The sequence below is a fragment of the Homarus americanus genome, unplaced genomic scaffold, assembly GCF_018991925.1.
Source record: "Homarus americanus isolate GMGI-L3 unplaced genomic scaffold, GMGI_Hamer_2.0 scaffold48354, whole genome shotgun sequence".
In the NCBI taxonomy this organism is placed as follows: domain Eukaryota; kingdom Metazoa; phylum Arthropoda; class Malacostraca; order Decapoda; family Nephropidae; genus Homarus; species Homarus americanus.
In genome coordinates this window covers 7,045,954-7,148,453 of record NW_024723833.1, presented here as the reverse complement: position 1 = coordinate 7,148,453, position 102,500 = coordinate 7,045,954, and the positions used below count along the sequence as shown (strand labels likewise).

The following is a 102,500-nucleotide window of genomic DNA, read 5'->3' as shown; positions in this document are numbered from 1 at the left end:
ACCCCCTGTTATTCCTAGTGCTATGACCACGTCCTAAATCACACCTCCATTCATCATGTTATTCAAGCTGTAATTGTATTTTGGTGTCATTAATTAACCCCCTCCCCCCCTCTCCCACCACCACGCTATAGAAAGCCTGTGTGATCTCTTCCCCTTGTTTGTATGTCTGTCACTGCTGTAATTCAATAAAGGATAATTAGCTTTGATCTTTGTTTGAAGGATGAGCTCTGTGTGTGTGTGTGTGTGTGTGTGTGTGTGTGTTTTTAAGGTCAGAGGGACGTGAAGGTAGGTGGTGGGTGGAAAGGTCATGCAGTCAGTCAGGTATTAATGACATGCAGTAGGTAGAATCGTCACCTGAGTCCTGTTTGATTCACGTTGTACAGACACTGGCAAAAGTTTCTTAACATTCGTACCTGCGCGAGACTTACCTGACCTTAATTGGATACTAGTCAGGTTCCAGGAGTTTAGAGTCTCGTTCCAGCAGTTCAGAGTCTCGTTCCAGCAGTTCAGAGACTAGTTCCAGCAATTCAGAGACTCGTTCCAGCAGTGTGTATAATTATCTTTGTATTTACTGTAATGTGCTGAATGTTTCTACAATTAACTATACTGAGAACAGAGGGTATACGAGTATTAATCCCATCTCCACCTGTCCCATACCTGGCTCCTGTCTTGGGTTGACTGGTGAGTATTTCATGGTACAGTGTGGGTGTGGGCTGCTGTGGGTGGACTGGTGAATGTTTCATGATGCAGTGTGGGTGTGGGCTGCTGTAGGTGGACTGGTGAATGTTTCATGATGCAGTGTGGGTGTGGGCTGCTGTGGGTGGACTGGTGAATGTTTCATGATGCATTGTGGGTGTGGGCTGCTGTGGGTTAAATGGAATATGATTCGTAGTGTAGTGTGGGTTGTCGTGGGTTGATTGGTATATGTTTCATGGTGCAGCGTGGGTGTGGGTCGCCGTGGGTTAATTGGGTTGTGCTGGCCGCTGTATTTAGCTGACGTTCGTTCATGTAAAACTAATGTAATCGCTGTGACTGTAATCCTCCTTTCGCTGTGACTGTAATCCTCCTTTTTGTCAATTAATCCTTCACCTGTTTGTGTTCATTACGGTACTAAGTGTTAATTGTTTTTGTTTTTTCCTCTCTTTACAGGTAAGGCCGCGTCCAGGGCATAAACCGTGTGATGGTGTGGATGTGTAGGGGAAGCTATGTCGTGTATAGATCTACACGAGGCAAGTGGAACCCCGGAACGGATGCCAGGTAAACGCCAGGTATAGACGCCAGGTGCCATTGAAGGTACTGACAGATGCCATAATCAATTTTTAGATCATTCCAAAGTGTGCATGACTAACCCCCACTTTGTATACTTGCTTAATGTTTGCACTGATATATATGTGTGTGTGTGTGTGTGTGTGTGTGTGTGTGTGTGTGTGTGTGTGTGTGTTGGGACAAGTGTAACTGTGTGTGTGTGGAACTCCCTGTGTTAGTGGCTCCGGAAAGGCTGACCAAATCCTAAATTAGACCTCCCGCCTTTACTGACCCGATTGATGGATGTTTCTCATACTAGTGGGAAGTTTTCTCAGGTGTTGGTTAACGTAGTAGTGTTCAGTGGGACGTTAGACGATGTTATTCAGCAGAAAGTGACCGGACTGTCTCCCTTACTGATGTTTGTCGTCACATCACAAAAGCTGCCTTCAACAGTTCATGATAATTGGGGCGAAAGATTAAAAAAAAATGCTTGAGTAATAATGGCGAATACTAACAATAATTAAACTTATCAATAACTCTATTGTTCCATTTATATGTAACTATCTGTGTATATACTGGTATTTATATATCTCTACAGTTTATATTATATAAATTCAAGTACATACGTTATAGCATCCTCCGTTCATGATTATACTACGACCATATCCACATGTATACATATAAACATACGAACTTTCACATATACATCATGAATTGGGGATTTTTTTTTTTACACACGAATTAAATTTCAGCAAAAACTCGTTAACGAATCTTCCTGACCAAACAGATTTATTCACCCAAAACTATTTTTAGCCGAATAAGCGTATGAATAACACGGACTCTTACACAGTTATTCACCAAAACCTATTTATAGCGGAAGTGGTGAAGCGGACTGTTCCCAGGACGAACAAGAGGAGGAGAGGTGTTGATTGTAGCATAAATAAACTGGGCGCCAAGTTTCCTCAGGCAGCGAAATGAAGAGCATTGTGGGTGATGTGGGAGTGGCAGTTGTAATTTGTGTGTGTCGCACCGCCGCCCGTGGGAGGGGTGTGAGTGTGGGAGAGGGAGTGCTGTGTGGGAGAGGTGAGAGGGATGGGGTAAGTGGGGGAGGAGAGGGGGCGAGGAGGAGCACCATCCCAAAACACACACACACACCATCTCGTCGCCTTTTATACTGTACATACTTTTAATGGACTGACAGGTGTTATATCTGGAGAAGGTAGAGTGTAGACGTGTGTGTGTGTGTGTGTGTGTGTGTGATGATGAGGGAGGGAGGGTGATGAGGCGAGGCAGGTAACTTGATCACCACGACGCCGCCGCCACCACCAGGTAGCGAGTGGGCTTAGTCCTCTGACACCAACACCCCACTGACATCATCACCACCCCATTGACCCATTTACGCTCTGACTCCACTGACACCATGACCCTAACCTAGTTGTAGTAACATTGACCTAGTAATAATGACCCTGACCTAGTAATGACCCTGACCTAGTAATGACCTGACCTAGTAATGACCTGACCTAGTAATGACCTGACCTAGTAATAATGACCCTGACCTAGTAATAATGACCCTGACCTAGTAATAATGACCCTGACCTAGTAATAATGACCCTGACCTAGTAATAATGACCCTGACCTAGTAATAATGACCCTGACCTAGTAATAATGACCCTGACCTAGTAATAATGACCCTGTAATAATGACCCTGACCTCGTAATAATGACCCTGACCTCGTAATAATGACCCTGACCTCGTAATAAGGTGAAGGTCGACCTACGTGTGGTTATGCATGCCGTGGGAACCTTCCTGCTCCTCCCCACAGGTGTCAGGGCAGCGTCAGCGTCGCCTGTGTGAGGTATTGACGGGCGAGGTGGCGGGATAGCATCGACTGGTGGCGGTGGTGGTGGCAGGGGGGGGGGTGGTGAGGTGAGGCTGTGGTTGGTGGGGTGACTGGCAGGTGTGATAGTGTATGTGTGTGTGTGTGTGTTCAAAAGTGCTGCAGTGAAATATATTGATATACGAGTATTTGTTAACGTGATGTATAATGTAGTGTTGGTTAGGGAAGTCAGTGACCCTCGACACACACACACACACACACACATACACACTCTCTCTCTCTCTCTCTCTCTCTCGTGATCACCTTAATAGACTGTGACGATGACGGTGTTTGGTGACGCAATATAACGGTCCTAGGTTGTGGGCGTTATTCAGTGGGTGGGCGGGGGGTGTGGGCGTCCACTTGGTAGGTGGGCGGTTGTAGGCGACACTGTGGGTGCGGGCAGGGGATGTTTAGAGGGCGAAGGAGGAGTTTGAGTTGTCATGTATCCATGTATGTATATGGGCGTCAATTGGTGGTGGGTATAGGAGAGGGATGAGTGGTGGTGGTGAGTGGGCATTAGGTGAGAGGGGTGGTGGTAGGGGAGGCGTCTGGGTGGAGATTGGTGTGGTGGGAGGCGTGGAGTGGGAGAATTGGTGGTGGGGCGTGGGTAAGGAGGGAGATTGGTGGTGCCAGGGCGTGGGTGGGAGGGTGGTGGTAGGGGCGTGGAGTAGGAGGAATTGGTGGTAGGGGCGTGGAGTAAGGAGGGTGGTGAGTAGGGGCGTGGAGTGGGAGGGGTGGTGGTAGGGGCGTGTTGGGTGGGGAGGGTGGTGGTAGGGTGTGGGTGGGAGAGAGTTGGTGGTAGGGGCGTGGGTGGGGAGGGGGTGGTGGTGGGGCGTGGGTGGGAGGGGGTGGTGGTGGGGGCGTGGAGTGGGAGGGAGATTGGTGGTGAGGGACGTGGGTAGGAGGGGTGGTGGTAGGGGCGTGGGTAAGGAGGAGGGTGGTGGTGGGGCATGGGTAAGGAGGGTGGTGAGTGGGGCGTGGGTAGGAGAGGGTGGTGGGCCAGGGGCGTGGGTAAGGAGGGGGGGCTGGTGGGTAGCGTGGGTAGGAGGGGTGGTGGTAGGGGCGTGGGATAAACAGGGGTGGGTGTGGGGGGGGGAATGTGGGCGTCACCTCATTGTTCTTGTCGCGCTGGAAATTAGGCCGGATATACTGAATGCAGAGGTGCGTCGGTGTCTTTAATAGGTCAGTGGTTGGTGTGTGTTCCAGCGTGGGTTCTCTGGTGTGTCAGCGTGGGTCCTCAAATGCGTCAGCGTGGGTCCGCAAATGCGTCAGCGTGGGTCTTCGGGTGCGTCAGCGTGTGTTCTCGGGTGCGTCAGCGTGGGTCCTCGGGTGCATTAGCGTGTGTCCTCGAGTGCGTTGTGACGTAGATGAGGAACTGTTATACCGTGACTTTCAAGTGTGTTTTCAGTGAGTAATGTTTTGCAAGTGCGTAGTATAGAATGGGGCCCCCCACCTGGAAACGAGGTCAGGTGTACGCCATTTAAGAATATGACGCGCATCGGGGCCTGGTTATCACCTTCAAATTTCGGTAATTAAGTGATCGGTGTGCCAGGGGAAGATACCGAGCCATCGACATGTTAAGAGACACGTTGAGGGGAATGTAAACAGTGAGGGGGGAGGGGGATGTGGGGGAGGGGGTGTGGGGGGAGGGGGGTGTGGGGAGGGTGTGGGGGAGTGGGGTGTGCAAGTTGTATATCAGTGTGCTAATTAAATTACTCTCCTCTCTCTCTCTCTCTCTCTCTCTCCTCTCTCTCTCTCTCTCTCTCTCTCTCTCTCTCTCTCTCTCACACGGGAATACCTGGAAACACCCACAGGTAAACTCCAGCTCGAGGTAACTTTTAACACACCTGTCACCGTAAAGAAATATATAGATGGAAAGGTGAGTAAAATATATAGATAAATGTATATAGAGAGAAATGGATATAAAGACAGATAAATAAATATAAATGTATATATGAAGGGAGGATCGGTGGATATAGATGTGTGGTAAAAGAGAGGAGGAGAAAGCGTCGTACCCCGTGGAGACTGAGTGTATTATTTTGACCGTATATGAAGGTTAAACAGTGGGTAGGGCGAGCATCTTGGTACACACTTACACTCACAACAAACACCTACACACTCACACACTCACACCTACTCACTTACACCTACACACTCACACCTACACACTCACACACTCATATACTCTAGGTTGTAGTGTCTTGGTTATAATGTGTGATTTGATAAAGGTTGAAACAAAACAGTAATATTAGCAAAGTTGTTATTATTGTTGTTATTATTATTATTATTATTGTTTTTGTTATTTTTTGTAGTTATTGTTATTTGTGTTTTTATTTATTTATTTGTTTGTTTGTTTGGTTGCCATATTTTGAGTCCCATTCACAACTGGGTCTAGGGAGTGAACTCGTAGATAAAAAAAATTGACAGCCTCACTACGTCACAACACCTTGTCTCTATACCTACTGGGAGTGTTACCAAGACTACATCCATGAAAAAAGCACGTGACAAAGTGGAAAAGGCTAGCGAAGTGCTGCGTCTGACGAAGAACGCTTCTTGACCTGCTGGGATGTATTGTTCTTAGAGAATAAAGTCAAGGGCTAATCATCTCCCCGACCACTTAGACTTGGGACGTTTTAACATAGTATTTTCTTTACTCAGAGTCGTGAGGAAGTGGATCATTATCAACGTTCATACGACATAAAGTGCTCTTGATGTTACGTGTAGTGTTCCTGGTGTTACGTAATGTTCCGTCAATTGTAAAACACGACCTAGAAATGCCTCTATAAGGAGTCCCAATTGTAAATGAGTCCCTTTAAGTGGTGTAAATGTGGTGTGTTGCCCTGTTGACCCCCTCCCTGTGTGTGTGTGTGTGTGTGTGTGTGTGTGTGTGTGTGTAATAGTTAGTTCAAGTCTCTCTCCTCTCTCTCTCTCTCTCTCTCTCTCTCTCTCTCTCTCTCTCTCTCTCTCTCTCTCTCTCTCTCTCTCTCTCTCTCTCTCTCTCTCTTATTATCCAAACAGTAATACAGTCTACACCTCGTAAGTACTGTTATTCACTCACAGTCACCCACCAGTCAACCCCCCAGAACAGTCACTCCTTTTTGCCCAATATTCCTACCAGTCACCGTTCCACACCAGTTAACACCCAGTCAATGTTCCACCTCAGTCAACGTTCCACCCCAGTTCCTTACCCAGTCACCCCCCAGTCAACGTTCCACGCCAGTAACCTCCCAGGCTCCCGGTCACAGTTTCACCCCAGTTCCCCATTCAGTCACCTCCAGTCACCCCCAGTCGCCGTTCCACCCCAGTTCTGCTGAGTATCTAGAAGTAATGACACACCTCTCAGTACACAGCATTCAAGCTTTTCACCGAGTTGTGGGTAGTGGGGTGGGTGGGGTGTGTGGGTGGGGTGGGGTGGGTGGTGTGGGGTGTTTGGGGTGGTAGGGTGGTGGGTGTGGACGTATGAATGGGCAAGAGGTGGTGTGGTGGGCAGCAGCAGGTAGAGTTGTTGTGGTGGGCGGCAGCAGGTAGAGTTGTTGTGGTGGGCGGCAGCAGGTAGAGTTGTTGTGGTGGGCGGCAGCAGGTAGAGTTAGTGCTGTGGGCGGCAGGACCTGGGTGGCGTCTTTAAGGTTGACCCACAGTTCGTCGTGTACACCGTCAGGCACAGCGGCGCTCACCCAACACACACCACCTGTTACTGATAAACGAATTGATATGATGATGATGATGATGATACCAGTAATGATAATAATAATGATAATACATGTAATAATAATAATAATAATAATAATAATAATAATAATAATAATAATAATAATAATAATAATAATAAGAGTAGTATTAATTATTCTGTACATTACATTTCGTTGGGGTTTTGAATAAATAAAAAGAATATTTCGACTATTATTTTATTTTTTAAAGACTCAATTTAGGTATAAACTTGTGATTGAAATGGAATATATGTGACTGACACCTGATCATCGCTTTAGCTGTTTAGTAGATTCAGATAGATACCTAGAACACCTGTAAGAGGGTCGTGATGCCATACAGTACAGGTGAGAAACAACTTCATTGATCGTATTGTCATCCGGGGAGGAACTTGACTGAATTGTGGTGGAGGGATGATGGGTGGGGGTGGTAGGAGGAGCTGCTCACCGGAATCGAAGAGAGGTAGATGCCAGGTAGAGCATGAGAGAGGCGGTGTTGTATGTAACAGGTTCCACTTTAAGTGTGTTGAGCCGAGGTGATGCAAGCTGGTGGCGGGGAACACACACACACACACACACACACACACACACACATACATACATACATACATATCAACTGCCGTCCATTTAGGAGCCTTGGGTATAAATCTGTCAGCTATAAGTTAAGTCACCAGTACAGTATTATAATGATGTTACCACGAGAAGCTGTACTTAGTCGTCTGAGGGCCTATAATTCTGATGTACAATATGACAAAGATTATAGGTACAGATACAAGTACTTATGGAGACATTTTAAAGTGATTATAGTACACAGGCGGTCTCATTCACTTGTACATATACTTATGAGTGAGAAGTGTGGTGCAGTGGTCAGTAGGGAGCTTCTTGGTGACATCCACATCGATCTATAAAAACTTGACCCCATAACTCCTGGTATTAAAAGTGGTCAAGCCCGGCTGGTCTATACCCCAGGGGCTGTCACCATCACGCCATCCTTCGTGGGCACAAGACACAACTGCCTCTTCCTGGAGTCTTTTGTCTCACCACCTGTAACTGTTTCGTGACCTTTGATCCAGGTGACCTTATACATTTTTTGAGAGTGACGCTTTTACCATAGTTACCCCTGGCGTCCTCCTCCTCCACACCACAATGGACGCTACAACTGACGAAGGTTCGCCCGTCTCCTGCCTGCAGTGGCGCACTTTAATGGCACGAAAGGAAGACCAAATATCCGAGAACCTTCCCCCAGGAGATGTCACTTCCTGTTAGAGACTCCGAGAACTGGAACATATTCAGAGATTTTCTCTAAATGGAAAACGGACTTAGATGTCATGACAAAGAATTGGAAGATTTTTAAAGATTTATTCCCGAGCGAAGACAACAGTTAACCGATGGAGAACACGAAAACAATTTTAACCTAGTAACAAGTAACAACAAAATTAGTTGTCACAAGAGAAAAACATTATAAGTTTCCACAAGATCCGAGAGTCGTCTTGGCCAACAAGTGTTAAAAACATTCCTCAGAGTGGAGTAGAATCCACGAGGAATGTGTAAACTACTGCCCGGGAAGAAGCTACTTGCCGGAGTAAACAAGTGTTAATATCCCCCGTGTGTGAGTGTCCAGCTTATTACCAGCATTGTTACACACACGACTTGGTTAACGTCCCTCTGTCTGTTATTCTACACTCACGTAAGTATTTAAGGGAGACTATGTTATAATCCAAGTGACTATTATTCTACATTAGTTTAAGTACACGAGATTACTTTGATAAATTTCCAACGATTATATTACTCCCATTATTCTTGGCCAAAATATTGTACAGATTTTAATGCGTGTTATTTACCCTTAATCTAGTATCTTAGAGAGGTGTTATAGTTCCCTGGCCGTAAATTCAACAACACAATAGTCACTCATTTGGAAATTCTGTGGCCACAATAAAAGTGTTGACAGTGTTGTGGGTCATTGAGGGAGACGCTTAACTCGGCGCTTTTTTTTTCTCTCTCCCAGAAACACAGACGCAGCAAAGGTCCTCCAGCGTCTGTAGTTGTTTGCTACTGGCTGGCAAGTTATCACGAGCCAGGAAGGAATGTTGTTGAGTCTATATTGTTGTTTAATTTCGAAGTAGAAGAGATGTTATAGCTTTGTGAATTGATTAGAAAAAAAAACGAATCTTGCTGGTCTGACGTCCCCCTTGAGGTTGTTTTTTGTGGTGAACAGAGATGAAATGTTGTAAGTTCCGTTGCCTGTATAGGTAATCTGTTAAGCCTAGATGGCATAATTAGATTGAGTGAGTTAGTACGTGGTAATCTTTCTTCAATTGAGGGAAAATATTTACTCCATACGAACTTGTGAGACTCCTTGATCAGAACAGTAGGATCCCTTGTATAACAGCCAACCTGGAAATAAGAACCTCCTTTACAACCCAACCCTGTACGTCTCCGTGGTAGTATCATATTTCTTTCCTTCCTTCATTCATTCGCTCAGTAATTCATTCATTTAGTTCTGTTGCTGCCACTAATAATGTATTACGGGTACCTCACAGTGACCACGGCTATGAGTTAAAATACCATGTGATTGTTGCTGCTGCTGCGTACAAGACAACAGCTACAAGGGCGCTGTGGTGTGTAGGAGATTTTAAGCAGATGGGACTGATGTAACTGTCTGTCATTGGGTGGTGACCGTGAGGCTCCTAGGCTGTGACCCTTTCCATACTTCCTCTCCTCCCTTCCCTTCTCCACCTTTCCTTCTCTCCCATAGTAAAGTAACATGACGTTGATAAAGGAATAAAGATTAAAAAGAGTAAAAATAAATGTGATAAATGAAAAAATAACCAGTTAACAGAAATTGAAATAAATAACTTAATTTATGTGATTTTTAAAGTTCACGTCACAACCATACAACATATTATTTGGGTGCAGGATCTGATACAGGAGAGTGCAAGTGAAATATTATCCCAGTCCAACTAATTTGATAACCACACACTCCTCTCATATTATCTGGCGTGCTTCAAGGTGTGTTGTTGTCTCCTATAGCCTTTACCCCCTCCCTCCCCCACCCCACCCCACCCCACCCCACCCCCACACCCCACCCCACCCACCCCACCCCACCCCCACCCCCCCCCCCCACCCCACCCCACCTATACTTCCTTACCTCTTCAGCTCTCTCAGTGGAAGTATTGTTATTGGTATCCACCTTTGAATACCATGCGTATTTTCTTATGTATGCTGGGAGCGTTTGTGTGTTGGGTGATGGTGGAGAAGGTAGTAGTGGTGGTGGTGGGTCGGGATAGTGATGGAGATTTAATGATGGTGTTATCTTGTGTGGGAGGGATGGAGGGAGGGAGGGAGGTTGAAGGTTATGGGAGATAGTGGTTGAGGGTATGGTGGAGTCATCAGATTTAATGATGGTATTGGTGGGAGGTTGATGGTTGTGGTTGATTGTGGTGGAGGTAATGGTGGAGATTTGATGGTGTTGATGGTGGTTGGTGAGTCGTGATGTTCTTGTTGTTGTTTATCGATGTTGGAGGTGGTGTTGATGATAGTAAGGGTCTTGTAGGATAGGTAGTGGTGGACGGGGAGGGTCTTGTAGGATTGGTAGTGGTGGACGGGGAGGGTCTTATGGGATGGAGTAGTGGTGGACGGGAGGGTCTTATGGGATGGAGTAGTGGTGGACAGGGGAGGGTCTTGTAGGATGGGTAGTGGTGAACAGGGAGGGTCTTATGGGACCAGGTGGTGGTGGACAGGAGGTCTTATGGGGATTAGTGAAGTGGTGGACAGGGGAGGTCTTGTAGGACAGAGTAGTGGTGGACAGGGGAGGTCTTGTGGGACAGGTGGTGGTGGACAGGGGGTCTTATGGGACAGATAGTGGTGGACAGGGGAGGGTCTTATGGGATTAGTAGTGGTGGACGGGGAGGGTCTTGTGGGACAGGTGGGTGGTGGACGGGGAGGGTCTTGTAGGACAGGTAGTGGTGGACGGGGAGGGTCTTGCAGGACAGGTATTGGGAGGTCTTAGCCATATTAGCCGTAGCCTTGTGTCGAGGAACCAACGCAGGCCGGTGGAGAGGGGACGGCAGGTGAATGGATAACGTACCTGTGTCGTAACTCCCCCCGTCGAGTTATATTTACGACTTGACTTTTTTTTCTTCTACTAATTCCAGGTTCCATTTTGGAGAGGTTTATAGTTCTTTGTTGTCGTGAAATCAGCGCCGCTTCATGTTACTGTGTTGACTAAAAATATATAATATACCAGTTGCTGGGTTTGAGGAATTTAAAAATGGCCGGCTAATAGAAATTTACTTAAAAAAAATATATATATATACCAGTGATGTTTTACTAGTATTTCACGGTTATAGATATATTTCATCTTAAGGATATGGTTATTAATAGCAAAATAACCAGCTTCCCAATCGTTGACATATTTAATGACAAAGACCAAAAAAAAAAATCAAAATGGCCGTCATGTACCGCAGTCTTAACCAGAGAGAGAGAGAGAGAGAGAGAGAGAGAGAGAGAGAGAGAGAGAGAGAGAGAGACCCACCACGTACAATACAATCTTGACAACAATCTGAGGGGGGAGGGGAGGCAGATCATAAGAGTGAAACAATCGAGTGTCTAGCTAAGGGAATTTAGCCGCTCCTAGCATAATAAAGCCTTGTGTGGTAGGTGACAGCCTGGGCCGGGAAGAGGAATATTCGATCTGCTATTGGGGACTTAAAGGGTTGGAGAGGGGGTAGGTGGGTGGGGGGAGTATTTAGTTAATGGGTGGTGATATGTGGGTGGGTGAGGAGGGAGGGGAGTGAGTATTTAGTTAATGGGTGGTGATATATGGGTGGGTGGAGGAAGGAGGAGGAGGGGGGGTGTATATTTAGTTAATGGGTGGTGATATGTGGGTGGGTGAGGGAGGGAGGGGAGTGTATTTAGTTGATGGGTGGTGATATATGGGTGGGTGGAGGAAGGAAGAAGGAGGGAGGGGGGGTGTATATTTAGTTAATGGTGGTGATATGTGGGGAGGAGAGAGAGAGAGGGGTGGGGGTAGGTGATAAATTTAGATGAGGGGTAAAAAAACGTAAAATTGGGGGTTATTTATTGTTGTTGGGAGAGGGGGGGAGGGGGTCGTTGTTGTCGTGAGTGGTCAGTTTAGTTGCCATACACGCCCCCTCCCACCTCCTCCCTCCCACCTCCCCCCCCCACCTCCTCCCCCCCTCCTCCCCCGTGTTGCATTGCACTTACGTAACCAACAGTAGTGGTTTGTATAGTGCAGGTGTGTGGGTGTGGTGGTCAGGTGTGTGTGCAAACAGGTGTGGATGTTTGGATAGGTGTGTGTGTGTGTAATTATACTTATACAATATACTTTAGTGTTTTAATTATACTCGTCATCATCCTTCGTTGTCTCCCTAGTCAAGTATTATGATCCCAAGGTTGTATAATGAGACTTAATACCACACACACACACACACACACACACACACACACACACACACACACTACCAAGTCTTCCGCATAATGACCTCGTCACTCGCGGCAGTATATAGGGAGTAAAAACAGACTGTCGGGTGGTGGGGCCAGGCGAAGCGGGAGACACTCGGACGTGTTTACGACGGAGGGGCTCATATACTACCTCTCCCTCTCTCCCTCCTCCTCTCCCTCTCTCCCTCACTCCCTCCTCTCCCTCACTCCCTCCTCTCCCTCACTCCCTCCTCTCCCTCACTCCCTCCCCCTCTCACTCCCTACAACTGCCCCCTGGTGCTTGTTGCAATGACTTAACATATTAGTTACGTGTCGGAAAAAAAAACTGAGCTTCATTCTTCATTCATCGTAGTGATTATAATACTTGGGTGTGTCATGAAGTCTTATTACACAGCCTCAGGATCATAATAAAAATAATTGACAAGGGGATAACTATAGTATAATACATAAGTTTAATTACCACACATTATACTGCCCCCAAAAAACATTATTCACACGCACACACACTTCCCCACCTGTACTCCTCTCTAGCTCTCATTAGCAGGGAGTAGGTAGAGGTGTTGCCAAGGTGGTGGTGTAAACGGAAGTGAGTCCCTCTGACCTACAAGACCTTGGTGGCACCCCTTTGTGACGTCACCACCACCACATTGTTGGCACCCCTGACCCAAGTCCACCACAGGTACAGTCTCTTCCTTGTCACACACACACACACTCTCTCTCTCCATATTATTTACTCAAGTCATTATTACAGGTGTGGGTACAGGTATAGAGAGACACAATCTTGTACACAAATAACAACAACACGACAAGTTAAGACAGGTACAGAAACATCACATCACATCACACCACACCACACCACACCATACCACACCACATCACACCACACCACACCAAAGAACTAAGGTCGTATGTATAATTTCACTCACACGGAAATATCACCTTTGGTTTAGATGACAATTAGTATGCAGGTCGTCTCCGGGGCGTTGTTGACATGTGCTATTGAATCTCTGTTATAAGTATTCCCATCGTGTCCTATAGTGAATAAGACTCAGTACAGGTGTTTCAGGAGTTAAGTACAGGTATGATTTCGGTATTTAGTTTATCAATGTCAATATAGGTTCGATTTCGGTATTAAGCATTAAGTACAGGTAATATTTCGGTATTAAGCATTAAGTACAGGTTATGGTCAGTCCCAAGCTGTGACTATCGTAAAAGTGATGATTTCTTGACATTGTATATTCATTTAGACTAATTTATATAATGGAGGTTTAAATACGAATATATACATTATAGGTAGAGTTAGTTCATTATAGTTATAGAAGGAATCATTATATACGTGGTCGTTAGGGGTATATATAATGCTAACGTGATGTGTGTCTGTCTGTCTGTCTGTAGTAACAAATGACTGTTATGGACTATATTAAAGCCTCATTGAATGTATTGGAAGCAAATCTCACACATTATTTTTGCTTATATACATAGTTAATTAACCTTACCTGTTGTTGTATTCACCTGTAGCGTGTTACCTTCATCCGCCTAATTTCATCCACTCTATCGACCACTTCATCCACTCCACCACCCTCCTCTACTTCACCGCCCTTCTCTACTCACTCTACCGCCCATAAACTACGCCCATTCGCCCGCCCATTCATGTTAACACAGGGGTTTTTGGTTACATGTTATAGTATGTTTGTTTTTGTGGTGATGGTGATAAGGGCGGCTGGGGTTGATAGTGGTTGGTAATGGTGGTTGGTAGTAGTGGTAGTGGTGATGGTCGTAGTAGTAGTAGTAGTAGTGGTGGTGATGATGGCTAGTAGTAGTAATAAGTAGCGAAGGTAATGAAGGAGATGGTGGTTGTTGATAGTTAATGAGTTGCTAGTAGTTGTAATGGTGGTGGTAATGGTGGTAGTGATGGTGGTAGTAGTGGTGATAAAGAGTTGGGGGTGTCTGCTGTTGCCAACTCCTCACACAATATGTTGATAGTGGTTTTAAATATATCACCTCCTCCTCTTCCTCTTCCCCTTTCCTCCCCTATCCCTCCTCCTACCTCCCTCCAGCCTTCCTCTTCCCTTCCTATTTTCCTCTCCACCCTTCCTCTTCCTCCCCTCCACTCTCTCCGTCTTCTCCTTCCCCTCCCCCTTCTACTCCCTCCTACCCTCCTCTCCTACCTACCTCCCTACTCACCCAGTTTTTGCTTCTCAATTCTGCCGTGTTGTTGAGCTCTCTGGCCCTCTGAGTCATTTCCATTATTTTTGTTGGTGATGTCAGAAGGTGTCATCATTCACCTGTTTGTCTTCAGTTTATTTTACGGGTTTTTTTTAATTATGTTTTTATTTTTATTTTGTATTTATTTTTTTTGTCTGTGTTTGTTTGTTGTGTTTTTTTATTTCTCTCGTGTGGGCTTTGAATTTTTAACGTGTTTGTATGTATGTATGTATGTATGTATGTATGTATGTATGTATGTATGTATGTATGTATGTATGCATTTTCGTCTTTCATTACCTGAAATATGAACCGTAAACAAGATACATAATGTCTACGTTTTGTTTGTGTCTGTTTTTACAAGTTATTTATTGTTACACGGGCCTCTGTTTACCTACTATGTGTGTGTGTGTGTGTGTGTGTGTGTGTGTCACTGTCGTCGTCTGAGTCTCCCACTGTGTTCTTCGTTCGCTCTGCCTCTTGTTTTCCCCTTCAAACGAAATAAAGCGTCTGATTGGTTCTCTCAGCGTGACGTCATTGGACAAAGTGCGACTGATTGGTTCTCTAAGCGTGACGTCATTGGACAAAGTGCGACTGATTGGTTCTCTAAGCGTGACGTCATTGGACAAAGTGCGACTGATTGGTTCTCTAAGCGTGACGTCATTGGACAAAGTGCGACTGATTGGTTCTTACGACGTGACGAAACACAATAAAGCATGGCTGATTGGTACTCAAAAGGGTGAAGTCATTTGATAAGAGTGCGCCTGATTGGGTCACACGTTTTGACTTCATTTGAGAAAGCTCTTTTGATTGGTGAAATTAAGTGAGGTTTGGGTTAGGTTAATTCAGTTTTTAGTTGTATAGTGAAGACGTCGTGTGTGTTGTCTGACTGACGGCGTCGGTGTTTTTAACTATCGTCTCGCATTGAAAACCAATTAAGTGTCTTGTATCAAGTTACCTGTACTGTCACCACCAATCAGACGCACTCTGTCAAGTGACGTAACCATTTGGGAACCAATCAGATACTTTGTATTAAGTGACATGGCGTGACACTATGGGAACCAATCGAATGTGGTTTCGCAGTTGACGTAAAACTGTGTGGACCAATCAGATGTGTTATATTAAGTGACGTCACACAATGAAAAGTAATCAGGCGCGCTAAAATCATATGGAAAATAAAGAAAACAAAAATGGCGCCCCACCCCGCCACCAGAGGCTGATATGGAGGCGGTCGACTCACTCCTGACAGTCGGGCCTTAACCTCATGACGTGCCGTAAACAGCTGGTGACAGGTGGTGTGTGTGTGTGTGTGTGTGTGTGTGTGTGTGTGTGTGTGTGTGTGAGATGAGAAGCGAGGGAAAGGTGGAGAGAAAGAGAGATTTTTTTTGTATATTAACCTGAAGTCGAATTTAATAGGGTGAAATTGTTAAGTCGTATCTATATAATTTTATTTAGCTTATAAACTGATACCGAAATATACCCACATTCCCGAGGTATCGAACCCGGGGTCAAAGGTGGTGCCAAAACGTACCCCAAGTGCCTTCCCTCCCTCCATGGGTTGGGGGGGAGGGGGTCAGGTTCAAAACAAGATCGGGTTCATTCATTTCAACTGTTCTACCCTCACACTATCACCCCCCCCACCAAGTAGAGGGATTGCTGAGGGGAGGGGGGAGTTATGACTTTATTAACCTTGAGGATAAAAATGAGAATGAAGGAGAGGAGGGAGGGAGGAGGATGGAGGGAGAGGGAGGGAAGGATGCAGGGGAGGGAAGGAAGGATAGAGGAGAGGGAGAGACGGAGGGAGGGAAGCTGGGGTCAAGTTACTTCTCTTTTAGATGAATGGATGAAGTTTTTTGTTGACTAGGTGATGTACTTTTACTGTTAACAGGTGTGTGTGTGCCTCTTCTGTTTGTATCTTACCGTTAACAGATTCTTAGTATTAACAGATGAACAGATGCGTGGTGAGACAGACAGACAGAATAGAGAGGAGATAGAGAGTAAGAAAAAGACAGACAGACAGACAGAAAGGCAGAGAATAAAAGAGAGAGAGAGAGAGAGAGAGGGAGAGAGAGAGAGAGAGAGAGAGAGAGAGAGAGAGAGAGGAACTAGGGGCCGGATAACACGTATATTTACACTTGATCTAGGATAAATTTCAGTGGTATCAGGTGACGGACAAGGAGACGACTTGTCCACTTCACCCGGATCCTGTCTCATATGTTGGCTTCCTCGACCTTAAAACATTACCCAGTATCTTTCTTTGGGTTTGGTTAGGTTAGGTTACGGTAATTAGGTTAGATTTGGTTAGGTTACGTTAGGTTTACGTTACGTTACGGTAGTTTGGGTTAGGTTAGGTGAAATTGTTGCCATACATTCCCAAAAGGCTTCCCAGACAGTGTTGCAGCTAGATGTATGTTGCAGAGGGGCGAGTGTTGCTGAGACGAGTATTGCAGAAAGACGATGTTGCAGGCATAATGCAGAGAGATGAATGTTACTACGCTGTCCTTAGCAACACTGTCAGAACACATATCAACATATATTTAGTCTCGCCTTTGTTTACATAAATCAGCTGATACTCTCCGTTAATCTACTGGTTTATTTACACGTACCAGCTGAGTATTCCAAACTGGGGGGGGGGGGAGGGGGTATTTTTTGCGCGTTGACTCTGGTAAACCAGTGAATAAGATGAAAATAAACATAAGCTTCAGGGGTGTGTGTGTGTGTGTGTGGGTGTGGATGTGTGTGTGGGATGTGTGTGGTGGTGGTGGTGTGGCAGGGGGTGTGTGTGTGTGGTGGTGGTGGTGGCAGGGGTGTGTGTGTGTGTGGTGGTGAAAGGGTGGTGGCAGGGTGTGTGGTGTGTGGTGGTGGCAGGAGATTGTGTGTGTGTGGTGGTGTGAGGTGGGTGGTGGTGGCAGGGGTGTGTGTGTGTGGTGGTGGCAGGGGTGTGTGTGGTGGGCTGGTGGTGTGGGGTGTGTGTGTGTGTGTGGTGGTGGTGGTGGCAGGGGTGTGTGTGTGTGTGGTGGTGGTGGTGGGGTGTGTGTGTGGTGGTGTGAACACTTTTACTAAAACAGCAACACGATACCCCGCTCGCCATGTGTTGAGAGAGAGAGAGAGAGAGAGAGAGGTTGGTTTTGGTGAAGGGAAGGGTGGAAGGTGGAAGGTGGATTTGGAAGTGATATGTAGTGATGGGTAACAATGGGAGATGGGAGAGTGAATTTGTGGGTGGGGAAGGAAGGAAGGAAGGGAAGAAGAAGGAAGGGGAGGAAGTAGAAGAGAGGAGGAGGAAGATGATTCAGGGGGAGGAAAAGGGAGAGAGAGAGAGAGAGAGAGAGGGAAGTGGCCACTCAAATTACACCAGTAGACCACGAGAGGTGAGTGGTGGTGGTTGTGGTAGTTGTGGTTGTAATGATGGTTGGGATGGGTGAGGTTAAAGCTGTGAAAACCTAGAATCAATCTCTCTCTCTCTCTCTCTCTCTCTCTCTCTCTCTCTCTCTCTCTCTCTCTCTCTCTCTCTCTCTCTACAGGGGTCACTACGACACTCTTAAGGACTACACCTACCACCCCTACACACACTGCCTTCCTTCACTCCATAGTAGGAAGTTTAGTTTACTAGACTGTCTGTGTGTGACGCCTCAGAGTGCATTGATGATCTTGAGTTTGGCCGCCACTCTGCCTGTATGGGATATAATGATCGTGTCAGCCGCCGTAACATCCCACGCTAATCATCCGTGAATGGTGTTCTATGGCCTCCTCTTATAGATCCCCAGCTGCCACGTCATTTCAGAGTCCAGATATGATTTGTCTTACTGACAGCTGTGGGTGTTGGTATTATTAAGGCCTGCCAAATTTTGTCTTAAACGGGTAAAGGTATAGAGACGTGAGTGGATTAGGGAGGTTGTGGGGTCGTGGTCAGCCCATCAGGGAGGCGTGAGGCGTCGAGGAACACCCCCTTGATCTACTAACTCTTTATCGTGTACTGTAATCAATGGCCTCTTGTAGCCTCGTCTTAATAGCAACAGTGTCTTAAGGCAGATATGAATTTGTGGATCATTTTGGCGACTAAACCGAAAAATGAACTCACCTAACCTAACCTAACTTAACCTGGTATTTACTTGGCATCGATTACTAGGGCTCATTTTCTTCCTCCTCCTCTTTCTTCATTTCCTGCTCTTCCTTCTCTTCCTCCTCCTCCTTTTCCTCCTTCAAGTTCCCCGAGTGACAACCTCAAACACTAAACTGTTATTCCTCATCACTAGAAGACTTCAATTGTGACCTCCCAGCGATGGTTAATATTGTATCTGATGGTAAATCGAGTGTTGTTAGACGTAATGAGTGTTTGGGGGGGAGGGACAGTGTCAAGCAAGGACGCCAGGGAGGTGACAGTCACTCAACCACACTTCCCCACCACCACCACCACAAAGTGTTACTCAAGCAGAAAGTTATCACGAGGATCATATAATGAGTGAACCATCTTGACCCTGATGCTTCCCCCATGTGTGTACCACCACCACCACCACCACACCCTCCTACGCATCGCCCTTATAGTCTTGACCTCCAGGGGGGGTGGGCGGGTAGGTTGGGTCGTGGGGGTGGAAAGAGAGATATTTTGGCCTTTTACTATTGCTCCTGGGGTCTCGTTTACCCCCCGCGTCCTCGTCTTCAGTGTGACCTTGTGTGACGTAACTTATGACTCAACACGAGGCCATAGGGTAGATGGTGAACCCTGGCTCGTTGGGTGTAAGTGTAAACCTGTCATGAACGTGTATGTAGGGTCATGTGGGGGTATGGGGGGAGGGTACAGGGGACGTCTTACTGTCATGAGAGTAAAAATAAAACAAACATTTAAATTATTGGTTTGTTTACGTTTTATACTTCATGCTAAAATAGACCTAAACTTGAAGTAAAAACCATTGAAAGAATACGTAATAAACCCGGAAAAAATGAACCAATCACTGGAGAGAGAGAATGATGTTTCCTCAAATTTATGTAATCAACTTGGATAATATACCGAGCTCAGGTGATGAAACAGCGTACAGGTTAATTGATGACGTGATAACAAGACAGCCAGCAGGTGTGACGGAAGAGATAGGAGACTTAACTCGTGAAACATAACCACCACTAAGGGGGCTGTTGACTGCAGGTAACAGCTTAATTGGTCAGGTAGTTAAGGAGACTATACTGTGAAACATTAACTTGGGGGAGGGAGAGAGCTTGATTAATATAGTGTATAGGTGTATAGATGTATCTGTATAGCCCAGGTGTGGTGTACTGTGGGGGTATAACTCTCTCTCTCTCTCTTTCTCTCATCAGTAAATAATTATATATCATATTTGTTTATAGTTTAATTTTGTTAATAAGATTTGCAGCGTTTTATTGTGTTTACCGAGAACAGCTGTGAGTTATATAGGCCCCCACACACACACACAGTTATGGTCCAGCCTCTGTGTAACCTTGACGCCATTAATGTAACAATCTCTTGTGTGGCGTCAGTTAATTTGTTACGTTACATCATTTGTTACGAGGACTGTTACAGGTATCGGAGGTCAAACTTAAGGTCAATTTTAACATGTTACAATTTTATTATTATTATTATTTAGCATGTTAAGATTTATTAGTTAATTATTATTTAAGTCAGGAGGTTATTACTGTTAACGTGTTAGGAGTCATCTCTAAGGAGGCAAATTTTCGCCCCTTCCCCCTCATTCCGTCCTCTCATCCCCCTTCCCTCTCACCCTCCCCCATTCCCTTCCTCACCTCTCCCATCCCCCTTCCCCCTCCCTCTCCCATCCCCTTCCCCCTCACCATCCCCTTCCCTCACCCTCAATCACCCATCCCCTTCCCCACCCATCCCTTCCCCCTCACCCTCTCCCATCCCCTTCCCCTCACCCATCCCCCTTCCCCTCACCCTCTCCAATCACCCATCCCCCTTCCCCCCTCTCCCATCCCCCTTCCCCTCACCCTCTCCCTCTCCCCATCCCCTTCCCTCCCACCACCTCTCCAATCACCCCCTCCCCTCACCTCTCCCATCCCCTTCCACCCTCACCCTCCCATCCCCCTCTCCCCTTCCCTTCCTGACTTGACGGATGAATGTTTCTCACGTGAATCATCAGTCGAGAGAAATTTACAAATGAAAAGAAAATTAGAAAAAAGAAAAATACATTACCATTTATCAGTACAGGATCGAGGTTTAAAATCCCATTGGCTGCCATCATGGTGCTGCCGTTAACGTCACCACAAGTATATCTGTTAACGGGAAATAAACGGTAACAGGGTGATTATCCGTTGATGTAAAGGGGATAAAGACATTCTCTCAGTAATAACAGTGGTGGTGGATGTGTGTGTGTGTGTGTGTGTGTGTGTGTGTGTGTGTGTGTGTGTGTGTGTGTGTGTGTGTGTGTGTGTGTGTGTGTGTGTGTGTGTGTGTGTGTGTGTGTGTGTGTGTGTGTGTGTGTGTGTGTGTGTGTGTGTGTGTGTGTTAGACCCGTTAGCGTGTGGCTGTGACTCCATAGCCTGTACAATATCACAAGGTAATTCAAGACGCAGTGTTCACCCTGCACCACCAGCGTCCTCACCACCAGCGTCCACTAGCACCAGCGTCCTACCACCACCAGCGTCCACCACCACCAGTGTCCACCACCACCAGTGTCCACTAGCACCAGCGTCCTACACCACCACGATGTCACCACCACCAGCGTCCACCACCACCAATCACTACGCACCAGCGTCACCACCACCACCAGCGTCCACCACCACCAGCGTCCACCACCACCACCAACGTCCACCACCACCACCAGCGTCCACTAGCACCAGAGAGAGAGAGAGATAGAGAAAGTATGGATCTATTTGACATAACTATATAGAATTGGATATTCCAATCGATTTTATGCGATTTTATACCGTTTTAAATGTCAAACCTGAAAATTGTCCTCATGGGAGGAAGACGAGGAGGAGGAGAGAGGCAGTGTGGGGAGGAGGGTGACAGGTGACTGTATTATTTGGGAGGTGAAGAGGTAACTGGAGGAAGGAGGTAGCTTGGAGGAGGAGGAAGGAGATATGAGAGGAGGAGGAGGAGAGGAGGGTAACTTGGAAGAGGAGGGTGAAGCTTGGAGGAAGATGAGGAAGAAGAGGTGGCTTGGAGGAGAGGAGGGTGGCTTGGAGGAAGAGGAGGGTAAGCAGAGGAAGAAGGAGGAGAGGTAGCTTGGAGGAGGAGGAGGGAGGGAAGGAGGTAGCTTGGAGGAAGAGGGAGGAGGGAGGTGGCTTGGAGGAAGAGGGAGGTGGCTTGGAGGAGGAGGAAGAGGAGATAGCTTGGAGGAGGAGGAAGAGGAGGAAGAGGAGGTAGCTTGGAGGAAGAGGAGGTAGCTTGGAGGAGGAGGAAGAGATAGCTTGGAGGAGGAGGAAGAGGCTCAATAATTCGAGGTCTGGACGCCATGTATCGTTCCGGTTCATGTTGTGTTGCAAACTGTATGTCATATACTTGTATCTTCCCCCTCCTCCTCTTCTTCCCCCTCCTCCTCTTCTTCCCCCTCCTCCTCCTCCTCTTTCTTCTCTCCTCCTCCTCCTCCTCCTCGTCCACTCTCCCTACCGTGGCCTTCTTAATCTTTTATTGTCAGAGAGAGAGAGAGAGAGAGAGAGCGCCTCATGTAAATCAACCACTATTGTTATCATCATCGTCATAATTTTGTAATATAATTCTTTTCTCTCTCTCTCTCTCTCTCTGCGTCACATGACAGGTATAGAAAGTGTACTGTAGGTGTAGGCTTCAGGCTAGACCACACACCTACACACACACCTGTAATATTACACCATTATAACCTTACCACACCTTTACTTGGCACGGCTTCCCCCACTCCTCTCCCCACTCCCTCTGACCTCACACACACACACACACACACACGCGCACTTCGAAACTGAACTGTGAAACTAAACACGAATGTAAAACTTTTAACGAAATTAGAAAAAAAAAATCATACTCACTCACTCACTCACTCACTAACTCACCGAGAAAGCCTTGATCTAATCGCACTCCTGACCCAGTTTCATAGGAATATATAAATACTTAACTTCATTCTCAAATACTTTAAAGAAATACACAAAAATTAAACTAAACTTTGTAAAGAAACTAGACTAAATTTAACACTTAAGTTAAGACACCATCATAACTGTCTATATTATTAAGTTAAATAATAAATAACTCACTCCAAATAAATATCTTTACGATTATGCATTAAACAATATGACACAATGGACGAATGATTTTGACAGCCCTCCCGAGATAACAGGAGTTGAGTGTTCATTTGGAAATTCATCGATCACCTTTCGTATAGATACTTTTTTTTGCAGTGTGTGTGTGTGTGTGTGTGTGTGTGTGTGTGTGTGTGTGTGTGTGTGTGTGTGTGTGTGTGTGTGTGTGTGTGTGTGTGTGTGTGTGTGTGTGTGTGTGTGTGTGTGTGTGTGTGTGTGTGTGTGTGTGTGTGTGTGTGTGTGTGTGTGTGTGTGTGTGTGTGTGTGTGTGTGTGTGTGTGTGTGTGTGTGTGTGTGTGTGTGTGTGTGTGTGTGTGACATTATATCTAGGTTATGACTGAAGGTAGAGTTATGTTTACGTGTGTATTGTATCTAGGCTGTGTCACTTATGGGTACTATTTATACTTGGGAATTATTACACCTGGTTTTTTTACACCTGTCTCTCTCTCACATTCTCAAGAGTAATCATTCAGCTGACAGAACTCGACTCTATGACAGTACTGTGGTCTTGACCCAGAATCGTGCTTTAATAATTCCCCCCAGCCAGTTATCAGACAGACGGAGCACCGATGAAGGAGGTCTCGACCATCCCCCCCGGCAGTAGTAGTAGTAGTCCAAGGTAATGGTTGGTCTAATGTGAGTTGCCACCTAACCACTTTGCCAGGGCGAGTATCCACTACCGGGGTCCTTAAAATCTGGGTCCTTTAATCGGGATCCTAAAATCGGAGTCCTTTAATCGAGGTCCTGAAATCGGGGTCTTTAATCGGGATCTTTAAAATTGGGATCCTTTAATCGAGGTCCTGAAATCGGGGTCTTTTAATCGAGGTGCTTAATCGGGGTCCTGAAATCGGGAGCCTTTAATTTTACTGTATTGGCTAATTTTTTTGGGTGGGTTCAGTTTTTGTACATAATTACACGTTATATACTTTGACCCAAATCTGTACCTATACTTTATACCTAAATTTGTACTGCATCTGTTTACTCATATTTGTGCTTGAATGTCCACTGTGTGTGTGTGTGTGTGTGTGTGTGTATAGACAGGCAGACATTCATTCTAGCAGTGTCTTAGAGAATCTGGGGTGTAGGTAGAGAGAGAAGACCGCATAGCAGGTGAGCTTTAACGTAGACAGAGAGAGAAAAAGAGAAAGAGAGTAAGTAGAGAGATGGAGGAAAGGTTGAGAGAGAGAGAGAGAGAGAGAGAGAGAGAGAGGGGTAATTTTTGCCAGTCATCAATTAAGCCTTTAGATTTAGAAGCAAAATTATACATTATTATTATTTCTTCTTTAAAGACTCATTATAATTCGTGTATTTTGGTCGTAAAGGTTAATAATGAACTGTCACGAACACACACACACACACACGAACACACACACACACACACACACGAACACACACACACACACACACACACACACACACACACACACGATTAAAAAACTGTGTGAGTGTGTGTCTGGGAGAAAGTGGAGATGAAGGGAAGATGAAGAAGAAAACGGAGGTAGAAAACGTCGGATAATAGACCCGCCATTCTATAGTAATTTCACCCTGGATGATAACGTGCGCATTGTAAGTCGCATTATGTTAAAAAAAATGGGTGGGGGGCACTTAACTGTTCTTTTATTATACCATTCATTTTGTAGATAAGGAGAGATGTATTGATTTGCACATGTTCGTCTGTCTGTCTGTCTGTATATTCTGTTGTATTTCCGCACCTCGCAAAAGCTGTCCAGTGTCGAGTATTGAAATGTTGTTAAGTAAATTTTTAAGTTTGTAAATTTGTGGATTTTTATGTCCCCGCCAAAAACTCAACAGGCAGAGAACTTGTCGCGTCCGTTGGGTGTAAACAGAAGCTGCCCCTCCTCGCCTTGCCTCACCTGCCCCGCCTCGCCTCACCTGCCTCGCCTCGCCACACCTGCCCCGCCTCGCCTCACCTGCCTAACCTCGCCTCGCCTGGGTCAATAAGATTACAATAGTGCCATAACTCCCTAACTAAGTCCCTATATTCACGAAATCACCTTCTTTTTTACAGTTTTCACCATAAAATATTCCGTGACGTGACCCAAACACTATATATGGAATGTGTCCGCTAAAACAGTTGAAGTTTTCGTTGTGGTAAAATTTGTATTCCCCGCCTCTGAGTCTCCGAATGTTTCTGTTGACATGTTGCCCGTGTGTCCTGCTGGTCACCATGACGTATACATCTTCCCCAAATATGTAAGTTATTTTTAAAAATCTCGTCGAATTTTTTTTTTCCGGGGGGGATTTGAACCTTTTGTGGTCATTCGAGTCGGATGTATTTTACAGACATGACCTTTTTTACATTTTTAGACGACATGGCCCAACCAAACCTTAACCTACCTGAACGATTTTTTCTGATATTTTTTTTATACAAGATCGTTTGTTTGTGTGTCTTTCTTTAGAACAAAAAGTATGGATAAATAAACGTCTTGGCGGGTGTGTGCGTGGTACTTTTTTTAACATTGACTATATAACCTCCCCCCCCCCCCGTCTCCTTCGTCAATGTTGGACAGACACACGAGGAGCACCACCACCCTAGCGAGGTGTAGGTTAGGGTGTTAGGTGTAGGTTAGGGTGTTAGGTGTAGGTTAGGGTGTTAGGTGTAGGTTAGGGTGTTTAGTCATTAGATGAAATAAACTGGGGTGCCTAATCTTCAGGTGACCGGGAAAAACGACAGAAATTTGGCATTATATTAAGAATCGTTACAGGAAAAAATTATGTTGATATCCAATACACAATAAAAATAAATGACCTGTTTTGTTTTTTTTGTTTTTAAGTGAAAATAGACTTGACATGACCTGGTGATGATTGAACCTCCCTCCCACCTGGCTAGCTGGCTGACTGGCTCGTCCTCTCAATTATACACACCTGGCCTACACCTCTCCCCTCACCTCACCTTTGACCTCTCACCTTGACCTTGTTCAGTCACTCACCTTTCATCTTGACCTCTCATTCAATAGATGTGTTACCTAATGTTAATAATAATTATGACGATAAATAATAAAATAATAATAATAATAATAATAATAATAAGATGAAAGAGCGATAAATAATAATAATAATAATAATAATAATAATAATAATAATAAAATTTGTTCTTTGCAGGTAGCGAGGGAGGACAGTGGTGGTGGTGAGGGGTGAGTGACGGTCACCTTTTGTCCTCGTGTCAGGTGTTGACTCTGGCCTCCCCTGGCGGCGTAACCCATGTCGACCTGCTAACTGGCGCCGGCGGCCACAGGTGCTGGGGCAGGTGGGTCAATTTATACGTACACGTCAGTCAGTAAGTCTGTGTGTGTGTTCGTGTTTCTTGTATCACCTGAAGATTAACCACCCTATCGCAAAGCTAACCTAACCTAACCTACCCTTATACCCTACCCTATCCTACCGTAAACCTAACCTAACCCCTAGGAAACGTTAGAATGGTTAAATCTGTAGAAGAAATAACCTAGAAGTCGGGATGGGGCTAATCTTCGTGTGACCTTTATTAGAATATGATTTTTTTCAACACTACACCATTTGACCTGTAGCTTATAACCGATGATTCTTATAAGTAAACAACGATCATTAATAAGAACATGCTTGAACGCCTTTGATCTTAACTGGGTGTTGAAGTGTGTGTGCTTAACCCTCGCCTCACGCAACTGATAGCACAGGCACACATACATTCAAGGCTCAGGATAAACTCACAGGATATTATTACGTTTGATTATTTCCTATACTCACGGCGTAGCTTATTTTCGAGTGCTTGAAATTTTGGGGTAAAAAGGAAATTTGATTTATTATTATTACAAGTTTATTTAAGGAACTTGACCAAATATAACGAAATTTTTATATTCAAGTGTTGGTGTGGGACTGATTGAACTCCTGGCTGTGAATGTTACTGAATTTCCTCTTAATTTAACACGACGAGACGTGTTTAAAATCAGTCAGCTGGCCTCGCTCTTGACGTCACGGATGTTTGTAAACAGTGGGTGAGATTTGAGGAGGTAGGAGGTTGTGTTGTGACGGTGGTGGTGATTGTGGTAGTGGTGGTGAACTTGTGTTGTGACGGTGGTGGTGATTGTGGTAGTAGTGGTTGTTTGTGGTAAAATTGACAGTGATAGTGGTATGGTGAGTTATATAATGATGGTGATTATGATACTGTATAGTGATATTCTAATAGTTGCTCAGATAGTTACGGTCACGGGTGGTATAGTAGTTGTAATTGTGGTTGATGGTGATTGTGGTTACAGCGGCAGTGATAATGATTGCAACAGTGGTGATGCTTCTGTTCTTGCTTATCATCATCATCATCATCATCATTGTATTTTTGCATCATCATTTACTAAGAGAGAGAGAGAGAGAGAGAGAGAGAGAGAGAGAGAGAGAGAGAGAGAGCTATGTCAGGCACGGGACACCTCTTTGATGGGACTAACAGGAGGAGGAGAGGAAAAGAAGGAGGAACATAAAAGGGGGAAGAAGGAAGAAGAGGAGAGGGAAGAGAATAAGAGTAAGGGAAGGGGAGAGTGAGAAGAAGGGAGGAAGAGAACGAAGATGAGGAGGAGAGAGGATGAGGATAATGGGGAGAAGGGAGGAAGAAGGAGATGAAAGAGAAAGAGAAGGATGAGGAGAAAAGAGGAAAATAAAGGAGGAAGACAGATAACAACTAAAAACATGTAATTATTATTTTTTGCGTCACTAAAATGATAAAATAATTTACTTACATTCATCACTAACTTGTTTATTGTTTGATAAGTTGATTAGTTAATATATACATAAATTTATAACTTTTATTTATATATGATATCCCTGATGTATCTTTTTTAATTTTTTTATGCCTGTCGACTGAATTATTTTTGTTTATTAATTTATTTTCCTTTTTATGTATTTCCTTTACTTATTAATTAATTAATTTATACATCTACTCATGCATTTAGTTGTCTGTGCATATGACGTCAATTGAGTCCATTTACTACATAATTTAACTCTAACGAACTTTATAAAGTTATTATAAGTTTAATGTGTGTGTGTGTGTGTGTGTGTGGATAGGAAGACTGGTCGTTGCGGGTGTCAGACGTTCGCTGCGGGTGTCAAATATTTGCTGCGGGTGTCAAACATTTCCTGCGGTTGTCAAACATTTACTGTGGATGTCAGACATTTACTGTGGATGTCAAACTCTTATTCTGAGTGTCAAACGTTCCTTGTGGGTGTTTTTTTTGACACGATAATAAAATTCTAAGTAAGCTTTCACATAGTCCCAACACCTTCAACACAAGACACGAAACATTACAAATTCTGTGTTTCGTGTTTTGCATCTTGAAAAGTATTACAGAAATTTCATAATTCTGGCAATACTTAGCTTAGACTTCCAATACAAACTACAGTGGATATAAATTTTGTATATTTTCGGTAATTGCATAATTTGGATTATGTAAGAGAATTTATTTTTTATTGATTTATATATTGATTAATATTATGTAGTTGTTTATTTTGTATTTATATATTGCTTGTGTTTGTTACACAACCTGATTCATGCAAGCAGGTGCGGTGAAAAAACATCACGGATATTTTTAACTCCCAATTGAACCTCCTGTCGTTTATGTGTTGATATTGATAATATTTATCTTTTACTGTGCTAGCCTTCTTGCCTTCATAACTCTCACCTCTGAAGACTCTATTTAATATTGCCTGCATGGGTTGGTCATCCTCAAAAGGTTTTCAAAGGCTCTCAGTCGTATGTGGTGTCGTCACTCTCACTGCTTGAACTAAACCTCTGTAAGGAGATTAAACACTCAATAGTGGTGTCGTAGCCCTTCTTTTTTTTACCTCTTGAGTCATGATAGTTTAGTACCTTGTATGACGAAATTTGTGGTTTTTATTTTTTGGCTGCGTTTAGTCAGAGAGGTAATTATATGGCTAGGCTGAAAGTCATCAGTAATGTTTGGTTTTGATTAGCGTAAGGAAGAAGTTATTAGACTTACTATTACTCTTAGCTGTAAGGGGTGTCGCTAGATTTGTGATCTGAGTGTTGGAATTAGAGTTTGTCTTTTTATATAGTTAATACTCCGCCATAAAACATTTAAATGGCTGAATTCTAGCAATAACAAAGACTTTAATGCTGGACGCTGATGGAGACATATTCGTCAACCAGTCTGCTGTTTCTTAATAGATCGTAAACCGTGAAAATAATAGTTTAAAGTTCAGTGAAATGAAATACACGACTTATGAGTACGCGTTTGATCTCTTGTCTTCAAATTGGTAAGCGGCAAATATAATCAATATTGGGCCGACTACCCAGTAAGGGAGGAGAGTTGGCGGCCCTTATCAGGGACCAGTTCTTGACGTGCTTTCCTTGCCCGGGAGAATAATAGTTACAGATAAAACTAGAGCGCTTCCAGGTCTTTGTTCATAGGCTAATAAATTATTCCACATAAACCATTTTTAACAATAAAAAAATAACGATAACGAAATATTAAAAAATAATAGCATCACTAATTCAACTGCAAGCTCATCATGAACGCACAGAAAAAAATATTAATCATCTCGTACTTTAACAATACATATTATAGGTGTGTTTAGTTGCCACCCCCGTCCTGACAAATTTCTGGGAACGCCATTAGTCTTGTTGGCCTGTAATATAGGCGGCTGTCGATTAATTCAGTACCGAGATGGAATTAGCGTATTATGGCTGCGAAATTTCCTTTGACTGCGGATGGAGGTGGGGGGGGGGGAATAGGAAGGAGCTGACTGGGTCATGCATGCTAAATTGCCGCCGCCGCTATCTGAAGTCTTCCAGCGAGGAGTCTCACGTATTAAACCATTATAGATCACCAGTTTACTCTTATTTATAATGTTGGTTTCCTTGGTCTATATTTTGTTAAGAGTTTTATGTTTATAAATTATGCCTGCATATTTATAATGTCTGAATATGATTGAAGGTCCTCCAGAGTCCAACCATTGCTGTTTCAGATTATTTCGGCAGTGTTATGACTTGACTAAGCCTTATAAAGTTCACGTGCGTTGAGATTATATTAATTTTATATTATTCACAGAAAACATTCATTCTGGAGAACCTTGGGCCTTTGATAGTTATTTGGTACAGTATACAAGTGTTAACGATACTCTACACAGACGTTCTATTGACTAGTAACATTACTCAGCATGTTTCTGTTCTGATGTCAGATAAGAGTGTGTAGTAGGCTATGAACCCAGACATTAGAAAGTGGTTCTTACTCTAGCTGCCTCGATGTTCATGAGTGAAAATGTTATTAACTCTTATCAGTTTCTTCATCCAACCAGTCAAGTGAGAAACTGTTAATATTCAGTCTTTACTCCACTACCTAACTAGTCATTATTGTTGAAGTTGCGTGCGGTCTAAATATATTATTTTTATTTGCCAAGTCTTTGGTATTTATTGTGCATATTTATGTAACAGTCCCTTAGTACTTATTAAGTAATGTGTGTGTATGTGTGCGCGCACGTTATGTGGGTATCTGTTGTACTAGACTAGCGGGAGTTAGCAAAGGGCCGCAGCGAGGGAGCGAAATAATTATATTCATTATAGATTTGGTAATTTCGTTTCTGCTTAGTTCTTGATGACGCTATCAACAGTAGTGGGTTTTTTCTCGGGCTCGTTGCTCACGTCTCACACACCAAGCCATTAACAGCCGTGGTGGAGTAGTACATAAAGTTGTTGGTCCACTATGTTCATGGCAAAATTGCTGTCTCTACCGTACCTGCAGTCTGCACCAGTCTAGAAAATTCTCAAATGTTCCTCGTAACTGATGATATAAGAATTCACCTGACTGGTTGATATTTAATTTAAAGCACTAAAATAACGTCCAAAAATATGCTCACAATTACACCAATATTTTTATATAATTAAATCACCATCATTATAGCCCCAAACAAATTAATGTAAATACAATAACCTTTGAAGGTTCTGTTTTTGTCTTCTAACTGGTGCTCAGTGAACGTATCTTGTTTTATATCATCTCGGTGTAATTATTAATGTTATTTTGTATATTAGTCTAAGTCAACAACCAGTGAATTCTTACATCTTCAATTACGAGGAGAATTTGGAGTTTCGTCTTTGTTTCTCGCGAGATTCGTTTTGCCACAGAGACAATTTAGTTTTGAAAGTTATTATGTTCTGGGTAGTGTTTTGATTTAAAGTATTTGTCAAAGCTTATGAGGCATTGCAGCATATAAATTTGGCATTTATTAATGATTTTGCATAAGTGTTTCGCAATGTCCAGATTGAACAAAACGTTTTTCTCGTTTTCCCGCGCGGGTGTACATGTTGTTGAGGTGGTGCGAGTTGTGCCAATTGCACCATGTTTTCGTTAAACCATGTCCAACCTTCTCCAAAATGTACTCGAAAGTTCCCAAGTCATTCTCTTGTATTGAAAAAAACCCCTACTTGGGTCCTATTTTAGCTCCTTAAAAAAAGATGGAGATATTCACCGTAATTTTCTCTATTGCGATTGATTTCATGTATTCCAGATCTTTTCCTCCTGATTTTTGCATAAGCACTATTGAGCAAAAGAAAATCTTCGTCAGACGATGAGCTAGACATCTTTACGGTACGGCAGCTGGACCACAACTCGCAGATATACATATAATATAGTATACCCCCCCCCTCCTGTATATCTGCGACCTGTGTCCACAATCCACATCCCAGCTTTGACAGTCGGCGTTTGTAGGCACCGGCAACCCTCAAGTGGGTAACCTGCTTTCTTTGTGTTCTTACCCTAAGGGTTCCGTAGTGATTTTTAGAGCTGACTGCCTGTTAATTGACTTAATTTAGGCTCAGTAGCCTCATTGGCGTACTCAACGGCGGAAGTATTAGCTGTGGTCACACATTGCTAGCTTGCTGCTGGTAGATCACTCGTGTGGCAGTGCAATCAAGGTGTAATGGTCTATTGTAGAGGCTATAGGCCTTGGTGTTGATGTTTTCCCGGATAGTCTACACTCCACAGCCTTGTGCATTTCGTTTCTCGCAAGTCGCATTGCCGAGGAGCATATAAGAAGAAATATTTGTAAGACTAAGTTTTGTTTTAAAGAATGTGGCTTTGACTGTCCTGTAGTTATTGTCGTGAGTGTTGCTGTTCCCATTCTGTCGAGAAAACACAAGAAACTTGCCTTTAATTGTGTCGTGTTATTGGTTGGATGAAAATGCAAGTCACACGCTATTTCCTGTCTTAGTAACCCAATGAGTGGCGCAGACTGAAATGGATCATTCATAAGTATCGGTTAAGTTTTACAAGTGGACTCTTAGTGATTTTAAGGTTTCTATCACATGCAATAGATATATCTTAATATTTGGAGTAACTTTAATTCGATATATTTCCGTCGCAAATTAATAATTAATGAACCTAACCTAACCTATCCCCGGACCCCCCCCCCCCCGCTATATAAACAGAAAGGACGTATTTTATTATCTGGTAATAATGAAAGAACTTCGTTGAAGCGTCATGGTATAATTTCTCTTTTTTATTTATTTATTTTTTTTTTAATTAAGAGTATGCTTGGACCAATATCTTCCATTCATGTAACTTGCGATAGAAATTCCATAACGAAAAGTGATAGGTGGGTGAGATCTATCTTTTGAAAGTTCACTTGTAAAATATGGTAATACCTTATCAAAGACAAAAACGTAAGTCAGTGCTCAGTTAAATAACAGGTATTGTCTTTCTACTTTACGATATATAAGCACTGTACAGTGTACACTATGTTTTACGGTGTTTACTTTTTTTGTGGACAGCTCACCCGGGCACAGGTCACTGACCCCTATTGCTGCCTGGGGGCGAAAATATAATACTAATAATATTATTATTATTATTAATAAATAGAAACAAATAAGAATTGTAATAAAAAAATAAGATAATCATAAATAAAAGATTAAAAAAATCAAGAGAGAAAATAAAAAATTTAAAAAAATCAAGAGTGAGAAAATAATAATAATAATAATAATAATAATAATAATAATAAAAATAATAATAATAAATAAAAATAAATAAGAATTATAATAAAAAATAAGCGAAAAAGTGAGACATGCAATTTTGTGTAAATGAGGCAGTTGTCAGATCAGCAACCTGGGACCTGGTCACAATTTTTGTGATGCCACATGGCAGCCGGGTCGACCATTAGAAAACACATTATGCTTCCAATATTCCTAGGCAGTAGTACCTCCTTGTTTGATAGCTGCCCACTACTGCATTATTGACAAACCAAAGGTTAAAACAGTACAGTACAATACAGTATTTGTGTTGTGTGCTCTGTCGGTCTGGCCAGGATAACGTGACCAGTGTATCCATCAGTGTGGTGGAGCTTTTATTGTTTTCCCTGATTCACTAACAACCGTGGGGAGTTACCGCAAAGTGTTCACCATCCAGGAACAGTATTCTCAGAGATTCTTACGTTAGTATTTTCCCATATTTGAGAATAATTTTGATGTCCATTGAAAATCTAGTTGAAGTGGTGATATGTATTTTCACATCACCAGTTAATTGGCAAAACCAATTTGTGAATCTGAGAATCAGGGTTCTTGGCATCATGTTGGCTGTTGCTTGTACTATTGGTAATTATTGACGAGATACCAGTCGCCAATTTTTCATAAAAAAAAAAAATGCTGCAATTTCACAGTTTTATAGTGGACACTGTTGTAGTCTGCACACATGTATTAAAATTTGGTTATTTCTAAGTTAAACCTAACCGAACTTTAGTTGGTAAGAAAAACAAGCAGCTGAAGCGTTGTTAGAAGAACGCACCCCTGGACCTCACCAGCATATTAAACAAAAAGAACTTACTATGGTATGGTGTAATTTTATGTCTTTTGTGGATGTGAGAGAAGCTGCCCAGACCGAGCGGCTCATAAACATACACTGAGCGTAGGACAAAATCACCGCTTAAGACGAAGTAATGCCGCTAATGGGAGCCTAGGGGCCTAAATATCTACCAAACGAAGCATTTCCCCAAGAAATGAATATCATATCTGAACTCAGTGATGAAAATATAGTAAGAAGATCCTTTGAAACAAAGTGGCGATGGGTATCTCATCAATATTAACCCTTGTATTGAGTTTATGTAGTTTAAAATTCACATGATTTGTATGAAGGTACTGAAGCTTTGGCAATGAATAACTTGAGAAAGTAGTGTTTTGAGCTGGCCAGAGTAGGTAGTGCATGTGTGTGATGCTTGCCATCTCCTGCAGATGTCAGCTGTTTCTGCCGTGGACCCCCCTGGGGGCGCCGGGCAGGACGGAAGCAACATTCCTTTCATCGACGACAGCGGTTCCTCTTGTGCTTCCTCCATGATGGGTGAGGAGGATGACACTGCCTCGCTGAGTAGACTGCTCGATGATGCTGCTTCCAGGGAGCTTAGCATCAATGGCCTACATGACGACCTCGCCTCACTCTCTTGTGGGTATGCTTCTCTTGATGCCCATAGTGATGCCCACAGTGATGCCCCTAGTGATGCCCACAGTGATGCACATAGTCGAAGTGATGTGGGCAGCAGCGGGGAATCACAGGAGAAATCTCGGACAGGTTCAGGTAGGTGGTCATGGCAGCAGTCGTCACCTGGGTCCCGAAGGACTTCAAAGTCAAGCATCAAATCCACAGACAATCTTTATGAAGAACCTGCTGATAATGAAGACAATGACGAGAAGCCTCGACCAGCACTGCCGCCTTCCTTGCCACCATGTGACACATGTGAGGACCGCTCCTCGACTTCTTCTTCTTGTTTCACTGGCACATCTTCTTCAGTGCTCTCCTGCACTACTTGTGCAGCAGAGTCTGATGCCAGGCCTGAAGCTGACCCCCCAAGTGGTACCAGATCTGTTGACCCCATACGAGATAATCCTACACAGCCCAACAATCCCTCAAACCCTGCTGGCAACCAAAATTCTCCTCCCACAAATGCTCAGATGCCAGAATCATCCAAAAGTGAGATGTTGCTCAGCAATGGTCAGATGACACCTAATCGCCTGAGCCTCACTGTCAAGGTTAGTTTGCTTGGCTTGGTTTGTGACTGGTCTGTGTGTCTAACATATTTCAAAGATGACCCTGTTTATTGATACAGGGCATCTGCAGTACATTACTGTATTGTATTCATGTCTTATTAATTAGGAACAGTTTCTAACATACATTTGATATGCAGGAGGTGTGGAGCCCTGGTGGTGAAATTCCTGTGCCACTGGTGGCATCAACCCCACAGCCTGGTGGTAGCGGGGGTGCAGAGGCCAAGTACATCACTCCTCACCATTATATTTCCTCCATGCGGGTGGCATCCATGAGGGGTGCAGCCGATATGGGCGGTGCCCTTGTGGCCCGTGTTGCTACCTTCCTCAGGACACAGTACAAGAATCTCATCTCCACACCCCTACAACTACCATGGTGCCCGAGCTTCAAGTAAGAACCTCCCTCTATTGTCAGATATTTTTTCCGTGCAGGGGCCTCACTCAACCAGCTTGCCATACTTTACCTGCTAGTTCTTTAGTTTTATGGCCATTTTTGTCAAATTAAGTCCTCAGTAATTTAGATTCTTGTTTCACATTGGTTCCTATGCTATCTTGGTCTTTCTCCCAGTTATTTTCTCCTCTTAGAGGGTTAATCTCCTATCAGGTGTATCCACATTGTATAAACCTCATTTGCAAGGTCCTCCTTCTTCCTTTCTATGACAGGTCCCTCTCCCAGGTGTCCTATCCCATTTTATTCCCTTTCCCATCAGCATCCTCCAACTCTCCCAGCTGGTTTACAAAATAACCTAGGTTCTTCTATTTTGCAGGCTTCTCCTGATTAATGGAAATAGGTATTTAGTAGCATTGTACGTAAATTTTATATACAAACTAAAATCATCGATGGCATTCTTTATGTCCGTCATTAAATTTTTCCATCGTTTCAGAATGTTAGTGAGCAACTTTGAGACGAGCCTGCTACAGGTGCCCCTGGCTCCCCATCTCAAGGTTCCACCAGGTCTGCTAACAATACCAAACATTCTGCAGCCTCATCAGGTTAGTCATGGAATATCATTGAACTGTAAAATGAATCATTATTGTTGTCTTTAGTTGACCTTTAATTATTATTATGTCACTGTATAAATTGGACTCAGCCATATCATTAGTGTATTTCTAGAAACAGTCAACCAACTTGTGATACATTAACTGTAATTGTTAATCATGTTCCAGTAAATATATCTTAAGTCAAGCATAAATTGACTCATATTTGTTCATTAGCGTAAAAACTATAAGTACATTACAGTATTGTGTTACTACTTAATTTTTTTAATAATTTGCAAATTTTGAAATAAAATAGACTCTTTGCTTTTAAGATTAATGTCAAAATTAGGTAAAAGATGAGAAGAATTAGATATTTATTCTTTTTTTTCGTCTGTTATGCAAGAGACAAGCAACAGGGATATAATATCTGTATCTCTCTCTTTCCATTGTGATAAGTAAAGAAGAATTTCCTTGAAATTTGGTGTATGAATGTACAGTAACTCAACAAAATTTCAGAATAACACCAATTTGCATTTTCCTTTCATAATTTAGAAACTTTTGTCCATTTATCCCTGGCAACAGGATTCCCTAGTTCCTTGCAGTCAACTGTTAGAATATTCTCCACAGATTGTTTGTTTGCTTTTCATGTAGTACTGTATATTATAGTGATATGATTGCTTTGTTAGTTACTGTACAATACTTGTGTTTTAGAATAAAGTACTTTACAGTACTGTGTTTGGTTTATACGCTTTGGCACTTTTTTCTTCAAATAACATAGATTGAAGTTGTAGTCACAGTTTCCATCACATTATGTTTAATGTACACTTATAAAGTATTTCACTTGCCAAGAACCATCTGTTTTTATTCTTTAAATCTAGCAAGATTTAGGGTGTACAGTATGTAGAGAACATTACAGTACACAATACCATGCACTGTAGTACAGGTACTGCATGTACAGTATTAACAGTGTTATTTAGAACTAACTTTATGATGGCTGCTCTCAAGTTGTGAATGTACAGTATTTGGGCTCATAATTCTTGTTGTTTGCTGAAAATACTCAGTGAATGATATTTAGCTACAGTACAGGGTACATTGTACGATATCGAGGTACTGGTACAGCACAGCTGTACTATACATGTACTCTATACTGTATTTCATATTGTATTTTTTCAATCCACAACTTTTAATCAAAATAAAGGTCAGTGAAGCTTTTCATAGAAGTGAGTTAACTAAAAAAAATCACATACTGAACTGTATCTGGATGAGGAAAATTATGAAGTGATGATTTATTTATTTTTTTTTTTTGAGATGCCATAAAATTTTATCAATTTCTAAAAAAACCCTCTTATAGTACGTATACTGTAAAACATACAGGTCTACATATTGAACACATACATACTGTACTCTACAGTACTGTACAGGTATTAAGGTTTGGAACAAATAAAATTTTCTTTCCCAGTCAACTGTTGGAGATCGACCAAAGCGTGTCCTGGTAGAGGGGGACTCAGGGTATGGCATATCTACCCTCGCCCTTAAACTGGCATATGACTGGGCCTTTGACCCCACTGGCTCTTATCTCTCATCTTACAGGTAAACAGTTTTGACTGGTGGATTATGTTCTTTCACAATAATTTTTATTTACAGTAATTTGTAAAAATATAAAAATATACAGCCTTTAAAAATCAAAACCAATGTTGGCACAGCATAATTAACTTTTTAAATATTCTAAATATCTTTAATTATTTCAAAGGTCATTAATAAACACTAATTACTCGAATTTTTAAATTGTGAACCCAGATCCTTAATTTTAACAAAAACCTTTTTATGACTCCAGTAGCCGAAATGCAAGGTATTTTTTACGTCAATCGGCAGTTTTTGGGAAAGTGAAAACTCTCATATTTTTATAATAAAGAGTTTATATGTATATAAAGTTTATATGTATATAAAGGTGATTTAAAACATATGGGCACAGAGGGGTTGGCTAAAACAATTTTTTTTACCCAAAACCATTGTTAGGAAAACATTTTTGTTTTTTTTTAACAAAATACTGTTTTGTTTTTGTTTTAATGCTACTGAATTTGTTGTTTTTATTAAATTTTAAGTATTTTTCTCTTTATATAACTTTTTAATATGCTATTAATAATAAACATTACATTCTGGTTGATTTAGGAATCATTTATACTCTTTTTCCATCTAAAAGCATCACTGTAAAAAGGCCGTATTTTAAAAACGTACGCTTTGATCAGTCACCCAGACTCATCCTACATGCTTAAAGGCAAAAACTAAGTTTAAGTTCATCTAAGTACTGTTGGAGAGAGATGGGCAGTGGCAACTTGGCTCTCCTGGACCCATATAATACATGATCTGAACACATTAGAATCAGAGGCTCAAAACACAACCAAAAACAGAAGCAGTCACCAGTTGTACTGAACAGTGGCAACTTAGCTCCCTGTAAGAAAGCTTATTGTCACCACTTTCACCAATGTATAATTATAGTTCACATGCATGTATATATTTAACAACCACGGGAGTGTAACACATCTCTGTCTCACTCACATTTATTTCAAATGTTTCACTTTCATTCCCATTTACTCTTACTGTTGCTCTGCTATTCTCATAGAATGCTTTTACTGCATTTAATAGCCTTCCCCAACCCCATATTCTTGTAATACCTTCCATAATGCTTTTCTGTTCACCCTGTCTTACATTTTTCCAAATCACTAAAACCATATGTAACCAACAAAATACTTTTTAAAACCAATAAAAAAGGTATAGATTAAAAAATTTGGGGGGGTTTATACCATTGGTTTATATTGGCCAATCCTGCAGCTACATGTGTGAGCAGACATGTCACTATGAATATGTTTATACATGATTCAATTTAGATATGAATCAAATTTGACCGATATATATTTATTGGTACACACTTAAGAAATTACAGATTGCTGTACATGTACTGTACAGTATTATTAAAATTGCTACAGAGTAAAAATGATTGATAATAAATACTTGGGCAACAACAGAATGAACATTTTTGCTTAATGAGGTCCTATCTGAACCTCCAGTGTGTTACTGAGGGTACCCATGGAGTTAAAGCACTGTTTAAGGTGACATTTGTTGATGCGCAGCAGCTGTTTAGAGAACTGCTCGTGTATTTATTGGTGTCAGGATCCAACTCTCTTACTTTGTCCTCTCTTGCTTTATGTGTGTGTTTATTCAAATCAATATTTCAATCCTGTTATGCTAATTGTCATTAATTGTACAGTTCAGTATTTATATGTTTCTGTTTACTGTACTGCAGCTTGGTGTTTGTTCTCACATTGCGAGATTTTCGAGGCGGATGTTTGTTCTCGTACCTGTGCAAAGAGATTCTCCCAAGACACATATTAAGTAAAGAAGCAATGAACACTCTCTGGAACCACATGAAGAAAATTGAAGACAAGGTGAGAGTACAACATTAATTGTCTCTGGTATAAGAGCTATGTTGATTACCTGAAAAGAACTACTGTAACTAAACAATCTTTTATACTGTATTTGCTTGTTATCATTTTGTAAGATATGAAAATAATGTTTTGTTACAAATTTTAGAAGAGTAGTGCAGGTAGTTTGGTGATCCAGATGTAGAATCTTCAAAGTCATGTTGTCTGCAGTATTTTAGTACAGTACAGTATATTGTAAAATACTTTCCCCACCAGGAAAGCCTTAAACATTTGTTGGATCTCCACCAGGTGCTTTTTCTGATTGTTGGGTATGATGAGTTGAGTGAAGAGGAAAGTGGGGACATCAATGAGCTGGTTGAGGGCCAGATGTTTGCAAACTCAACTTTTGTCATCACCTCACGCCGTGGATCCTCTAAGCCCATTCCACCAGTGCTCCATAGACGGCTTTTCATTGCTGGACTTTCTCCCGATCAAACACATAGGTTCATCTCACGGTACTTTGAAGCAATCAACAAACCAGGAAGCGGAAGTGAGGTAAAGACTCCAAATGGACTTAGTTTCTCCTCATGAAATTAATTTTGTGTGAAGGATGTTACTTCTTTGTTTAAAAGAAATTAATTGTTCAATCTATGAATCATCTGACAGCTTGAAGACAGAGCAAGTTTAGTATTCATTCCCCCTGAAAAATTACAAAATGAAGTGCTTCTGATCTGTAAATTTGTTTGTGCAGTCTGTCTTTTTATATGATATTCACCATTCTTTTTTTTTCATCCACATGAGGTTAATTATATATTCCTTGACATATGTATATGAATGTATAATCTTACCTCACTGAACTAGCCATCCTCATCATAAAACTGAATTTCAGTTTTATTTATATGAGATCTAAAAAACAATTTATCACATGCAAATTATTATGAAGTGTTGGAGAATTATGAGTCTGAAAGTTTTTCATTGTTGACTGTTTCCTCTTCAAGGTCCTCTCTCTGATCGCTGCAAGCCAGGAGAAATATGGAGACCTGATCACCTGCCCCGTTATGTGTTTGGCTTTGGGAGTTCTCTATGAAGACTTGGGGGGTAAACTCCCTTCCAGACTTACAGATATGTACATGTCTCTCATAAAGTACATGATCAGGAAGAATTTGATCAACAGAGGGGAGCCAATGTGCTATGATGTCTTACCTGACAAATACAACAAGTTGTTATCGGTAAGCAAATAAAGACGTAAACTCGTATTTTTTTGTGTGTGTGTGTGTGTGTGCATGCATGCGTGTGTGTGTGTGCGTGCGTGCATTGTGAAAGTAATAGTAGTGTTTTCACAATTATTGAGGTTTACTTTATTTATTTATGGATAGGCAGGCAGGCAGACCTTGACTCTATTACTGTACATGATATCTGGACATTGTTATTAACTATTTGTATACTGCATTGTTTTTCAGTGTGCTCATGTATTGTGTATCATGTATACTATTTCACTGTCAGAGTAAACTACAGTATTAGAGTCATGTCGTTTTCCAGTCATCTGTCATAGCATAACCTAATCTAATCTACCTGAAGTTCCAAAGGTATTTTATATCCCTGTACTATACACATTTGTGGAAGAATTTTGCATTTTAATAATTTTTCAACTCGGAGGTAAACCACTGTACAATAACTTGCTCTAAAGAAAACATCTGAATAATTTATAACATAATTACTCTTGCAGGACTTTGGAAAGATGGCTCTGGAGGCCTTGAAGACAAATGTTTCATATTTCACCGGCCAGGATCTGAAAACCAAATGTCAGCATGGAGGAGATCTAGTTATTGATCTGGGCATTTTACTCAGGATGCAATCCATGTCAAAACTGACCAAAAAAGACCACTACACGCCAGTTCATAAGTCCTTCCTGGAATTTTTAGGAGCTTTCTACCTATCGGGACTCATACATGATACCTCATTACTACAAGCAGAAATTGACAATATTGCAGAGAAGTTGGACATCACGCACCCAGTATTGAGGTATGAAGTATTCAGAGTAGAATTGCATTTACAAATTTGTCATCAAACAGTTCACTTTACTATTATTTTTGCTTTAACACTTTTATGAATCACAGGCTTGTCCCTAGTATTACCTTCAAATTTGAAAGAAACAAATGGACCCCTTCCATTTGTTGATATGCTTATTATGAGAAATGGTCACAATTATAAATTTAAGGTGTACAGAAAGCCTACACAGGTAGACACTTTCATACATTTTTTATCGAGCTACTATGAGTCTACCAAAATTTCAGTTTTTTCTGCTATGTTTTTGAGATGTTTGCAAATTTGTGTCTGAATTTATTGAAGAAGAACTGCAACACATTCAGTTCATTGCACAAAAACTTGGCTACCCTTCATTGTTTGTTGATCAGTCTTAAAAGGGCAAAAAAAAAATCCCGTTATTGAACTCATACTAGACAAGTTCCTACATTGAAGAATATTTTGACTACCTTATTGCAATGAATTTGTCCCGTTAGCTCAATCCCTTAAATTACTAAACATTGATGTTGTTTTTAAGTATGACTCAACTATTACTAGTATGTTAATTAAGAATAGCCCAACCTTAATATACAGTTTTATAGGTTTACTGAAATTTTTTTTGAGACAGGCAAGGGAATAATTACTCCTTAAACTGTACTCAACCCTGAAGATATGAATTACATGAAAGTGCTTGGGAACTTCCTGTTTTCTTGTTTCCTATGTGGTTATCAGCATATACTTGGATCATGTACACCTACAGTGATTTATTTGCAAACATAGTATATTAATACTTACTTTACTCTTTGCTTCCTTAAACCATCAATGTGTGATAGGCTGTTATTGCATTATACAGTACTGTAGTATTCCTTATCTGTAAAACCAATACTTCACAGAGTAAATGTATATACTTGTAGCACTCAACACACGGGTAGCTGGAATGCAAACTTTTAATACTTGTACTCCATAATGTGAAAGACCAGCCCCTTTGTTGGGTGGGTCTCTTGTGACCTGCCTCACCATGCATGTTGAATGTATCATAACTTTTCCTGTCTTGAAAAAAAAAAAGATTAAGCAATACATTTGCTGTCGTTAAATTGTTCTCTTAGTCTTACTAGAAATATTCTGCACTACTGTTTGCTTCAAAACAATATTTCACTACAGTACTGTATATATAAAAGTGGTGTACCCTTATCACTTAACACAACCAAAGATTGCAGATATTATTAAATATCAGTTTTCCTCTTCTCTTTACAGTCATAATTCTGGTTTGATGGTGCTGAAATATTTGGTTGGATTGTTGGGAAGAAATGCTCACATTATCTTCAACATTGTGTCCCAAATGGCTGTTCCACAGAGAATACTCTTCTTACTGCTCAAGGAGAGTGGCATGTACCAGATGAATGTCCTGGAAGTGAGTACCAAACACTGAACTGTAATGATGACAATATAATTATATAGAGTATAATACTGTAGTATTTATGGTAATGATAACATATATTACTATCCAGTAATATTGATATTAGTATTATTAGTAATGTACTGTGATTTCACTTTGTTATTTCACTTTTATGTGAAAACTTTATTTATATCAATCTTGCTTTGTGTAAGGAAAATTAGTAAATACTGTACATGACTGGGTAAATTGGACACACAAAGCTCGTGTGACCAGTTTGGATACGTATGAGGCTTGTGAGGTCTTGTGGATGTTGGTGGAGCAGTGAGTAGGTAGCCACATTGGGGCAGCCTGCACGCTCCCTCTGTGTTGCCTTTTCCACTGTTGTATGTGGACCAGCGCTACTATCATCTCATCTTGTAATGCAAGGATTTGTCATTACTGTTGACTGTTGCAATGTCATCTTAGCAAACTCCTATTGCATCTCCTAACCACTCTTTATATCCATTGGTGAATGAAGCAAAAGAGAACTGCTTTAACAGTAGCAACAAAATTAGAAATAATAATGTTAGCTGAAGCAGGTGAGGTGCTTCTGCACTTGATTGTATGTTTAGCCTTCGGTAGAGAATAACAATGGCAGCAAGTGAATAGCATTAGAAAGGTAATTAAAATAATTTAGATGTCATTGGACATGTGATTATACAGATATCAAATTGTGGACAACAGATCCTTAATCAGCATGTTCAGGAGTACACTTTGAGATTTTGGACAAAATCGGTGGGATCAAGATTAAGGCCGAAAACACCTTTTCTCTCAGAATTTAAATTTAATGTGTCTAACTACTGAGGTACCTGTACATCCAGAATAACACATAAACATCAAAAAGTTGCCTTGAAAAGGTAGAGCACAATATGTGCCATTAATGAGAAAGTAAAAAAATAAAATAAAATAAAAGGATTTCAGTGATGCACTCAACATTCATTTGTCAAAGATAATGACAAATTGTAAGTTCTCTGCTGGAAAAAATGGAGATGCTTGGAATATACTGTATATTGAGGACCAGACTTGAAGGAAAATGGTTCATCTCAAGTGATTATTTGTCCCTGTTGATTGCAAGTATCCAATTAGATAGCTGTTTTATTTCTTTTATTGTTTATTCTTTACATAGAATATTTTTATTTTCTCTGGTTTTTACTGTATTATGAAATATTGTAGTGTGATATTTTTTTGGGGGGGGGTGGGTGGGATGGTCAGTAGAGGTCTTGGAATGCATCCCTTTTAAAGACATGTTCTAAATTGCTCTCTATGCATTTTTTTCCTTAACAACCCTTGCATTAAGTGAGGGCCACCTGTTGTATTATAATGGGGTAAATGTTACAGTATTAACATTATCACTTCTCCTATTTATTTATGTTTAGTATTTATTTATTATTACCTTTGTTTGGAGAAAAGAGTTAATGGCCTCTAGGATTGAATTTGACAACTGTATGGATTTTAGTTTATTCTTCTCTTGGTGTCAAGACAAAGAATTGAATACTGGACTATATGATTTGCTTGTTAAACAGCACAAGGAGACAAAAGGTGTTTATCTTTAGATTTAGATTTTGATAATTGGCATTACAACATTACTTACCAGGTATTAGCATGTTAAATGAAGTTTTTCTTGATGTGAATACTAGTATAATCTTACATTAGCATGTTAAGGTTACGGTATGTGGAATCTTGAGTACAGACGATTCAGCTTCTTTATTACGAACGTACAGTTGTGTATGATCGGTATTTGCTCTTTTTTCCCCTTTTGCTGCTAAGGAACGAGCAACTAGCATGTATCAGAAGAACGTGGTGGAGGTAAGAGTCACCTGCTTTGCTTGTCATGGCTTTTTACATGTTAATTATTCTCCTCATGTTTAAATCAGTTTCCAGCATTCAAAGTATGGTGACACTTTCTGCATCTTGCTACACGTTACACCTGTAGACTGCCCTCATACCAGAAACAAAGATGTGATCTTGAATTTTGTACATTGGCTTGAGTACTGTACCATGTAAGTTAGGCAGTCATCACTTGTTTTAGATACAATGTTAGTGAAGCGGTTGCCACTTATTTTCCAGTCGTAAATAAGAGAGTGTAAGAAGAATGAAGATTATTGTATACTACACTGTTGGAAGATAGAGTGAGATAATAAATTGAGAGAGATACTGTAGCTATATAAAGCAGTAGAACAATAGCACATATGAAGAACAGTGTGGAGTTTGACCCTGTGATTAACATGGTGAATGTGGCCAAGAGAAAAGGCATCAATATGAGGAAAAACACTCCTCTCACAGTTAGGCATCATTATATGGATGAAGTTAATATCATGTCAAACATCACTGAAAAAAAGAAGATAATTGGTGTTGTCAAGTTTCTTATACTGTATACCTTAGAGATTACATGTATCTGTTTCCTCAATTCTAAGATGCTTATAGAGTACCGGTACTTTCATTGGGTAAGTGAGTGAGAAAGTATATAATGAGACAATCCACATTTCTCAATCTTTTACATATATATTTTTTTTCCATATGTGCGGCATTAGCTGTAGTTAGGGTGTGTCAATTTAAGTGTGCAAAGTGAAGAATTTAGAGTTTCAAAGACTACGAGTGACTAAATTATACTTTCTTATGTGCTAAATCGAAATATGGCTTCAAAATCTGGATTTGACCACCTCTAGCTACTGATATTTTGAGTTGAAATTCAATGAAAAATTTGCAATTTTTGCATATTTTTGTTGTATATAACGACATTTTATCAGGCAGACTGATTATCAGAAAGGTTTCTTGAACTTTACCAGGGTGTCTATGTCTTCCTTGCTCCTGTTTCTGGACATGAGCTCCCTACTGGCCACATGGCCCCTGATGTATGCCTCCCTCTCTTTTGAGTAAACATGTAGTGCTGCTTCAGTTGTCATCCTCACACACCTCTCTACTGACTGTGTGTGTGAGGACCATGAAGGAACTTCCATTGGTCTATCCAGAAACTCCATGATTGCAGCAGTGGTGAGGGAACAAGTCAGAGGAGGCTCGGTTACTCCAGAGTTACATTCAATAAGCTCCGAGAGTTTGGTGGCATCTGGTTTGACGTCAGGAGTCCTCCTGGGTCTAACACTACAAGTGTGTGTATCCTCATCTCCTTCACCTCTGATTTCCAGTATCTTTTTCACAGCTTCCCTCCTCTCCTCCTCCACCTCACTGCGCATCACTATTCCTCCCACCTCCCTCGTCTGACTTTTGAGCAGTTTTAGCTGGTACAGTACACGCCTGGGGCCCACCACCCAGCTGTGATTTAACTTGATGTTGAACCAGTTTGGCATATAGACTCCCACTATGAATTTCACAATTATCCTCAGATGTTTGAGGTTACTACCCTTCAGTCCATGTTTGGAAATCCACAATCTGCAGAACCTTAGAGCAGTGGTGAACCACCTACTGTGACAGACTGGCCCAATCTCCAGGAGAACTAGACTCTGAGTTACCTCTCCTCATCTGATGGCAGTGATGATTCTGTAACCATATGACTGGTCTGTGCTGAGATCCTTGACTACCTCCTGAGTGAGATTGGGTAGAGGAGGACCAACATTGATCCTCGTGAAGTTTGGGTTGATCTCCAGTTCAGTGGCTGTGTCTTAACATCTTCCCTAAGGGCCCTGATCACTTATTGTTGCTCAATGTCTTTCCATCCAGTGCAGTCACGAGGTGTGAGACTCAGCTCCCCACGTGAGCTTGGCCTCCACATAATGCATTACTCCTCCCTCCCAGCCAGTATTCACATTAGTGCTGTCACCTCCTATGGCCAAAAGGATCTGATCTGCTCCTCTTTCTTTTAGCCAGTTCACCAAATGATCAGCATGAATTCTCTTCTCTCTAGCTTCCTCTGGTACAAAATGCCACAAATACTTCCCACCTGGTTCATTGCACACTGTGTATTGTGTTTCTTTAATGATTCCAGGAAACTGCCTGTCAGTTCTTTCAGCTTCCATCATCACTTTGGTGTCATCAGTTCTCCCATCAAAGAAGATACAGGTGATGCCATTTTCCCAAATCTCTTCATCAAACTTCTTAGCCAGCTCCTTAGTCAGTCTCTCCTGAGCCCTTTTCACCTTTTTGTGATCAATCACCAGTGCTGTCTCAGACTCTGATAAGACCAGCATCAATCCAGGCAGCAATGGCAATCTCTGCAGTCTCTCTCAGCCCAGTATAATGTCTCAAGCTAGCCAGAGCTCTGTTGGTGATATTTGCAGTGTTATATCTTCTTAGTCACAGGCAAGGAAGAAGTTGTTGCAGCCTCTGATATGAAGACTTCGTCCTCTTCCTTACCTTCTCCAGTGTATCTCCAATCTCCTCCATCTCCAGTAGTGACTCCTTTTTCAACTCCTCTTCTTTCTTGGCTGACTCCTCTGCCTTCCTCCTCCTCTTCTCTTTGACCTTCCTTTTCTGCCGCTATCTATACAGTACTGCTTCCTGTCTCCTGATCTCAGGGTGATCAGCTAGACCCATCTGGTGTGACCCAACACTACCCCACCTTTTCTCTCTGACCTCTGATGAAGGCAAGCTCCTGCACTGGAATCTTCTGCTCCTTCCTTTATCTGCAGTCAATGTAAACCTCACAATATGTACATTGCGAAGTAATCACAATCATCAAAAGGGAGGGAAAGCACATGCATAGACACATTGATATACAATCATAGTCATATTTAGGTTATGTATCAATACTTTGTAGCCAAATATAAATACATAGGTAAATGGCCTTTTCAAACAACAAAAAATGCATTTCTAAGTTTCTTATATAAAATGACATTATTTGAATACAGTACCTGTAGTATTTTAACTATTGATTACTAAAATTGACACACCCTGAATTAGTATTTAGCATACTGTATTCTACTGGAGTACTGTACAGTATATGGGTACAACAAAAATGAAACATATACTGTAATACAAAAATCCAGAACTGAATATAAGTATTAGGTTTAAGAATATCTGGAGTATTAAGATGAGATCATTAGTCAATTGTAATGTAAGTTGGAATGTGTCAAGTTAAAATGTTGCATAAATGCATTTGGCATCTTACCTACTTTATGATGTATGTGTGGGTTAACTTTGAGTGACCTTTGAAATCCTCACCATTATAACACACCTTAGCAGAGCTTACCTTTGCTAGAGTGTTTTGACATGTTTAACAGCATGATACACTGTCCAGTTGATGAAATGGTTGTTTCGGCTCCATTCGTCTTCTTTTCAGAGATCAAAGTTCTCGCATAATTCAGAGCACCTGTGGACATAAAAGGAAGCTTGTATTCTTGCCCTCTTGGTTCCTATTATGACATGATCAGTTTGTTTATTTACATTATTTGTTAATAATTAGGGATGTTTATTTCCCAGAATTCAGATTTACCATTGTTATTTATTAGATACAGTAAAGTACAGTGTTAAATAAAGGTATTGATTCACTTTCAGCTCACATTTTTTATGTATTGATTTAGACTTTACAGTATTTGATCCAGCGAGGACTCGGAGTTTGTATTGGTTAACAATGATGATAGTTTAACCTCATTGTTGTAACTGATAACATTAAATAAAGTTAATGTAAATGGTACATGAATACATTAGTGCAGAAAATAAAGATAATTGTAATATAATGGTATTAAATTTGGGGGCTATCTAGACCAGGTGGTCTATCTTACACCACAAATGCAGTTGATATGAACCAATGTTTATGGCTGAAAATGGTTTGAATTGCACGAGTTTGCATCAGGGTTTCAACCCCTGACATGAAGGCTCACTTGTTCTGAGACAGCCACTGAATTAAATACTGTAGTATTTTTCATCAATCTTAATTCAATTAGGTGGGAATACTACTGTATTCTAATAATGAGGGTATTAATTATCTATCTAGATAAGGTATCCTAACAGTAGGCAGGCTGTCTTAGTGGTGAGGATCTCTCAGATAACTTGTTTCTTCCTCTTGGTCATAAAATGGGATTGCATCCTTCATATTCTTCATTTCTATGAAGCAAGTGAGATGGTCAAAATCTGTGTGTTGTTAAACTACCAGCCAAATGGATGTTTAGGAAATTTTCATGTATAAAGTTAAATGTTAAGTGAGGTCCTTTATAGGGGTTCTTATTTATTTAATAGGTATGCAAACATGTATCAGGAAGAGAGCACGTTGTAATCCAGACAAATTCAGGTGAACTTGAAGACTGGGGTCGACTGTTGTATTCCCCTGATTGTATGTTGGAAGGTGTTGAGGTTCTCTTGGACTTTGATGGCAATTCCAAGGATAAGCATGAGTCATTCTTCACATCCATGTCCTTCAATGAGAGCGTCAAGAGTGTAAAACTAACATGTGTTGTTGGAGGTGACTTTGGTGAGACAGAGGTAAGGCACTGTTATATCTCTGTTATTTACACTGCTTTATGATCAGTACTGTATTTTATTTGAGAATTTAGATACAAGTATTTTTTTTTCTTGGTTTACTACTATTACTTTTTTTTCTTTAAGGTATATTAAAATTTAATGATTATATGTATAAAAAGTACAGTAAATAGTGAAATTTTGAATGACATTTACAATACAATAAGTTATAAGCTGATATTTTAATGCAGGTTACAAGATTAGTGTCATATGTGCGAGCTGTCCTGACAAAACGTCGCTTGGAGTCATTTGAGATCCAAGTTACATCTTTGGAAGAAGCAACGGCAGAAATCCTAAGTCCTGTTGTGGAAATGATCTGTGATACACTACCAGACTTGGCACAAGCCCTCAACAAGCTAGTTGTGGCTCTGGAGCTGGATGGGAAGCAGGTTGGTACTGGAAATTTTTTAAAGATTTCATTTTCATTAATGCCTTTTTCAACAAAGTTTACACCCATTGTTTAGTGTAGTATGCAGAACATATTTCTAATGTGGTAACTGTATTATTTCCTATCTCCCAAACTGTGCTATGTTTATTCAATATTGTAGTGATTTTTTATTACATTCAGAGCCTTTCTGAAATATTTTACTTATCAACAAAATCTTCTCTCCTCATTGCTGATGATTCACTATAGTACTGTACTTGAAGCATCCAGTATGCTCAAGAATTTTGCATGGTGATATAGTTCTTACTCCAGTAAATTACAAAAGAACTTTGTTAATTTGTCTCTTGTAAGCTTTTATGGGCATTTTAAATAGTCCCAATTGAATTATAGTTTGTTTACAAACTTGTTTCTCTACTGATTCAGATATGTCACTATAGAAAGGATATGTGTGTACCTCACTAGCTGTTCCCTTATCCTTTGGCACAGCCCAGGAATTTGTGTTGATATCTGAATGCCTAAACTCTTTAACTTGTTTCCTGCAAGTATTAAAAACATTAGCTGGAGACCCAAGGAGGTCTTCAAGAAGCAAGTTGAGAAGTTTCTTCATCTTTTCCTGGTCAATCTGGCTGTAATGGTTATGCATGTTACCAGTAATGTAATGTAACAGTTTGGTACAACATTTTCTCCCAAAGAGCTTGGTTACTGACTGAACTGCCTGAAGCAGAAGCCCCTATATTTTATAAAATTTTTAGGCCAAGTATGGAGGGTAAAGGTCATGTCCTTTTTACATTAGCCATAAGGCTGATGATGGTAAATTCATTTATACATAGAACCAAACCTTACATAGGTTTTAACACTCAACAGGTGATGCAGCTGTGCCAGGTCCTACAGATGGCTCCACAGGTGCGAGTGCTCCATCTCCCTCATTTGGCATGTGGGCTGGAAGGACTTAAAGCTGTAGCACAATTAGTCGAAAACAACCCTCTAGTATCCCTCAATCTAGCAGGGTCACTCAGTTCAGGTACTCCGGTAAGTTTATGGAAAAATTGTTTCTCACTCATTAAGGTTATAAGTTATGTCATAGTATATACTGTACAGTATATTCTCGATTTAACAGAATCTGTTATAATGGGAAATTTTATCAAAGAAAATGTAATTTTGTGAAACATCAGTTTGCTCTATACAGTATTTGTTTAGACCAATTCAGAGGGGTTAGATAATAGTGATCCTATGACTTTTTATTGTTTATTCAGGTACTGTAGTATATGTGACATAATATATAGATACTATGTATTGGTTTGATAATGGTTAATATTCTGAACAGGTGGATGAAAGATCAACAGGAACAGGTGCTAGTACCCCCTCTCCTACCCGGGAAGATGCTCCAGCTCCTCTCTCATTTTGGAGCTTCACTGATGCACAAGGCAACACTCGCTCAGTCTTCAATTCACTCCCACGTTCCTTCTATCAGTCACTTCCAAGACGGGGTCGACTGCACTCACTCTCAGCGGAAAAGAGAAACTCTGATACGACACTTTTGCAGAAGACCTCATTCCCTCCACCAGCTTGTAGTCCATTAGTTCACTCTAATGGCTTCCATGAAGTAAATCAGTTATTTCTGATTATTTTGTGTGTGTGTGTGTGTGTCTTGGAAATTGTTAATTATTGATATTCTTGTTAATTATTGATATTCTTGTTAATTATTGATATTCTTGAAAACATCAGCAAATATAAATGACAATTTAAAAATGCTGGAGAGTAAGAGTTTTTAGATAGATATTTTTTCTCTTTCAGATCTTCTCAGCATTCCGCAACCCATCTTCTAGAGTTTGTCATTTAAATATCAGCAAATGTACAATGGGGGCCGAGGACTTAGTGTGCCTTGGGGAAACTGTTCGCTTTACCAAGTGTCTCTCATCTCTGAGGATGGAAGGACTCTCAAGAATGGCAGAGATTATCCCAGTTCTCATAGCATTACAGGTGCCTGTGAATAATTTTTTTTTTTGTGTGTGTGGTTTTCATAGTTTCAGTAGTTTTTAAAAATCGTTATTGGCAAACTAAAGTACTGTAATGTTACTTTAAATATGGGTAATGTGTGTAATCCAGAGGTGGATAGTGAGAGAAAGGGAGAAGATGGAGGAATGGGGTGAGGAAGGGACAGTAAAGGGAAATTGATATTTAGGAAGCAGTCGCATACATGAATGATAGAAAACCATGGCATCAAGTTGCTAATAGGGATGTTATACCAGTAAGATTAAATTCTAAACCCTGACTTAAGATCATCCACTCTTCCCTTACCTCACTCATCCTGATCATATTTCACTCATAATGACTTCATATCACCTATTCTCTATCTCATTCACCTAGATCTTGTGTTGCTCATACTGAGTCATAAAATTTGCTTAAAATATTTTATTTGCACAAACATAAAACATTTTTACATTTCAGCAAGTACAGTATATTTGCAAATTTTGTCTTGGGATTTCTTTGTGTAAATGTATCAATTTCTTAGGTTATGTCCACTGGTATATCTCGTGCATGTGCAGTAGTTTCAGGCCTTTCAGTCTCTCATTCCCCAATGTTGACCTGAATGGTGTTTTATTCTTTTCAGTCCACTGAAAGATCTTTCAGCAGAGCATGTTGTTACTGGCAGGGTGCACAGAATAATGAACGGGGCCCTCACGTTGGGGAACATGGAACCTGGTGTCTGGGAGAGGGTGGTGATGAGTGTAGTTGAAAGGCTGGTGGGGCCCTTTTCTTTGGCCTTTTTTTTTCCCACCTGACATGCCATGCCTCACTCTTGATACTGCCAGGAGATGGCAGGTCCTCCCGGTAGAGGTCAACCAACTGTTGTATTCTTCTGCTGCCCTCTGCTGGTGTCAGGGTTACCAAGATGGATGTTACCAAGATCGATGTTACCAAAATGGATGAGATGACACTGAGTCCCTGGAAGGCCTTCTGGTGCAGGGAAGTGAGCCTCATCTCCAGCTCTGCCATGAGATGGTCTCGGAGTGGAATGGCCACCATTCTCCTGTAGTATTCAGCTGGTCCATTAGCTGACATGTTGTCTTGGTGTTGTTGGCATTTGCAGAGTTTGGGCATGGAAGGTGTGATGGTGCCCATCATGTTCTTGATACTAGTGATCTGGATGGACTTAACAACAGCTAGGTTGAGGGCATGTGATGAGCTGCTGGTAGAGGACCAAGGGGTTGGTCTCCTTTATGATAGCTGCTGCCCGCCATGTTGCCAGCTGGTTGTCACCTTATCTGCTGTAATTCTGCCAGTTACCACATTGTCATAGTACTCCAAAAAGTCCACTAGGTCCTCTCTGATGTGGTCATTAGGGTCCACATACCTCAACACCTTGCTGAGCTGCTCCTTGCAGGCAAAGACAGTGACCTCATCAGCTATGATTGAGAAAAACTTGTTTTCTTCACCTTCTGAAGGATATGGCCATGTATCTGTTCCCCACAAATGTGAATCAACTGGTTCTGGATATTCCAAGATGTGTACAGAGCATTCTTGGCAGCTTTGCCTAGGTGCATACCCAGAACCCTGTCTCCAGCCTCCACACGGAAGTCAAGGAGGGCCAGAAATTTGCTATGATTGGCAGTCCCATCACTGGCAACGTCCTTGGTACTGTCTCTGTAACCTCGCAGAGAAATTTTCTGACGGCCACAGAGGATAAAAGTCTTGATGCTGGCCCAGGGAGGGCGTTTCCGGGCTACCAGGAAACCCCCTCCCCGGGTGTGTCCCTGATTCCCACTCTGTAACAGAGGGTTGGGGATAGGGAGAGCATGCAGCTGTAAAAAAAAATGCCTTTGCCTCTGGCAACCAGAACACTATGCTATTAAGTAAACACGGCTAACCCTCACAAATGTGGAAACTGTCTGTAAAACAGTGAGGATGATTTCAACCTTAATAGTCCTGACCCTGTATTATTAACACTGATATTACATTGTCCTTACTTCAGATTTTGTCATCCTAATAGTTTGCTATACAATACTAAAACTTGAAATGTAAGGTAGGAAAATGCATCTGTTTTGTTTTTATTTCAGGAAAATACCAGTTTGCAGCTTCTTGACCTGACATCTCCTCACATTCTCCTGGGTGATGCTGCTCTTCATGTCACTCTAAATGCTCTTGCTAGAAACAAGTCTCTTAGGTTTCTTGTACTAAATGGATGGACAATTCAAGTAGAGGTAAGTTTAAAAAATAAAAATATAGTGGTTTTCATTTCCTAGCATTTATTAAGAAACAATAGTACTGGAACAGGTACAGATGCAGTACTGTACAGTTACAAAAGTTTTAGAATGATAGATAATGCACTTTCACAACTGAAGATCAATGTAAATTATTGTTACACCATCTTATACAGAAGGAAAGTAAGGGCACTTTAATTTCTCATAAAAATTACACATCAATATGCTGTCTACATATGTTACGAGCAATGAGGAGATAAGTCTCAAGACTCCCAACATCTGATGGTTTGTCACATACAGTAGTTAAATTTTTTTTTTAGTTATGGTACATTTTAGTATTTCTAGAAAGATCAAATTGAGATTGTCAGATAATGGATTACACAGCAGTTCCCAACTATTTTGTGATATTATCCTCTTACAGATCCCATGGGTTATAAATGTTGTGGAATATGTACCACTTGTGCCTATTGTGAAAATGTATTTATATTTCAATCCCAAAATATTCCTAAAAATCACTCACCCCCCATAATACAGCAATTAATATTTTCCATTTGATATCTTAACTAAACATTATTAAAAAGCAAATGACTCGGCCATACTGTATAAATGGAAGAAACCATTGAAAAAATGGAGCGTGTTTGGATATTGCTGTTTCTCTCTTGTACACAATACAGTGTACAGTAGATAATAATTGATAAATTTTCATATCCATAGATAATAATAGGTGACTGTACAGTATTAGACAACATCCTTGATACAAAGTCATGTGAAGCAGGACCTGTAGTCACTAGATTGAAGATAAGATATATTTATAGCCGATTGTTTCTGAAACTTTATTTATATCTTACAGAGTGAACGATCCTTGAAAGAGTTAATCCAGTTCCTGACAGTGACAGAGCTACAACACCTTGACCTGGGAAGCTGCCAGGTGATGGTCACAGTACATGATGGACCTTTGGCTCGTCTCTCGAGGCAGGATGATGTGATAGCTGCACTTCAGGAAGGAGTTCCCCCTCTTCAAAACAGCACCTTGGCATTTATGAATCTTGATAATTTTGAGGTACTGTATAGTGTTTTTATACCCTTGATTTTAATTTATATTTTATCATACTAACGGAGGCATTCATGTACAGTGGTCCCTCGATTAACGAACGGTTCAATTAAAAAAATTTTGTTTAACGAATTAGCTCCCATAAGGATTTTCAGTTCCATTAACGAACAAAACTTTGATTAACGACAACCTTACGAGAAACACACTTTGTTGTGCACATCAGCTGATCAGCTGATAGGCTAGTCTGCCAATACAGTAATTGGTTCTATGTTTACATTCATTTCCAGTGGAGTAAATATCAAGAAAGTTGTGCTCTTGAATATTTTTGCATTTTTTATATTAAAATTATTGGTCATTCTGAAATTTAGTTAACATATTGATAATATATACGTACAGTACAGGGAACAGTTTTTGTGTGCCCTTCAGCTGATCGAATCACCCACCAACGCTTCTCAGTTTAACTTTGTTTACAGTGGAGTGAACATCGAGTTTGTTGGTCTCTTGAATATTTTTGCATTTTTACATGAAAATTATTGGACATTGAGATTTAGTTAACATATTGATACCCGGTAATATACAGTGCAGAAATTATTATGAAACATGAAGAAGGCATTAGAACCAATGCACTCTGTAAAGAATATGGCATGTCATCATTGACTGCCTCTACAATCAGCTGTTTGATATGTAAACAAAGCTGCCAGGAATACGACATACACACCTCAAAGTAAGTTAAAATACAGTATTCTATTGTTTTTTATTTATTATTGTACAGTATACAGTACAGTACAGTACTGTATTTAGTTTATATTTAATGTTTTGTTAATTCTATTACCGGTATACAGTACTTTGTATACCGGTATATACTTTTTCTGTGAGTTGGAACCAATTACCCAATATCCCATTGAAATAATAGATTCGGTGAAAAAATTTTTTGATTAACAATCGACTCTGTGGAACCAATTGTGTTCGTTAATCGAGGGACCACTGTACTGTACAATATGTCATTCAAGATAAAAAAAATCACGATACGTCAAGTACAGGGGCCCCCCAAGTTTGCTGATTTTTACTTCGTGGTTCTCGGTTATTTGTGGATGACATCCTGGTTGTGCCAAGAATGTCTGTGGGTAGTTTTAAAGTTGCCGGCATTTTTGCGGCTGGGACAGGGAGCCATTCTTTCTAGAGACAGTAATTTCCCTTACCTGTATTGTAAATACTGTGCGTCTTATGGAGCAGGAAATACGGTACCCAAGTATCAAGTTTTTAACAACAGATCCTTCATCAGCACAGTATAAGGATCACACGATCAAGTTGCACCAGGAGAGTACTGTGCATTAAAAAGAGGTTTAACCTTGGGGGCAATTTTTAAGGGAGTGTCTGTGAATCCATGGAGTGGTAGGTGTAGCCAGAATTAAATACTGTATATAAATGCGACAATACGCTGTGCTGCTTAAAGGTTTAAGTTCATAAATTATAATTATTCAAGCAAGGTTCTTGGTAATCAGTCGGGTAGATGAATAAACAGTTTTTGTAGAAGCAATGCTATCCTGTTACTGAGCACAGCCTTTACCCTGAATAATTGCAATCTCTTTCTATGGCCACTTAGTAGTTATTTACCTTGCAAGTCTCATGTTTCATCCCCCTAGCCAAAAAGTGGAATTTTTGCCCTGATCCTCCACTTTTTCTGGGGTTTTGCGGGTCTGGTCATTAAATATGTGTTGCGAGATATTTTGCATCATCTATTTTCAAGAGAAAATATACCTCTTACTCAAGAAGAAAAAAGAATTGAGCTGGATCTAAAAATTTTACAGCCTTTAATTTCCTCAACTATTTCAGGTGACTTTGAACAATAAAGTTGTGTTAAGGGGACCACAGCTGCTCTTCCTACTCAGACACTTCCCAAAGCTTGTTGATGTTTCTCTAACATCCAGTCTTGGGGCTGATGTGATTGATGATGCTACAACACACAGACTCTTCTCTCTCTTGCCTGGATCATTTCCATTCCTGAGAAGGTTAACATTGGGTGGTTGGGTGTTTTCTCTGGACAACTGTGAGAAGGTAAGGTATTTTATAAAATTCAGAATACATATGGCTTAAAATTTTATACAATTTGTGAGATGTGATGTATTTGGAAACAACTTAGAAATAATCTGGAAAATCCTTATCTTATAGTACAAATGTATTGGCAGGTAATGCGTGCTGGAGGTAGACAGCTTCGAGGTAGTCAGCTACGGGAGGTGTTATTGGGAGGAGTAGAGGTACGAGAATCGAGTGGAAAGCCTGGCATGGAGCACACACTCCTCCAAGCCCTCACCACCAACCTCCACCACCTTTCTCTCCTCTCCCTTGCTGGACTTAAACTCACTCCAACTCAGTCAGCTCTGTTTGGGAAGGTAAGTTTAGTTCAAGTACTAACTTATATTGTACAAAAAATTTTCTTGAAAGTTATATTTTAATTATTAGGTGAAAAAGCTGCATGAGTTTTTGTAGGAATGAATTTAGTGATAATTATATTTGTATTCTGCTAATTAATTAAGAAATACAGTATATTTTAATTGAAGGTAGGGGTAGTCCTTGATTACTTTAGGAAGTTATGACCCTGTGGATTTGCATTAGGAAGAGCATCCAGCCATAAAACTTTGCCCATAACCTGGTCTTGGCTGTATTTTCTTGGCTGGTACAGTACTGAGGTTGCAGTGATGAGTGAGTCAGGAGGACATCCTGTTTTGATGTTAGCAGGTAATCACCTGCTAACCCACACAAGTATGGAAATTGGCTGTGAAATGTTAATGGTAATGATGGTGATGATTGTAATAGAATTGTTTAGTTTGGGAGAGAGAGAGAGTGGGAAGTATTCATATGCAGTAGCTCATATGTCTTGGTTGGAGTTCAGTTTGGCCTAATTTCCCTTCTGTCTCTACCTTCTTATATCCTGTTCTGTAAGGCACTTGTTTACACCATGAATAATCTCTGAAAAGACACAGGTCTGCTGTTGTTGGGATTTGGGATGCTGTACCAGTGTTCTTGGAGTTTCCAGGATATCATTGATTCACTTAAAATAAGGGAGAGTTGTGAAGTCAGTGTTTGGTTGGAGAGTTGTGAAGTCAGTGTTTGGTTTAGCATCACATTCCATATATGCAGCAAAAACAAATTTTGCCATGATTTTATCTATTGTCTGCTGGGAAGTTTCATCTGAACTAAGGTGGGTGGATTGGTTCTAGAATCAGGGCAAGTGTGTTTACTAACTTATAAGATACTTGTTCTTATAAGACATTCTGCCTCTAGAGAGAATACCCTTCACATCTAGTCTCTCTCATTTGAGGACAAAGGATATGATACGGACGGATGAGTAATATTAGATGAGCTCCCAGCTGTCAAGGGGGCAAGGAGTGATGGACTACACCCCAATCCCCATTTTTTATCTTTCAGACACTGCGAGATAAATTGGCATCATCTACCCTTGAGCTAGAGACCCGGGGTCTGGGATATGCAGCCATCAAGGCTCTGAGACAGGCGCTCACAGATGGAGGTAAATTTGAGTTCGAATTTCTTGGTGGCCCATCAGGCACTTACAAGCTGAAAAAGATTGATAGGAGAGAAAAACTGATTGGTAAATGGGCTTGCATATCCACTCTGGATAGATTAAGTGAACTGTAAGATTATGTAAGCACGTGAATTTTAAGGAGGCTATAATCTACATTATTAATTGATAGGAACTATGTTGTGCATATATTAGACTTTCTACAAATTAACAGCAAGTGATCATCTGAGGTGTTCATACTGTACATGTACTCAGTGCTAGATGACGGACACTTGTGCTAACTGTTATTCATAAGATCTTAAAATGTGTGATATATTGTTAACAAAGTTGGATGTATACTCATTAACATGGAAATGAGAGTGAAGTTGATGATACTCTAATGAAGATGATTACTGTTAATGGCAGTTCACCAGTTTTAGCCTTTTTTATTAGTGAAATTGGCCATATTGTCTTAAATTTGAGAATTTATAGAATTAAAATTTGAATCAATTGACAGTTATATGTGATTTGGTAAACTAATATTAAGGCATTGTCAGAACTATATGGTAAATAGCAGGACTTTATGGCAATGGTGCTTTTTAACCCTGTGCTTCCATGCAGATTTTGCCTTATTCAGAAATCTTAGGCAATACAATTTTCATTTATTTATTTTTTTTTTATTTATTTTTTTTTTTTGACAAGGCACATGGACATGAATCATTCAAGTTGCTGATGTGCTGAAAATGTTTTTAATGTAAATTGAAACAGTTTACATCTGATGTTAGGGTATTATTTGACAAATGGAAATATTATTATTTATTCGTACAGTAATTGTCATTGTGCTTTTCCCATCACTTGACAGACTACAAACTGTATATATTGATACTACATGTACTGTACAGTGATAATTCCCCCGTGTACATAGTTTTTACATATATTTTAATGATCAGGAGAACATTGAGGTAAGCTATATTTGATTTGTTTGCTGTAAAAGCTATTATACAACCCTCTTAGTTTTCAAGTATTTTATTTTTTCACCACAGATGGTAAAATAGAATAAAAGATATGCTTTTTAACAGCAATAGAGGGTGTTATTAATAAGTACTGTACAAGTTTCACTTGTTATTTTGTATATACAAATTGCAGTTATATTGTATAAATCTCTCTTATCAAAGAGTCCAGTTGTCAATTACCTAAAGAAAGCTAAATATTAGATAAAGAATTTTGTGTAAGTCACTCTGAATAATTTTCAGCTGCAATTTTTAGCCCTATGAATGTTTATTTTCAGAATACAATGAATGTTTTGTGAAATTACACAGCCACTTTTTTCTCAGCTTTGATGACATATACAAAATTTTTTGTTAAAGAAAATATACTTCCAGTGTAGAACTATATACTTCAAACTATAAGTTATAAGGGATTCATGTTATCTTTTCCTGAATAATTTGGGTGTATTTAATATTGTTGTGAGTATACCATGTCCACCCTCTCCTTTGTTTATAGCTGGGCAGCACATGAACAGTGTTTTATAAAAATTATCATTACTGACCCCAGCTACATCTTCAGCAGTGACATTAAGAAAATAATTTAATGTTGGTTAAGCTATTATATAAGTGAAACAAGTGACGCTTGCTTGTACTTGGAAAAAACGTTGGAAATGGAATATAGTGCTTTATTCGCAAATAAACTGAAATGGAACAATAAAAGTAAAGAAGCATGAAAAGGTGAAATAAGTAAGAGACAATAATAGAAATATGAGATACACCGCCATGTGTAATTAAGACAACAGAAGAACCATCCATGGACCATAAGGTGTAGCCTGTTTAGTTTTTTGAAGTTGTGCATCCACATTCAGCATGTGTACCACCTACCAGGTAAGTGTTTTGAGCCTACGTTATAGTCAAATTAATTGTACTTTATATACATGTTATGTATTTGTTTACTTGCTAAACCCAGAATTTTGTAATCAAGGCACTGATGTTAAACACAAATTTCCAGGTAACTTTACATCTCTGGAAACAACCTGGTTTTCCTTCTTTATCATATTGATAAGTGTTTATTATGTTTTAAGTACAGTATAATCCTCCCCCCCCCCATCATTTTTTTAGGAACTTAGTCCAGTGGTCATGAATTAAACCACAATGTAACCTGTGTGTTATATATGTGTACAGTACTGATGCAGTTGTATAGTCATGTTGCCATAGTCATTCTTCTCTTCAGGTTTAAAGCCACAATTATATAGTTTAAGCATTTAGTTTTATCTACTTGGGCCAGGGTAGATGACATTAAATTAATGCTCTAACAAAAATCTGTAATTAAAACAGAACTTATGTGGTGGCTATAAAGGATCTCAACTACAGTAGTGTGGCTGATAGCAAAAATACAGACACCTTTCTCTAAGTTCTGTATAGGATATACTCAGTTGGATATGAGGTGTTCATTTGAACAGTTTAAAAAAAAACGAATGTGAAAGTTACATACTGTAAATAAAGGATTGCAGCATTTTCTTTTGAATGATAGGGTAGAATTTCTTTTATCCGTAGACAAATTTCCAGTACAGCTAAGCCTTACTTATTACAATATGCTGTGTGAGAGAATTGTTATTGCCACTAGAATTCTATTTGCAAAACACAACGAGTTACAGTAAGCTTTTTTAATAGTACTGTATGGTGTACTTTAAATAATAATCTGAAGTGAAACTTCTTTCCCACGTTAAGCCCCACACAATGTTTTTAAATTTCTGTGACCATGACAAAAGTCACATGGGATCATTCACATGAGATCAGGTCATTTTCATTTTGCGGCCAATTTATCCCACAAGAAGTTTATATATATATATATATGTATGTATGTATATATATATATATATATATATATATATATATATATATATATATATATATATATATATATATATATATATATATATATATATATATATATATATATATATATATATATATATACTGTAGTATATATTTAACAAAATTCTTTTAGCTGCATCCTCAGCTTTATGAATACCAATCTTTCTAGGCTATCTGATCCATTGAATGATTTTCCGAGTTAATTTTTTGAACCTCTAATGGTGCAGTATATGACAATTTTTTGTTACTCTTTTATTTAAATATGCTAGATATGTAAATTACAATAAAATGGAAAGAGAATCCCAACAAATAAAAGGATCAAGTTTATTTTACTATCACTAGTATGCATAAATACTTGCAGTAAACTCTGATGATGCAGTGAATTCAATGGCAACCATAAGAATTATAGAAATCCCTAGTGCCTCTAGTTGTGGTTTTTAACAGTTGATGAAAGTCAATTTTTCTAAGCAATTGTTACACGTTCCATCAACACCTTTATTCCACTCTGTTGCAAAACCATTTTATTACTGTATACAGTATGTATATCCTTTTTCCAATCCAAAAATTAAATTTAGGTGGGGTGTCCATGCAACCAGTTAGGTGCTTGTATATTATATTTCCAAATACGTAGTGTAATGCCCATTTCCATGTTAAACCTGCTCAATACATGCACACACCCACACATATATACAATATATATATAGACAATTTTGGAGGGTTGAATATTGAATCCTCTTATTACACTAAGCTCGTTGTTTCTATTTTTACCTGTTCTACCCCTATATGTTTTGGAGTTATCATATATAATAGAGGTTATTATATAATGACTGATATGGGTAGTTGTATGTTTAAATATTAGTGTATTTTGGTATAAAAATTTTTCTTTATTTTTCTTCAAGCGTATTTGTAGTGTTTTGACTGTAATGAAAGTACAATAATATCATTATCTACAAAATGTTACTGTACATCATGTATCTGTTAATTAAAAAATTACCTAAAAATTTAATAAAAGTGTCAGAGAATTTTGTATTGATTTTACAAGTACTGTATATCTACTGTACATCAGAGCCCATTAATATTTACAATTTGGTACAGTCTGAGATAAACAAGGTGTTCATATGGAGCATCTCATCATTTATTAGTAGTAATTCTGGATTCTATAAAAGTTAACTTTATTTGTGTTGTAAATATGTATCATAATGTTTTGGTAATTTAGTTCTGCAGAGTTACATTTGCATAAGTGATGGATTATATACTGTAGTTTTATTTGTTATCTTTATTTTATATATCAACAGTGAACTTTTTTTTAATTCATCTTATTCCAAAATGTTTCACTAGTCATTTGCATTATCCAGTTTTATACTGTATTTCATTCTTCTTAAGATTGAGGAAAAATTATTTTTAAGGAGTTACTTGTACACTGCAGCCATTTTTGTGTACTTTTTTGTTTCTACATTATTTGGTTGTAATTCATATTGTTTTTACTCCTGAATGTAGTTGTAAAGTAATTGCCCATGTCTTGTACATATCAGTTTTAAGTATAGCATTATTGACCCCACAGTATTCCTCTGGTTGTGCTGCGCCCCATCCCGTGATACAAATAAATGTTGAGAACAAACTCAGGTTTTATTATTCTACTCACTAATATAGGATCTAGAACTGCTTTCAACTACAGTGTTTAGGAGCTAGTATCAAGTGACATTTCTTAATAAATTAAAAGGAGACAATTGGGATCATCTGAATATTTGCCCCAAGCTTATTTCACCTGAAGGTTAACCACCTTATTTAACCTAACCAAGCCAAGACTCCAGTTCCTTTAAATTGCAAACCAAGCTTAAAATTACTTCACCTAACTTTACTTAGGGAACCAAACCTATCTTAACCTTATATAACCTACCGTATATTGTGGCCTATAAGCTGACCTTTGAAGATCCATTTGTGTTCAAAACTAGGGGTCATCTTATACAACAGGTATAAAATGTCAACCTCTAAGTACGCTCCACCACTAGCATCAGATTTTCACTTTACCTTACTAGTAGGTCTCTGTCACTTAATTTCCAGAAGGTTAACTGTTATTGAACTTAGCCTCGGGTCAATGTTTACACTAGTCATATTATGGGAGTCCCTGCACATACCGACACCTTTCAAAACATTAAAATATATTTCGGTGTTAACTGTGGTTTCTTGGAAACAAACATTACTAGGGCAGTTACTTGTAATACTGTATATGTTGTTTAATTGCTTAATGCAATTAAACGATGCATCCCTGTACAGTATTATTATACTTGGACATTTTGGTTAATGTCTCGCATAGCAACGATTAACTGGCTTAAGTTTCTTAGAACTTCATTTGAGATCCATAACCTCATCCTATGATAAGCTAAGTATCTATCATGAAAGTACTGTTAGGAAAAAAGTGTTTTTGTAGGAGAGGGGGGGGGGGGCAGGGGGTGGAGAGGAGGAGGAGAAGGTAAGCCTCCATATTTCCAGTAAAAATTATTACCCTTAATTATAAAGTGTGCAGATAAGAAATTTTACCACAATAAAGTCAAAAACATAAAGGGAATAAACTTTCTTAATAATTGTGATTGTATTCTTGAAATATTGAAGATTATTATATTTTTACTCGTGCCAAACAAAGTACACTATCACTATAGTACAGCAATATGTAAGTACCATTATTCCCTGGTTATAATTTTTTATCTTCAACGTAATAACTATTGAATGCTGTACAGTAACTTCAACCATTAAATAAGTTTTTCCTGGCTTTATACTGTAGTTTGTACATAAGAATACTGTATTGTGTTTTCTGTGTGAATAATATATCAGGGGATGTTTGTATCTTGCTGTGATATACCTATATGTCCAGCATTATCCAATTGTCTGTTGACATTAGGATTGTTTAAGTTTTATATTACTTGCCCCGGGCAAATGACTTAGGAAATTTACTTACCTGGATAGTTTTTCTTTCCTTGTACCCAAAAATTTTGGAAGAACTTTGCTTGTTTGTATCAACTCCCAGATCCATTCTGAGAGAAAAGTATATTTCAGTCGAAAAATTACTAAGGCTTACAATTTCCGTCAATTTCGGTCAAAAAATAGATTTGGTTGAAAATCTCAGTAAAAGTAAGGTACTCCTGAGCATGTTGATACCGAACATATGGTACACTTCGATTGCAGGGAAATTAGTGGGCGTAATGATGCTTGGGAGGTCCAATGGGAGTGCCGCTGCCCCTGTGAGGCCCCCTTGGGGCGCCATCACCCCTGGAAGGGACCTTAGGGGCACCACCGCCTCTGGTAGGGTGCCACTGCCCTTAAGAAGAGCCCCTGGGGGTGCCACCACCTTTGGGAGTGCCCCTGGGGCACCAGCATTCCTGGCAGGGCCCCAGGGAGCATCGCTGCCTCTGGCAGGGTCCCAAGGGAGGTCCCCTGAGGGCGCTGCAGCCTCATGGCAGTCCTCTGGGGGCGCCGTTGCTCCTAAGGAGTGCCCCTGGGGGTGCCGTCGCCTCTGAGTGGGGCCCCTAAGGGCGCCATTGCCCCTAAGTGGGCCGTTGGGAATGCCCCTGTGGGAGCCACCTCATCTGGGAAAGCCCCAGGGGGTGCCACTGCCCCTGGAAGGGCCCTTGCTGGCAACATCGCCTCTGGAAGGGCCCCTGGGGGTGCCACTGTTCTTAAGGAGAGCCACTAGGAGTGCTACCACTTCTGGGAGAGCCCCTGGGGAAACAGCCACCCCTATCAGGGCCTCAGGGGGCAACACTGCCCCCGGCAGGGCCTCTGGTGGCAGCACCGCCCCTGGAAGATCCCTAAGGAGAGCCCCTAGAGGCGCCGCCACCCGTGTAAGGGCACCTGGAGGCGCCGTCGCCCCTGCTCGAACCCCTGAGGGTTTCTGGGAGTGCCGCTACTCCTATGAAGGCTCCTTGGGGCGCTACCGCCCCTAGAAGACCCCTAGGGGTACAACCGCCTCTGGGAGGGTCACCTGAGCACACCACAGACCCTTGGGAGGTCCATTGAGAGAACCACAGGCCCCTGGGAGGTCTCCTGGAGGCACCATTGCCCCAAGATGGGCTCCTGCAAGAGCCACCGCCTCTGTAAGGTCCCCTGGGGGTGCTGTTGCTCCTAAGGAAAGCCCCAGGGGCGTCGCTGCCTCTACAGAGAGCCCCTGGGAGTGGCAATGCATCTGGGAGGCCCCTGGGTGCCCCAACGCCCCTGGAAGGGACCTTTTGGGTGCCACCGCCCCTGGGGACGCCGCTACCCCTTAGGAAAGCTCCTGGGGGTCTCCAACGCCCCTAGAGGCGCCACCGCCTCTGGGGGCGCCATTGCTCCTGGGCAGACCGCTTGGGGCGCCATTGCCCTTGGGCGCTGAAAGTTTTGAACTCTTAGCTCAATCTGCTAGAGAGCATTGTGATAACACAGAGAGCTCATTCAAGATCAGACTTGACCAACACTGAAATGAAAACACCATGACTTTGTTTCCTTTAATGTTCCTTATACTCTACAGTACTACAAATGGCGTATAAAAGTTACAGGAGTCATTGCACCTCAACAATGTTCAAGGTATCACCATCTGCTCACAACAAAGTAATGTGATAATATTTTCAGTATTATATATATATTTTAGAGGATTAAAATTCAGTTCACAATACAGGTAATGTCCAATCCAAAAGTAATTTGAGCAATATTAAGATACAGTATTAGTTATGTTTTATATATTTGTTTTGTTATGAAAGAAACGAACAGTGAAGTACTGCCAGTACTCTAGGGGGTTAGATTTTTATTCTGAAGTAAAATCTAATGATGAGTTTGAATACTAATGCTAAATGCCTTTATTTTGTGCTCTTGTAATTTTTTAAACCAATATTGAAATGATTACTACTTAACACTTGACTCAATCTGATGAATATAAATTCAATTCATCAAGCTAGTAGATGAAGATATAAAGAATTTTCAAGAGATGAATTTAGTTTTGTTGTCATGAAAATGTCTAATATACATTTAAAACACAAAAGGTGAAAAACAAAACTAGGCTTGATAATGTGCTAGGACAAGATGAATGAAAGAATGCATAAAGTAAAGCTATACATATGTAATACAGTATTGTCAATGTACTATATACTGCATAAGACTTACAGTCTTCAAGAAAAACATTGTTTTCTTAATCAACTGTGTAACAAACTGGCCCAAATTTCTGTGTAATGTACGGGTACCGAAAAGATACAGCATTTGCAGCATGGGGATGAGAATTTCCAAGGCAACACAGGATCAATGCAAACTCCACCTCTGATGCAGACGTGAGCTTGGCCAGGAGAGCACCCGATCTTATGAAGGCAGCATAGGGCTCATACAGGCATCCACGCTAAATGAAAAAAAGGACATTCGTACAAACACACTTGAGTGGACATAGACAGAGCAATATATTCACTAGCACTCGTAATATCTGTTTTACAATTTATTTCACTTCCACAATTGTAAGCTATAATAACACACTTTTGGGAAATATCCTTTAGTAGGTAGTAGGTAGTAGGCAGCTACCAAACAGGGAGGTACTACCGCCTGGGAAGATATTGGAAGCATAATATATTGTCTAATGGTAGACCCTGCTGTCATATGGCATCACAAAAATTGTGACCAAGTCCCAGGTTGCTGATCTGACTTTCTGCCTCATTTACACACAATTGCAGGGTCTCAATTGTTTCTCTTACTATTGACAACACAACATACATATATCGTTTCTCACTTTTGATCTTTTTTCATTTTTGTATTTCATCATTATTATTATTATTATTATTATTATTATAAGTGTTATTATTATGATCATTATTATTTTATTTTCAATTTTGTATTTTTTATTATAAATTTTATTTAGGGATTATTATTATTATTATTACCACCATTTTATTAGTGTTATTAATAGTATTATATTTTTGCCCCCCAGGCCCCAATGTGGGTCAGTGACCTGTGCCCGGGTGGGCTAATCCCCGTTAAAAAAATAAAAATAAAATAAATAAATACAATAAATAAATAAATAAAAATAAAAAATAGATACTGGCACTGCATCTATTTCTTTTTCTCTTTACTCAAACTTAAGATTACAGTGATCCCTCGGTTAACGAGCGCCTCGGTTAACGATTTACCTTCCATAAGATTCTTAACTTCGGTTAATGAGCAATCCCTCGATTAACGAGTTTTTTACGAGCCGACTTCAACATGTTTTCGCTTGCATTTGGCGGTCCACCAGCTGTAGTATTAGTCCGCCAATACAGTAATCGGTTTTAGGGCTTAAATTCCTTACTATTTTAGTAAATATCAAGAAGTTTATACTATTCAATAATTTTAAAAGTTTAATATTAACTTTTTTAGTCATTTTAACAATTATTGAACATAATTGAAGGTAAAGAAACTAGTTTCTGGCGTGCCATCCAGCCTGTTAACACACCAGACAGGCGTTAGTCTCTCTGTTTTCAGTGGAGGTAACATCTTGCTTGAGACTCTCTTCAACTAAACGCTTTTTTTCTGTGTTTCCAAGCAAATTATTGGTCATTTTGAAATTTCTTTTACATATTGACAATATATAATGCAGTACAGTGTTGATTTAAAGAAAATAATCTTCAATTACACCAAGAGAACTAAAATTTTATGGGTGAAGTGGTGCCATGGGGTGACTTCTCTTCCACCCCAATGCCTTCTCTTCTCCCTTCTCCTCCACCCCCATTCTAATTCCCATCATCATCATCATCATCATCCAGGATCCTTCTACATACACACCTCAAAGTAAGTGTACTTTTCTACCTTTTTTGTTGAATTTAGGCAATTTTCGGTGAGCTGGAACCAATTACCCAAAAACCCATTGAAACAATGGTTTCAGTTAACGAGTTTTTCGGTTAACGAGCAACCTGCTGGAACGGATTGTGCTCGTTAACCGAGGGACCACTGTACTAAAGTTATTACTTGTGTACACCACAATACTATCAGTATTCGTCACATTTCATATGTGAACTATTGGTCCTGGTGTAGTCTGTAAGACTGAATAAAAATTGGTCACTTCGTGATAAAAGTCTGAAAGTTGGCACCAACTTTAAGATGTCCTTGAAAACTTTCAGACATGAAGCCAATTTCAAATGCACCCCCTTCCAACAACCACTGATAGGTAACCATTTTGCCTCAGCAACAGATTATTATATAGACCTAGAATTATGAGTAACATGACATGTTTACATCAAAGTACTGTATAGTATAGTAAAGCTCTAGGGAACACCACTAGACTACTCACAATCTAAGTGAATAGATTAAATTGTCAAAGTATGTCTATGTTATGATTCTTACTTCTTTAAATAGTCACTAAAATTTCAAATGTTGTTAAACTATAAATTAAAAAAAGAATGAAATTTATTCAGTAAAATAAAAACTAAATACGGTATTACACAGCAACTACTACTGTAAGTCGAGGTAAAAAAAAAATCAGACCACATGGCATATCATAAATTACATAGCTACAGTACACAGTCAAGAGTAAATGTCTTTTTTCACCTTATTGTAACTCTATATAATTTTTACCCCTTCAAATACTGTATGTTTATGATATAAACCTAGTACAGTATTGAAAATCTCATTAAAAGCACAACAGTTTCCATCAGTCCATAATTAGTACAGAACTTAGTCATTAAATATTCCAAGACTCGATAACTTCATGTGTGTGTGTGTGTGTGTCTCACCAGTGGATTTGCTTAGGTTTGAGGTTTTACTGCTAAAAAGAAAGGAAAATGAAATGATGAAAACTGACCTACTTAATATAAAATTAAATGCATATTCGATACACATATGAAGTAATAAGTGTTTATCCTTTGAGAGTAATGCACGGTAATACAAATCATGCAAATTTGCACAGCACATGTGCATGAATGCCTATCTCTCCATGCAGTAGGTTTATTTGCTGATAGATCCTCAACATGAGAAAATTCAATAATATCACTAACATTAAAGAAGCTGGCATTTGCAAGTGACTGCAAGATATTGCCCCCATTCAGTCCCACATGCTTGATGTCTGAACCCATTAAATTCTAATATATATATATATATATATATATATATATATATATATATATATATATATATATATATATATATATATATATATATATATATATATATATATATATATATATATATATATATATATATCCCCAAGTTACAAGTTAATTGACTTAGAAGTGAAGGGGTGATGATCAATTGATCAATTGTTAATTATTTGCAAGAGGAAGAAAAATAGGTACAAAAAGTCTTATCTCCGCTTTAAAGGTCCATAGAAAACAGCATCTCCCTTGGACACCTTAGTACTGTACAGAACATGCATATGATAAGATTCCAGTAACGAGCATGGTAAATTAATAAAACATTCAGCTCGGGTTATAGATTTATGTTAGCATCCTTCTAACGTAACCAACTTTACCGTTTACCTCTAACCCTTCTCAGTATGAATACACTATGCTTTTGACTAGTCACATACACCTCCAATCACTTTAAACATCTTCTCTGGTACTTTGGGAGGACTCGGTTTTCTTAAACAACTTTTACAATGACTTCACTAGGACTGAACAGTGGTACTGCTTCACTGAATGCAAAGAGGAGGTCAAACCCAGTGCATTTACATTTAGCAAACCTGTGCTTTAGTTAGATCGATCTACAGCTAAGTTTCCTATTGAGAAAGTCACTCTTTTTTGCTCTTAAAGTGGGCAAGGCTTATGGCCTAAATAGTCCCCCCTTGGGTATAAAGGGTATGTGCCTTCAATGTAGTCTTTGCTTTTGCCCATCCATTTCACTTGTCTCAAATCCAAACTTTTCCTTCTAGGAAGAGAAGACAGCTTTTATCCTTCACGAATTGTTCTCATTTCAATCATCTCTAATGTCTTTCAAACCTCTTTCATTACTGTATGTCCCAAAGTAATATTCACTGGTGACTTTCTTCTGGAACCCACACTAAGTCCTCCTCCTTTATTGTGGTCCTCCACATCTCCAAAGCAAATGACAGGGCATGGCACTAGTCATTGTCTTCTTAACCTCCTTCCTATGGCTACTCTAAGTATCTCTGTTTTCTAATCCACAGTTATCTCTATTCTGCATTCTTCAACTCGTTTCCATTCCATGCTGAATTCTACTGCCCAGTCTTTCTCATGCCACAAACATTTACCCCTTTAATTTGGACCTGTGCAGAATATCCAGGTGGGGAAGCAGTAACAAAGTTAAGTTTAACAAATCTAAAAGATAAAATTTCATACTCTCCTAACCATTAATTCCCAAATTAAATAAATTCAGCCAATCAATATCAAGAACGTATTAAATATCATAATTTTTTTAATTTATTCTGGAAACCCTATACAGTATAAGTACACAACTTGGTAATACCTGCTTCCCCAAATGTGATGCTGTACAGATGCCACAATTGTTTGTTTTTTGCCTTTATTTGGGCCTCTTATACCCCTGTGTGAAGTAATGTTTGAATATATTGAGTTGTTGTTCTTCCATCTCACTGAATCCTACTATCATTATCCCTCTTCCAGGCCAATCAACTTGATGCAATTTTGTTTCTCCCTCTCTCTCTCTCTCTCTTCTACAGGTACTATTTTGGTAATAATTCTCAGAATTTGTGTGCCTTTGTGCTGGCTCACAAGACCTGGTCCTCCCCAACATAAAGCTGACTGCTTCTCTCACAAATATACTGAGGAGATAAACCATCTGTACATCATCCACTGTTCTGTAATGCCTCTTTCTTTCCCTCCACCTCCAAGCTACAAAATTTTCTTCCCTCTATTATTCTTCCTTTCTTTTACAACCTTTCTTTCTTCACATATCACATCTATGGCTACTTTTGTAGTACTGTATTGGTATGGCCTGACCTCTTTCACTTTAAATGTGGCTGCACTTTTGACATCTGCCTGTGTCATGTTAGTGTTATTTAAAAATAGAGTGTATGATATCACCAAATTAATTAATAAAAGTTACAAATTTTAATGTTTTTAACCCCTAAGCACATATGTAGAACCATACAAACAAGAGCAAGTAGTCACACGGTCGCTGGGTTGGTGACTTGTGTGGGGCTTTACTTGGAGGTCCCGTTGTCAGCTCTGGGGTTCATGGGTATGTTGTCGCTGATCTCCTCCTCTCCTTCCTCCATCAGCCAGTACTTTTCGTCCTCATACAGCTCCTCCGTCTTGAGCAAGGCAAATGGGCTCAGTTTTAGAACCAGGCCTGAAAGATATGCAGTTAAGAGGTACAGTACATCACTAATTTACAGTACTATGATAAAAATAAAGTATTTTTCTGTGATGATGATGCAAAATATTATTTCTCATTAGTAAAATAATGAAAACTGATGACGTGTGTTCTCCGTGATGATGCAAAATGTAACAATTCAATAACTTAACTGCTTTAATGACTGATCATACAAGAAAGTATTGCATCTATCATATCCAAGTGTATCACAGAGAATACCAAAGAGAGTTAAATGTGTGGAAAAATTTACTGTATTGCACCACAAAATTCAATTTATGAGATTTCAGTTTACGAATTACCCCACATAAGGATTTTCAGTTCTATTAACGAGTACAACTTCTATTAATGACAACCTTATGAGAAACACGCTTTGTTGTGAGCATCAGCTGATCGGCTAGTCCGCCAATACAGTACAGTAATTGGTTTATGTTTACATTCGTTTCCAGTGGAGTAAATATCAAGTAAGTTGTGTTCTTGAATATTTTTGCATTTTTTTATATTAAAATTATTAGTCATTCTGAAATTTAGACATATTGATAATATATACAGTACAGTACAGTACAGGGAACAGTTTTTGTGTACCCTTCAGCTGATCGAATCACCCACCAATGCTTCTCATTTTAACTTTGTTTACAGTGGAGTGAACATCGAGTTTGTTAGTCTTGAATATTTTTTGCATTTTTACTTTAAAATTAGTGGTCATTCTGAAATTTAGTTAACATATTGATAATAAACAGTGCAGAAATTATTAAGAAATACGAAGAAGGCATGAGAACCAGTGCACTCTAAAGAACATGGCATGTCATCATCGGCTGCCTTGACAATCAGCTATTTGCTATGTAAACAAAGCTGCCGGTAATACGACATACACACCTCAAAGTAAGTTAAAATACAGTATTCTATTGTTTTTTATTTATTATTGTACAGTATACTGTACAGTACAGTACAGTACTGTATTTAGTTTATATCTAATGTTTTGTTAATTCTATTACCAGTACAGTACTTTATTTGTATATTTTTTCTGTGAGTTGGAACCAATTTCCCATTGAAATAATAGATTCAGTTAACGACTGACTCTGTGGAACCAATTGTGCTCGTTAATCATTTGGTAATTTTCTGTTTTCTTCTGGATTGGACTGTGTGACTGCAACAAAATATAACTTTTATACTGTACACAGGTTCATAATTCTTGACCAACCAAGATCTAACACAATATGCAGAAGTTGTGCCATTACATAACTAACAATTATCCTTTGATGAGCCTTAACAGTTAACTCATCATCAGGATTTTATTATTGGCTGTCAACTCAAAAAAACAACAAAACAACATCAGTCTGGTCAAGAATACCGGGAGTCAGGCCAGCTAAACAGTACAAATTTCTTACCCGTGACAATTCCTCCAACAGTGGCTATAGCCAAGGTGATGATGAGGGCAAGAATCTGGTTAGCAGCCTGACCTGATGCCGAGAGGCCCGACCCAGCCTCCAAGTCAGGTATGAACTCCTGTAACCGAAGCAAGTCCTCTGATCCCTCTACAGGAGCTCGGGCAGGGAAGATCTGATACAAGCTGTGTGGCAGAAAGGAGAGCTCATGGTAGTCAGTATAATCACAAATGTACTATTACAGGTACAATCAGGAATAAAACAAAAGGTTTCACCCCAAATTTTCACTCATAGATGATAATGATTAGTGAATTGAAGACAATGAAGCTGTAATCAATAAAAATTTCTCACTACAGTCAAAAGATAAATACTGCACCAGTTCCTAAAGCTGCAAGTTTTCACTGTTTTCTTCTTAATATCTAAGTTTGTCAAGCCCACCTACCTGGGACCATAGGTGGCCTCCGTTGCCATGGCCGCTGCAACGCATCCGATTATGCCAGCCAGAATACCAGGCATCCCATGGAGGTTGTTCACTCCACAGGTGTCATGGATCCGAAGACGAGATGCCAAGAAGGGCTGTGTGGTGGAGAGAGTTATGTGCTGGATTCCACAATGAACTGCTAAAAAAGGTAAGGGACAATTGATTGTGATTGTCATTAAAAAACAAACTGGAATACAGTATAACATGGTTAATGAAATATATCAGAGCATGCAAACTTCATAATATATGCAAGAGAACACCACTGTATTTCACATACAATGTTGGAGGTGAATATTGATGGAGGAAATACTTACTGTATAGTACCCTGTAATCCAGATGAAACAAGAAAATGAGGTACAGTAACTCTTAATGAGTAAGAATATTGAGGGGAAGACAGCATGCATTCAGTACTACTCTTCTTACAGAGAGCTGTGGAGGTACTCACAGTAAGAAACATGTAGCCGGCAACGGAGATGATACCAGCAATCATGCCAATGAGGACGGCACCCCACGGGTGGATCATGAGATCTGCTGCGGTGCCCACAGCCACACCTCCCGCCAGTGTACTGTTCTGGATGTGAACCTGACCAGGAATTAAAGGTAATTTTACTTAGGTAGCTGCTGTCAAAATTCTGGAAGCTGGAATTAGGGATTAGGTTGGTTTACCTAACATGGGAACTAGAGGGTTCAGATCAGTTTACTGATGACCTGACCAAAGGAAAAAGAGAAGACTGACTTTGCCTACTCAGAGATAAGAATACCATATTAAATTCTGAAATACAAATACAAGACACATTATAAAACCTAATTCTACCTCATCAATGTCCAAAGATAATAGATTAAGAACAGAGAGAGTGAGCCGATACATTCATAATTAAGTCTGGGATAAAGATAAAGAGAGCTAATCATTCCACAGTAAACACCTAAGAAATAGAAAGTGAAGGCTAATTCAATCATATCAAAGGGTGACCACTCCAATCCCTCTAACTATCGCCCCATTGCCCTAACTTCATCTCTCTTAAACTCTCATTTTCTCTGTCACTTTGATCGCCTTTCTCTTTTGTCAGATTACCAGTATGGCTTTTGCCAGGCGAGATATACTGGTGAACTGCTCTCCTACTGCACCCATCTTTGGTCATCCTCTCTTAGCTGGTTTTCCGGCATCTTCGTGGTGTAGATTAATATAATCTTTTTCTTTTTTATTCTTAATTTCTTTTTACTCTTAGTTTTTCGCCCCCAGGCCCCATTGTGGGATGATGACCTGTGCCTCGGGGCTATTCCCCTTAAAAAAAAGTACTGTATGAGCTACAGATAAAAAACACAAATGGGAATAAATCTTACCATGTCAAATTTCTTTTCTTTGTGGAGGATGGAAGAGAGGGCGAAGGCAGTGAAGCAGCAGGCAGAGAGGGAGATGTATGTGTTGATGACGGCTCGATGCTGGTCGTCACCAGGGGCCGCCCCAGCGTTGAACGATGGCCAGTACAGCCAAAGAAAAATTGTACCTAAAGAGGAATGGAGGTTTAGGAGGTTCATATTGGGTTCAAAGTTGCCAGGAAATAGTTTTTGGGACATTTGTGTACATGTGAGTTAAGAAGTTGTTTATGAACCTTAAAATCAAGTCGTTTATGATCCTTAAAATCAGAGCCAAACCATTTTTTTTTTCGGGAATTAGCCCACCCGAGCACAGGTCAAACGACCTACAACGGGGCCAAGGGGGCGAAAAAATAAGAGCAGAAGGAAATTAAAAATAGAGAAGAAAAAGGTTAGACTGTGTTAATCTACACCACGAAGATGCCGGAAAACCAGCTTTTTAAAGTGAGGCAGATTGTATAAGTATGGAAACACAGAAGAAGGCAGAGCATTCCACAGTTTGGCTGTGTGAGGAAAGAAGGATGTACTATAACAGGTTATTCTAGTGTGACTGATATCCACAGAGAAACGGTGGGCACCACGGGTAAGACGTGTGTTACGAGCCCACGGCCTTGCCGGCGGTACACAGGATGCCAAATCCACTGAACATTGCCCGTTAAAGTACCTGCAAAAGAGAGAAAGTGAAGCAACATTGCGGCGAAGAGAAGGGAAAGAAAGATTATCAACTAAAGGAGGAGTTAGCCTTAAGCTAACACAAATAGTCTTCACTTAAATATGCAATGTAAACATCTTTATGCACATGGCCATGCAGATTCCCAAAACAGTATACAGGTACTCCAAGACTTACGACCTACTCAACTTACGACCACCCGGACATACGACCACTGCAGTCGTATAAAATATTTTTCAAATTACATATTTTCTAGTACCGAAACGTTTCCGTCCCGTACGACAGCGTGGGCTGGGCCGCCTCGTGGTGTACAGCAGCCACGCCTTAGCCCGCTCAGTTGGTGTTTGAGCGTCGTTGGCTTTAGTGATCGCGCTGTGTACTGACAAAATTTTTGTTTCTAATTCCCTTTAAAATGACTGGCAAGCCTAAAAGTGAGAGTTCTGGTGGTGCTCAGAAGAAAAAAAGACAGTCAATTACTTTTGAGATGAAAATTAAAATAATAATGCAATATGAAAAAGGAAAAACGGTAGCAACCATTTCACGCGACCTAGGCTTCTCTCACTCGACGATATCAACAATTTTGAAGGACAAGGAACGAATTCATGAGGTAGTGAAAGGATCAGCACCTATAAAGGAAACAATAATAACGAAAAAAAGACAAGGTCCTCTTCATGAGATGGAGAAATTACTTGTGACGTGGATGGAAGATCAGCTGCAAAAGCGTGTACCCTTAAGCCTTCTAGCCATACAGGCTAAGGCAAGAAGCCTTTTCGAAAGCCTGAAAGAGCAGGCAGAAGATGAGTGCAACCAAAACTTCACAGCAAGTCATGGGTGGTTCCAAAGGTTGAAGAACCGTTACAGTTTGCACAGTGTAAAGGTGAGTGGAGAGGCAGCAAGTGCTGATGTTGGTGCTGCCGAAGCTTTAAAGGAGGAGCTAGATCGTGTCATCGTGGAGGGCAATTATTTGCCTGAGCAAATATTTAATGTGGATGAAACAGGCTTATTCTGGAAGCACATGCCAGAACGGACATACATCCACAAAGAGGCGAAAACCATGCCGGGATTCAAGGCATTCAAGGACCGAATCACACTTCTGTTAGGGGTGAATGTAGCTGGTTGCAAGGTAAAACCCTTCATGATATATTATTCAGAGAACCCAAGGGCTTTTAAAAATGTCAGCAAGCACACACTTCAAGTGTTTTATTGCAGTAATAAGAAAGCATGGATGACCTTAGCACTGTTTGAGAATTGGTTCCCGAGTTGTTTCATTCAACGAGCCAAGGAGTATTGTCTGCAACAAGGGATTGCGTTCAAGATTTTATTAATTTTAGATAATGCTCCAGGACACCCACCACACCTGGACGACCTCTATCATCCAACCCATGGATCAAGGTGCTATTGTTGCTTTTAAAGCGTATTATTTACGTACGATCTTTACTCAGGCTGTTGCTGCTACTGAAGGTGAGAAAACGCTCAGAGAGTTTTGGAAGGACTACAACATTTTGAAATGTATAAAGAACATAGCCACAGCATGGGATGAGGTTACAGGTCAGTGCATGAATGAAATATGGAAGAAGGTCCTGAAAAGATATGTGAACAGTTTCTAAGGATTTAATGAAGATGAAGCAATTTCTGAGATTAGTAACAAGATAGTGGAGTTGGGTAAACAGCTGGAGTTAGAAATTGATAATGAAGATGTTGAGCAGTTGGTTGAAAGTGTGGCAGAAGAGCTAAGTAACGAGGATCTTATTGACCTGAATGCACAGAAAATTGCAGAGGCAGAAGAGAGACAAAATGTAGAAGAAGAACCTGCACCCCCCAAAAAGTTTTCAGTGAAACAAATGGCAGAGGCATTTGCTACTATTAATAAGGGGATGCAAAAATTTGAAGAAATGGATAAAAATGTTGAGCATTTTGCAAAAGTTGACAGAATGATCCAAGATGCACTTGCTTGCTACAGGAAGATTTACAATGAAAAGAAAAGGCAAACTGTGCAGTCTAAATTGGACATATATTTTAAGAAGTCCCCCACTGCTGTCTCCTCACGCCCCACCACTGCTGCCTCTTCACTTCCTAAAGATGATCCAATACTTTCAACAAGCAAGTATGTTAGTCTGTCTGAAGAAAGCAAAATTGGTGGCCCACCCAGCCCTGTCTCCTCCTCTGCTTCATCCAATTAATGTAGTCTCCATGTTTAATTAAAAAATTATTGAGGCCCTGTGTGCATTCAGCTGACTACATTAAAGGTAAGTGCACAGCAAAACTTTATTAATTTTTCATTATTGATTACTTTTAGTGTACCTGTACTGTATTTCATTTTAGATTTTCTATGTATTATTTCTGCCCTTTCGACTTATGACCAATTCGACTTACGACCTGGACGTCGGTCCGGAACCCCGTCGTAAGTCGAGGAGAGACTGTGACTGTAGTACCAACTCTGAACCTCATGGTATAACCCCTTGAACATTTGTTTTTATATGTATTTCAACATTAAGTGGTAACTAGAGTAACAGTAACCATAGAGAGCAATCTTAAAATGAAACACAAATACAGTAAAGCTGTTATTAAACAAAGTAATATGCAACAATAATAATGAGTGAATAAGAATGGCAAAAGGATAAGAGCCACAGTTATTGCTGTACAGCACTCCTTGTAACTTAAATCTTAATTACTAATATGTACTGCATGACTTACAATGAGCTAATATTTGTTGCATCATTTGAAATCAACATTTAGCTATACCCTGTACAAGAAATTTACTTGGACCACTTGACAGGGATAAAATTCTCTGGGAAATACTAAGAGTACTGACATTTTCATGAGTGGAACAGGTCTACTGATGTTTTATCTAAATGTGAAGGATCATAATTTAAGGAAAGGGGAAACGCTGTAGTTGCAGGTGAGCAAACACCATTAAAAGTACTGACCGATCATAGCGAATATGTCAGACTGATAGCTGGACCCTTCCTTTTCGGTGGAGGCATCACGGCGGTACAGCAAGAGACTGAGAGCCAACCCGAAGTAGGCGCCAAAGGTGTGCACAAACATAGAGTCACCCATGTCAATTGCCTGTAGGATGATAGAGGTAGCTCCTTAATGTCGGGTTTAAGATTCTCTACAGTAGAGCTTGTATAGGGTATGTAAAAATTTCTTTGTAACTGCAAAAGTGAAAGTTCATTTAAGAAGTCCTCATAGTTTTAATACAGTACAAAGAAAACAGGCAAAATATTGTAGAGTCAACATTTCACTGTGATTCCACTATACTGAGGGTAAAATGTAACAATTCCGAGTTAAAAAAAAAAGCCAATAAGGCCAAAGATTAGGCACCCCAGCTTATTTCACCTACTGATTAAACACCCTAACACTTCCTGAGGGATTTTGGCGAGATAGGTTCGGTTAGCATTAGGATGTTTAACCATCAAGTGAAATACAGTGGCGTACCTTATATCCATATGATCCCAATGTTGTGTTGTAGAAATGAATCATCAGTCTCGGATAGTCTAAGTGCAATGTAATGCTTTATATTCAACCACAAATTTTCACGTTTATTTTGCACAATATTATTACCGATTAGTCCCTCAGCCTAAGCAAAGAACCCTACTAGAAATAAGTATATGATGACTTCGCTGGCTATCTTTGGTTGAATAGACCTACTGTTTACCATTGTTTGTACACAGTAATTGCATTGTCTAGGTAATAATAATAATAATTATTCAGTAAAATTGTCATACAGGTTCACAATTAGATACGGTAAGCATGATTATAAACTACATGTATGCAGTTATACAGTTCATCATGAATATGGACAATGGAGGTACTGTGCACATAGGCCATGGTACTGTACAGTCCAGGTATACAGTTTCATGTGTGCTGAGAGAGTGCAGGTAACAACAAAGGTAAACAGTACAGCAACTTGATCAAGGATAGCCGACAAAGTTGTCCAGTGCTTATTTCCAGAAGGGTCCTATGCTTGCATTGTCTTAAACGTCTATGTATATTTCATTTCTGCATTGTTTAAATACATGCTGAATCAATGTAAACTTGTACAGTATGACAATTTTACTGAATAAATGTCTATATCTAATAATTTTTCTACAAATTATCAAAATTCAGTTGATGGATGGAATCTCTTTCTCGAGTGAGGATGATAAGAGGTACACTCACCCCTAGGTAGGTCCTGCCGATGACCTCGTTGATTGCAAATAGCGGAATCTCCATCATGGTCACTATGATCAGCTGGGTGGGCGTGGTTTTGCCAATCACTGACCCAAAAGTGATCAGTACAGTTGCCGCCGTGAAGTCTGCCCCTAACAACCTGGTGATGATATTAGAGGTGGCGGTTGTGGTGGGGATGTGAAATGGTGTCAGTTACTGTGATGTTAAGAGTGATATGGAAGTTACTTAATAGTGATTATGGGAGTAATTGGGAAATGCTTGTAATAGTGGTAGTTATTATAGTAACAGTAAAAGACAATAAGCAGGTATAAACTGTAGAAACTATTTCCAGACATTCAGGGCCAGATTCAGGAGTGGGCAAAGTGGGCAGCTGCCCAGGGGCCTCCACATATTACAATATGTTCTAATTTCCTCAATATAACTGCATATGGCTTCAAAATTCTCCAAAGAAGTGTTCAAATTTCAAAATTTTCCCGAGGGGCTTACAGCGCCCCCCGGAACTCCCAGATGTTTAGGCTCGCTTCACTCGCCACCCCACCCTCTTGGGAAGTTATAATGAGGGGGGCCTCCACAAAGAGGCTGTCCATGGGCCTCCACAGGTCTAAATCCAGCACTGCAGACATTACAACAACAGGTAGAGGTGACTTACGAGTTGAGATCGATGATGATGTAGCCGTACTTGAGATGGAAGAATCCGTTGACGAGGAGAGCCCACTGGAGGCAGAGGACCCCGATCATGAAGTTGAGGCCGACAGCACTGAACCCATACCTCTTGAGGAATGTCATTAGGAACCCAAAGCCGACGAAGATCATCACATGTACGTCCTGGAACACTGAGCAGGGGAGGAGCATTTTATTATGGATGACAGCCATTGTTATACTAAACTGTGAATAAATAGACATACAGTATAGTCTGGATTTACGCGGTTTTTGTTTACGTGTTTGGTCATTTACGCGGCACCATGCCAGAATGAAATGTTTTAATTACGCGGTAAATTTCATCATTTACGCGGGTGAAGTATAATTTGTTTATTTACTGAAGATATTTGTTTTTAGCTCATAAAATTCATAGAAATTACCCGGCCAGACTATAATTTACATTGCTGGAATTCTTATAAGATGGTGATTATTTTAAATATAAACATCCTAAAATTTGCATTAGACATACAAATTTTAGGTTAATTTAAGAATTTTATTAGAAAGAACAAAAATTTTATCTATTGTGCAAAATATATGACGTTTATATTCAAAATATTCCCTGTCTTGCAAGGAATCCAGCAATGTCAATTATATTATCCTAACTTTAGTCTGAGGTATTATTTATCACTAAAAATGTAAGCCTAGTGTTTTCCCCCAAACATTTCTCTGGTAGGGAGGAGCCAGTGAGCGTGGGAAGAAGGTGGGGGGGGGGAGTTGAGTCCATTATTTGAATGGACATTAACCAGCGACTGTATTTCCCTTAAATATTAATTGTGTGTGCATACCATCATAAAATTAAGATGTTATTTTTACTACTATGTAAGTATTGTGTCGGAAAAAGTAAAGTTTGGGGGTCGGCCCAGTTCTCTATTTCAATTAATCCCATATGTTCTGTTATTTCATTTACGCATTTCTCGTTTTATGCGGTACTTCAGGGTTCAATTGACCGCGTAAATGCAGACTATACTGTACATTGTTAAACACACACACACACACACACTACCACTACTACTACTTTACTGTCACTCAGAATCGAGCATGACGATCATCCAGCTATGATACAAAGATACGAGTTATTAAGGATGTCACCTACGTTGGTGAGTTCTGAGGTGACTAAAGAGGCCGATATAGGACTGGCAGGGTCGATCACAGATGTTGCATATGTGGGGGGCTACATCTAGTGCGTGAGGGACGGCGGTAGCATCTTTCCGGCGTTGACGCTTGTCTGCCTCGTTATGCAGTCAGGCTAACTCGAAAGTATTGACACCACCTTGTGTGGTGATCCTCCAAGCGTTACGGTGTGGAGTAATTGTCTCCCAGGTGAGGGGGTCGATTTGGCACTTTTTCAGGTTTGTCTTAAAACTATCCTTATACTTTTTCAGTTGCCTGCCAGTTTTACATTTACTATTCATTAGGTGACTGTAAAGTAGCTGCTTTGGCAGTCTACTGTCCTCCATGTGGGTAACATGGCCAATCCAGCTAGTTCATGGATAACAGTAGCCTTGATGCTCCTACAGTTGGTGTTAGCAAGAATACTGGCCTTTGTTCTCTCGTCTTCCCAGCGAACTCAGAGGATGGAACGTAGACCATATTGGTGAAAGTTTTCAAGTGCCTTGAGGTGCCTCCTGTAGGTGACCCATGTCTCGCTGCCATATAGCAGGGTGGGGAGGACCACTGCTCGATATACGTGTAACTTTGTAGATAATTTCAGCTCCCTACAGCTGAAGACCCGGTTTCAGAGTCTGCCAAAGGCTTCATATGCACATCTGATCTGAGACACCGAAAGTGGGTAACAGAGAGAGTAGTACCATTAAGCTGGATGGATGGTGGAGGTGTGGCTGAACCAGGGGCAAGCTGAAAGAGAATCCAAGTCTTACATACATTCACCTCATGGCCAAAGTGTGCTTACGCATCTGCGTTGGTATTCAGGATCTCCTGTAGGTCGCATTCAGTGTGAGCAACAAGGGGGAGGTCGTCTGCATACTGAAGCACAATAATGGAAGCTGCCAACACCTTTGTTCCTGCCTGGAGTCATCATATGTTGAAAAGACCCTTCATCCAGTACTCGATGTCCACCCCACCGGCTAAATTGGCGCTGGTGCGAGTAAGGAAGGCAGCCAAGAAAATGGAAAAGACAGTTGGTGCCAGTACACATCCTTGTTTTACCCCCGTTTGGATGGGGAAGAACTCAGACTGGGTTCCACTGTGCAGGACACTGCTGTTCATGCCATCGTGGAGTTGCCTCATAATGGAGATGAATTTTGGTGGGCAGCCAAAACGGCTGAGGGTCCACCAGAGGGCTTCCCTGTTGACCGAGTTGAAGGCCTTGGTTAGGTCGATGCAAGGTCAATTGACCTTGGGTCAATGAAAGCCAGGTTCAGGTCACGACGCTGTTCTCTGCACTTTTCCCACACACAATTAGATTTCCCCAGGTGTAATTGATTCAGAGACAAAGTTATCTTATATAAAATGAACTTCCCGAAAACACGTAAGGCTGCACGATTCTTATTATGCTTAAATCGAGAAAATAAATTAAAAAGCTTCATAAAGTTCACTGTTGCTTGTCATCTGCACAAACGGTGAACAGAACGGTAAACAGAAGTCCAGACCAGACAATATTATGTCAGTCATTATGTTCAACCCACACAGATGAATCTATGTATGAATAACCATGTTGAAGAAGGGGGCATGAATGTGATAGGTGGGAGAGCAGTACATGTACTTACTACCATAACTGTCACTTGGTAAGCAAGTCTCTCCTGACTAATGTTGACATGTTTATGTAACAATGATAGCAGTTTTAGGGGTGCATGGACAAAATACCATCAGCTTATTGCCCACGAGACAATCACTCATCAGTATACAGTACTATACTACCATAAGTTCTGAGATGGAAGGGAGGTTAGGAGTGTAGATGGCTAATCTCCAGTTTAATAGAATCGCGTGAGTCCGAACATATTTTACTGTTTGAAAATGAACGAAGGAGAAAGGATACAGGTATGAAATACCTGTAATGAAATTCTCCAGGACACCATATCTTACCTCAAACTTATTGAACACTAAAGTTAGCGGCAATGCGGATACAGTACTGCAACTCAAGACTAAGTAGCTTTTAGTACACAAAAAGCTGTGACTGACTGGCAGTGCACTATACAGTACTGTTTAATTTCTTACATGTTAACTTGAGATACACATTCTATTGGGTTGGGTGGACTAGGGGTGCCCCACTCAGTGGTCAGTCATGAGAGACAAACCAGCGTTCTTTGGGTGAGCAAGCAACCACTTCTAACGCCACTTACATTGAGGATATTGCATAATTTTTTCCTCACACATTTCTATCCTCTTCATCCTTTACCAAGTTATAGTTAGTACTGCACAAACAGAGCTTTTGAATACTGTATAACAGAACATGTGTTAATGTTACCATAATACTTGAGGGAACAAGTAAGTTCTGGAACAGTATCAGTATGGGCGACAGCAAAGTTTTCGCTACGCATAGTGGGTCGAATCTCAAACACTTCACTATCTACAGACTTATGTTTATTTACATAAAAGGTCCTTTTTTTATAACTCATGTGTTATTAAAAAATTAATGGTTGCCCCTTGTGTAACGAGGATGGCTGGCCCAAGGGCCACCTAGGCGTGAATTTGTTTAAGGTGTAGAAGCTGTCGCCAACACAACAACCACACCCTAGGCAAGTTAACTCGTCCGAGAAGACTGGGGGCGAGGCGAGAATGCTGACCATTACACCCCCCCCCCCTCTCCCACCTCCCAAGTGGCTACAGTAAACTTTCATACCAGATTTTAGATGAATCCGACCAGTTTGTATTTACATCCATACCAGCTTTTGTTCATATCCACACCAGCTTCAATTTACATCTCAGTACATGTAGATCAGTTCTTGCGTTTACCTATAACCAGTGAGGAGGAAGTAGTGTAAAACAGCAGCCAAAATGGACAGCACGGATTAGAATCCCATCGACATTTGAGTTAAACCAAGGAACTCTCACCCTTATGTAGCGATATTTGTGTTAATACCAAGGAACTCTCACCCTTATGTAGCGATATTTGTGTTAATACCAAGGAACTCTCACCCTTATGTAGCGATATTTGAGTTAAACCAAGGAACTCTCACCCTTATGTAGCAATATTTGTGTTAATACCAAGGAACTCTCACCCTTATATAGCAATATTTGTGTTAATACCAAGGAACACATCTTTATGTAGCGATATTTGAGTTAATATCAAGGAACGTTCATCCGTATGTAGTTATATTTGTCAATACCAAGGAAATTTCAACCTTATGAAGTAATAGCATGGCAATGAGACCTTCAGGCAGGGATAATTACAGTAGTGTCAAATTAAAATCAACCTAATTACAACATCTGCACTATGCCACAGCAAACCTCACTCTTAGAGGTAACCAGCACAAGGACGAGAATAAGAGTAATACCACACCCTAGATAGATTCATTACGTTGTACATATCGTCGCAAATAAATTAATTCACACCACGTTCAAGGTAAAAATTCTGATCAGTCAGAGAACAACATAACAAGCAGGAAGCCAGGGGGTTATGCTAAGTACTAGCAGGTACTGAAGGGGGTGATCAGTATTCAGTAGATAACAGCATGGTGCTGATGACGGCACAATTATATATGACTTGATATCGACTTTGAGGCGTCCGTGCGTAAGGTTACTTGCTGGGGCGCGGAGTATCATTGGCGGAAAACCCCCAAACAATTTCCCCCAGGAAAAATATCCTGCCGGAAAATTATCTAAGAAAAATATTCTACGGGACACTATCATCTCATCAAAATAATGAAGCGGACGACCTCTAATATCTGCTACGTAGTAAATGCGATATCCTTTGTGTATCGTATCGCATCGCCAATTTCTACCTTCTATAGAGGTTATAATAAAACTAGAATAACATGACTTCCGCTATAAAAATCTAAATATAATATAGTAAACAAAATTTATAAATTTTCAATAGACACAAAAGGATGAAATTGATCGCTAACATAAGTTGAGCAGGTGACGGCGTGTAGTAACTGAAGTGATTATGAATTTAAACATTCCGATATGGCGCTACATTATAACGGGAATGAATCATTCATTCCCTTTATAATGTTATGGCTCGTCATAATCAAAGATTATAATACATATTCAAGGCTTATCAAACCTGAATTAAACGGAAAACAGCAGTTAATCAAGGTGTAATCAATTATGCACATGTTCATAATACAGTTCCCACTTAGGCTATACGCTAAAATGATGGTCTGTAGGAGTTATATCTCTACTCTTGGTGCTATACTAAACTACACCTGAAGATAAAACCTTCCTCCTATCCCTGCATTGTACTCCATTTTTAGTATACAGTACTGTACTACACTTGGTGTGGTAATCCACCCCTCATCTTCCTGCACTACACCACAACTGTTTTAGTTCTGCACTATACCTGGCACAATAAAACACCATAGCACCTCTCGTTTAACAAATCACTACACCTGGGACAGCCTAACAACAATAGTTTACAGGTACCCCCGTCGTACATGGTAGCCAATCTTGTCACCATAACACCAGCCGTCCATCCTTGTCTGGCCTAGTGCCTCCACCCATAACACTTCCCTGCCTCCCTCACTCCGTGTTATAACATCCTCGTCTTCTGGGCTACACATACTAAACGCTCTTACGACTTACAAAAGTCCTTAGACAACACATGTGGAGTTTTCTATACCAAATTATCGTCATTAGTAACTCGGCTTACTATTTTACATAAGTACATATTAAGTTGTTTAACCAGTAATGGATATTCTGTGAATGCTGAGGGTTGGCTTATAAACATGTCCGTTAAATTAAATAACCAGTCTGGCTCAAGCTATGGGAGAGAAGGGATCGTGACTCGAATACTTTTCCATCTAGGATTTTACACACTAAAAGTTCACCAGACTTTTGAGACAAATTTTAATTAATAAAAAACAATTATCATATGTCTGTTTGTAGCCTATGCTGTGGTCGTGAGAGTGGAGTAGTTTAGTTTTTTCGGTGCACACTGTTGTATTTAGAAGAAATTCTTTTTTTCATCTGAAGTATATTCGTGGGTGGGTGTATGACAACAGTGTGCTAGGCTGCTTTAGTGTAAACAGGAAGATTAGGCTATTCCTGGTGTTCTTGTAGTGCATTAAGCAATTTAGCTTATACACTTAATGTCCTTAGTTGTTGAAGCACAGAAATACACGGAAAAATTGCTTGTGAAGTGTGTATGTGAAATTACCGAGACAACGATGGCAAGAACCGGTCTCTCCCTTCCTTCTCCTATCTGGGCGAGCATGTCATCCATCCCAGGAGTCTCCAGTACAAAAGTGGTCTAAGGATCCTTATCTCAGCTGCTATGTGGTCCTTGACCATCGCTCTGGCCACTTAACCGAAGTTATGTAACCATCGACCCACACGTATATACTGTACAGTACATACAATTCATGCATACATAAACATACTGGAGAGATAGTGATAAAAAAGTCTATCTTTTTTTCCCAAGCCATTCATAACTATACCCCAATACTTCTACCCCTACTACGTACTACTCACTTTACTACTACTACTACTACTATTATTACTACTACTACTACTACTACTACTACTACTACTAATAATAATAATAATAATAATAATAATAATAATAATAATAATTCCCCGATACATCTCCTATTTCAGAACATCATTAATTCCACAAGAACCTCAAGAGTTTTATTAATGTTCTGCTGGTGAAGTCCTCCAAGGCTCGTGTCATCATTAGCACAAGATAAGGTCACATCTAGGGCCTGGGTCTGACTTTTCTCATTGGCGTTCAAGTGTCTGTACTTCACTGCCTTCGAATTTCTACAACGAAGTGGTTGACGTTACGGCACCAGAACGCTGTTAAGTGAAGGTTACGTACGGTATCCTCCAAGTCGTTAATGTTCCGATATCGAAAAGTTACCGTCATGCGAAGTGGTTAATGTGTGATATGAAATGCAGTATTTAGGACAGACTATTATCTAAGCTGATTAAATTCTGGTATTTGGGTTATATTAGGCTATTGGAGATTGGTTAGATCTAGGGAAGGCTAGACTGTTTAGGTCAGGTTAGATTATGTGGGGTCAAGTTAAGTTCTGTGGGTAAGGTAAAGTAATTTGAATTAGGTTAAGTTTTGGGGGTTTAGGTTAGGTTAGTTTAAGTTATTGAGGTCAGGTTAGGTTATGCTAGGGTCAGTTATATTATGTATTTAGGCTAAGTTAGGTTAAGTTACGTCAGTAGGGAATAGAAGGTGGGGTAACTCACTAGGGTAGGTCGCGCTGTGGGAATCGCCAGTGTTATATTTTTCCAACTTCTGCGAGAGCGTATCATTATTCGCCAGGGGATTATGGCGAGCGTCCGCATCTGGGTGGTACCTGGTGGCGAATGAACAAACGAAATTGAAATTAAAATTTAAACAGTTAATTTAACCAGAATAATAAAGACAAAGTGTACAAGAACAATATGAACATGGGTGAGCTTTTCGAATCTTGCAGCTCTCTTGAATGCATGTCGTGAAATGAAATATAGATTGTTTTAATAATCATTCATACTTGCGATACACCACCACACGGTAGTAACAATGACCAATTCCGATTTACAAACTCAATATTTTCTAAGAGATATTTACAGGTTATAGACAGATAAGATAAATATAAAACACAGAAGAATAAAGGATGGGAGAAATAGATTGTTATTATAAGTACTTAACGTAATGCTATCAATGTCAGGGCCGTCCCTAGGAGGGTGCGGGGCCCAGGGCAACTCAGCCACTGCGGGGTCCCAGATTATGTGGTCAGAGGAACCCACACCAACCAACCACCATGGGACTGTCGCGATGGATAGTAAGGGCACGGTTGCGTTGGTGGCGTAAGCCGTCAGGTCAGATTAACCAGTCAACAGGTTATGTGTCCGAGGTCACTGGGTCTAGTGCTGGGCCCCGCGGCCCCCCCACACGCGCGGGGCCCCGGGCGGTCGCCCCTGTTCGCCCCCCCTAAAGGACGGGCCTGAATGTATCATCAGAGACAAAGAGACACACATAGAGGCAGATATGAGAGAGATAGAGCATAAAGAGACAGAATAGAAGAGTGTGGAAGAGATACTTGTGCGAGACAAAAAAATTGAATACGGAGAAGCAACACGTGAAGAGGAGAAGAGGGTGTGAATGTTGATGAATAAATAAAGGAGTGAAGTGGAAAGGACTAAGAGAGAGAGAGAGAGAGAGAGAGAGAGAGAGACAGAAGTGGAGGATCAAGTGAAGTGGAAGTTGTACCGGGTGAGAGTTGGTGGATAAGCCACCGTTACGTAACCTATTATACGAATACTACCCACGATTCACCCCCCTTCCCCTACGAGTGTACCCAGTCACTTAGGTATACTGCATAGCCTGGACCCACCACGAACTAGCGAGACTTGTACGAGTTAATATGAAGGCGAGAATTATGTAATTGTAACCTAAAATATACAATTAACACAATAGTAGTTTAATGGTAAGATCGTATTTTTATAATCGAGTTAAGCCTCTGGGCAATAATTGTCACGAGGCTTTGGCCGTTATCAGTATTACAAACAACTGAACAAATAATACGATTTCTAATGAAATGAAATTTTAAAATTCTTCCCAAGGAACAGTTGGCGGTTGGCCACTATCTCCCCTAACCCCTTCACTACGGGGACGCCACATTTAATATTCTATTTGGGTAACGTATGACGATTTTATTCAATAGAGAGGGGACCCCGTACACAAGTGGTTAAAATCGATGGAGTTTATCTTCCTTCCATAATAATGTGCCATTAACCTCTGCCTGCAGCACCTGTCTACGGAGTAACTAATAAATTAACGTACTAAGGATAACAGGTCAGTCCCCCTATACACCCTACCTAAGAGTCAAGGTTAACTCAGATTATAAAAAAAGGGTCCTGTAGCTCCCCCACGCCTCGCCTCACAGCCTCTTGAATAACTATCAGGATATTAGTACGCCTCTATGAAACCGAGGAGACCTGTCTACTACCCCAGATGGTAGTGTTCGCGCCAACATCTACAGGGGCTCAGAGGAAATACGATACTGTCTTTGGAATGTATGTGTGTGTGTAATAATAATAATAATAATAATAATAAACGGTGTATAGTAATTGAACAAAATATGAATTAATATATATCCTTAAATGCAGCAAACTTGTTAAGTAATCCTAAGTACATGACGTCTTCTCTCTACACTCTGAGAACTCAATTTATATGTGGTTACTTCTATTAGTGCCGGTCATCTTATTCGAAAAACAACATAAGGAAGCCTAGCCTGAATATGATCACTCGTCAGATACAGTAACTTTATAAAGGGGATATTCTAAAATGGATTAGGGCGTGGTTACAGGACAGGAAACAGCGAGTGAGCATTAACGGCACTAAATCCTGTTGGAGCAACGTCACTAGTGGAGTTCCCCAAGGCTCAGTACTTGGACCATTATTATATTTTATATACATAAACGAAATAGATATCGGCGAAGACAGCAACATAATTAAATTTGCTGATGACTATAATAGGGCGTGTAATTAAATCTGACGAGGACTCCGCAAAACTACAGGGAGATCTAAACAAATTTTTCGAATAGTCCGAAAAATGGCAGATGAAATTCAATGTGGACAAATGTAAAGTACTCAATGTAGGAGATGTAAACAGGGAAACCAGATACCAGATGAACAACGATGTTATTGAGAAATCCGACTGCGAGAAAGATTTAGGAGTAATTATAAATAGGAATCTTAAGCCAAGTAAACAATGTGTATTTGCTCGAAACAAGGCTAATAAAGTACTTGGGTTCATACGAAGGAGTGTTAGTTTCAAGGCTAGCGAGGTCATCCTAAAACTATATCTTGCGCTTGTGAGACCTCACTTGGATTACGCAGTTAATTTCTGGTCACCGTATTACAGAATGGATATAGAATCCTTGGAACGAATCCAGAGGAGAATGACAAGACTAATCCCGGGCATTAGGAACCTTGAGTACAGAGAAGGTTAAAGCATCTTAATTTGCACTCCCTCGAGAGACGTAGAGTGAGGGGTGATATGATAGAGGTGTATAAATGGAAGTCAGGGCTAAACAAAGGGACATTACAAAGGTACTCAAACTATCCAACCAGGAGCGAACTTGTAACAATGGTTTTAAATTAGACAAATTTAGATTTAGGTTTGGAAATAGGGTAGTGGACAAGTGGAACAAGTTACCAAACATCATCATTAACTCGAATACGCTGGATAACTTCACACATAGGTTGGATAGATATATGAGCAATAGGGGTTAGGTGTAACGGGACTACCCAGTATGGGCTAACAGGCCCGCTGCAGTTTCATCCATTCTTATGTCCTTATATCGTCCTTTTGAGACCCGACTGAAGTCTGTCCTGGTCATTCCTGGGACTTGTGGTAGACATATTGCCCTTCAGAGGACATATTTGTAAAAATGTGGTCATAGGAACCTTCCCTAGTCCACCACAGCTAAAAAAAATGGGGGGGGGGGAGAAGGGGGTGATGAATCATTACATTACAATTATACTTCCTAAGTAGTAGGAGATCCCGTGTTTCAACCATTCACTAATTAAATATATTCGTCTCAATTAAATTCCTGTCCTTACTTTACCAATTCAGAGTGACTATCGGCCTCGGGGCCATAATTCAGATGATCGCTGTGAGTCAAGGGTCGAGATTCCGGTATAATTAGTAACTGGGAATTAATTATCAGAACAGCGTTTTACCCATTAATGATTTTAATTACAAAACTCCGGCATAATAAACCTATATTTTCCTTATCTCGACAATGAATTACGGTATTCTTCATATATGGCAAAAAATTGATCTTACTTTCACCGGGTTTAAGGGTTATGACATATTTGAGGAAGGAAGGTGGTGAGTGAGGGCATTCACTCGTGATATTTTGTGTTAAGAGGAAGTGTGTGTGTGTGACTATAGACCCACACTTCAGTTGGTTCATCTTAAGAAGTGGGCGTTATTTGTTAGGGTGTGGGCGTGGTCTATGATAGTTTACCCTTGTTCTGGGAGACACCCGCGCCCACATGTTCCCACGGAGGCCTGCAGCAACTCTTGACACAGCACACAGCAGAAATGGTTGTCGCCCAGCAGGTGGTGGAGGGCGAAGTGGGTGGCTGGGTATAGGCTACACCAGCATCATGTGAACGCGGCGGTAAGTGTGTTTATCACCTAAAAACCGTGGAGGAAAGATGGTAGGGAGGGAGATGGATGAGACAGCTGCCAGAAGAAACAAGTTGGTTGATGTGTGCGGCGCCCGCCTGCCTGGCTCGTCCTGCTCGCATCCCCCCTCCCCAACACCTCCTTATTTTTATTTATTTTTTTACTAGAGATACGCCCACAAAATCTCATCGGCCGTAACTTACCGGAGAAGAACCCTAGAGACAATTTCCCTCGAGAAAAAAGCCCACCGGAAAAAAATACACTAGAATAAACTTAGTTGAGGTTACAGTTCGTCTTTATCCACGCGCGTTTATACTAGAATAAGAATACATTGCCTATGCTGATAGAATACTTAGGATATCCTCGCGTCGTCCATACTAGGTAAAACAAGCATTACTAAGAACTGGTCAAGATATGCTGGGAATAGCACGTAAGCTTGCCTTGGAGACAGCTCGGAGCTCGGGGCGTGAGTGAGCTGGGCTAAAATACACAGGTTATCATCAGCTACGAATTTTAAGGAGTTATCTCAAAGTTGGCTCGATAGTGTTTTTGGAAATTCTGTGCGCGAGGGTGTGTATGTGTCATAAGAACATAAGAAAATAAGGAGTCTGCAATAGGCCGGTTGGCCTGTGCATGGCAGCTCCTGTCGAGTTACTACCACTCTATCATCCATGAATCTATCTAGCCTCCTTTTAAAACTTTCCAGCGTTCCAGCACTTACTACAAGTTGCTAAGCTTGCTCCACTCGTCCACCACCCTATTTGTGAACCAGTTCCTTCCTATCTCCCTCCTAAACCTAAACTTATCCAACTTAAATCCGTTGCTCCGAGCCCTATCCTGCTCGGATATTATAAGAACTTTATCTATATCACTTTTATTGATTCCTTTCACCCACTTGAATACTTCTATCATATCTCCCCGCACTCTTCGTCTTTCTAGGGAGTGCAAGTTTAGTTTCTTTAACTTATCCTGATATGGAAGGTTTCTAAGTCCCGGGATCATTTTCGTCATTCTTCGCTGCACCGACTCTAGTGAATTGATATCCATTCTATAATAAGGGCACCAGAACTGAACCGCATAATCGAGGTGCGGCCTGACTAGCGCAAGATATAGTTGCAATAAGACCTCTGCACTCTTATTACTTACACTTCTAGATATAAAACCCAATACTCTGTTTGCCTTATTTCGAACATTAACGCACTGTTTTCTAGGCCGTAGGTCCGGGCTTTAAAGTACCCCTAGGTCTCTTTCACAAGTCGACTTCTCTAGGTTGATGTTGTTAAGGCTGTATACATTGACAGTATTTGTTCTTCCAATATTAAGTACGCTGCACTTGCTGGTGTTGAATTTCATTTGCCATTTTTCAGACCACCCCTGCAGTTTATTTAGATCCTCCTGTAATGCATTTGCATCCTGTATCATATTTGTATCATTTATGTTACTTGTACATCTTTTGTAAATCAAGAGATCCATTCCCCAATTATGTAATTGTACATTTTCAGCCTTCCTGCTGCCATGCTCTTTCAATAAACCGTTAATTATTATTATTATATTCCCACACATAAACACGCACGCGCACACACATTCCTCGTACCCAGGGACCCCAGATTCAACCATCCAGAACTTCACATCGACTCCCCAGCGCTGATTGGATAAATAATTGCTAAGTGGGAGTGGTAGAAAGGGTGAGGTCCCCCTACCCTTCCTCCTCCTCCTCTATAGTACCTCGTCTCTAACTGGGCCCCTTATGATCCTCTTCTCGTCCACCCTCACTCACCCTCATCTTTATTTTCTCTCACACCACCTTCAACCACTTACACCATCTTAAACACTTTCACCCACTTACACGAGCATCATCCACCCACACGACTTTAATCCACTTGCACCACCCTCACCCACCCACATCACCCTCAGCTACTTACACCACCCTCATCTACTTTCACCATCCTCACCCACCCATACCACCCTTATCCACCAGCTATTTAGCCTCAAAGTTTATCCCCATCTACTGTAACTTGAGTCCTGGTTCTTAAAAGTTCCTATATTTTATCCAACAAAGTCTGGATATGAGAACACATCCATTAAGGATTATCGTTGCTCCTATCGCTTAAGCTCTTCCTAATCCTGGCGCGTTTAGTAACCGTTACAATACAAATATTGACCCGTTACTCTGAGATGTACTGTAGAGTAACACCGTATTTTGTCCAACGTTTTACCCATTTACTACTGGACGCCATTTTCTCGCACTTAAGGGATTACTAAACTATCTCGATTAATATAATCTGCATAACCAGTTTCAAGAATGTTACTCAGTCTATCATGTTTTAGGTCTCTTACACTATCATGCTTTAGGTCTGTTACTCACAATATCATGTTTTTATGTCTGTTACTCACACTATCCTAACTTTAACGCATAACTTAAGACTATCTTATACTTCCAGCCAGGTATGAAGCTCAGACTATCACACATCCTTAAAGAATCCAGAAAAACCGGTTGTATGACGTTACTGATTTACGGTGGAGATTTGTTCGCCTAATATCGCTATACAAATTTACATGAAAGGCAAGTGTGCTGGGGTGTCACTAAAGTATGGTTGGTTATCTTTTGTAATAACATAACATCATTTCTTCTTTATTATACCACTTCTGGAGAAACATTACCTGGTCACAAACTTTCTCCTTGGTAAAACTAGGATGCCATAAACTTAGTTATTCAATATTATCACCTTAGCCGAAAGACTCTGCGTGTGTGAGCGAGCATTAGTTCGTAAAATAAATATTTGCTAATATTTTTTCGGAATTTCACGCTATATGGCACAAATGGTGAATATTGAAGGGTCGTGTGAGTATATACCTATAGATAATACTGCTACATATCAGTCAGTTTATCTATACATCCGTCCTTCTGTGGTCGAGGGATGGAGAAAGAGGGGGGGGGGAGGGGGAAGTACGCCGTCTTCTATAATAACGAGGAATTTCGCCCCCAAGTCATAACGCCTGGATCAAAGCCTTTCATTCTTATTCACAAAGAGCACTGAACAACAGCCACTTGTAAGGCAGCAGCAAGAGGTCCACCACACCACACATATTGATGATACTACACCACACTGCCTGCCGAGAATGTGGGTACTACGGCGTATGGGTGGTGATGGTGGTGTGTGGGTGGTGATGTAGATGTGTGGGTAGTGATGTAGGTGTGTGGGTAGTAACATTTTGACCACATATCCTTAATCAGCGTGTCGAGGGCTTCTACTGTGATTTCGAGCAAAATTAATTAAAGCTCTTTGGTCAAAATATGAAATTCTGAGTGTCCTCATATCAGTTAGCATCATTAATTATCAAAACTTCGTAATCTAGGGTGCTACTAGAGACAAACCTTACAAAATTCACTCGAAACTATCGCTTGCTTCCCAGCCACCGCCCGACAGTCTATGATGGGCGGAGAGGACCCACATTCATTTTACACGATGATTTGTTTTCATTTAAGGGAATTCACGGTGAGACTGGTGATTGGTTACAGGGAGCGTGGGACCTGTTGCCTCACTTTATAAAATTTCACCAGACTTTTTTTTTCTCACTAGATGAAATTTCCACAAATGTTAACATATTTATCACTGTTAACTTGGTATCTTAGGTTAAATGTTTCAGGTCAGTACGTTGTAATATGTTCCAGTCGGAGAGAAAAAAATAAAACCAGACTCTAAAAATCTTCCTGAATCCGGGTCCTAAGAGAGAGAGTGACCCTGTGTGGCTATGGGGGAGCCTAGTTCATACGAATCATCATCAACTTTAAATAACGTGACTCTTATTCTATACTGTAAGGTTAGGTTAGGTTAGATGATGACAAATACCTTCAACTATACAATCTAATATCCTTCTTTTCCCTCTCATATCTTTACTTAATTTCATTCACTATCCCTTTTCTTTACTCTCCCTTCGTTTCTTTCATCTGTGTCTAGTTCCTATCATCACCTATCACTTTTATCCAATTCGTTCAGCTCGATCAAATTTTTCCAACACCCTTTGATCAGATCTCAGTTTGCTATTCTATCTCTCTCTTTCTCTCTACGCCTCACATCCATCATATACAATAGCCACTTGACAGGGGCTATATTTTAGTGGGGTATATTGAGGCAATGACTGTGAATTACACTATCACGCTTTATACCTCCTTCAGCCTGTAATTTTTGCTATACTTGCTGTTTCTCTCTCTCTCTCTTTTTTTCTCTATATGGCACTTTCTCTTTTCCTCTTTTATTTATATACTGTATATTCTCTCTCTCTCTCTCTCTCTTCTCTCCTATCTCTCTCTTCTCTCCTCTCTCTCTGATATAATATACACACTTGGCGTCTATCAACCACACACGAAGTCACGTCGCACACATCCACCCCAGCACACAATCACCTCCCCCCCCCCTCACGTACACAAACACCACCGTCACACACGTACACACAGCTTTCTCTCTCACACACATACACATACAGCTTTCTCTCTCACACACATACACATACAGCTTTCTCACACACGTACACATACAGCTTTCTCACACACGTACACATACAGCTTTCTCACACACGTACACATACAGCTTTCTCACACACGTACACATACAGCTTTCTCACACACGTACACATACAGCTACCCCAAACTCAGGTGTAATTTCGTCACTTTTTTTTTAACTTTGTGTTTGTATCTAGATTCAGAGATCCATTTGTATTCTTGAGGTCCATGTTATGAGGAAGAGATAAAATAACAGAAGAGTCTCCGAGTTCTATGCGGGCTATAGGCAGCGAAACGGTCAAGTTAATAATTGATACAAAGGCCAGCTGTGTTAACTGACTTCCTGGCCACGCCGTAGGGTCTGTCTTACTGAATTACTGGTCCTCTGAGAACGGAATTTCAATGATTGGTATTTTAAGTATTCTTTAATTTAGGAAGACTGAATTCTACTTATAATAGTCTCAGCACAATGTCAAACCCACCGTGACCATAAGTTGGTTAAATGAGATTTCACGTCACCAGTTTTAAGGTGAATTTAACGAATGAATATCTCCGAATACGAACTTCTTGTAGAGCGAGATAGACCTCATCTTTCTTCTTAAGTGACTTTGTTTTTTTGTTTTTTAATGAGCATAAAGCACGGAAGTGTCATTTCTAAGGGGCTTTAACATCTTTAATATGCAAATGCTGCCCAGCTTAAAGGGGACAGATTCAGTTATGTTGAGTTTCATATATTTGTCGAAGATACAAGAGACGTTAAGGGTGTAAATAAACGGTAGAAAACATGCAGTGTTTGCGTCTACCAAGGTCCTGATTCACAAAGGTTCGTACGGTGGGTGAACATTCCTCGTGGTTGGAGAGACAAGAATGCACCTAATTGTTTAACTCGAGCTAAACTACAACAACAATATCTAAAAATATCCTTAAATTTACACTGACTGAGTCTCTTCCTTAAGCTGATCCACTCACTATACAGTAGTTGGGCGATTAAATCGAGGTCATATTACCGTGTAGAGGCTTTGAACACAACTTATCTGTATTCAACAATGGCACATTTAAGATGCCTTGACGCACGGAATACAAAGGAAACGGTCATCGGCACGAGAGAACCTTAGATAGCTTGTAGACGTTGTTCTGATGTTTAGATGATGGGAAGTTTTCAAACGCAAAAAAATTGTGGGTATATGTGAAAGTGTTGATGTGTGTAAGTGTTGATGTGTGTAAGTGTTGATGTGTGTAAGTGTTGATGTGTGTAAGTGTTGATGTGTGAAAGTGTTGATGTGTGTAAGTGTGCTATGTCTGTCTACGTGTATATCAGTTTATGCTTTAGTGTGTGCTAGTGTGGAATTCTTTACATGTCTGTGCATAAATACATTAACGATACTGTGTGTGCGCGTGCGCCAATGCTGGAAATACTGCCACCTCTCCCGCACTAGATGTAGCCCTCCACACGTGCAACATCTGTGGACAGCCCTGTCGGTACCGTATCGGCCTTTCGAGTCACATCAGAGCTAGGGTTTCCTTCCCGGGATCTCGGACGTAAGTGGTTATGTTTTTTTCCCGGGAATTTGGTTCAAATCCCGGGATTCTTATTGTTATACCCTTATCTCTGATTTGCACTGTGTAAAATACAAAAACGCATGAGAGAGAGAGAGGGGGGGCTAGAGCGAGTCTGACAGAAGTGACACGTACCGTTCCTGTACACTTCTGGCCTTCATAAAGTCTTGCTTGAATACTGGCCTTAGTCGTGTTTATCTCCGTGCTGAGTGCAGAGGGGTGTTGACTGTAGAGTAATCTGTCTGTATATGATGCCAAAATGCAAGCCATGATATTATAATGGTGTATCTTGGCTTGCATGCGACTCCCAAATGGCATTAAATATATAATTTTCATTTTTTATAATAGCTAACTTTGAATGCCATTCCAAATGTCTGAGAGTTTCTTTTATGGCTAACAGAATGAGATTAATTAAAATTTTGCTTGTTTAATCATTATGTACCTATTTTTACATCAGTATGCAAGTTAATAAAGACAACTTTGCTTCAGTGTAATATAATTTATCAAATAAATTGCCTATCAAATAATCTACAGATACTACACTAATGAAGTATAGGGTTAGCATATAGTATTAGTTAGTACAAATATCACCTGATGCGGGAAATCCCGGGATCCCGGGAAATATCCTGGTTTGTCCCAGAATCCCGGGATGCTAAGAAACCCCCAAAACAGGAAATCCTAATCAGAGCTCACCAACGAAGGTGACACCCTTAATAACTCATGTCATTGTATCATAGAGGGTGATCGTCATACTCGATTACGAGTGACAGCAAAGTAGTAGTAGTAGTAGTGTGTGTGTTTATGTGCGCGTGTGTGCTCATGAATACACTAGGAGGGGGGGTAAACCGAACTTGACACAAAAATAATGTTTTGTCACTTTATATAAACACAACTCAACCACAATTCAGGAGACAAGTAACGTAATCCAAAACCACACAAACAAGCCACTGTTATGTCTGCCTCTCATCCTTCCACCAATTGTGTTGATAACTCGAAACAATTTTGCACAAGAGAAGTTCTGTGTTCTACAGGCACCACACACGTACTTAATCTACTATGTACAGTAGAGCTTACTTCTATACCATAATGTACTCAACTAATATATATAGTTTGGGGTGTACTAAAAGCCCAATACTGTGATGGGGTGGGTGTAATTAATGGCGAGTCACGGTTAATGAAGTGAAAAATAATATGCACATAGCAGGTGTTGGGGTAACTAAGGGAAAACAACAACACCATGTGATGGGAGAAACAGACTAAATGTAAACAGCAGATAATGGGGTAAGGAGACAAGTATAACTCAACAGGTTATGGGATATTCAGACAAAATGTAAACACTGGAGGGTGGGTGGGGGGAGGGGGCAAGGACAGCGAACACAACAGGCAATGAGATATACAATTAATGGTATTTAGCAGGCAAAATATAAACAATTAGTAACGTTTGAAATAAATGTAAACAAGAAGCAATGAGGTAAGTAGTATGCAAAAACAGCGACAACATAATTATATCCACAGCAAATATGGCTGGAGGTCCCACAGGGGTCAACGGTACTTCATCAGATACAAACCCCCACAACACTGGTACAGCAGCTAGTAATGTATATACGTACTGCAGTAATCTTAAAACGCTTCCAGTCGTATTTTGGGGGGTGAACTTATTACTAGGCAGTTAACATTTACAAAAAAATATATGATTATCAATTCCAATACAAGTACTAAGTATAAAGATCGAGCGCCAGATCCTTGTAGCGATTCCCTGTTGACCCAACATCAGCCGTCCTGTTTAGCGAACGAAGGAAGTTTTTCTTTTTCCAGTTTGACTAATACAACCAATTTTCACTTCTTGATCACCTTGTTTTATGATTAATTAGTGTTTTAAAAATGGATTATATAACTTGAAATATGTGATACAACATATCGAATTAAATGCTTATGAAAGAACCAACAGGTAACATCAATATTTCCGTTACAATCGAAGTGCTACTGAGAAATAATAAAATTTTGCAATTACCAACCTGGCGAAGATAATGAAGAGGATGAGGAAGACTATCTGGAGAAGAAAGGCCAGGTAGCCATGTATGTGTGAAAGTTTGAACATAGCGGCGTGTGTCAGGAGCCCCCTAGAGTGAGTCCTTATTCTCCACTGCTCCAAACTCAAATGTAGTGGCGTGGCGACCCCGAGTCCTCAAGCTCCCTTTGCAACCCGATCTACGTCAACAGGGTAGGATAGTGCATCCATAACTTTTCGGTCGTTTTTTTTTCTTCTGTGTTACGATCAAGGTCTACGGAGGTTCCAAGCACTGCGAACGAACAATCGTGTAAGAAAAAAGGTAGGGTAGGCAACTCCCCCTCTACAGCCAATGGGAGGCTGTATTTCTCCTCATGGCGCTACTCCACCAGGACGATTCTCTTCTCTTATTGGTTGCGTCCTAAGCTGGGGTCACTCCTGCCGCTGTGGCCAATCAGATTGCAACGCTGGGAAAGTTCCTTGTCGCATCTCCTCCAGCTCTGCAAACTTCGAAGAACAAATTTCCTTTTGCAGCAATACATTCAAAATGATTGTATTGCCAGCAAATTTATTAGAAATATATATCATAATAAAGGAAGCTGTCACTTGTGAACAAGCGGACGTATTATAAATACTTAGATGGTACTTTGATAACTTGGTCATTACCATAATCTTGGGAGCTGGTTGCTGACTAGTCGAGAATGCCGGTCACGAGCAGGCTTTACACACCTGACACATAAAGACAAACTTGGCACTACACACACCTCCAGGATCTTCACAGTAGTCGTAAATACATCAAGAAGAGGGTGTAGTGGATCGCCTGACACAAGGCTGTCACACTCCTCAGGTGTACGCGATATAGTGTAACTAGGAGAAACGCTTCAACCCCTTCATACATCTTAAGTAACGAATGAAACTTTTCACGTCGTTTACAAAAGTTGTCTGTTGCAGGGACTAATTAGAATCGGTGAACGATGCTAAATAACCTGGGCAGCTGAAGCACCTAATACATAATTAACTGCTCATATCTCCCCCACCCCAAAGTTGCTTGAAAAATTTTATGAACAGTTTCTGATAAAAAAGATTCCATTGGTAAATCAGACGTACCCAGTCAGACACCCGTGCAGCCATTAATTAGTTGCAATAATCACAACAGAAAAATCAAGAAAAAAAAAAGATACTTTTTAATCTGATAAACGTTGCTGATGCAGTTCATTTCAGTAATTGTTTATAAAATACAAAGAAGCACAGTGATCAGTAACTCATCTTCCCGTCTGTCAGTTATCCAGACTAAAGCCTCACCCAATGTTTGATAAGACCATAAGGATGATATTACTTTAATAGCTCACACGTTAACTAGTGATAGTTTACCGGTAATCCAGCGGTCAAATAAGTCTCGATAATCATTGTTTAAGATCACGTGAAGATTAGGAACCCCGGCTTATTTCACCTGATGATTACAAACACCCTAATTCTAAATGGGGGGGGGGGGTTAGGTTAGGTTAGGTTTGCATTGGTGTGTCTAATCACTAAGTAAAATAAGCTGGGGTTCCTAATCTTCATGAGCGTTATTGTTAATTGCAATAAAATTTTATTTCTTACTGGTAGTTTCACCTCTAAGAACTGATCAACCTCATATTCATAAACAAAGTAAATTCATTCGGGCAGGTTAATCTGTATGTAAATAGTCTTATTGAACGTAATGGAGAACTTCGTTATATAGTCACTGAAACACAGAGATTCAATAATTCATTAGTGTACGAATTATATGTAATAAACCTAAAAGAGAAAACTTAACAAATGGAAAGCTGAACAATATAACTTTAATTTAGGAGAGAGATGGCAATAGTTCATGACATCTAGTTGCAATGATAAACAAAGGAATGACTGGCAAATATATATATAATTATGTTACTGTATTGATAACTAAGCCACCGTCACTATGGTATTGACATGTGGATAATAATCTCGCTGGGTGGTTGTTGACACGACACAAGGAGAACTGGTTAGTGAAAGTGAACTCGCTATACTTAAACCTGACTGGAAATATAATCAAAAGAACAGAAAGCATGTTTTTCAAATGCATATTCATAATAATCATATAATAAACTCAGTACCGTCCCATTTTCTGTAACAAGATGTTCTTTAGGAGTTATTTTTCATCTATGGTTATTGTTGTAGTCAGAATCCTTGTCCTTTTCCGTTACAATGGTTGGGTAGGTTAGGTTAGCTTAGGTTAAGCCTGACGACCCGTATGGATTAAGTACTGTACAAGGAAGCATCCCTGATACACTATGGTGGGTGTTTATACACATACCAGCGTTTGATCATATGGTCTTATACTGTCTCCCTGGTGATAATTAAAAGCTGTTGACGAGGACAGTAGGCTACATTTTTTTTTTCATTCCTATATCAACTCGGATAAAAACGCTGTGAAATTATTCTTTAAGATAACAATGGTGACCCAAGATGCAACTCGTAGCTCCTTTGGAGAAAAAAAATGAAGTCGAAAACAAAAGCGAACATCAGCTGCCCCCATTACCTTTAGGCTTATCAAGTGGCAGACCGCATACAGCCAACGACTTCACCGAACACCTCGATACTGACGACAATTATAAATATACCTTTGAGGGAATATTTTGAATATGGTAAAGAGTAATGGTAGTCTACCATGGCTGGGAGAGAGGGAGGGGGGAGGAAGGGATGACGGAAAGAAGAGAAGGGGTGTTAGGGAGCCAGGGAAAGAAAGAAGGGAAGACGGGGGAAGAAATGCGAGAAGGAAAGGGCCTTAATGAGAGAGGGAAGTACAGGTGGCTGGTGGAGTGCGTATAGTGTGAGTAGCATACGCTTAACCGTAACATCCTTCATCAACACAACCCGAGAATAACAATAAGGGTCACTAAGCCAATAAGCCTAGCTGGTCACCTACCTCGTCGTGTTCTAGGTGTATAAAGGAACACATTCTTACCTTAAAATTCACTTATTATCTCTATCTTTATGTTATATCTTTACATTCAAGAGCTTAATTATTACTCAATGAGGGGGGCCTCCACAAAGAGGCTGCCCATGGGCCTCCACAGGTCTAAATCCGGCACTG

The 102,500-nt window shown here is 40.3% G+C and overlaps 2 protein-coding genes and 1 long non-coding RNA gene across 7 annotated transcripts; 2 read left to right on the top strand and 1 right to left on the bottom strand.

Annotated features, from left to right (window-relative positions):
* The first annotated feature begins 25,858 nt into the window (after window positions 1-25,858).
* On the top strand, window positions 25,859-59,950 carry LOC121863836. 2 transcript variants are annotated; one of them, XM_042362717.1, is made up of 21 exons: window positions 25,859-25,999; window positions 33,944-34,735; window positions 34,891-35,141; window positions 35,635-35,743; window positions 37,188-37,318; window positions 39,030-39,171; window positions 39,457-39,702; window positions 40,146-40,376; window positions 40,874-41,169; window positions 42,424-42,580; window positions 44,372-44,410; window positions 48,734-48,976; window positions 49,204-49,401; window positions 50,262-50,426; window positions 50,722-51,000; window positions 51,192-51,377; window positions 53,456-53,599; window positions 54,450-54,659; window positions 56,484-56,705; window positions 56,837-57,040; window positions 58,077-59,950. In XM_042362717.1, the coding sequence occupies exons 2-21, from the start codon at window positions 33,944-33,946 to the stop codon at window positions 58,302-58,304; spliced, it is 4,473 nt and encodes a 1,490-aa protein (XP_042218651.1). In that variant the 5' UTR covers window positions 25,859-25,999; the 3' UTR covers window positions 58,305-59,950. The 2 variants fall into 2 exon arrangements, with proteins under 2 accessions (XP_042218651.1, XP_042218652.1); XM_042362718.1 differs by lacking the exon at window positions 44,372-44,410.
* A 5,542-nt stretch (window positions 59,951-65,492) lies between these two features.
* On the bottom strand, window positions 65,493-99,574 carry LOC121863838 (ammonium transporter Rh type A-like). Of its 4 annotated transcripts, none has more exons than XR_006088459.1 (11): window positions 99,411-99,573; window positions 87,400-87,509; window positions 80,027-80,210; window positions 79,366-79,516; window positions 78,129-78,270; window positions 74,499-74,662; window positions 73,603-73,740; window positions 73,119-73,252; window positions 72,680-72,861; window positions 71,070-71,270; window positions 65,493-66,384 (listed from the first exon to the last, which is right to left on the bottom strand). XR_006088459.1 is itself a non-coding variant. In XM_042362719.1 (11 exons), exons 1-11 carry the CDS (start codon window positions 99,491-99,493, stop codon window positions 66,348-66,350), a joined length of 1,470 nt encoding a protein of 489 aa, XP_042218653.1. In that variant the 5' UTR covers window positions 99,494-99,574; the 3' UTR covers window positions 65,493-66,347. The 4 variants fall into 4 exon arrangements, 3 of the variants coding, with proteins under 3 accessions (XP_042218653.1, XP_042218657.1, XP_042218654.1); XM_042362719.1 differs by having other exon boundaries at window positions 71,126-71,270; window positions 99,411-99,574; XM_042362723.1 differs by having other exon boundaries at window positions 71,074-71,270.
* Window positions 72,763-73,722, top strand: LOC121863839. The gene is made up of 3 exons (XR_006088460.1): window positions 72,763-72,890; window positions 73,101-73,305; window positions 73,583-73,722. It is a non-coding gene; the product is annotated as an uncharacterized LOC121863839 (long non-coding RNA).
* Window positions 99,575-102,500: the final 2,926 nt, after the last annotated feature.

What these genes read in the sequence shown, in the direction of transcription:
- LOC121863836 (XM_042362717.1), top strand. Translation starts at nt 33,944, where the DNA reads ATGTCAGCTGTTTCTGCCGTGGACCCCCCTGGGGGCGCCGGGCAGGAC. An exon ending in TGAAGAAAATTGAAGACAAG is followed by an intron (nt 39,172 to 39,456) that starts GTGAGAGTACAA and finishes GATCTCCACCAG; the next exon opens with GTGCTTTTTCTGATTGTTGG. An exon ending in TGGAGCTGGATGGGAAGCAG is followed by an intron (nt 49,402 to 50,261) that starts GTTGGTACTGGA and finishes AACACTCAACAG; the next exon opens with GTGATGCAGCTGTGCCAGGT.
- LOC121863838 (XM_042362719.1), bottom strand. Translation starts at nt 99,493, where the DNA reads ATGTTCAAACTTTCACACATACATGGCTACCTGGCCTTTCTTCTCCAG. An exon ending in TGACATATTCGCTATGATCG is followed by an intron (nt 74,663 to 78,128) that starts GTCAGTACTTTT and finishes ATTCCTCTTTAG; the next exon opens with GTACAATTTTTCTTTGGCTG. An exon ending in GCTGACAACGGGACCTCCAA is followed by an intron (nt 66,385 to 71,125) that starts GTAAAGCCCCAC and finishes TTTTTCATTTAG; the next exon opens with CGTGGATGCCTGTATGAGCC.